Source organism: Taudactylus pleione, unplaced genomic scaffold, assembly GCF_031769625.1.
Source record: "Taudactylus pleione unplaced genomic scaffold, aTauple2 ptg000007l, whole genome shotgun sequence".
NCBI classification, from domain to species: domain Eukaryota; kingdom Metazoa; phylum Chordata; class Amphibia; order Anura; family Myobatrachidae; genus Taudactylus; species Taudactylus pleione.
In genome coordinates, this window is record NW_028284410.1 from 24,024,505 (window position 1) to 24,165,000 (window position 140,496).

Consider the following 140,496-nt stretch of genomic DNA (forward strand, 5'->3'; position numbering starts at 1 on the left):
TTCTGCTTACTTCAATTCCCCATTCCCCCTCTCTGACCATCACCTTCTCTATTTTAACCTATCCCTCTTTCCTTCCCTTTCTCTACCTCCTAAGGCCATCATCACTAAGTGTAACATTGAGGTTATCGACACCGTTTCCTTTTCTTCCCTGCTTGACTCACTTCTCTCCCCTATCCTCTCTCTCTCCTGCTCTGAACAAGCTGCCTCCCTATACAATGCCCTTACTTCTGCTCTGGACTCTGTTGCTTTGGCAATCACTACTCGCCCTTGCAGATCCACACCTCAACCCTGGCATTCCAAATGCACCAGATACCTGCAAAAGTGTTCACGAACCGCCAACCAACAGTGGAGAAGATCACACTCTAAGGAAGATTTTCTCCATTTCAAATTTATGCTCCCACCCTACAGTGCTGTCCTTTCCCTCTCTAAACAGTCATGTTTCAAGAACCTCATCTCCCAGCCCTCAAATCCCCAGCGTCTCTTCACCACCTTCAACTCTCTTCTCTGCCCAACCCCTCCTTGTCTCCTCTCCTCACTCTTTGCCCTTGACTTTGCTACCTACTTTACATCTAAAATGTATTCCATACATCAGGACATCATATTCCTCCAGTCCCCCAGCTCTCCACCTACTCCTTTCCCTGATCACCCCTCCCCATCTATTTTACCATATCTGACATCCTTCTCCCCTGTATCTGGAGAGGAAGTCATGGGCCTCATCCAGTCCTCCTCCCCTTCCCTCCTTGACCCTATCCCTTCATGTCTCCTCCATTACCTCTCTTCTTGTAGCTGTTCCCATATTGCCCACCTCCCAAATGTCTCCCTCTCATCTGGCACTGTTCCTTCTGCATTTAAACATGCCCTTGTCTCCCCCATTCCTAAACAGCCTACCGTTGATCCTAACACTCTCTCCAATTACCTCACAAAAGTCAGCAATGAACCCCTTGCTGCCAAATCCAAGGACCACTACTCTCTGCTCATTCTCTTTGACCTCTCTGCTGCTTTCAACACTGTGGACCATCTTCTCCTGCTGCAAATCCTTCACTCCCTTGGTCTACACAACACTGCCCTCTCCTAGCTGTCCTCCTACCTCTCTGACCGATCCTTCTCTGTCTCCTCTCATGACTCCTCTTCCTCCCCACAGCCTCTTACAGTAGGTGTTCCTCAAGGTTCTGTTCTTGGACCTCTCCTAATCTCCCTCTATACGTTCTCTCTAGGTGAACTCATCAGCTCTTTTGACTTCCATTATCATCTCTATGCTGATGATACTCAGATCTATTTTTCCTCCCCTGACCTCTCCCCCTCTCTCCTCACTCATATCTCCAACTGTCTCTCTGCTATCTCTTCCTGGATGTCTCCGCGATTTGTTAAACTTAATATGTCTAAGACTGAGCCGATCATTTTCACACCCGCCAACAGCTCCTCCCTCTCCTTCAAACCACATATCCAGAACCTCTCGCAGTCCTGTCTTTCCATCTTAAATATATTTCCAAGATTAGACCCTTTCTCACCCAGGATGCCACTAAAACCCTCATACACTCACTGGTCATCTCCAGATTGGACTACTGTAACCTCCTCCTATCTCTCTCCTCCCCAGTCTGTCCTCAATACTGCTGCTCGGCTGATCTTCCTCTCCAAACGCTCTACATCTGCCTACTCTCCTACTCGCCTTCCACTGGCTCCCCTTCCCTTTCAGGACCCATTCAAGGTTCTCACATTTGCTTTAAAAGCCCTCACCCATTCCTCTCCCTTTACATCTCTGACCTCATCTCCCTTCACTCTCCTGTCTGCCCTCTTCGTTCAACAAATGCAGGCCGGCTCTCATGCTAACTGATTATTTCCTCCCACTCCTGCCTCCAAGATTTTGCCCGTGCTGCTCCCCACCTTTGGAACTCTCTCCCTCTCCCCATCAGACTCTCCACCTCTCTACAATCCTTCAAACGGGCTCTCAAGACCCACTACTTCATCAAAGCCTTCCAGCTCTCATCCTAATTTGCTGCTACATGCTCCTTCCTCCCCGCCTACCCCATCTGCGTCACACCTATTTGTCTGCCCCTCCCCATTAGAATGTAAGCTCTTACTAGCAGGGCCCTCTACCCTGCTCGTGCTTCTCCTTACTTTACTTTCATCTACGCCTTACTCCCCACTAGGGCACCTAACACTTATGCTCTGTTGCTTATCTGGGTGTTATGGTCGCTAATGTAGCAATGTATATTATCCATGTCCTTGTCCTGTATTGTATTGGACTGTATGTCGCTGGTCAACCTACTTGTTTATGTACTTTGTAAGGCGCTGCATAACACTTGTGGCACTATTTAAATAAATGATAATAATAGTAATAGCACTAGCCCACGGCAACAACAAGTATTGGTGAAAAGCTGACATTTGGAATCATACCCCTCCTATTATTCTACACACCTTTTTAGTTTAATGTTTTTAAAATGTCTTTTTATTATTTGGAATGTATAATTCCTTTTAAATTTGTGTAATCATTTTTATTCCTATATAAATATAATTTTTTGGAAATGCTTAATGGCACACATTTCTATTGACGAATAGCAACGACCAAAATCACTAACAACTGTACTCATTTTCTCTATACTAAAGGTGTTGTTCCTTTATTTTGTATTTTTTTGGGGCTGCATTATTGTCAATGCTTTGCGTAATTTCTGGTATAACTCATACTATTGTGGATATCTGGTCAGGCTTAAAAGAAATGCCTACATAATGTATATTGATACTTCTACAGTGACTCAATCTGATACAATAAGCATCAATAGAATGGTGGAGGATTACTTCCATAATAATGTACATATTAGCATCTCACACAGGGGCTGATATACTAAACTCTGGAAAGTGATAAATTGGACAGTGATAAACTGCCAACCAATCAGCTCCTAACTGTCAGTTTTCAAACACAGCCTGTAAATTGACAGTTAGGAGCTGATTGGTTGGTAGTTTATAACTGTCCAATTTATCACTTTCCAGAGCCTAGTACATCTCCCCCACAGTCCCTTTAAATACTGGGAGGAAAAAAGTGTTAAATACCAACCAATCAGCTCCTAACTGTCATTTTTCAAACACAGCCTGTAAATTGACAGTTAGGAGCTGATTGGTTGGTAGTTTATCACTTTCCAATTTATCACTTACCAAAGCCTAGTACATCTCCCCCACAGTCCCTTTAAATACTGGGATGAACCACATGCCGCTCATGGACTCTCCTCTGGATACTTCTCAGTGTTATTATTTTCAATTATCAATAAGTTGTTTTGGAAGTGACACCAGTCACACTACTAGTGCTTAGGAAGTTGCAGGAGATGCATGACTGTGTTGGCCACTCACTTTTGATCTGGTCTTATTTCTACTAATACCATGTCGAGTAAAAAGTGTCCATGGCCTGAGTCTTTCTTTGCCACTACGGGTGGGGTATAGACTGTTATAAAGTGCAAGATTGAAGAGCTCGGGCGGTTCTGAAGTGTGCGGCGGCGGTCAGAGCCGCCGGGCACATTATACAGTACTGTGGCCCAGGCTGCCGCTGAGCTACTCTGGGAGGCTCAGGCGCACCCAGGCTGTGAACTGCCTAGACACGGCGGCATGACAATACAGGTCACGCACGCCATGTTGCCCGCCCCACCAGTGACCCAGCCAGCTCTGTCCGCCCTGTTAGTGACCCAGCAGTTACCCAGCCAGCTCTTCCGAGGGCCAGTGACCCAGCCAGCTCTTCACACTTGCTCCGCGCCAATGACCCAGCCAGACCCTTCCCGCTCGCGGCCAGCCAGCTCTGTGGAGAGCAATGTGGTTTTTTTTATGTGGGGCCAGCAAATGTGATTGTTTTATTCCTCTTGGGCCAATGTAGTGTATTTTGTTACTGCGGGGGCCAATGTAGTGTGTTTTGTTCCTGCGGGGGCCAATGTAGTGTGTTTTGTTCCAGCAGGGGTCAATGTAGTGTGTTTTGTTCCAGCGGGAGCCAATGTGGTGTGTTTTGTTCCTGCGGGGGCTAATGTAGTGTGTTTTTTTTGTTCCTGTGGAGCCAATGTAGTGTGTTTTGTTCCTGCGGGGGTTAATGTAGTGTGTTTTTTTTTTTCCTGTGGGGCCAATGTAGTGTGTTTTGTTACTGCAGGGGCCAATGTAGTGTGTTTGGTTCCTGCGGGGGCCAATGTAGTGTGTTTTGTTCCAGCGGGGGTCAATGTAGTGTGTTTAGTTCCAGCGGGGGCCAATGTGGTGTGTCTTGTTCCTGCGGGGGCTAATGTAGTGTGTTTTTTTGTTCCTGTGGGGCCAATGTGGTGTGTTTTGGTACTGCAGGTGTATGCTTTTTCATAGATCGCGCACGCCGCATCGTCGGATGGCGTGCCTTGGCAATTTTAAAATCAACTTGAAAAAAGCTGAAAATCACTGATGTAGAGCATAGATCACAGTTAAAATGTATGTTTAGGAGTTAATGTGCTGGTGCAAATGAGAGATGGGCGGGTCCGGTTCTCCGAGAACTGGACCCACCAGAACATTGCAATTCCAAGTCAGATCCAAGTCCGGCTCGGGATTTCCCGTCTGACTCGGATCAGAAAACAAGGCAAAACGTCATCCTCCTTCTGTCGGATTCTCGAAGGTTTTGGATTCTATAAAGGTTCCGGTGATCGTCACCATTTTCACTCTCTGTGGAGAGTGTACAGAACAGACGTGCTCTGTTCTTCTCTGTTGTTCAAGGCTGCAGTGTTGTAATTGTTCAAGGGTGGAGTGTTGTCGGGCTGGGGCTACCGTACATAAAGTGGGGAGTGCTGCTGTGACACTTTTGTCCTGTCAATCAAGGGGCTAGGGCTGCAGTTCATAAAGGGGTGCTGTGTCGTCCAGGGGTGCTCTGTCAATCCAGGGGTGCTCTTCCCCAGTGTAAAAAAATATTGTTCGGTGACACTGCTGGCCAGACCGCAGTTTATCAGCCATGTATTTGTGACCCTGCAGATGGTCCGTCCCCACTCCGCAGGGGTGCTTTGTTGTCCATAAAGGGGTGCTGTGTTGTTCATCAAGGGGCTGCTGCCTCGTCAAGGGGTGCTCTTCCACAGTGTAAAAAAAATAAAAGTTACATAAAATTAGCATTCTCTAAAAAATAAAAGATATTTTTTTATGTGTACTAGCTACGCTAAAATTGTTCCTTGACTCTGCCGGCCAGACCACAGTTTATCATCCACGTATTGTGACACTGTAAGTCGTAGCGCAGTGTCTTATCCTTATTCATAAAAAATATTGTAGCACTGTAAGTGGCAGTGCTGTTTGTTATTCTTTTCTTCTTATTCATAAAAAAATCTTGTGACACTGTAAGTGGTAGCGCAGTGTCTTATTGTTATTCATAAAAAATTTTGTGACACTGTAAGTGGTAGCACAGTGTGTTATTCTTTTCATATTCATAAAAAATCTTGTTACACTAAGTGGTAGCGCAGTGTTTTCCTCATAAAAAATCTTGTGACACTGTAAGTGGTAGCACAGTGTGTTATTCTTTTCTTAATCATAAAAAAATATTGTGACACTGTAGGTCATTGATACCCCAGTGTAATATTTAATATTGGTACAAATTGACATGTGTCATTCGTGTTTGTTGATATGGAGAATGATCAGTTGAGAGGAGAACAGGAACCACATACTAGTGCTGGAGCTGCTGCCAGTGCCACCAGTCATGACAATACTAGTCCGTCTACATCATCTACTAAAGCCGATGCCCAATGGAACATAAGGCTTAAGTCAGGGCATCTAAAACCAAAGAACCAATCTTTTACAATGGTAAAGAAAAAAACATCAAAAGGAAAGTTAGCTGCAGAAAGACATAAAATTGGCAATATGCCTTTCAATACACGAAGTGGCAAGGAAAGGCTAAGGCCTTGGCCTTTATTTATAACTGGTGGTTCTTCCTCTTATGATGATGTAAGCCCTTCTCACTTTAGACTTTTGAAAAAAAAATTAAATAGTTAAGGCACAGGAGCCTCCTTCCACCACTTGTGCATCCTCTGCAAATGTGGGGATGAGCAGCACAAGTCAACATGCTGACATAGAAATTGAGGATGCTTCTGTGGAAGTGCACCAGGATGACGAGGATATTGTGTAGCTGACGCTAACAAGGATGTTGATGATGAGGATGTTGTTTGTGTAAATCAGGCCCCAGTGGAAACAGTTGTTGCCCATGATAAGGAAAACCCAATGGTCATGCCTGGGTATAAAACAAAAAATTCCACTTCTTTTGTTTGGAATCATTTCTAACCAAATCCGGACAACAATTCTCAAGCCATCTGTACCAGTTAGTCATGCCAGAATAAGTAGAGCTAGGGACTCTAACCATCTAGGAACCTCCTCCCTGTTATGTCATCTACAGCACATCCATCAAAAGTGTTTGCAAAATTCAGAAACTTTGGATAAAAAAGTAACAACAAGCAGTCCAGTGTCAGCTTGCTTCCTTCTTTCTGCTAGATCCAAGCACCTGGCATCTTAATCTCCAACACCTTCATCAAAATTATCCTCAATCATGATCCAAAGTAGTCCTGCATCCAATTTGATAAGGCTAACTCAGTCCTCCCCTATCTTGGATTCCTCAGAAGAATCCACCAGCTGCTGCTGTTGGGAGTGGAACTCCATCCCAGAAGGGGACCAGAAAGACTACTAGTAGTAGTTTTAAAAAACAATTGACTGTTATACAATCCTTTTCAAGTGGGGAGCAAGTATGACAGCAGTCACCCAGTTGCACAGCGGATCACTGACGCCATAACATCTATGCTGGTATTAGATGTGCATATGATATCCGCCATTAGTGCAGTGGGTTTTAGACAGTAAATTGAGGTCCTGTGTCCAAATCCCATCTAGATTCCACTTCACTAGAAAAGCAATTCCCAGCCTGTACAGGGATGTTAAAAAAAACTTAGTGTCCTCCAAAATGCCGTTGTACCCACTGTCCACTTAACCACATATATGTGGGCAAGTGGAACAGGGCAAACACAAGATTACATGGCTGTAACAGCCCACTGGGTGGGTGTATTGCCTTCAGCGGCACCAACAGCAGCATCTAAGAGAAGCAGCTCATTCAGAGGCAGGCTACTCTGTCTATCACTGGTTTCACTAAGAGGCATACCACTGGCAGCTCAGGGAACTCATTGCAAAATGGCTTACCCCACTTGGACTCTCCTCAGATTTGAGGATTTGTGATTTCCAACAATGCCACCAATATTGTGAGAGCATTACAGCTGGGTGAATTCCAATGTTTTGCTCACACAATCAACTTGGTGACAGGGCCGTGAAGGTGATGCTCTCTATGGCTCGTAAACTCTCTGGACATTTTCGCCATTCAGCAGGTGCATGTAGAAGATTGCAACACCTGTAAGAAATGTTGAATTTGCACTGTCACCAACTGAAGCAAAAGGTAGTTACAAGGTGGAACTCCACCCTTTATATGCTTCAGCAGATGGGGGAACAGCAAAATGTCATCCAAAGCTACACAAAGAACTATGACATAGGAAGAGGAGGGGGAATGACCCTTACTCAAGCTCAGCGGAAAATACTTTCTGTGTTGTAAAAAGTGCTGAAACCCTTTGAAGTAGTCACCTGTGAAGTGAATTCAGACACTGCCAGCTTAAGTCAGGTAATTCTATTAATTAGACTGTTGGAAAAGCAACTTGAGAAACTGAAGGAGGAGTTGAAATGAAGCGATTCCACTAAGCATGTCGGACTTGTAGATCAAGTCCTTTATTTGCTTTGCCAGGATCCAAGGGTTGTCAGGATCTAACAATCAGATCAATGCATTTTGGCATTTGTGCTGGATCCTAGGTTTAAGTCATATGTTGTATCTTTCTTCCCAGCGGACACAGATCTGAAGAGATGCAAAGAGGTGTTGGTAAGGAAATTGTCAGCTCAAGTGGCACGTGATGCAGCGATGGCTACTCCTTCAGTTTCTCCAGCAAGTGTGGCTACCAGGAAAAAACTAAACTTTCCCAAAAAATGACCCAGTGGTGATGCAGATAAGTCAACACAACCAGCTTTTGGCATCTGGTTGGATCTAAAAAAATTGCCTACAATTAATGAGACCTCAACCATGACTCCATCTGATACAGTCATAATTCAAACAATGGTTGAGGACTATTTTAATGATAGAGGGCCTAATTCAGAGTCACTCATAAGCGGCCGCTCATTCGCTCCGAGCGATGTTTGCCCAACTGCGCATGCGTATGGATCGTTATACGCATGCGCGAACCAGTCAGTGCGGTCGAAATTCATGTGCTCGCAAAATAGCGAATGCCTGATAATTTGAGTGACAGAAAGAGGCGTATGTGGGTGGTAACGGGGGAAGATGCTTGAAAACGGGGAGTGGAGATCCGAACGCAGGCGTGCTTAAAGGTCAAAACGGGCGTTTTAAGGGTGTGCATAATTAAAACAGCAGCGTCATTGACCACGTCACTGGGTTATTTTATAGTCAGAACTGCTCGCAAAATTGTGGTAGGAAAAACCAACCCCAAGAATAACGAGCAGTTCATACCCTGGTCGATGTACTCGATTAATCTAATAAATAGCGGACATGACGTAGGATGCGAGCGGCCAGGGGGCGTATTTTTTAAAAAAACGACCGCAAGTTTGGTTCGCTCGTTCAGACCTAGAGGCGTGAACAGACCGCAAAGAGCGAACGGTTGATTTGAACAGCCACCCCTATTTTCTGGACGAGCGAGCGCTAATTGCGTCCGGCTCTGAATCAGGTCCAGAGTCCAAATAGGCATGTCAGACAGTCCTTTTCACTACTGGTAGGAAAAAAAGGCAATTTGGAGGCCCTTGCACAAACTGGCTTTGCTTTACTTGAGCTGCCCACCCTCCAGTGTGTACTCAGAAAGAGTTTTCAGCACAGCCGAGAACCTTGTCAGCGATCGGCATAGGAGGCTACTTCCTCAAAATGTTGAAAAGATAATGTTCATCAAAATGAACTAAAAATTTCACTAAATTTACCGCCAATTACATCCAAAAATTACAGAGGCACCAGGGATGTAATGGTGGATTCCAGCGGGGATAAATTAATATTGTGTGACGATGATGTACACACTGATGAGGGTGAGGAATCGGATGATGATGGCGACAACACCTTGCCTCTGTAAAGCCAGTTTGTGCATGGAGAGATCATTGCCAGCAATGTCAGCTGCCCGTTGGTAGCTTGTTTTGTGGGGGCCCAAACAAACCAATTGCTTCAGCCACAATTTGCAGTCCCTGTCGCTGAAGTGATTGGTTTGTTAAACTGTGCATGTCCTGTTTACTATATACAACATAAGGGTGGGTGAAAGGGCTCAAGGATAATTCCATCTTGCACCTCTTTTCTTTGCATTATGTGCTGTTTGGGACATTGCTGTTTGACATTTTTAAAGTTATAGTTTATTAAACTTCCATCCTGTCTGCCATTGCAGTGCCACTCTGTGCCATGTTGGAAGTTGAACTGCCACATGTTACTGCCGCCCACTGCTGTCGCTTAGCTTATTCAGCCAGCTAGCTCGATGCAACCTTTTGGCCTAAACTGGATGAAATCAATATTGTGAGCTGTGAGGTGGTCAAAATTTACTAGAAATGACTGGAAATAAATGTTATTGAGGTTAAAAATACTGTAAGAACAAAAACAGGCCCAAATTATGTGATTTCAGCTGGTTTTATGATTTTTAAAAAAAAATACAGAACCAAAACCAAAATACACAAGGTTTTGTAAAACCAAATCAGATCCAAAACCTTGAAGGAGATACAGATTCAAAACCAAAACATGGGGTCGACGGAGATCCCTAGTGCAAATACATACACACATCAGTTCCAGTATTAGTGTTATCAATTTCCAGCACAATCAAATAATTTGACAATCTAACATATACTGTTGATAAAGCAGGGTGATCAAAATCCTATGGTGTTTCCACAATGTACTGTATTGCCTCTTATAATAGCAATGTCCAGAGCCGTCGGTAGGCAATTTGGTGCCCTGTGCCAGAAAGAGGATTGTTGTCCCCCCCCTTCCCTATATTTTAAACAGGCATAGTGTGCAGCAAAGGCATGCACTAAAAATAAAAGGGGTCGTGGCATCACCGTTATGGGATGTGGCCACACAAAAGTACCAGTTCACATTATACCACACATTAGTGTCCGTTATTCACATTAGAACGCATAGTAGTGTCTGTTATTCACAGTACATCACAAAGTAGTACCACAAACCCCTTAAACACTTTATGCCACACATATATACACAAGAGATGTACAGACTTAGAATGCGCAACCAAAAAGAAGCTAGTGGGATAGTGTCAGAAAAGAGAGGTATCCTTCACCCTCCACCAAATAGCAAAAAGAACACAAAAAATGACACCACACTACCAGCGCTAATACGTATAAATACTTAGAACCAGTGGTGGGCAACTTCAAAATCCTCCAAATTCCATAAACAGTAGATGATCAGATGGCTCTTAGGCAAAACGTGGTCCGTAGAGATAATTAGCATATGTCTCCATATAAAAGAAAAGGATGGACATATATAGTGAAGTACAGTTTTAATACATAAAAAACCACATAACAAATATACTGTAAGCAGATGAATCCATTCTTTCTATTATAAGCCCGCTGATGATTAATGGCAATTGCACATAATAACGAGCAGTGAATGTTTTATAAGACAGGAATCCCCAAACAGCCAAGATGGAAACAATTACCAGCTGAATGGAAAAAACTTGCAACAGTCAGGTCTTTAGAAGCAGGTGAGAATGCCACGGTCCAGCGTCTGTCCTGAACATGCACTGGATACTTGCCGGTGCTCATCTCACGTTCCCCAGAATGTCATACGTTTAAGGGTCCCAAGGAAATGCCAACGCGTTTCAACCCCTTGCCCGAGGTCTTTTTCAAGGTCCACAATCAGAATAGTCCCATAAAAAACCAAGTCCATTAAATACATAGTTTGTCCTATCAGAGCGGTCCGGACACAGCTGGTCTCTATACATTAATCTACTACAAGTCCCATGACTCCTTGCTGTGCCCGGCCAATCTCATCCATTAGCACAAAGCACGTGATTCCTCTTCTCCCGCTGTACAGCCAGAGTGCGTTTTATCCTACTTATAGTAGTGCAACGTCACTTTCTGGACTGTAACCATGGTAACGAGACGCTTCTTAGGAGCGATACTTAATTCTTTATTGGGATCAGCATAGCGTATCTGTTAAATCTGCAGATATTTTCATATGAGCTGCGGATTGAGGTAATTCAGTTTTAAAGTGCTCTGTGCCTAACGATATAAAATTAAGATATGTTAAAACCATAATTAAAAAATATATATCACAAAAAACTTATAAACATTCTTTTTAAAAGGTGTGCATAAATCAAAAAACAACTGTAAAAACCATTTCACCTCAAAATCTAGGTTCAGACCTCCCGTTTTAAGGGTACCTAGTTCATAGATTTTTTTTCATCTCAGCTTTAGCTAGCTGTCTAGGTAAATCCTTCTGCCACCAATGTCCCTTAACACAAGATAGTCCTATAAATCTTTTTATAGCCATTGGGCAACAACTGTGGCATTGCTTAAAATGATTCGACAAAGCATGCGTCTCAAGACCCTTTCTTATATTACGCAAATGCTCCCCTATTCGCACCCTTAAAGGTCTGGAGGTGCGATCAATATAGAAAAGGCCACATTCACATTCCACAGCATATATCACATTACTGGTATTACATGTTATAAATTCCCGAATAGGGTTTGTCTTTCCATTTATCTCAACTGTTGTTATCTTCGCTGCTACAGTACTTTTAATATAGCGACAGGCCATGCACAATCCACACCTGTAAAACCCTTTTGATTTAATAGTTGTCATATTTTTCATTCTCAGTAATGCACTTTTACTAAAACAGTTTTTAATGAAGGGGCCTTTCTATAAATACATTTAGGTTTTGTCGGAATCAAAGTACCTATAACCGGATCCTTCTGCAAAATACTCCAATGTTTTTTCAAAGTCTTTTCGATTGTCCTGTGTTGGCAACTATAAGTTGTGATGAATGCCCAGTCGAAAATATCCCGTTTATTGCCAGATTTATTATCTGGTTTTTCAGCAAGAAGTTCTTCTCTGGGCATTTCATCAATCTCCTCCATTACTTTTTCTATTAAATCAGGCTTATAGCCACACGCTACAAAGGCGGCGGGATTGTGATTTTAGATAGAACTATGTATGAGGAGGAGGTTGTTAAACAACTTGACGATACACTGACATATGAAAGGTTGAAAGTGGATCCCACAGATGGAATCCTAAAGAAGCTTCAAATAATGTTAGACAAATATAGAAATAATGGAATATTAGAGAAAGAATACAAGTTCCTCCTAACTACTGAACCAACTATACCAGTCTTGTACATACTCCCAAAGGTTCACAAAGATCCCCTCAATCCACCAGGGAGGCCAATTGTGTCTGGGATAAATTCAGTGACAGCCAATTTGTCAGAGTTCATTGATTTTTACCTGCAACCCTTAGTAACTATGAACAAATCCCATTTAAAGGATACTAAAGATTTATTAAATATGCTGAAACTAATTCAATGGGAGGAGGGGATTATTATGGTAACAGCGGACGTCCGGTCCCTGTACACCATTATAGACCACCAAGAGGTGGTCTATGAGCTGTCACAGAGTTTTTAAGACAAAGTACTTTAAAACAAGAACTGCAAGATTTTATTAAGGAAGGAGTACTTTTTATTTTATCTAACAATTATTTCAATTTTAACGATACATTTTATATACAGAAGGTTGGGACTGCGATGGGCATCAGTCTCGCTCCAAGTTATGCTAATTTGTTTATGGGATTATGGGAAAACGAGAAAATTTGGAACCAAAATCCCTACGGAGCGAACCTGGTGTCCTGGTCTAGATACATAGACGATGTTTTATTCTTTTGGAAAGGAGGTTGGGAGCTTTTAAATGAATTTTATGATTACCTTAATACTAATTTCATAAATATAAATTTTACATTTATGTCCAGTGAAAACACTGTACATTTTTTAGATATTACTATATTTATTGAAGGCGGGGCTATTAACACTATGAATTTTACTAAGCCAACGGATTCGCAAACTTATATCCAGGCGGATAGTTGCCATCATCAGAAATGGCGTATCTCAATCCCAGGGAGTCAATTTAGACGCCTCAAGCGTAATTGTACGAAGAAAGACAATTATGAAAGACAATCTAAGGAGTTTCAAAATAGATTTCTAGCGTGTGGCTATAAGCCTGATTTAATAGAAAAAGTAATGGAGGAGATTGATGAAATGCCCAGAGAAGAACTTCTTGCTGAAAAACCAGATAATAAATCTGGCAATAAACGGGATATTTTCGACTGGGCATTCATCACAACTTATAGTTGCCAACACAGGACAATCGAAAAAACTTTGAAAAAACATTGGAGTATTTTACAGAAGGATGCGGTTATAGGTACTTTGATTCCGACAAAACCTAAATGTATTTATAGAAAGGCCCCTTCATTAAAAACTGTTTTAGTAAAAAGTGCATTACCGAGAATGAAAAATATGACAACTATTAAATCAAAAGGGTTTTACAGGTGTGGATTGTGCATAGCCTGTCGCCATATTAAAAGTACTGTAGCAGCGAAGATAACAACAGTTGAGATAAATGGAAAGACAAACCCTATTCGGGAATTTATAACATGTAATACCAGTAATGTGATATATGCTGTGGAATGTGAATGTGGCCTTTTCTATATTGATCGCACCTCCAGACCTTTAAGGGTGCGAATAGGGGAGCATTTGCGTAATATAAGAAAGGGTCTTGAGACGCATGCTTTGTCGAATCATTTTAAGCAATGCCACAGTTGTTGCCCAATGGCTATAAAAAGATTTATAGGACTATCTTGTGTTAAGGGACATTGGTGGCAGAAGGATTTACCTAGACAGCTAGCTAAACCTGAGATGAAAAAAATCTATGAACTAGGTACCCTTAAAACGGGAGGTCTGAACCTAGATTTTGAGGTGAAATGGTTTTTATAGTTGTTTTTTTGATTTATGCACACCTTTTAAAAAGAATGTTTATAAGTTTTTTGTGATATATATTTTTTAATTATGGTTTTAACATATCTTAATTTTATATCGTTAGGCACAGAGCACTTTAAAACTGAATTACCTCAATCCGCAGCTCATATGAAAAAATCTGCAGATTTAACAGATACGCTATGCTGATCCCAATAAAGAATTAAGTATCGCTCCTAAGAAGCGTCTCGTTACCATGGTTACAGTCCAGGAAGTGACGTTGCACTACTATAAGTAGGATAAAACGCACTCTGGCTGTACAGCGGAAGAAGAGGAATCACATGCTTTGTGCTAATGGATGAGATTGGCCGGGCACAGCAAGGAGTCATGGGACTTGTAGTAGATTAATGTATAGAGACCAGCTGTGTCCGGACCGCTCTGATAGGACAAACTATGTATTTAATGGACTTGTTTTTTTATGGGACTATTCTGATTGTGGACCTTGAAAAAGACCCCGGGCAAGGGGTTGAAATGCGTTGGCATTTCCTTGGGACCCTTAAACTTACGACATTCTGGGGAACGTGTGATGAGCACCGGCAAGTATCCAGTGCATGTTCAGGACAGACGCTGGACCGTGGCATTCTCATCTGCTTCTAAAGACCTGACTGTTGCAAGTTTTTTCCATTCAGCTGGTAATTGTTTCCATCTTGGCTGTTTGGGGATTCCTGTCTTATAAAACATTCACTGCTCGTTATTATGTGCAATTGCCATTAATCATCAGCGGGCTTATAATAGAAAGAATGGATTCATCTGCTTACAGTATATTTGTTATGTGGTTTTTTATGTATTAAAACTGTACTTCACTATATATGTCCATCCTTTTCTTTTATATGGAGACATATGCTAATTATCTCTGCGGACCACGTTTTGTCTAAGAGCTGTATGATCATCTACTGTTTATGGAATTTGGAGGATTTTGAAGTTGCCCACCACTGGTTCTAAGTATTTATATGTATTAGCGCTGGTAGTGTGGTGTCATTTTTTGTGTTATTTTTACTTAATGCCACACAGTAGTACCCCTTATACACATTATGTCACACAGTAGTACCCCTTATACACATTACACTACACAGTATAGCCCCTTATACATGTTATACCACCCAATCACGGCCCACACTCTTACTGCCCTGTTACAGTGTGTATATTAAAATCAATAATAATAATTCCTTATACAATTAGAATCAAATATTTATATATATGTGTAATTCACATATTCCAGAGATAGTCAGGAACCAAACACGTTTACACAGAACTGGTTATTCCAGCATATCAATAGAGATGGCTAAATGATACTACAATCTAATTAGCATTTGTTAAGGTGTTCAACTCCACAGCATACCCCCAACAAGAGGCTTTTTCCTCTTGAAGCTTCCTCACAGGTGATTGGATATGAGTTTCAAAGTAAAGGATTGAAACAACCCCTTTTTGAACAAACCTATCAGGTAATAGGATTCTCACAGAGACACAGGTAAGGGAGAGCAGGATGGCATTCATACAAACACTTGGAGAAACACACTTGCTGGCAAGGACACACCAGGGAGACACAGGACAGCAGGCTTCTCCCCAGAAAACTGCCAAGATGCAGCTTCAATCCCCTGGAGATATCCACTCATAATGGCTAAGGAAACTGTACAGTGGTTAGCCTATATGATATCTATAACTAGTATTGATTAATCTGTTTATAGCTTATATAAATAGTTTGTAGTGATTTGGGTTCAGTTTTATATATATGGCTGGCTGTGATATATATATATATTAAGTTTCTTCTTTCCCCCTTCCTTCCCATGTGTTGTATTCTTGTGGTCTGACTGTATCATTGTGTAGTTAAGATTAAGATGGAAATTGTGTAAAATATTGCAATCTGTAGATATATAATTGTTTGATGTCAGCTGATGATGAGGGAACCCGTGACTCAGTGGTGGTCAATTGCGTTGTGCTGGGTTTGTGGGTGGTGTACACTGTTTGGTAGTTTGTGCTTTGTGGGACATTATGTAGTGGAATCAGGTTGGGTTCGGCTGGTGGTTGTGGTTCCATGGGAGTTGCGGATTGCTGGCCATGTTGTGATAGTATTGTGAAGTTATATATTATCATAGTTTGGGAATTTAAAGATGCTACCTCCATGTGGTATGAACAAAGGAAATTCCATGTGCTCTCCCCCTTCCCCCATTGACCCATGTCTCTAATGGAAATTGAAGTTGGTCCATGTGGTTGGTGGATGCTTTATAGTATTATGATAGAATTGTGTACTATGAGTTGTATACTGGTATTTTAACTATTACAGAGGAATCAGCTTATATGTATTATACAACGTTATAGTATCTGAAAAGCTTGTATAGTATAGTGGATGTAATCATAGGCTAGTATCAGTGTTATATCAGGAAAGTTGAAAATATTAGACACTAGTATACAATATAATGTACTGTTTTGGTCAAAAGATATCACACAGTTGTAGTGGGTGAGAGTATTGGTATTCCAGAACATGGCATTATGGGAGATTTCAATGAGGGTTTTTCTGACATTCAAAATGGAGTTTGTGTTCAGAGACCATGCGGTTTGAACAATAGGAGAAAGGGTCCCAACAACCCCCCACCCAATCTCACACAGCAGCCATTTCCTCTCTTTCTCTCTCTCTCTCTCTCTCTCTCTCGCTCATCTTTGTATCATCTATATTGTATTTTAACAAGCATTGATTTTATGAAGATTGATTTGATGATATATAAAAACATTTTACTTATAACACGTTGTGTGCATCATTATCTTTATGAAAGGAAATTATCCAAATGATTTAAAAGGTATATAATTCTGGTTAACACTTTGCGAAGTTCATATATTTATGTTACTTATAACCTGATAGTTATTATATGAAAAATAGAATAATTTGCTTCAGATATATTGGGATTAAACAAGCTGCAATGGCCTGTGTGTACAAATAGAAAGAAGGAAAAAACACACCCCTTATCATGCCCCCATTTATAACTATCATTGCCCCAATCACAGCCCACACTGCCCTTACTCTCAGCACCCCCACTTATAGCTATCACTGCCCCCAATCACAGCCCACACTGCTCCCACTCTCACTGCTCACAGACCCACCTATAGCCATCAATGCCCCCCAATCGCAGCCCACACTGTTCCCTGTCACATATCCAATGCCCCACTCTCACTGCCCCCCCCTTATAGCTATCAGTGCCTCAAATCACAGCCCACACTGGTCATACTTACAGCTATCGCTGCCTTCAAATCACGGCCCACACTGTGCTCGCCCCTCCCAGCTTACTGCCCTCCTCATACAGCCCCCACCCATAGCTTACTGCCCTCCTCACACAACCCCCACTCATAGCTCACTGCCCTCCTCTCACAGACCCCACTCATAGCTCACTGCCCTCCTCACACAGCCCCCACTCATAGCTCACTGCCCTCCTCACACAGCCCCCACTCATAGCTCACTGCCCTCCTCACACAGCCCCCACTTATAGCTCACTGCCCTCCTCACACAGCCCCCACTCATAGCTCACTGCCCTCCTCATACAGCCCCCACTCATAGCTCACTGCCTTCCTCACACAGCCCTATCACATCCCCACACTACTCCCACTCACAGTGTACCCCTCAAAGCACACCCCCCTCACCTGCCCCCCTACAGGACACACTGCCCAACCCCCCCCCACCGCTCTTACCCATGCCCTGCTCCCCCTATAACTCTTCCTCACAGCCAGCCTGAGCACTGCATTCTAGCTGTGACAACTCCACTTGTGGCGGGGGTGGCAGCTGCTGAGAGTGGTGAGTGAGGCACTGGCCACACCATCCATCCCGGCGGCCCTCCCCTCTGGCTTTCATGCTACAGAGGCACTTGGAATATTGTGGTGGGCGGCCAGTTCCACCCTGAGAGCTGTTTCGCTCTATGTGCAGCGGCACCGGTCGCACCTCCCTAGTTACGGCCCTGACAATATCAATGTCATGAAAACTACAACCTTAACCTGATAAGACTTAATAAATGGTGTCATTATAATCATGATGCTGCTGATTTAGCAATGTCACATATAATAGTGGATATGTCAATAAATGTAGATGATGAATTATGCTGGGTACACACTGACAGATATATCTGTCCAATCTGTCTGGTGGGAAGGAAAATCTAGTAATGTATGGGAGCAAATACCAATAGAAATTTGCTCCAAAATCCTGGAAGACAGACCAGATTTTCCTTTCTACCAGACAGATTGGACAGCTATATCTGTCAGTGTGTACCCAGCTTTAGACTGTTTCAACCCATGTTAGTTTGTGGTCTGCTGTTGCCTCCTGTTCCACTGTTTCACCGCTCCTCATCATAATTAATCACAGAGCACACAGCACAAGGAACTACCTGACACTGGGGTCTATTTACTAAGCTGTGTTAGGAGATAAAGTGAACGGTGATAAGGTACCAGCCAATCAGCTCCTAACTTCCATGTCACAGGCTGTGTTTGAAAAATGGCAGTTAGGAGCTGATTGGCTGGCACCTTATCACCGTTCACTTTATCTCCTAACACAGCTTAGTAAATAGAACTCACTATTTGTTACAGATCAGTATGGTAAGATAAATGAAACTCGCCTAGGCATTGCTGTTGTATCTGCTGGTGTATGGAATGTTAGCTATTTTCCTTATTTGGCCAAATCACTGCATTCATCATCAATGACATTTCCACTGCCAGTTACATCACTATGATTTGATGTTATATTTAATTTTGAGAATAATTTATATGATTTGGAATATCCTCACTTAAACTTTCTTCTTCCCACATGAACTTTGTTTTCACTAGTAGAAGATTGTGAATTAGGAGTAGTACTAATTCCAGTGCTGCTATTACTTGGATGATAATCCTGGAATAATAAGTGATCAGCAGTGAACTGCTGGCCACACCTGGCGCTTGATTAAATAAGAGTCAATGAAACAGTGTTTTGCAGCAAGTAATTAAGGGTTTAGTTAGAACCCTGGAGACCGCAGTCTCTGTGTAGTCTCTGTGTAGTGAAAAAAGAAAAAATTATACTGCGCCAAACACTGTATTTTATAGATGAATACAAAATTTAGATATTTAAATATAGGTCGGTTTGCTGTCTGATTGAACAGGAGGCTTGATTAAAATAAAATGTTTTAATACATACAACAAATAACGTAATTCATTTAGTATTGGAGTATAACCACTATTTTGTATAGATCTCTATCTAGGAGACTGGATAGCAAATGGAATCGTGATATACAGGTTACTGTTTGTAACGGGGCCCCAGTTTTAATTATATCTAGACAATATAAAACCAATGAGTAAAAACACAATTGATATAATCACAGTTGATATAACGGCAAACTGCTGCCGGCCACATATTCCTTTATGGACACTACCATCTGATCCGCAGGAATACCAGCAGCAGTGGCTGTTTAACATTGCCGCATCCACCGTACACTTCACTGTTGACGGCCACCTGTCCCTGCACGGACACCATCATCTGGTTCTCAGGAACACTAGCAGCAGTGGCTCTCACACCGCATACAACCTCCATCACGGTATATTGAGTCCCATCACCTATTACAGAGGAAGGTACCTGAATTGGACATCTGTGTGGGGCCGTGTTCACTACAGTGAGTTGGGGATAACCTAAGTGGAACTATACCTGCCCATTTGGATCGAGGTAACAAATTACTTATATTCCAACCGCAAGATATTGTGAATATTGCTGGGACGCCAGTATATCATTGTCATGGCCAGGGTATTTCAGCATGGCGGTAGGCGGGTGTTACCTGTGAGGTCGTTGTGGCGCGGGCTGTCTGGTGGCGGAGCTGGTGTCTGGCGGGGGGCTTTCGCTGCGCGCGTTGTTGTGCGGCCCTGTTGTCACTCTGCGCTGGTGAGGCCTGGCGGCGTCTCCGTTCCGTTTGGCATGGGCGCCGCGATCTTGCCTTCTGGCCATGTGTTGCGGCTGGCCAATCCTGGTGAGTCACATGTTCCCTCCGGCCAGTAACAGCACGGCATGGGGTATTTAGGAAGGGTCAGTGCCTTCCTTCTTTGCCAGTGCAACGTGTAAGTCAGCCTAGGTGAGAGGGAGTTCTCTGTGCTTATCCTGTTCCTGTGAATTCGCTGTCTGCCAGTCTGCCTGTCAGCTCCTAGCTCCCACTGGACTAGCCCGCTTCCTCCATCACCCTTGCCCATATCTGAGTGCCTGAGCCTGCTGACATCCTGCGCTTCAGTTCACTACCTGCATACCTGGCTTGTTTATTTTTAGTTCACTCCCTGCATACCTGGTTTGATTATTTTCAGTTTCACTACCTGCACACCTGGACAGCTCTAATTGTTACTACTTGGACATTAACCCTTTTACTCCCACCACAGAACTCTTGTGCACCTTTATATATTCCTGGACTTTTATTTTCTGCCACATTATATGTCTGCTCAAGCACTTATTAAAAATCCTAGTTTTATTTTCAAATCTGCTTCTGTGATCGCTCCTGCTACCCCCCCGGGTCCACAAACAACCCAGAACATAAAAGTTTGCACTGGCCCCATGGAGCCGGCCACGGATCAGGAGTCAGGAGTGGATTTGTTCCGATGCATTTCTGGTCGTTTAGAAAATCTGGAAAACATGCAGCATCAGATGGCTCAATTTCTGCAAGAGATGTCCAAGCGACAGGATAGTTTGCAAACTTCCTTTTCTACCCCTGAAGTACCAGCATCTACATCCGCATCAGCGTCTGGGAATACAGGAGGCAGATCATCTCCCCGCTTACATCTTCCTTTACCAAGTAAATTTGACGGCAATCCTAAACTCTGCCGAGGATTCCTAAATCAGTGTGACATACATTTTACCCTGCAGCCTGACCACTTTCTAACTGCAAGAACTAAAGTGGCTTATATAGTCTCTCTGTTATCCGGCCAGGCCTTGGAATGGGCTTCCCCACTCTGGGAGCGCTCAGATCCGCTGCTGGATAATTACGCAGGCTTTGTGTCATCCTTCAGGAGGATTTTCGATGAACCTGGGCGCACTGTATCAGCATCATCAAACATCATGACACTGAGACAAGGGGTCCGTCCTGTCAGTCAATATGCCGTGCAATTTCAAATTTTAGCATCTGAGCTCAAATGGAATGAGGAAGCCCTCACCTCGGCCTCCTGGCATGGGTTGTCAGACCGACTAAAGGATGATCTAGTCACTCGAGAGCTTCCTACTAATCTGAACGACATGATTTCGTTGTGTATCAAAGTTGACCTACGCTTCAGGAAACGTCAGGCTGAAAAAAACAGAACTGACCGGCAAAGGTCATTTACCCCCTCCATTTCTACCCGACCCATTCCTTCTCCTACTGAAGAGGAGCCTATGCAGGTGAATCATACACACCTCTCCAAAGAAGAGCGTCAGAGAAGAATGCAAAAGAACCTCTGTCTGTACTGCGGAGAGTCCGGTCACCTGCTGATCTCCTGCCCCCGTAAACCGGGAAATGCCAAATCCTAACTGACCCTGGAGACATCAAGTTAGGAGTTATGAACCCGTCTCCAAAAATTAAAGATTTCACGATTACCCTAGCCTTGGATCTTAAACCCAAACCTGTCTTTGTTACTGCTCTACTTGACTCGGGAGCAGCCGGAAATTTCATAACGTCTAGTTTCATAGATAAATTTCAGATTCCTTGTTTGTCTCTCAACCATGCCATCTCTCTGACCTCTATAGACGGACGCCCACTAACTAATGGGATAGTCACCAAAGAGACTCAACCAGTATTGGTCCGAATTGGGGCACTTCATTCTGAGTCCTTAAAATTCCCGGCCTCTCAAGAAATTGTTCTTGGTCTACCCTGGTTACATCAACATAATCCCAGGATTGATTGGAGTTCTATGCAGATTCTGTCATGGGGTATGGACTGTCAGAAATTCTGTCTTCCAAAAATTCGACCTGTGAGAAAGACAGTTCCATTAGTTTCTTCTGCCATTCCCGAGGAATATCAGATGTTCGCCGACGTGTTCTCTGAGCAACAAGCAAATATCTTACCCCGTCATAGGGAATGGGACTGTCCAATTGAATTGATACCTGATAAGATACCACCTCGTGGTCATACCTATCCGCTGTCCTTGCCTGAGACTCAGGCCATGACCGAGTACATCCGGGACAACCTGGCAAAGGGGTTCATTCGCCCCTCTACTTCACCTGCCGGAGCTGGGTTTTTCTTCGTTGGCAAGAAGGACGGTGGTCTAAGACCATGTACCGATTATCGAGGCCTTAATGACATTACTGTAAAGAATCGATACCCTCTTCCCCTGATTACTGAGTTGTTTGATAGGGTCAAGGGCTCTGTCATTTTTTCTAAATTAGATCTGAGAGGGGCTTACAACCTCATTCGTATCCGAGCTGGCGATGAATGGAAGACCGCTTTTAATACCAGAGATGGACATTTCGAGCATTTAGTAATGCCTTTTGGATTGTGTAACGCCCCAGCTGTCTTTCAAAGTTTCGTTAATGAGATTTTCCGGGATCTGTTATATGTTTCGGTTGTTGTCTATCTGGATGACATACTGATTTTTTCACCCTCTGTGGCTAAACATCAAGAACATGTTAAAGAAGTTCTGACCCGTTTGAGAGAAAACCACCTTTACTGCAAACTGGAGAAGTGCGTCTTTGGAGTGCCGAGTGTACCTTTTCTCGGCTATGTAATATCTGGCTCTAGTTTAGAAATGAACCCCAAGAAGGTACAAGCAATTCTGGATTGGACCCGACCTCAGACACTGAAAGCCATCCAGAGATTGTTGGGCTTCGCCAATTATTATAGACTCTTCATTAAGGGATTTTCTACACTGCTGGCTCCCATTACAGCCTTGACCCGCAAAGGTGCTAATCCTGCCCAATGGTCACCTGAGGCAGAGTCTGCCTTTCATCTTCTAAAGCAGGCCTTTATCTCAGCACCAGTTCTTCGACAACCAGATCTGGACAGGCCGTTTTTGTTGGAAGTGGACGCATCATCTGAAGCTGTGGGAACAGTCTTGTCTCAACGTTATGAGGACAACTGAGTCCATCCGTGTGGGTTCTTTTCTAAAAAATTCTCACCTGCCGAAAGGAACTACGCCATAGGTGAGCAAGAACTACTAGCTGTAAAGTTGGCGTTGAAGGAATGGAGATATTTGCTAGAAGGCGCCAAGTTTCCATTTACATTATTTACGGACCATAGAAATCTCCTATTTCTGAAAAACCTCCAATGTGTGAGTCCTCATTTGGCCCGCTAGGCAATATTCTTTGCCAGATTTCAGTTCACCCTGACCTTCCGGTCTGGAGCACTTAATCAGAAGGCTGATGCCCTATCGAGATCTCTCCTCTGTGATGATCAATCTGAAAATCAAAGCAATACCTCTGTCTTGGAATCAAGAGTTTTCGCCGCATTACAAGTTCAGCCTCCTACGGGAAACTCATTTGTGGCCCCGGAATTAAGGAAGCAATGGCTCCACCGAGAGAGTTAATCAAGACCTAGAGACTTTCTTAAGAATTTTTATGTCATCTTCCCAGGACAATTGGGCTGCCTTGCTGCCGTGGGCTGAGTTTGCACATAATGCTTCCTACCACTCGTCAACTAACCAAACACCATTTCAGGTTGTATATGGCCTTCATCCTCGTGTTCCCGAATTTCGAAGCCTGCCTGTTTTCGATGTTCCGGCCGTGGAGGACACAGTGCGGAATTTTGCTGCCATCTGGACTCAAGTACGGTCTGATCCTAGTTTTATTTTCAAATCTGCTTCTGTGATCGCTCCTGGGGCCCCGTTACAAACAGTAACCTGTATATCATGATTCTATTTGCTATCCAGTCTCCTAGATAGAGATCTCTACAAAGTAGTGGTTATACTCCAATACTAAATGTTATATGTTATTTGTTGTATGTCTATTATATATATATATATGTGATATGTGTATTAAAACATTTTATTTTAATCAAGCCTCCTGTTCAATCAGACAGTGAACCACCCTATATTTAAATATCTAAATGTTGGATGATAATCCTGACCAATAGACTGATCCATGGGCGAATTGGGATGGAAAATTTCTGGAAGCAGTCCTGATGGGGGCGATGTCATTTGAGGGTACGGTATCTGTTGAGGGGGTGTGATACTCCCTCCTCATAGGGCCTTATCCTGAGTTGGTTACGACCTTCCTTCCATCTTTGCTGTAGTTGCATCTGTAACTTTATGCTTATGCCACTACAATACCCTTCCCTGGTGTACATCCGTGCGCCCAAATGTGCAAGGACTGAGTTGTCCACTGTCAGTGTCTACAGATGCTGCAATCATGCTTTGTGTGTTTGTTTATACACCACCATCAGTCACAGTGGCGGAACTAGAGAGTGGTGGGCCCAGGTGCAAGAATGTGCTCAAGAATATGCTTTGCCCCCCCCCAATTCTTGCCACTCCGCACCCCAACATCTGAGCCCATACATATCCTTATCTCCCCCATTATCACTGTGTCCCTGTCGCCTGCATGATCCCTGCAGAGACAAGGCAGGCTGACAACAACCACATATGACAAGCAAGGGATGCACACAGCACAGGATGCTCCACCTCTGTACCCTCTGGCCACACACACTAACCTTTGTATGCACCCAGCGCCGCACTGCAACTCCCGCGCTCCAGCCACAAGAACAGCATGCATGCCCTGCAGGTGACCGAGAGCAGAGGAAAATGTGTGTGAGGAGAGTGGCTGCTGACGTCACATGATCCGGCCCCACCCCCTCCCACGGAGATATCAGTGCTGCCAGCACAGCACGGATTAGCCAGCACTGCAGATTACCGAAGTGATGATCTGCGGCCAGATGCTGGGCCAGCAGCTGGCCGCGGATCATCACTTTAGTAATCCAATCGCTTCATTGCTCTATAGATGAGAGGGGAGGAGAGCGGCTCCTCCTGCCCCTCTGGCAGGTATTTGAGCTTCCGACCGGGTCTGGGACCCGAACTTCCAGCAGCGGCTCCGATACTGTGGGGCTCGGCAGACACTGGTGGCGGGTGCAGCGGCACTTTTGGATGCAGGCGGCTATGGGCCCCTGCACCACAGCGGGCCCCGGTGTAAGACACCGGTTGTACCACCGCTAGTTCTGCCACTGATCAGTCACACCATAGAAACTTGCACCAACCCTATGCTAGGAGCAGATCATCCATCAGAGTATGACCTCCAGTGTGAGCGATTCAGCGTCTCTGTAAGCAATCACTTTCAGCAAGACGCCCATGTCACTCCAATAACACGCCCATACTACGTTACATCTGCATCTGATTAGCCAACCCCCTGTAACCGCTCAGGAACGCCCAACACATTTCTAATACAATTCTTCGTGCATACTCTGTACGTCTGAATCTGTACTGCTATTCTTTGCAAATTCCATCAGGAAGTATGTTGGGTTCAATTTATATGCATGTGCAGATGAAAAACATCGCTTCACTGCGTCCAACATTGCCACTTCATCTGACTCAGAAACAGGCCCATAATGCTGTATACTACGCCATAGTTGTGCTTGCTATATAAAATAATTACAAATGGGACATGCATATTTACATAATGTCGCACCCCTTCTATCTGCTGAGCTCACTCATTATGAAACAATCAGAGATGCAATAAATAAGAAATAACAATTACAAAATATAAATAAATAAATGTAGTAAACATTCTGTCTGTCATTAATATGTTGGTTATTAGCAACTGGTGAGACTTTATGGTGAAAATCGTACCAAACATGCTGCAGCACAAATTTGCCACAGAAAAGAATATATATATTGAATATATAGTATATACTGAATATACCTGTTTTTTTCCAGGAACTTTGGCCCTCATTCAGAGCCGTTCGCTATTTGCGGTCGTTCGTTTAAAAACAAGGGGTGGCTATTCAAATGATCCGTACGCACATTGTAGTCTGTTCACACCTCTAAGTCTGGACGAGCGAGCAAAACATACGCTCGTTTATTTGTTAAAAACGCCCCCTGGCCGCTCGCATCCTACGTCATGTCCGCTATTTATTAGATTAATCGAGTACATCGACCAGCGTATGAACTGCTCGCTATTCTTGTGGTTGGTGTTTGCTACCACAAATTTGCGAGCAGTTCAGGCTATAAAATAACCCAGTGACGTGAACAATGACGCTGCTGTTTTAAATATACACACCCATAAAACGCCCGTTTTGACCTTTAAGCACGCCTGCGTTCGGATCTCCACTCCCCATTTTCAAGCACCTTCCCCTGTTACCACCCACATACGCCTCATTCTGTCATTCAAAATAGCAGGCACTCGCTATATTGCGTACCAACGATTTTTGGCCGCACTGACTGGTTCGCGCATGCGTACTAAAAACCGTACGCATGCGCAGATGTGCAAACATCGCTCGGAACGAGCGTACTGCCGCTAACGAGCGGCTCTGAATGAGGGCCTTTGTTTTTATATGAATTTATATACATATTATTTTCTGTGGCAAATGTTGTGCTTTTCTAAAGGATACAAATGATCTCTTCTAAATGGAACTATAACTTGATGATCTGATACTACAAACCAGATTTCATTTTCCGATGTGTGCTGCTAAGCAGCTTTACTTGAAAAATTCTTTTAGGAGTTGAAGCACTTTTGTCTTTGCAGTACCATAACAACAGGAGTGGTGCTAGCTGAAATTATTGTTTATTTATATTATTGATTTATATGCTCCTTTGTTTTTGTTTTTAGTTTTATTCTTTATAATTCTATTTCCATTTATTTTTACCATTATTTTTTTTTATTATTTTATTTATTTATTCATTAAATCTTTTTCTCTATTTTGTCGAAGCTGGATAATTGGCTGAGACGCCATTTTGCGACTAGCCCAGCGCCATTTTAGTGAAACTCGCCACTATAAGTACAAATGGCGATGCTATTATTTAGCATTGTGTGATTCCCACGCAATAGAAAGAAGTTAAAGGTCCTCACCATACAAATACAGACAGTCATTAAAACATATAAAATGATTATCCCTGCAAAACACGTACCATGGTGTACTCCGCAAAACACATAGTCGCACAACGCTAACTAGCGTCTTTTCCCAATTCCCCAATCCTTACACACTGCACACTTACATAAAAGGTTCCCTAGCATTAAAGTGTAATATCCAAGGTTTATGCAGTAATTATTAATGTTGTGTAATAAAGGTTATTTGATATCTAAGGTTTAGTACATGGTAAGCAGACCGTGTTTGGTGTTGCACTGATCCACTGTGTCTCCACAGATTTCCGGTATCATTGGTGAGAAGATCACAACATGCGTCTGCAAACTATGAACTATAGAGAGTTAAAACATTAAAATGTACTCTGTAATGTTAGCAGCTTAGATTAGCATGCAGCGGGAAAAAGGACACAAAGGGTTGTTAGAGGCTGTTTGTGTCCATTCGAATTGACCTATGAACTATCCTGTAACAGAAGCACCTTTAAGAAGAACCAATGGAATCATGTCAAACTTGTCTATTGTATTGCCTATCCCTGTAAGAGTATATATGTGCGCTCTCTGACCCCAATATTGAGTCTTCTTGCTGTGCTGTTGACGGAGGTTTCTAATGCTGATGCCGGTATCTGGGCCCAGAGCGCGTGCGTATATAACAACTGTACCTTGGGTCTGTATGATTTATTTGCACTAATTGTCTTTAGATCACAGCGTGTAACCATCTGTTTTTATATTGAATAATAACTTTTTGTGCTTTGGAACCACATTCAAAGTCTGAAAGCATTTATTTACTGTGCGACTCATTACGCTAAATAGCGGCAATTTTAGAAGGTATAGGCAGGATTTTAGAAGGTATAGACAGGATTGCATAGAGGTTTTAATTAGGTATCCATAATTTATTTTTATTTTATTTATTATTTTCAGTTATGTTTCCTTTTCTATTGTATATCATGTGTTATGAATATGTATCATTTTATTAAATTACACCTTTTACTTGACTAGCGCCCCACATATTTTCTTTTTTGTATTTATCTCTTTTGGGGATTATCCAATTTTTCCCAACTGTGGTGGCTGGCTGTCAACTAGGTGGACTTTATTTTGAATATATATTCTGAAATACTGTTTACGATCGTTGTACTGTATAGATGCGACATATATATCAATTGACATCCTAGAAATATTAGCGCCTTGGGTTGTTTTGTATTTACTGTACTTAGTTAATAGACCCATATATCATGTATGGTAGATATATGTAGCATTTTCTTGTATAGATTTATATAGACTATGCTGTATAAGAAAATTACACATTGGCCTCCATATAAAAAAACAAAACAAAACACATTGGACTCCACAGGAAAAAAAACAAACAAACACATTAGCCCAGACAGGAGAAAAAAACACGCACATTGTCCCTCACAGTAAAAAATTAAAGATAGATGTACTAAGTCTTGGAGAGTGATAAAGTGGAGAGAGTAAAGTACCAGCCACTCAGTTCCTAAGTGCCATGTTACAGGCTGTGTTTGAAAAATGACAGTTAGGAGCTGATTGGTTGGTACTTTATCTCTCTCCACCTTATCACTCTCCAAGGCTTAGTACATCTACCCCATTGGCTGCCACAGAAAAAAAAAAAAAAAAAAAAATTGGAAAACAACTATTTTTTGATGAACCAGATTTTTCTAAACACCTGCTATTTTTTTCTCGTTACATTGATGATATATTCTTTTTGTGGGCAGGTACAGCTGAGGAATTTCACAATGTTATGGAAAGGATTAATACCCACCACCAAACCATCACATTTACGTGGGAATACAATAAACACCAAATTAACTATCTTGCTGTTACTATTAATTAGACGGAAAAAACCTTGGAGACTAATCTTTATACTAAAAAATTTGACAAAAATACATTCCTGCATGCCACCAGTTACCATCCGACAGCCCTGAAGAGGGGGTTACCATACTCCCAGGTTTTGCGGATACGACGGATTGTCAGTGATGAAGTAGATGCAGGCAAACAAATGAAAATAATGTTGGATAGATTTCACCAGAGAGGTTATCAATTAAAGGACCTCAACAAAGAATATGAACAAAGCTCTGTCTATTCCTAGGAATGAGTGTCTTAAGCTGGGTACACACTGACATATACATTGGCCGATCAACTGATTGTCCAATATATCTGCTGGCTGTCGGCCAGTGTGTACCCGCGATGTGTCGGTGAACGCCGGCATTCACCGACATATCTCATTGGCTGTGATGTACAGCCGATGGACAGATATGTCTGCAAACCGCCCGTACTGTCGAAGCTGGATAATTGGCTGAGACAAGATCAGTTTAAAATTTGATCGCAGCGACGCCATCTTACGACTGGCCGCAAGACGCCAACTTGGAAATGAGATCACAACACACCATTTAGCGGTTTGCCGCCCAAGCGCCATTTCAGATAAACTCACACTTAAGTACATGTGGCGATATTACTATTAGCATCATGCGATTGCATCTTTCACCATTTCTCATACACACATTAATACGCACAATTGCGCTGTTAACTAGTTGCATATTAGCGAATGCATAAGATCCTGTATGAAAACGCTGAATATTAGCTTCATGCACATGCATCTGCCCCAAGTTAACTAGCGTCTTTACATCAAACCCCGCATATTCACACATTACATATTCACATACAAGGTTCCATAAGCTTTAAGGTATAAGATTCAAGTATGCTCATTTATTATAATTGCTGTGAAATAAAGATTATTTGGTAACTAAGGTTTTATTTGTGATAAGTAAACCATGTTTGGTATTGTACTGATGCGTACTCTCTCAACAGTATTCCGGTAACATCGATGTAGAGATCGCAACATGCATTCTCAACTTATGGACCGCAGAGACTTCAAGCAACAAAATATACATTATATGACCAACTGTTAGGCTTTGCATGAGGCGGGAAACCAGAGACCACCAGTTGTTAGAGGCTGGACTGTGTCTATTTGAACCAACCTGTTAGATGCCTTGTAACATATGCCCTCTCCTTTAGGACCAAAGGTATTAGCAACAAACTTCTCTATTGTGTTGTTTATTTCTGGGGGGTATAAATATGTGTGCTCTGACCCTGGGTTTCTAGTCTTTGTGCTGAATGCTGATTGACGGGGGTTTCTTGCTGATGCCTACATCTGGTCCAGAGCGCTGCGTATGTATAACTGTACTTGGGTCTGTATAATTCCTTTGCGTTAAATTGTACTTAGATCATAGCGTGTAACTGACTGTAATTTTACTTGAATAATACTTTGTGCTTTGGAACCACAAGTTCTAGGTCTGGAGTCTTTATTTACTGTATGACTGCGTACGCAAAATAGTCCTTAGAGGTTTATAGGAAGGATAAAATAAGGTATAGGCAGGAGTGTATAAAGGTTCTAAAGCAGTATCGTTAGTACACAGCGGCAGCCACGGGGAGGGGGGCGGGACACACCCCTGCCCTCCTGGACATGCCCCTGACACGCCCCCTGGTCGCCGGGACCAGCGGGCAGAAACAGATGATGGCCGTTCAGTGTGTATGAACTACCATCTTCTGCAGATATATCTGCAGATCACTCGATCTGCAGATATATCTGTATAGTGTGTACCCACCATAACTATCACGACAAATAAAGATAACAAATCTAAAAAAAATTTCTTTGTTAACACCTTTTTTACTATGAGCCCTCAAATCAATACCATAGTGAAGAAACATTGGCCTTTGATTTCCACAGATTCTAACCTACTTTCCTAAAACAATTCCAACATCATGTCCTGTTATCGGAGAGGCCCGAAGCTTAAAGATCATCTTGTGAGAAATGATATAACTGGGATTAATAAGCCCGCGGTATCCAAAAACACCTATGTAAAAAGCCAGGTTGCTACACATGCCTTGGCTGTACAACATGCCGATACATGGAAACAAGGAACTATATTTCACAGCCACATTCAGGCAAAAAGATTTTTATCAAACATGTTCTGACATGCACCAGCACGTTTGTCGTTTATGCTATATGTTGCCCCTGTGGATTAATCTATATCAGCAAGTTGGTATGCCAGTTTCGTGAGTGGATGGCTCAGCACCACTCGGCCATCAGATTGGCACTCAGCGGGAGAGAAAGTGACCAACTTGTCGCTCGACACTTTTTTCTAAAAAAACATTCCCTAACTACCCCAGCTACAAAAATTGTGGACCATAATCCGGTATTGACGAGGGGTGGCATTAGAGAAAAAAAATTTTTCTCCAATGTGAGGCAAAATGGATTAATCGCATGAATTGTGTCGCCCCACATGGATTAAACTAAAGCTTTTCTTTATCATTTTTTTTATAATTGCAGCCTTTTTTCATTGATGTACTTTCATATTTTTCATATTTTTTCATTTGTTATATTTTTTATAGTATCCATTTGTTTTTGTTGATTGCACTTTATGTTGATCACAATATTTTTGCTATATTTTTTCTAGCTGATACATAGTTTGTAGTTGATACAATGTAGCTGTTACACTGTATCTTTTAATGTTGCCCAGCTCTGGCTTTTATTCCACTCTGTTTTGACTTTAACTGACTAAAATGTCTTTATTTGATATAGCCTATTATTGGCTATCATAGTAATACATGGATAACTCTTTTCTAAGCCAGCTTGCAATTTTTTACTGTTTAAGTTTTTTGGGGTTAGTTTCTTTCATTTAGGATAGTGGTTTGGTTTGTATCACCATGGTTACTTACACACAGTCTGAATCAGCTGGTCGTGCTTCTGGTGGACGCCACATTATAACGTCACCCTTGTCCGCCCCGTGGTTTGCGCTGATTGCAGAAACCGTAGCACTTGGGTGAGTGTTTGTCTTGTATGTATAAATAGTTGTATGTGTTTTGTCTTTTGATCCCTGAGGAAAATCTCATAATAAAGAGATTGAAATGTTGGAATAAATCACTTTAAGAGTGTTTTATATCGAAGTCCTGCTTAGTGCTGCCGTCTTCTCTTTTTATCTATATCTTTGGTAGTATGATAGAAGCTGTTTGGTGACTGTCTTGCCTTTAAAAGCCATTAGCTGGCAGGTGAGCTTTAAACCAGGTAACATTTTTTCAGTTTAAACTATGTTATAGCAGCTACCAGGTTTCCATCAGTGTGACAGATAGTGTAGGACCTGCAGAGAAGTGGGGTCCTGTGATGTGGGCTGCAGGCTTAAATGCATTGATCAATCCATGAACCAAAACCCCATTATTTATTTATACATTATTGTGAGTGTTTAAACATGGTGAGTGCTGAGTTTTCTGATTTTACTTATTTAAGCAATGTGGTCACAAGCCACTTGCACCCCATTCCTGGGAATGGCGAGTGCAGGTCTGCACCCCAAATCTGGGAGTGGCGAGTGCAGTGGATTTTTGACTTTGTTTATGTGGTTAATTTTTAATTAACCTTTTGTGATCACAGCTTTCTCATGCACCCCATGTGCAAACTCGTTTATAATAACCTGTGTCAGCTGCCTCTTTGGTAGTATGATAGAAGCTGTTTGGTGACTGTCTTGCCTTTAAAAGCCATTAGCTGGCAGGTGAGCTTTAAACCAGGTAACATTTTTTCAGTTTAAACTATGTTATAGCAGCTACCAGGTTTCCATCAGTGTGACAGATAGTGTAGGACCTGCAGAGAAGTGGAGTCTTGTGATGTGGGCTGTAGGCTTAAATGCATTGATCGATCCATGAACCAAAACCCCATAATTTATTTATATATTATTGTGAGTGTTTAAACATGGTGAGTGCTGAGTTTTCTGATTTTATATATATATATATATATATATATATATATATATGTATAAAGATAGTTGTTGCTCTGCAAAGGACCATGGAAGGAGCAGCCAGGTATGTCTCCTGTAGTCAGAACAAGCTTCTGTGCAGAAGCTCATTCTGGAACAGCTGACCGGAGGGGGGGTACAGGGCCGTATTTATAATGGGTGCAGGGAGTGCGGTGCACACAGGCCCCTGGGTCCAGAGGGGGCCCGCACCACACACCTTGCACCCATATTATACTTACCTTTCCGGAGTCCCACATCGGCACCGGTGTCAGCGCTGTAAACCATCTGGAAAATGGCCACCGTGGCCATCTTCCCATCGTTATGCGCATGCGCAGTAGAGGAAGAATGGCCACCGCAAAATGACAGGAAAATGGCTATAGACTCTGGGCACACTATAGACTAAATAGTCCAGCGCTCAGTACGCTACCGGCCGCTGGACTGAGAGGAGGGGGCCCGTGATGGAGACAGCACATGGGCCCCCTCCTCTCTAGAAACGCTCCTGGGGGGGGAGTAGGGCTGCAGACCCGTGGAATTCCCTTAGGCATTCTAGATGCCCTAGGCATTTGCTTAGAATGCCTAAGCCTAGGGCCAGCTATGGGTTCTATAACTCACGGCACGTCAGCAGCAGGTGTGTAACAGACCAGAGACCGTAAGATGTAATGGATTTCTGGTCTCCTCATTGCGGCACCGCCTGGATTGAGATGTGTGTATAACTCATACAGTGTTGCCAGGGGGTCACCTCACAAAGCCGCATTGATGTTTAGCAGAGCTTGTACACACAAAAAGTCAACATGTTTCATTCCATACACAATGGGAACTTTTTCAAGACTAGTAACAAGTTGTTCCACATACTGAATTTATACATTGCAGGATCTCCGCCCAAAGTGCTCTGATTAATTGATCTGTCGCACATGATTATACTTGTTTTGTAAGTTAAATAGTAACATTTAACAAACTAAAATAATAGAAAATAATTACATATACATAATAATAATAATAATAATAATAATAATAATAATAATAATAATAAAAATAGCTTTTACTAATAATTGAGCCTTGAAAATAAGTATAGGCAAAGGAAAGGGTAAATACCAATCAAACGATAGCATGTAACAAGTGTATCAATTAGGCTGATGTTGCCAAGTTTGATACAAATTAACATAGCATCTTGGAAGGGATACAAAGGAATACAAGAAATTTTTTGCGTAGCATAGTTATGTCGTCTCAATCATTACCATCACTGATATTTTAAATTAATTTCTCAAAAAAATATTTTACTTTTTTTTATTATATTAAGCAGGGAGCAAGGGAAAGGGGGAAAGAATATATATCAGTATCTGATACTTCATCATACATCTCTGACAATGAGATAAATGACAAAAAGAATATTTCACTAAACTTACAAAGTATAGATGGTGTGGGGGCAGTATAAATCGTTAATTGTCACAGCGATTGTGCTACAGTAGTGGAGTCACCCCACTATTACATATTTTGTTGTATTGGTCATATCAGATGAATAATTTGCTGTATCCATTGTTTCTAAATTAAAAACTGCAGTTTAAATGGAGGGAGGTGTCTAAAGGGGTAAGGGTGACAGGCCAAAATTGTTAGAGTCCTTACCTGAAGATGTTATTCAGACTCTTTTTCTGAAGATGTTGCTGTTCAGGACCTTATTGGAAGATGTAATCCAAAGTTCATATCAGTAGTCGTTATCCAAAGTAAATTAAGCAGGAACTACTCAGAGAGTATCAATGTAGAACAAAATGTCAACACAAAATGGCTGCCAGTAGCTGGGCATCCTTTATATAGGACTGTGATCTGTATTGTGACATCACAATGCAGGCAGGCAGCAGCTAGAGATGGCTGTAGCTTGGATCAGCTCTGGGCCCAGATGCCCTGCAGCAGCACTCTGGTGAGAATAGAAAAGCCGGGGCTCAGGAGATGGCAGTGTAACTCATTGCAGGGATAAGGCCGGGTCCCAGAGACGGCCTGGGCCCCGTAGCAGACGCAATCACCATACATACTATAGCTATGCTCTTGTCTGGGATGCTATTTGTGCTGTATTGCAGGCATAAAGTTGTCCGTTGTATTGTATGGCTGTCATGTTGGCTGTTTGCTAGCAGCACTTATGTTTGTGTTGAGGTGTCTACAGTTTAAATTTGAATGAGGCCACTCTCAGAATTTTTTTCCAGGGCCACTTAAGTGCTCACGGCGGAGTGCGCTGGGAGGAACTTAGTCACAGGGAGCCTGTTCTGGACCTTTCACTGGATGGATTTGAACAACATCACATAATAAAACTTAACTTGAAGATTTAAACCCGGGAAACGCCGGGTACTTCAGCTAGTTTGCTATACTCCAGAGGAAAAGTTAATAACGATCATTTGCGAATCAACTCATTAAATAGTCAGTTACAGATTAGGAATAACATTTTAATTGTATTTTAAAGATTCTTCTTTCCCCATTTGAAATGATAGGGAATCAGTCAGTTCTAACATCTTAGAGTTCATTAACTATAACGCTTATTACAATAAAATAAATAAACGCAGTGATTTTTCTGGCAACATGTTTCATAATTAAATATAATCTGGAGCAATCATACCATACAGTAGTACTTTTAGCAAAATCTGTGTTTACTTATCTGTAAATGGATAGCTAAACGACTTGTCACAATGTGAACATTGCTATTTACAGTTCAGTAGTGCAAACTACAATGCCCTACGTTATTGTACACACAAATAGAAAACTGTTCTTTGCTAACTAAAAGTAATAATAACAGTAAAAGGAATATGCCCGAGCTGACAAAAATTCTGATTAAAAATTTTTTTTATTTTACAGTCAACACACACACCACTACCACAATATATTTTTTATTTTTTATATTAACCCAAACAGATTTTATATATATATATTTTTCAAAACAGATATACCTTAATAATTTACCGTTTTACCTTAATTTGCAATCTTACACCTTGGCAACAGTTATATTGCACTAAGATTTAAATTTACTAAGGGCCATTTTGGGTTTTTGGTTGGTTTTCCATTGATTTTGCAAACCAGACATTTATTAAAGTCAAAACCTATGGCAAAACGACCAAAAAACCCCACTTATGAACACTTTAGATCATCGGACCAGCAATTGATTTTTTTAACATAGAGAAGGATAGTATCCGCAGTATGTCAGTCGATGTGACGGAATTGGTATGAAATACCGTCAGCGGCAGCCCGACAGAAGCAGAGTGCGACGCAGCGGAAGCCCGACAGCGCTGGAAATCCCGATCGTGGATAGGTAAGTATCCACTAACCTAACCCCCCTAACCCTAACCCTCCTTAGGGGTGCCTAACCCTAACTTCCCCCCCAAGTGCCTAACCCTAATCCCCCCTCTAAGTGCCTAACCCTAACCCCCCCCTTCCCCGCTGCCTAAACCTAAGTCCCCCAGGGGGGTGCCTAACCATAAGTCCCCCCCGGGGGTGCCTAACCCCAACCCTCCCTCTCCCTAGCCTAACCCTAACCCTCCCGGGGGGTGCCTAACCCTAAGTCCCCCCCGGGAGCTCTAAACCTAACCCTCCATAATGACAGCTTGGCCGTTGTTATTCGGGTCTCGCGCATGTGCATGACGGAGCCGCCTCCGTCGTGCGCATGCGCACTTGGGCAACATTGACCCGCTTGCGAGCGCTCAGCGCTCGCGAGCGGGTCTGAATCAGGCCCTCAGTGAGTAATATTGTGGAGAATGAGGGTGTGTGGGTTGGGCTTTATTTGATAAATGTAATGGATTACTTTTTTCATTCAGTGTATGTGTTTTTGTTGGGTTTTATTTATATATATACATATATATATATATATATTTTTATATATATATATATATATATATATATATATTACAGGTGCACTGTAGGTTCATAGGGCTTCAAAGGGTGTAGGGAGTACCCATATGCAAGGAACAGTGCATGCTAAAAGGCAGACAATTCCATATACTCTCAAAAGGCTCATATGGATTTCATATAAAATAATTTTATAGAAACATTTGTAAGAAAATCAAAAGGCTGTGGAAAGAAGTCTGAGTGGTTATCACCATACTATAAATAATAAGCCACCACAGTAATAATGATAAAGGTGTAGTAGTTAGCATGGGTTGGGTATGAAATCCCGACGGGGCTGGTAAGTATACTAACCCTCCCTTAGGAATGCCTAGCCATAAAACTCACAGGGTGGTGCCTAACCGTACGTCCCCCCGGGGGTGCCTAAACCTAAACCCCCCTTCCCGCACCCTGAACCTAACCCTCCCGGGGGGCTGCCTAACCCTAACCTCCCCCAGTGGTGCCTAACCCTAGTCCCCCCCTTCCCCTAGCACAACCCTAAAACTTCCCGGGGGTGCCTAACCCTAAGTCCCCCCGGGGGTGCCTAAACCTGAACCCCCCTTCCCGCACCCTGAACCTAACCCTCCCGGGGGGTTGCCTAACCCTAACCTCCCCCAGTGGTGCTTAACCCTAGTCCCCCCCCTTCCCCATGCCAACCCTAACCCTTCCCAAGGGGTGCCTAACCTGAAGTCCCCCGGGGGTGCCTAAACCTAATCCCCACCCCCCCACCCCCAGCGGCTAATGCTAACCCTGTCCCCGCTTGATTCCGTAGTCGGATTAATGATTGGCATCGGTATTTAGATGCCTATCTTTAGTACTAAATGGGGATTTCGACGCCGGGATTCCGTCTGACGGCTTTCCGTGTGTCGTGATTCTAACTACATCCCATTAGCATTACTACCTAACAGTATTGAGGTCATGAGTTCAATTCCCAGACATGGCCCTAACTGTGTGGAATTTGTATGTTCTCCCCGTGTTTGCGTGGGTTTCTTCTGGGCACTCCGGTTCCTTCCCACACTTCAAAAATATACTGGTAGGTTAATTTGCTTCAGCAATCTTTGGCACACCCAATTGCTATTGTAGGGCATTCAAATCAGTTGCTGATGATAAATGCACGTTACTATACTTGATTGTTCAAAAATGAACTTCCTTTCTATGACGTATATAGTGACTGTCAAGTGTGGTGTGCAAAAATAGTGGGAGTGTTTGCCTGATTTTGACTTGAAACATGATAATAAAATAAGATAAATTAAGAATGAAAATAGGATGACAAAATATGGTAATTGCTCATTTGAACTGAAACTAAAATATGAATGAATAATATTAATAAATAATAATACAGTTGCTGTCTGTTAGATAATCTAAGCAGCAGCATAATAGGCCATTATGAGGGTAAGAAATAATTATAGTCCAAGATACATACTGGCAGTACAGCAACACCATTGATATTGGGAAGAGTATTTCTATTGTTTAATTTGTGAAAACAACATGACAATGTTGTATATTATACAGGGTTACATGATGAAACTCATGCATACATTTAATCATTTCCATGTTACAGTAAAGTTTGGATGGAAGATTTTTCTGCAATGGTGACAGAAATTGTCAAAAATACAACATTTACACTAACAATTGTAATAATAATAATAACAACAGTACTAATAATAATAATAATTTATATAGCACTTTTCTTTAAATAGGACTCAAAGTACTCTACATTTACTTTTCAAAAAATATATGATAAAAAAATATAATAGACTGCAGAAAACAGAGCTAAGCATTTGAGTGTTATTTTAGAAACTAAGGTAAGTCTTCAGTTCGTTTTCTAAAGTGGAGACCTTTTTATCTGTGCGAAGAAGTGAGTTTCAGATTTTTTGGAGCCACAAAGCTAAAAGCTCAACTCCAAATGAAGTAAGGGAAATTCTGGGAACTGCAAATAGTCCTACATCTGCTGATCGCAGCAAGCAAGTGGAGGTTTGTGGAGTCAGAAGCTACTTGGACCTTGGTTGTTTAGGGCTTTGAAAGTCAGCAAGCCAATCTTGATATAGATTTGCCATCTTATAGGCAGCCAGAGAAGGGAGTGGATAATTGGTGTTATGTGACCAGAACCAGTCTGGTTCATTAATAGCCTGGTTGCTGCTTTCTGTATTAGCTGCATGCAGTGCAAGTCTTTTGGGAGACCCAGGCGGAGGGCATTGTAGAAGTACAAGCATGATGATATAAATGCATATATGAGTGTAGGCAAAAATTCATAGGAAATTAAGTGCTTGATTCTGGCTACGTTCCTCAGATGAACGAATGAGGAATTGCTCATGGCTGACACCTGATGTTTAAGTATTAAATCAAATTCCAGTACAACACCAAAATTCCACACATGCTCAGTGTATTGCAATTCTGAACTTCCATGCTTAAATCCAGTTAGTTGGCTAATCTGTGGTCTTGGCCTTTGACGGTGAGATCCTTTCATAAGAATCTCTGTTTTATTAGGATTGACTTGCATCCACTTCTAGAGCTCAGCTAGGCAGTCATTTAGGATTGGTATTGGTTCTTAGGGCCTGATTCAGAGGCGCTCGCAAAAAGCGAGCGCTCGCTCTGAATCAGGGCGGGCGCTGGTTTTTTAGGAGTTGCCTCCTGGCCAATCACATAGCTGTGGGTGACCACCCACAGCTATAGCGAGCGGCCATGATGATGGTCAAGACCATCGCGACCATCAGGCTTGCGACGAGACCCTTGTGGTAGGGTCTCGTTCATTGCAAGCCCCAGAGAGCTTTCGGCTCTAACAGAGCCGGAAGCTCTCCACTGACATCACTCTTGATGTCAGTGGGGCCATCCCCAAATGGCAAGCATTCCCTCGAGAACGCCTCCGTTTGGGCAGCCACCCCCCCAGCCCGCCCACCAAACGGGGCGAGCTGTCACTCAACATCAACAGCTCGCCCCCTTTGGTGCGAGACCCTGAGCGACGGATTGCCCGTCGCTAGCCAGGTCTCATGCATGCGCACAACGGAGCCGGCTCCCTCGTGCGCATGCGCTGTGGGCCACCATCGACCCGGTTGCGAGCGCTCAGCGCTTGCGTCCGGGTCTGAATCAGGCCCTTAGTACCTGGAGCAAAAGACAGATGCAGATGTGTCTCAAATTGTATCAAAAATAGATCTGTTATGTAAAAAATTGGTTAAGAAAAAATCCAAAGATAGGATCAAGCTACAAACCTCTGTGTGGCTAAGAAAAAAATAAGACTAATGCTGGGCATACACGGCCAGATAAAATGTTTGTCAGACCGACAGACATTTTATCTGGCCGGCTGCCAGCCGCAGATGTCCGCGGCATACACTGTGAGAGAAATCTCACAGTGTATAGCCCGACATCCGTGCTCCGCCCCCGGGGGAGGAGACATTTCCCTGTTCCTTCCGTAGGAAGGAACACAGGAAATGTCTGTCTGTTGGCCGCGCTGGGCATACACTGCCCGATGCGGCCGACTGTTACCGGGTAAATATCGCATCGGACGGGCATGCTGGACAATCCAGCATGCCCGACCGAGCAATATTTAACCCTAATCAGATATGTTTAAAACAATTATAGTCTTAATTACAATAAAAAAACTGTTAAAAATATAGATATGTATAACAATAAACTTTTGTGTATAAGTATTTAGGATAATACTTTTTCAGCAACGATGATGTACAAATAATTCTATAACAATAGCAACTGCTATTATTAATGTTAGGTAAAGATATATATAGAGAAAGTTTGCTGGTGATTATACTGCACGGCTTTAATGTAATGTGGAGTGATAGAGGTCCATGATAGATTCCTGCTCAATAGGTGAGACCTTGGGCCTCATTCAGACCCGGTCGCAAGCGCTGAGCGCTCGCAACCGGGTCGTCGTTTGCCCACTGGACATGCGCACGTCGGAGCTGGCTCCGACAGGCGCATGCGTGAGGCCCGGCTAGTGAGGGCCGCACCGTCGCTCCGGGTCTCGCACCAAAGGGGGCGAGCTGTCGATGTTGATTGACAGCTCGCCCCGTTTGGAAGGCTACAAAACGCTTGCCGTTTCGGGGCGGCCCCACTGACATCAGCAATGAGGCCGCACTTCAAGATGCAAGCGGCCGCCCTCAATCAGAGCAACCGCTTGCATCTAACGACCGGGTCTGAATGAGACCCCTTGAGTGGTAGATAAAGCTGGGAATCTTGCCCCTTATTTGATTAAAAGATGTAATCGCTCACAGTCCTCTAAGTGCAACTCACATACAGATAATGGCGGTCCAGTATTAATGTACACACCCTGAGGTATGATGACCAAAGAGCCTTTGCAGAGCCAATGAAGCGGGCAGTTTCCAGAATATAAATCCTAGCACATTTCTTCACAATGTGTGTGATTTCATCACAGGCATCCTAGAGATCCAAGTTGAAGGTAATAACAATAATTGATCATTAATTAATATAGTTGTGGGGAACGTGAAGTCGTTGAGCTTAAAAAAATATAAACAACACTTTTGCAGCACCATGTAGTGGCGCTGCGCGCAGGGGAGGGGGGCGCTGTGAGCCCCTCAGCCCGGCGCAAAGCCAGAGGGAGGCGCAATCAGTGTGATCGCTCCCCCCCCACAGGCATAGGAGACTGCTGCGGCAACTGCTTAGCAGCCGTGAGCAGTCTCCCACTGCAGCTCAGCACACGCTGTGTGCTGGGCTGCTGTGTGGGTGGAAGGAGGGAGAGAGGCGGCGCCGGACCCTGGCCCCCACCGGGCCTCTCAGGAAGCCCGGGTAAATAGTACCCGCTCCCCCCTCTCTCGGCGCCTCTGCTGGTAATACATGCCCCAGCAGACAGCCGTGCACACACAATGTGTACGAGGATCTGAACCAGAAGCAGTGTGACAGCCTTACCCTATCACACTGCTTCCAGCTCTTCACCAGGACGGGCTCCGATATCTCCAGGTAAGAGATGGTTAATAAACTTGTGGGAAAAAATTAAAAGCATTAAAAATGCGGATTGTGATAAATTTGCCCCAGAGTAATATACTAAATCAAACCAAAGATGTTAGAATGCTTATGTTTTTAACAGACAGATGCATGTAGTCATTTCAAATGATACCTAGTGAAGTAAAAGGAGGATACCAAATCATTAATCCCACCTGGATGGATTCCACTCCATTTCACTGCTCAGGAGAAGCTACAGAGGTGAACAGACCATCCAGAATACATGCTGCAAGGTAGGTGGATCCTCAATTTTTGACACTTTACCTTTTTCAGTGCCTACTTTTCAGTGTTGAGGGACTACAAAGCCCACTATGTCCTACCAGAGGGTAAGCTGGAACTTGTAGTTCCAAAACAGTTGGAGAGATAAATGTTACAATGGTATACAGCCAGCGACATAATTCACTGAAACTGGAACTTCACCTTACAAAATGGGCCTCTGCTCAGGCACTATGGCCACTAATGTGTGTTGCACCTGGTTAAAATGTGCCAGCCAGTCCCTGCTGATACAAGGCTGATGATACATTATTCACAACAAACACATAACCCTCCCCTACTACTAGTATCACAGATGACCAACTCCACATCTGATTGTTTTGCAAAGGTTTGGAAAAGTAAGATACTACATCATATAAAGATTAATCAATAGTACAGGAATTAGTCCATTAGTGTATGACCATGGACCATGGTAACTAATTTTTTATGCATCTCTTGTGAGAATTTGATAACAGTTACTAAGTGATACATTTTACTTACAGTTCCTAAGTTATACTATAAAGAAGTACAGGAATTATAGAAATGTACGGATACAGAGACAAGAGGGGAATTTGTAGGGTAAAATTTTGTTCACATTAAAACTGGCCAAACCATTTCTGGTTCCAGAATCAGTCATAGTATTAATTACAGGTAACAATATATTCCTATATAATAAGATTTTTCAGTGTTTGCAAACATTGCATTTTCAAAATGGTTTGCATGAGATATGATGGTGGAATGTACACTATTATATGATCACAACATAGCATGTTATATTTTGAAGGAATGGCATGTGTATGATTATGGCACCCTAGGATGGTATGATTTTATTGAGCTAGGGTTGCATGATCATTATAATAATGTCTACCGTTTGCATTCACCATAGTTATATGGGATGGCTTGATTATATAGAGGTATTAGCATATTGGTAATCTTAGGATCATGGCATATTGGCATCATTAAATGTAAAGTTGTGTCTAATGAGATGATAAGCTGGCATGATGATGGTAGGAGATATAAGATATTAGTATTAGTTATTATTATGTGTTATTGCTAGGCAGGGCCGCCATCAGCAGGGTCAGCCAGTACTCCTGTACCAGGCCTGAACAGCTGAGTTAATAGCTAAAATTTTGCACTAATGCTAGCCATACTCTAGCACGATTTTGGGCCGACTGCCTGATTTTAGACACGTTATATGATGAATTGTGTCGAAAATAGTGTAGTATTCTTCCTCTGTGTCACATTCCAAGCCTGGCCAATTTGTGGCTCTCCAGCTGTTGTGAAACTACAAGTCCCAGCATACCCTCCCCCAATCAACTAGTAAAACATGCTCCGACTTGTAGTCTCACAACAGCTGGAAAGTCACAGGTTGGCCAGGACTACATTATCCCATCTTTCTTCCTATCCCAACTGTTCTCCAACCTTCTTCTCTTATCTGCCCTCACCATTCATTTTCCTCTTATGTCACACCTTTTCTACCCCCTCATCTTCCACACTCCACTCTTTATGTCTTTCCATGCTCATCTTCTGAATGTACTATGTAGAACCATGGCCATTGGCTAGCGATCAGAAGAGACATGGATGAAGGGAAGCACAACCATGTTCAACGCCACATAATTGAATCTTATGGATTGCAGGTGGGTACAATTATCATTTATTAAATCACTCAGCACTCCATTGCACCCTCCCGACTCTGGAAGGGAGGGGTGGGGGCCCTATACTGGGCCCCATGATTCCTGATGGTGGCCCTGTTCTGCTTCAGAAGATAAAAAGTAGGTGGCTACAAAGAAGAAATATAAAAGTGGCTCTGTAAAGAGATGTTAGGCTGCACAAATGGGTCTGAGAGAAGTAGGACATGACCACAGTTTGACCATGTTAACATTCTCATGTCGACCTGATGACTGTCAACATGATAGCTGTCAACAAATCATATCACAGCCGATGATAATAATGCAAATATGGTAAAGCAGAACCTAAGCCAGAAATTAAAAGATGCTATAAAATGTAGTTTCTGAATGGCCAGTACATGAGATATTGTTATTGAGGAACCATGCAGCAATACTATAGTAGTATCATGGTATGGACTGAGAAGATCCTTTGGTTTTGTTGATGTTAAAAGCACAACTGGGGAAGCGTTATATTCAGTTCTGAGGGAGCGACTAGAAATGTTCTCTCTGCCCATAAGTAAACTTGGGTTGCGCTTTTGATGGTGCTACGAACATAAGTGGGTACTACTATGGATAACAGGAGCACATAAAAAAGTAAGCCCGAAGGCTGACACTTAAGCTTGAGGGACATTAAACCACAAGTTTTTTTAATGTTTCCAGTTTAATAATGTGTTGGCTATTGCCCCTTTAAGTTTAGCTGTTTTTATGCAGCCAATGAATGTTCATGGGGAGTGGTTTAGGGGTATTTAATGGAGTGATGTATGTAAATCTGTCTCTTTGTTCCAGTTTTTTCTGACAGGACAGAGAAGTACACTTTATCGCTTAATTACCATTAATAAAGTCTTAGGCCCTGATTCAGAGCCGCTCGTAAGCGGCCGCTTGTTCGTTCTGACCGATGTTCGCACATCTGCGCATGCGTACGGATTTTAATACGCATGCGCGCACCAGTCAGTGCGGCCGAAAATCGTTTGTTCGCTATATAGCGAATGCCTGCTATTTTGAGTGACAGAAGGAGGCGCATGTGGGTGGTAACAGGGGAAGGTGCTTGAAAACGGGGGTGTGGAATTCGAACGCAGGCGTGCTTAAAGGTCAAAACGGGCGTTTTAAGGGAGTGCATAATTAATACAGCAGCGTCATTGACCACGTCACTTGGTTTTTTTTTACTCAGAACTGCTTGCAAAATAGCGGTTGAAAAAACCAGCCACAAGAATAGCGAGCAGTTCATACGCTGTTTGATGTACTCGAGTAATCTAATAAATAGCGGACATGACGTATGGTGCGAGCGGCAAGGGGGCGTATTTTTCAAAATTACAACCGCAAGTTTTGCTCGCTCGTTCAGACTTAGAGGCGTGAACAGACCGCAATTAGCGAACGGTTCATTTGAATAGCCACACCTTGTTTTAGAACGAACGACCGCAAATAGCGAGCGGCTCTGAATGAGGGCCTTAATTTACTGTTTTTTTTCTTTCTTCTAATCTCTTCCTCTACGTCCACTCTCTTTTTTCTTCTCCCTCAACCTTCTCTCCCACAGTTTTTTCTTTCTTTCCCCATCCTTCTTTTTCGTACTATTTCCCTCATTTTGTCCCTTCCTACAATGTTCTCTGCTTATTTGCTGCCTCTGAGCGCTGCGCCTGCAGGTCAGTCCACGCCGCACGCTGGTGTGAGTTAGGCTTTGGGTGGAGGCCGCGCATGCGCAGCTGGGCAGAGTGGCGGCTGTGAACATGGCCGTCGTCTCTGCCATTCATTACTGTAGCCTCATGGGTTTCCCGGCACTGCTGCCAAAACCCCGCTATGGCTGGGGCGCGTAGATGCAGTTAGATGGAGTCGTGGCTGGGCATGTGTCCACCGGCTCCGTCTGTGTAGTGAGTGATGAGCGACGGGCAGTGGCGGCTGCCACTGCTCATCACACTGCTGATGGGTCCGGCTGCGGGAAAGTCGCGCGCCCACAATCGCAGGCCGCACAGGGGGTGTGGATTTGCCGTGAGTCGTGGCCAACATTTTTTGTAATGGAGGAGGCGCAGCGACCCGCCCCAGACTCTGTGCTCGTTCCTCTCCAGTGACCCAAACTACCCCATTAGTGCCCCCTAATGTAAGTGGCTGTGTTGCTAGTCTGTCAGGGGTTGATATTGTGACACAGGTGATGGGGGCTCCAGTGTCTGTCAAAAGCTGCCCCTCTGTCCTAGCTAGACCTGGGGGCAGGTGGCATATTAAGTTCACCATTTTCTATGCAGACTGCAGTGTTTGCATTGGATCAGGGTTTAGGTTCAGCTAACTAGCACTACAGTACCTGTTGATCTTCTAAAATATGTCAGCCAGTAGCACCAATTGAAAAGCCAGTAATTAATATTGTGGCCGACTAGGAGATCTGGAAAACATGCACTGTTAGGGTGCACTGATATAGACCATATACAGTATAGGATCAATTATTAATACTGAAAAATACACTATCCAGTACATGCGGAGACCAATCTGTACAGGGCAGTGCATGGTTCTTTTTCTGCCCTCCCCCAGATTCTCCAACTTGCTCAAATGATCTGGAATGTATCCCACATATGACATACAAATATTCAGTGAGACAGGATGGCCCTACTTTTACATATAATTGCTTACGTGTCTGCTAGTCCTGTATAGGCCAGAATTATTTAATTCTGTACATTCGTGTGATGTCTGTTAAAGCTGGTTTTATGCGTTGATTATGCCCACTTAATGGTAAAATCAAGCATTTGGAAACCCCTCTGTAGAAATTCTACATTTGCCACTGAGCCCTGTCCCTTCACAAACAAGGGCTGTTAGGATTGCCCAAGCGGGAGGCACAGGCAGGCCCCTTCTTTATAGCGCAGAGGTCGCGTGTGTCTCCAGTAGTGGTGGGATCTCCACTACCGCAGTACGCAGTTATGCCAGCAGTTATTTAGTCTCCCATGCATAGAGCTAGACTGTCCTGGCTCCGCCGATCCAGGGTGTTGCCCTAGTGGGGTATGGCCAGCCTGCGGAGGAACACTGGAGTGAAGAGTAAAAACAGCAAGTAGTGGCAGCTTGTTCTGCTGGACATTGAGGTCCTTTTGGGGGAATAGAATGCTTTAGTGATGCACTATCTGACATTAAGGGGTAGCTGCTTTGACACTGCCTTATTTAAGCATAGCACCTAGGATCTAACCGTGATCTCCGTTGAATCATAGATATCAGTCGATAGAGGAGATGGTATTGTTTATTCTGGGCATTTAACTTACATTGACAGAATACATGTGCTACAGTGAAATTCCACAGGGTGCACAGCTTATTACTGCAATTACTGCCCCAAGCAGCTTTCGCTGGAGTGAGAACACCTATTGGAAGCTCCATTCTCAGCTATGCTCCTACTTCACAAATATACATTGCACCTATATTAATGTGAATACTACTATTCATGTTCTGTCTACCACCATTATTATTAATCCAGGTCTTCTAATAAATAAATAAATAAATAACAATAAATAAATATCCGTAACTTCTTTAGGTTATAGTGCAAACTAACTGAGATAAAACTAAAACTAACAGGCAGCCGTCATACTATGTAACACCCCATGAATTCCGGAACTCTGTATGGCGCCCTCTGTCCATTTTATGCTCCACTGGAACCACCCTCGCTACTGCCCTGGTTTTGTTACACCCGCATTGGGTGCATTGTCTCCCATGGCTGTGGCGCCCCACACCCCCTCTCCCTTACCCAGCTGCTGCTATTGCTGCCCTCCACATGCTGTCATCTCGGGCCAGCGGGTTTTTTACCTCTTTGCTAGTGTCCCAGTCTTCCATGCCTGGATCAGCAACTGATCAGTCAGGGGGCACGGGGGAGGAGGCCTATTGCTCCTACCATAATTGGCAGGCGGGTTTTTCATTATATTTGTGGTGTGCTACCCTGTATCCCACCCTCAAGAACTTAGGGGCGTCACCCTGAAAATGCTTGCTTCTGTGCAAAATCTGGTACCGCCCCCAGCTGCCCAGCTGTCGACGGTGGATCTCCTTAAGACGGCATCCCCTATACGCCTCGTTCATATGTGGTGCTGGCTACAGCTATATCCCCACAGGGAGGTGGCTGAGTACTCCTGCAGTAACATTCAGCTCCAATTTTTACTGACGCTGCTGTTGAGACTGGATTTTTGAGCTTAACTCAATGGTTCGTGGTGCACTTCACCTTGGCCGTTGACGTGGGTTGCGTAGGGGTTCACTAAGAACATGCTGTTGCTTGAGCTGTTCCCCATTGTGGTTGCTTTAGACCTCTAGGGGCACCGCTTGGCTAACGAGAGTATGATTTGTTGCGACACACTTGGCGCGTTGCATGTGCTTGATCTCAGAGTTCGTCCTCTTCCGGCTGTTTGTTTGCTAGGATGAATTATACTGTGTTGCCTGCTGCTTAATGTCCACTTGTTGCCAGGCTTGTTTTTTTCAGAGCCCGAGACAGGCGAGTTCGGTACGCACTCATGTATTAGAATAGGAGCTGCTTCATCTACGGCTTCTGCTTGCTTATTCGACGGGGATATCCAATCCCTTGGTCGGTGGCGTCCTGCTGCGTTACGACGTTATATTCGTCCGGGTTTAGTTATTTTTGCTCCAACGTAGCTCACCGGAGGCCTAACCACTCGGCGGCCTAAAGCGGGAGTCTATGAGGAATTTTTTATTTTCCCCCGGGAGCCCAACTGGCTTCTGAATTATATGATATGACGTGATGGTTAGTTTACTCTGGTTTTTTTTTTAGGTTTTTTGCCTCAAGTCTGGTTAGCTACGTTGTTCCCCTCCCCCTTTTTTGTTACATTTTCCATGTCTTGTCGGTATGGTGTGTCTGTGGTTTGGCTGCTTTGTGTTTTTTCTTTCCATATTCTAAGGTGCTGCATCTGTGTGGGAATGAACGTGTCTACTTATGTTATGCTATGTGGACATATATGTCCGCCATTCAACGCAGTGCTATAATTAATGTTTGAAATAATACTGACGGAGTGGCATTTGGTTAATTATTTATTGCAATAGATTAAATGAATGATAATATATAGATATCCAGGATACTGCCATATATTTTAGAAAAATATTAAAAACACCTGTATTGGTGCTGAGACTCTATTTTGATAAAATTTTTCTTACCTATATAACACTTCAATTTCTTTCTTTTAATATTTCACGTACTGTATCATTTATATACTGTACATATTTTAAAGACTATTTGGGCTCTATTGTCATTAGATCCATTTGATAGCAGAAGCCCTGCCTTCCTGCAAGTTATGTGGTCTTTTATTGTCCACAGGAGTGTTTGGAGGCATGCTTGTTCTGGTGCACGGTTGAATGTGTCTAGGAGGAGGGTCAATACTGCAGTGGTGAGGTACATGTTGGAGAATGGTGGTGGTGTAGTGGAGCATTTGTTTCGTGGAGATGGCGTACATTTAGTCCTGCAGGTTTGGCTCAATTTTTCTGCTGGTTGAGGGTTTCTTGTTACAGGGTTGAGTTATGGTGGTGACACATCGGTTTAGGCCTTGCCTGGTGGAAAAGAACGACACTTGGAGTTACTTTATGTTAACAGTTAGGCTTAGTGGGTGCGCTCTCATTGAAGTGGAGTAAGGCGACAGCCAATTGTCCTGGACGGGAAATGGCTATACCACCTGGACCGGTGGTTGAAGGTAAAGGAGAGTTGATCACCAATGCTTGGCTTGTGTGTGTGTGTGTGTTTGTATTGAGCTATTTGGTGGTTATTGTCCTGTACGTTCTTTTTGTGCCGTCACCATTATTAGTATTAACTTATAGTCTAAAAATGTAATGACTTGTCAAAAATAAATTTGACAAAATATTTAAGAGCCAACACTGTTGTCTGTGTCTTTATTTTAGAAGTTAAGTTACATTGTATTTAAGAAGGTATTATATGGTAACACAATAATACACGTTAGTGAGTGTAATAATCCTGTAATTCTCCCTTTACTCGTTGTTATGCTCAAAATTTCGTCATTGTAGATGTTACTCCAGTAAAGTCATTATTTGGGCTTTTAAAGAAAAAAAAAACATATCTTGTTTTTGGAGTCTTACAGAAGATTATCTGTGTGGACAGAACATGTTTCCAAACAGCGTCAAGGGCATAAAAAACTTTCCAGGTTAAAGAAAATTGGTGCCACACACTTTTGGAGCAAACACAGGGCAATAAGTACAGTTTTTAGGTCCACTTCTGACCTAGTGAACGGTAAAGCACCTTACTTTTTTGCCTGGAGTACATTTCACTGTCTCCACAGTTTAAAAGTAAATAATTAATTAGGCAGAGTACTTCCATGGTTGTACAAGATACAAAACATAACTTGTTTCATTTCTTTTCGTGCAGATCTTTATAATTGTGACAGACTATCTATAACCTCGATATATTACAGGCTTGTCAAATAGTTGGCACTGCCAAGGGTCTACTTCAGAAGTTTAATGTTAGTGCAAAAGTCCAAAAAAGGCTGCCAGGAAAAAGAAAATCTTTTCAGATACAGGCCCGGAATTCAATTAGTTTCGCACGTGCGATACTTTTTCGCATGCCGTACTTTTCGCCATCATCGTGTGTTTTGGTCACGAAAACTTTTCATGCGTACCCCAGCTATTTGCCGTATTCAATTCCCAAACACGCGCAAAACGTAACCCAGCAAAACTTAAACAGGCGAAAAGTGCTGTAAAAAATGGGGAAATCAACCTAACACCCCCCAAAAGATGCACTAATATTGGGGATCTATATAGAAGTCCCCGAATAGCCCTACTGAAGCTATACGGGGTATTAAGTGCTGTCAATTGTTTCTAATTCGCGTCAAGTGTTGAAGAATAGCATTTTGCTGGTTTTTTTGGTGAAAATAAAGAGTCCTGTCAAATTTGGGGTACTTGAAAATGGGTGTCAGCATATTTTATAGTTGCTAAAGTGAAGTGTAAAAAATCATGAAAAACCCACCTGAAGCACCTGCAACAAAAAAAAAACACCTCCCCCATACTTACAAGCCCCCCAAAAGTCTATTTCTCTAGTTTAAAAGTTTGTACCTCGACTTTGTTCTTTTTCATCCCCATTTTCAAAGTCATTTTTTAGGGTGTTCCTCACTTCTTTTATGGGATTTTTTTACGCAGTTATCTTTTGGGGGGCTGTCCCAAGGGTGCTGAGTGGTTCCCCCACCTTTGCACCCAAAACCGCAATTCTGCACTTTTTTCCGCCTGCCATTCAGAGGCGAATCTTTTTCGCCTATTACATTGCATTGCGTTTTCGCGTACGCAAAAATTGTTTGGAATTGAATACGGAGGAAACTTTCCACCAGGCGAAATCACGTCATCCGCGATACTTTTTTGCGGATTCCGAATTTTCCGAATGTGAGGAAATTACATTGGAACTTCTAATAATTAATGACAATCTGTAACCCTCATTTTTTACTTTATAAAGCATTTGGAAACTGGGAGGCTCAAACGTGGGTCCTTAAGGATAACATGTCAGTCAAAGCTAGTGAAATGAGGGAAGGGAAGATTAAAGAAGTTTGGAAAAGCCAGGGGCTGGAAGCGCGTTTGTTGAGGCTGCAGGAAGAAAGCAGTCAGTTAAAGTGTAGACTTTTCCAGTACACAAGGTTCGTTTGCAGCAAACGAACCTGAGAGTTCCCATTTAATAATGATACTTATTACCAGTGGTATATTTTGTTTAGTATTACAGTGATACTAACGATTATGACATTGGTATTTAACATTACTCAACTTTCCGCGAGGTCCAGCGAAATCCTCCTCCTCAGCGTCATCCTCCACTCTGTTGCTGGCAGCCTACCACTGCCACTGCCAGCGACGGGGTGTCTGCACATGCACATATCATTTCACCTGGCGGGGACTCGTGAATGCCTGAAAGGCTTTGCTGAAGCTGTTAAGGCTGTGGCTGGGTCCCCATTGCCGGCAATGGGGACTGTATCGTTACCACCATCTATAGATGGCGTAAGAAGTACAGTGACAAATAGCGGTAATCTAAGATTACCGCTGTTTGTTATATCCTGAAAGGAGAACTTAACATCTTTGTCTAGTGCTAAAGAGGTTATGTCTCATTTTTTAAATGGGGCCCTAAGATCTCTATGCTGCCCTGGAAAGGTCTACACATTACACAGCTCTTCAATTTGGCCCTGCATATTAGGCCTGATTCAGAGTTGAACGATATTGCTGCCGCAGCTGCGATTTATTTTGCTGAGGAAGTGAGAAAACAGCTAATGAAACAGCCGCTGGGACTTGTGGAGAAGCCCCCCAGAGCCATCGCAGCTGTACGCAACTGCGTACCCGTACGCTTCATCGGAGGCAGATCAGGCAAACTTTGACTCCTTAAGTGAGTCTATGGTCATTCAGAATAACCTACATAATTGAGATGCCGAAGGAATGTTTTGTGCGTATGGGTTCACAAATGCAGGATTTGATACGCCCTTGAAACGGTCAAGACACCCCTGTGTTGCTTCCCCTAAATGCTCCCTGCCTATCACACTGGTAATGTAACTTGACACATGCGCTGTGCAACTCAGATGCATGCGCAGTGGCAAAAAAAATCACTAGATTTGCGAAAACATCGGCTTTGTTACGACTCTGAATTAGGCCCATAGTCCATTGCATATTTCTATTTAATGGGGGAGGGGTTCCAAAAAAGTTTACTGTTCCCCTTCATTTGACTGTGTATATGATACATGATTTGCAGGTTTTGCAGTTAAAGCAGCTACCACCCAGACCCCCGATGTGTACAACAGAACCAAAAAATGTGTTTTGTTATTCAACTTCAAAGTCAAACAGCAGCAGGTGTGGAAGAACCATTTGGCTGTCTTGTGTTGGGTGGGGAGGAGGTTGGTGCTTTTGTGGAGGGGAGCCCAATATATTGTTGACCATTGATGGCAGTATTTTAAACCATCGTACAGAAGCCATCAATGGTAAGTCATCGCATTTGCACTTGGCACACGCGTAAAACACATTTTTGATTAGCCATCAATATTATACCATAGATGGCTGGCTATCGATGGTGAAGAACCTCACCATCGGGTTGCTAAACCATCAATGGTCACTGACCAACCCTAGCCCAAAGAATAATTTTGGATCTGGGCCCATCACACACTAGTTCAAACACTGGTGAAGGGGCACCAATATGACACATGTACAGAAGACTGGCACAGGGATGGAAATATTGCGCTAGCGGACACCTGGTCAGATTGTTTTTTTTATATTAGCATCAGGGGGACATGTGCAATGGTTCTCTCCCTTTTACATATTACCAACAGTTTCCAATGACTAGTACAGTCTATGAGATTAATTTCCATATCATAGAATTAGTAATAGATCAACCAACTGTCCCTATTGGCGAGTCTGCGCATGAATCACAGTTGTACACTAACACTAAAGCTGCAGTACTAAAATATGCAAATGTTGCATATTTGTATTGAGACGTCCACCTGTGACTTTGCAAATCCAAGCAACTGCGTATGAAGACGCGGAATCGGCCGTAGATCATTTGATTATTGCAGTTCTGAGTAACTCTATGAATGTCCGCAGGAGGTGGACGGAGCCATTTTCACTGTGTACGGGATTGTAGATTCAGGCTGTGACACGCCCTGAAAACGGTTGCAACACAGTTGTATTCTTTGCGGCTACTCCATGTTACCTCCCACAAATGCATCCTGTCAATCACATCGCTAGTAAAATGTTGCTGCGTGTGACTACCGTAATATATCTTGACGCATGTGCCGTGCGACTTAAAGAGACAAAGAGACATGCGGAGTTTACAGATAATTGCTCAACTGTGAATATATATTGGCATTGTGTACATCAGTGGTTTCCAAACTGGGTGCCGTGGCACCCTTGGGTGCCTCAGGACACCTGCAAGGGTGCCTTGGGTTGGTGGTCCAGTACCAAATAAAATTTTATTCAGTGTGATAGGCAAAACCAGTGCTAATTTCTGCCAATCAAAAAATATGTGGACAAAAAGAAACGCAGTCCTGTCAACCACCACAAAACTGATCCTAAGGGTGACATATAAGCACAATTTACTTCATGTAATTGTTGCTGAATTTCTCAATAAGAAACTTTTGGCCCAGGGGTGCCCTGAAAAAATGCTGGTACTCTAGGCCGCCGTGATTCGAAAAAGTTTGGGAACCACTGGTGTACACCTCTGAATTAGTCCCTATGTCCCGACTCAAGGATGGATCTCGACAGGGGCGGGACTAACATAGGAGCGTGTGGAGTCTCCCAACATTGATTGTAATGCACTCTGAAAACACTACATGGTCTCCCTGAGGGGTAGCTGTATCACCAGTGCCACCTTCTTGCAGGGACACAGTGCACACCATAAGGTAGAGTTATGCAAGTATTATACGTAAATAAGTCCTAGCAGCTGAGGTGAGACAGTTGTGTAACAACTTGTAAATAGCAAATCACGCTATTACAGGGGAAAGGGTGTGTCCAAAGTGTGTCACGTGACCATATTTACATAAATAGTACCTCCCTCTACAGACGTGATCATTCATCGACGCCTCTGGCTGCCAGGGAGGGGGCAGGAAAAGTTTTCACAAGTTGGAAAGTTGCTGGTGGAGGGTCGAAGAGGTGGGAGCTGCTCCGGGCAGGATGGACGCACTGAAGTCTGCGGGAAGGGCGATCATCAGGAGTCCCAGTATAGCCAAGCAGTCCTGGGGAGGCGGCAAGCACAAGAGTAAGTGGAGGGTAGATAAATCTATAATTCTACAGTATATGCCGGCGTCTGTCCGTGTGTATGAGCCTCTGTCCCAGCATCTAGCGCTGTGCTCCCTTCCCCCGGCAGGACTGCTGCTGCTGACAGCCCGGTAGAGTGGTCTCCAGAGAATAACTCTATCTGTTACTCCCCTATAATGAAAAGACTGGTACTTGTTACCGTATAAATGACCTGTAAATATAACTGTTGCGTTTTCAACAGCTTATTTTCTGAATCCTTATTTTAATTTCCATTGACAAGTAGTTTATTATATATGACTCAATCTTGCTCTTTCTGTATAATATATTGTGACTTCAGTGGCGTTCGTTTTTTGCCACAGTTTATGCTTCGTTACTGCTGTGCCTGGCACAGTTGGTAGCATCCATATCACTGCTTTGGCTTAAACTGAAAAATAAAACCCAGGTAGTTTGCTGTAGTGCAGCCCAGTACAGATAATAGCATAATAGGTGACAGGGGTCTACTCAGCAATGATATTATATATATATATGACGGGGTGCCACATGGTGCTTTTAAAAGTATAACAGTTTTTATTGCAATCTTCCCAGTAACCAATTAAGTGTACCAGAAAGGGGTGTGGTTTGGCATTTGAGATTGTGGTCGGAAGCGAGGTCCCGGAGAGCTGCTTGGAGATGTCCAGGTCAGCAGTCGGTGATTGCCTTGTTCCTTCGTTACATGCTGTATACACTTGTGGTGGTGTAAGACTGCCCTTTCTGGTACGCTTAATTGGTTATTGATACTTTTAAAGCACCATGTGGTGCCCCCTGCCTCTATTTAACTTTGTGTTTACCCCTGGCTGGATTTGATTTTTTTGGGGGGAAGATGCCGATCCATATCATCTTTGGGATCTTTGCTTTATTCCATTATAGAGGAGGAATTCTAAGTGACTATTATGCAATCATTTGTTTGAAACAGAACACTTCTCGTCTCAAGGACATTTGGTATTCATTTTATTGAAGTGCACTGATTGTCGTATGTGTGTGTGTATATATATATATATATATATATATATATATATATATATATATATACATACATACATACATACATACATACATACATACATACATACATATCTCTCTCTCACATAAATGTATAAAGACTAATACAGTGGTTCCCAAACTGTGCTGTGACACCCTGGGGTGCCTCGGGACACTTGCAGGGGTGCCTCAAGTTGGTTGTCCAGCACTAAATAAAATTATTTATGGTCAATGTAATGTAAATATGTGGACAAACAGAGGTGCAAACTTGTCCACTACCACATAACTGAACCGAAGGATGACAGGTAAGCACGATTTACTTCACTTGACTACATTTTCTTTTTTTTTTTTTTTCTACATTTTTCAATAACAAACTTTTGGCTTAGGGGGGCCATGAAAACAATGCTGATACTCTAGAGTGCTGCTATCCAAAAAAGTTTGGGAACCACTGGACTAATATAAAGCCTGTGTACACATGTCAATCAATTTGGACAGGCTGTATTTGAACTTACCCCTCCGCAGTCACCGGACGGAGACTGTTCGGAGGCGCATGACTGAGCATGCATGGAAGGTATTTTTTTTGGAAAATTATAACCATGCCTTCTGTAACATCACAGGGACAGTGTTACCGCTGTCCCTACAAAAAATATTGCTAAATAGCAAACATAAATTTCAATAATTGAAAAAAAAATTGTGACGATGTTTCCCGATAATATTCTGGGCAACATTGTCACTGTTGCTGAACAGACCCCAGAAAATGTAATTGGTAGTGGTGTTATTAATATCTTCTAGAACAAAAAGTTTTAACATGGCTGCTCTAAGATCACCACCATGCTCTGTTTTGTGTTTGTGGGTTTATTGCTAACTGTAAACTAATACTTGTGATTAAATTAATACTAACTTCTGAATCCTAATAGGTGCGAGTTGGATCCTGTGAGCAGTTCTCATGGTGAACTCTCCCTGCAAATTACATTTGCAATCCATTTCTAAACTCTCACTGATGTTGCAGATGAAATTCAGTTTTTTGTGCGCTCCACCCTGAGCAGGGGAAAAGGTAGCAAAAATATTTATTTTAATGTTAAAATTCCGGGACACAGTCCTGCAATTGGAGGGGGTTTATATAGCACAATTTGGGCTATAAAGACATGTTGGTGTTTAGGTGAGATCAACAACGGGTTAAATGATGTGTGACAGGTACATATGTGCCCTCATACACTCTCCTCAATATGCCACGCAGCGTGACTTGTCTGGCACGAGTGAGCCACGAGGTCCCGTGCTACTCTGCTGATATCGAGGCTTTTTTTTTTTTTTTTTTTTTTTTTTAGTCTTTTTGCTGCAAATGCATCTAATGCTGGCCATACACTCTGCAATTATCGGGACGATCCGCCCGATATCGGCGGATCGCCGCGATAATTGCAGCGTGTATGCAGGCGACCGAGGGTTAAATATTGCTCGGTCGGGCATGCTGGATTGTCCAGCATGCCCGTCCGATGCAATATTTACCCGGGAAACTGTCGGCCGCATCGGGCAGTGTATGCTCAGTGCGGCCGACACAGACATTTCCTGTGTTCCTTCCTACGGAAGGGACAGGGAAATGTCTCTTCCCCCGGGAGCGGAGCGCGGATGTCGGGCTATACACTGTGAGATTTCTCACAGTGTATGCCGGCGACATCTGCGGCTGGCAGGCAGCCAGATAAAATGTCTGTCGGTCTGACAGACATTTTATCTGGCAGTGTATGCCCAGCATAAGTCGCAACGTGATGTGACTAGGCAGCACCAGCAGACTGTGCTGATTAATTTGATGTAAAAGTATTGCATATCTGTGTGCACCTTAGTCTGTATATGAGGAACAATGGAACTGCAATGAAAAAAAGCTGTGGGCGCTACATTGTAGCACTTCGTATACAGATTTAGAGACTCAGTTGCACACAGATAAACAAATGTCGCATAACAAATTAATTGTCAGTCTGCTGGTGCTTCCTAGTATCTCATTGCGACTTAGACTCTGCTAGCATCGGGTGTCTTCTTCCATTTTTTTTTTTGCCGGAAATGCGTCTAACCAGACATAGCGTGTTGGGAGGGTCTTTTTACCACAACTGTAGCAATGATGTATAAGGACATAGCGGTCCCGCCAGGCTGTTTTAGCGGCGTGCCGTGCCCTGCCCTATTTCTAAAGGGCAAAAAGACACCTACCCTCCGGCGCGACGCCTGCCTGAAAAAGGGTGCGGTCCCCACCCATGGGTCCAAGTGTCCTGCGGGTTGGTAAATCTGCGGTGTAGCTGTCACGACGGTGAATGGATGCCGGGCACATGCGTCCAGCATCCATTCACACTGACAGCAGTGCGTGGGGGGAGCCCGGCATGCCCCGAAGAGTGACAAAAAGGGGATGTGACTTAAAGTCAAGTCCCCTTTTCCTTGGCCTTCGGCGCATGTAGATGTGCCCTTTCTGTAGGTCCAGCACCCTGCCCGGTGCCAGTCAACATTAGACACATCTGTATTTAGAGGTGTACTAATGGGCGAGTGGGTTTTTGAATTTGCAGATGAAAGAAGTATGTATTCCAACTCTTTACAAACGTGCATAAAAGAAATTACTATACAGTAGAAATTACTATAGACTGATGTGAGTCGCCAAAATATTCCCTCTGGAAAGCGCTGCGGAATATGTGTGCGCTATATAAATAACTGGTAATAATAATATACAGACATTTTTCTCTACCCCAAATTGTGGAAAGACTGATAAATGCTTACTATAATTTTTCTAATAATAATAATAATAATAATAATAATAAATTAAAAAAAAAAAAATCGCCATATGACTTTTTTTTTTTTTTTTTTTTTTAAACCTTCAGTACTTTTGGCCACTAACAGCCTTCTATATGGTCCTGCTGTCTCAGTTGTCACTTCATTTCGCTTCCAGCATGGTTTCCTCACTTTTTCATGCACTTCTCCCAGGTTGCATTTTGTAGAAAAGTCACACAACCTCGCCACGAGTACAGTGAATTGACCATTCTAATTGGATCTTGCATATATCGGTTGTGCGCATCTGTGCAATGTATGTGAGCTTCATATAATAAACGCACATTCTTAAGCTGTGTACACACCAAAAAATGGTATGACACGATGTAATGATACATCGTGTGCTGTACACACTGCACGATCTGTTTGACTGTGTGCTGTGTCGCTGCATGTAACAGCACCGCGTTGTTCTTTGCATCGTCCCATCTGCCGCGCAGAACGGGTGTATATGATGTGTGCAATATATAGTTTCGGTCCGTGTTGGGGCTATATAGTGTGTATCAAGCCTAAACTTGTACCGAATAGGTTTGAAACCTTAGAATGTTGTTGTCCAAGGCTACTCCTGTAGTTGGGAAACCATAACCTGCCCAAAACACTATAGCAAGGGTGCCCTGTCACAGTTTTTACATGCCCAAATTGCGAAACTGTGTCGGGGTATTCTGGGATGTACAGTTCAACAGCTGCATGTTGAATACCCATGCTAATCAGGATTGTGGAGGATTTGTTTGCTATGGGATGTGAGTGAGAGATTTCTTCCCTGCTTTTGGTCTCTATTGCCTAGAATGTACACGCCTGTGCTCACAAGCTTACTCATCATTAGTGCAAGTCCAGTCCTGTCTCTGGGGTAAGATTATGGAAGATGTAAGGTCAGTGGTAATACTAACTGAACTGAAAATATGAAATTACATTCCTCTCACCCCAATCTTTTTGTAAAGCATAGAAAAATGAATATTTGTATTTACATCTGAAGTAAAGAGGTGTTCATTATTTAACTATTAATCTGCAATCTCTGCTGCCATGGGCTCTATAAAAATGGTACTGTCTAAGATGGCACTAGCCTCTGTATGAATATAATTTTTTTTTTTTTTTCCTCCTGGATAAAAAAAAAACCACAAAGGTTAATTGCTTTTTCAAAATCAAACAGTATCGGCTTGAAGTGTGTGTGTGTGTGTGTGTGTGTGTGTGTTGTGTTTTTAAAGTTTAATAATTTTACAGAAGAATGTAGAATAGGAGCAATTACTTCAGATTGCCAATTAACTGATTTATGGTGTGTACAGTGTAACTGTACAAATGATGGTAATTCTTTCAACAAAAAATGTCTAGCCAACTGTTTGTGTTGCGAAAACACCTATGAAAATGTACAAGGCATCTGACGCTGCAGATCACTGCTAACGGGCTTGTCAACCCAAGTGAGTCATAGAAAATATGTATTGGTCTAATTCCATTTTTAATATGCAGGTCTTTACTTGACAGGAATAGCTGTGGCATAAAAATGCTTGGTGATGCAAGTGCATGAAAATGTGTTGAGGGTAGATTTCTGGAGCCCTATCCCCCACCCCCCAAAACCAAACCCCCCAACCAATTTTTTTTTTTTTTTGCCACCTGTGATATGTTTAAACATGATGTGACATGAATATTCTTTAATGTCACTTATACACATCCAAAATAAGACCCTAACTGGGCGCCCATGGGAGCAATTTAGTTGTCGTCCCCTCCTCCTCCTGTAGGACGTGAGTGCCACGTGTATGCACCCAGAAGCACCTTATTTAGCTGCACAAAGCTGCTAAACCTCTCTAAAGTACTACTTTGGATGCCCAAATTTCTGACTTACTACACACTTCTTCCTGCCACCTCAGGAGGTGAGAGTTGAAAAGTCAGCGACTAATACACGCCTAAACAGGGCAACCATTAAGGTGCCAATTAGAGCAACAGGGAAAACAATGGAATCGCCCCCTAGTACTGCAAGACCAAATATAAGAACACTTCTTAAATGTCATCTCAAATATAATGCAATCATGCTGTAAGATTTAAGTTTTCAGAGATCAGACTCCCATATTGTGTTCTACAAAATCCCATGCACTGTCTGATTTGCCAGGGTTGACATCCATTTTATGATTTGCTAATAAGCACATCTTCAGATAAAGTGGTGTTTTTTTTTTCTTTCCTCTTGTAGTCAAACAGATGTCTCGGGCCCACGCACATGGCTATTTCTGGCAAGTTTGGTATAAAACAATCAGTTTGGCAGACCTGTGTGTGAATACTCCTCTTCAGTTACCTAAGAAACTGGATGCCTATGACTACTCTAAGCGAGTTTAGAACTGAATTTGGAATATAAACTTTTTCTACTAAGTATTTTTGTGGGCATGAATTGTAGATGCCCTTATAGAAGCTTACTACATTATAAGTGGAAACTTCGTGTAGATTTTTCTGGCTATTGTCTCCTTGACCGTCGAGACCATTGATCTAGACATGGACATTGTTTATGATGTCGTTTTTGGAACTACATTTGAACTTTTTACTCTGGAAATATCTGCTCCAGAGTGATAACACTGCTTACATCTGGCCTTGGAAAATAACAGCTAAGGCCATGAGAAATCTGCTCGGTGATGCAGTTGGGCTCCAGGAGTGTACAGTGGGCCTGTCTGGAGGCCTGGGTCAATCAGAGGGGGGAAACACCCCCCTTTTCTCTGTGCACATTCTTAGCAATGCATACTATGTCAATCAGGTCATGCCCATGCCCCCTCTCTAGCACTGGGGCCTGTATGATGTCTCTGAGGCCCTGGCTACTAATGCCTTTTGGGATGCTGTCTGTAATATTTTTGAAATTTGTAATATGTATGTTTGCCTTAGTCCAGACTCGTTCTCAAATATGCATATAAGTATGGAGTGCATATAGAGTTGCCTCTTTACTATGTTCCAGAATGGGAATCCATATATAAGCCCATCACCAGTGCATGTAAGGGAGGGGTTAATCTGAACCAGGGAAAAAGCACATTGCAAATAAGCCAGCATAAAGAGACGAAAGATGGGTACACACCATACGACGGTGAGACCCAGCAATGCAGCGAGTGATGTGAAGATACTTTGCGTGCCGTGCACTTTGTATGATCCACTGTACGATGGTGCGATCTATCGTTACATGCTGTTTGGATCAGTACCGCATCGTCCCTTGCATCGTCCCATCTGCTGTGCAGGACAGCACATGGGACAATGCAATGAATAACGCATTGGGCATCCAAACTAACAATGTGTACGATATATCGTTCTGATCTGTGCTGGAAAGACATCTCAAGTGCACTGTCCCTCTTTTTTTCCATTTTTCGAGTGATGCCCTGGGGGGGTCCTGGGCTGGACTTAATTTGGGGTGCTCGGCGCCCCGGACGTGAACCATTTAGTGTAGGGACTGCTAGTGACAGAAGCCTTGACGAGGCCTAGCAGCATCCCATGTATTTGCAAATGCATGCAACTAATTTCTCTGAAATTCTATTACCATATAGTGTTCATATATTGTTAGTGGTATGATTTAGTGTGCTGAGGAACAATAGGGGGTTAAAACCCCCTCTTTCTACTTCAGGGTCCATAGGGTATCCACAGGATACCTTGGGGGTATAGGTGTGACGTCAGTCGCAGGGCACCAAAGAGTTAAGCTTTCAGCCTCCCAGGATGCACTAGGTCCCCCTCCTATACCCCGCCCCCGGGCCAAGGCACCTCAGTTTAGTTTGGTGCCCGGCCGGAGTCGGGTGCACCTGTTGGAGTGGGGGCTAGAAGAGCCCCTGAAGCTTTTTCTTCATGCAGCTGTGGCTGCACATCTGGATGAACAGCATGGACAGTCAGTCCTGACGTCCATGCTGTCTTCCCTACACCCCGCCGGTACCAGAACGCCGGTACTGATCCGGGGATGCTGGTGGGCGTCTGGGGTCACAGCTAGCGGTGACCCCAGATGCTCCGGACCATGGCCGGATTCAAGGGGGACAGAGGTAAGCAGCGGGGTCCCGCGGTGGGTCCCCGCTGATCACATGGTCCTAAGTCCCCAGGCAGGGGGCTCCCTGGGGACTGGCTGCAGCGTGGAGCCAGGCGACCAACCTGCGCTTCCACTACCCCCTGGGACAGCGGACCGCAGCAGAGCGGTAGCGCTGCGGCGTCCCAGAGGTTAAATGCATGCCAGGGGAGCGCGCCTTCCCTGTCTCACAGCCGGCGCCTCCCCCGCTGCACACAGCCCTCTCTGCACTGTGCTGACTGGTCCTGTGTCAGCGCTCCTCCCCCAGGCCAGCTTCTCTCTGCTCCTCGGCGGCCATCTTCTCTGCAACGCATGGTGAACGCTGCTGGAAGTCTGGAAGGAAGCATCGTGGTCTGGGTCCCCCCGCAGACCTCTCCTCCGCTGTGGCTCAGGTCTGTGTATGCAGCGCTGTGTCCTACCAGGCCCTGTGTCTGTGTAGTTGAGTGATCAGCGCTGTTAGTGCAGGAATTGTTATTTCTCTGCATTGTATGTGACTGTGCTAGCGCTGCCTGTAACTTTTCTTCTCTAAACTGTCAGCTTTATTACTGTCCCTGTTCTTTCTGCTAAAGCCCTTGCGGTGCGGTGGTGCAGGGTGGTCTCTCGCCTATTTAATACTTAATTTGTGAGAGAGGTCACATACGTGGTGCCATAATGTCTGAAAGTGATTTTCCCCTCCGGCTACAGTGTACCACGTGCAAAGTACCGTTAGCGGAGGGGGAGGGTAGCGCGGAGGGCCTTTGCCGGCAGTGTTTGTCCATGGCGCGGCCTATTACGGTTACAGCACCGGTACAGGAGCCGCCCTGGGCTTGTTTCGCTCAGGCGTTAACAGCTTTAGTGGGCCAGTTAGCTCCGCAGCCCGCGTTTACTCCGATGGGTTTGTCCCAGCAGTCTGTGGTGTCGTCACCCATGCAGGGGTTCCCACGACAATTGGTGGTACCCCACAGTCTCCCTATTTCCCCGCTCCCGGGTTCTCAGGAGCCAGCGTGGGTTAACTCCCTGACGAGTTCTGTACAGCACTTGTCGGATGTGTTGCAAGGGGAGTCTGTGATGCGGCCTCATAAAAGGCCGGTGGCGTCTCTGTCCGCTCCTTATGAGGATGACGAAGGGACGTCTGATGATGGGGAGATTCTGGATCCTTACGATCAGGAACCTTTCCATACTAAGGACGCTGATGCTAAGTCCAAAGTATATATTCCTGGACTTATTCGGGCGGTCCGCACAGCCTTGGTGATTGAGGACGAAGTTCCCCCAGCGGCTAAATCTAAGTATGCCTTTTTCAAAGATGTGAAGGGCGATGCCACAGTCTTTCCTCTTTCGGGTCAGTTGGTGGACCATTTAGAGGAGGCGTGGAAACAACCTGGCAAAAGATACCAGCCGCAGAGACGCCTGGCGGTGGCTTATCCGTTCGCGGATAATTATTTTGCTAAGTGTGAATCCCCTCCACAGGTGGATTCTCACGTGACCCGTCTTGTCCGTAGTGCCACATTGCCGATGCCATCCATGTCCTCCCTTAAGGATGCTACGGACCGCAAGGTAGAAATCTGCCTGAAGTCCGCTTATTCCCTTGCAGGGGGGGCAGCACGGCCGGCTATGGCCATTTGCTGGGTTGCCAGAGCGATGGAGCGCTGGGCGGATTCATTAGAGGCTTCTTTTGAATCCGACTGTCCGGCCGAACAGGCGGAGTTGATTGGCAATCTCCGTGATTCGGCCACCTACATCAACGAGGCGGCTCTAGACATTAGTACTCTGGTGTCTAGAATTTCTTCAGCAGCGGTAGCTGCTCGTCGCACCTTGTGGCTGCGATCCTGGAAGGCGGACGCAGATCCAAGAAAGGTCTGGAAGCGTTGCCGTTTACCGGAGAAGTTCTCTTCGGTCCGGATCTGGATAAGATTGTGGCCACGCTGGCGGCAGCCAAATCTGCTTGTCTCCCGTCGGCCGCTGCTCCTTCTGGTTCTGGACCATCGTCCTTTCGGTCATCTAGGGCCCAGGGCAGGCCCAAACCACAGTCGTTTCCTCGACAGGCTGGCCCTAAGAAATCGGTCAAGCCCCGGAAACAGGCATGGAGTACCAGACGTCCGGCCCCCAAGCCAGATGACAAGCCTGCGGCCTGACGGTCCGGGTCTCCCCTTGGGGGATCCCAGGGTGGGAGGCCGCCTGCTGCAGTTCTCCCGGTGTTGGTCGTTCACTACGACAGACACTTGGGTTCTGGAGGTGGTCTCTCACGGGTACGCCCTCTCCTTCCGGCACAGACCCCCGGCTCGATTCTTCACCACGGGTCTACCATCAGACCAGAACAAGGCTACGGAGCTGCGGAAGGTATTGCACACTATGCTCCAGGCTGGAGTTATAGTGCCTGTTCCATTCTCCCAGAGGGGCCAGGGTTTCTATTCAAATCTATTTTTGGTACAGAAACCCAATGGGTCATATCGTCCGATTCTCAACCTCAAAGCACTCAACAAGTCTTTGCGGGTCCCGAAGTTTCGGATGGAGACCCTACGGTCCATCATTCTGGCGCTGGAACCTGGGGACTACATGGTGTCATTGGACATGCAGGACGCTATGGCGGTCATGGCGGCTTCTCTGCGGCTGCAAGGAGTCCGCATGTTGCCGTACTTGGACGACCTGTTATTGGTGGCAGGATCTCCAGAGCTCCTGTTACACCACTTGGACCTGACCATTGCACTGCTGCAACGGCACGGCTGGCTAATCAACTGGCAGAAGTCCACTCTAATCCCGTCTCGGAGGATTCTGCATCTTGGAGCCTTATTGGACTCGGGACAGCAAAGGATCTTCGTGACGGAGGACAAGATCTCTGCTTTACAGTCAAGGGTGCGCAGTTGTCTGCACAGCCGCCGGGTGTCCTTACACTCGGCGATGAGGTTACTGGGCTCCATGGTGTCGGTGTTCGACATGGTGGAATACGCCCAGTTTCACTCCAGACCTCTGCAGCACCTGATCCTGTCCAAGTGGAACGGGCTGCCTCAGTCTCTGAAGTTCCAGACGATTGTGCTCACCCCGGAGGTTCGCCTGTCCCTTGCGTGGTGGTTAAAGACGACCCAACTCAACAAGGGACGTCCGTTCTGGGTTCCAAATTGGGTCCTGTTGACAACGGACGCCAGTCTTCGGGGCTGGGGAGCAGTTTCGGGTCCACACTTGTTCCAGGGCAGGTGGACACCGACAGAAGCGGAGCTTCCAATAAATATCTTGGAACTCCGTGCGGTCTTCAATGCTCTCCTGCAGGCACAGCGGTTTCTCCAGGGTCACCCGGTGCAGGTCCAGTCGGACAATGCTACCACCGTGGCCTACATAAACAGGCAAGGAGGAACTCGCAGTCGGGCGGCTCTCGTAGAGGTCTCTCGGATCCTGGTTTGGGCGGAGCGCAATCTTCCGGCCATATCAGCGGTCTTCATCCCGGGAGTGCTAAATTGGGAGGCGGACTTTCTAAGTCGCCAGGACGTTCATCCAGGGGAATGGTCCCTGCACCCGGACGTTTTTCAACTACTGGTGGACAGGTGGGGTCTTCCAGAAATCGACCTCATGGCGTCCCGGCACAACAACAAGTTGCCGGTGTACGGGTCTCGCACAAGAGACGAAGGGGCGTCTCTGGTGGATGCTCTGTCCGTCCGGTGGACGTTCAGGTTCGCATACCTGTTCCCTCCGGTCTCCCTGCTTCCACGGGTAATCCGGAAATTCAAACAGGAAGGAGGGACGCTCCTGTTGATAGCTCCCGCGTGGCCCAGACGGCACTGGTTCTCAGACCTTCAGGGTCTGTCCGTGGACAGTCCTCTGCGGTTGCCGCTACGACCGGACCTTCTGTCTCAGGGTCCTTGTCTTCACCCGGACCTGACTCGGCTGTCTTTGGCGGCGTGGCTGTTGAGACGGCCATGCTGAGGTCCTGGGGGTTTTCCAGCTCTGTGGTGCGTACCATGTTACGAGCTCGGAAACCGTCTTCCGCGAGGATATACCATCTCGTGTGGCATACGTTCTTCCAGTGGTGTCGACCGAGAGGTTATGCACCGCGGGAGTTTCGTCTGTCTCGGATTCTCGCCTTCCTGCAAGCGGGACTAGATCATGGGCTTCGCCTTGCTTCTTTGAAGGTACAGGTTTCGGCCCTATCTGTCTGGTTTCACCGTAGGATTGCTACAATCCCGGATGTGCGCACCTTTATGCAAGGTGTTCTCCGTATTCAGCCGCCCTTTGTTCCACCTGTGGCGCCTTGGGATTTGGCTGTGGTCCTGAGGGCTCTCCAAGGACCGCCGTTTGAACCACTGGGCTTAGTGGATATTAAATGGCTAACAGCTAAGACTGTTTTCCTTCTGGCCGTTGCTTCAGCCAGACGTGTTTCTGAGTTAGGGGCTCTTTCTTGTAGACCCCCTTTCTTGGTTTTTCATGGGAACAGGGCAGTGCTTCGCACTCGGCCCGAGTTTCTTCCCAAAGTTGTTTCCCAGTTTCATGTTAACGAGGAAATAGTCGTTCCGGCCTTTAACTCACCGGGTCTTTCCGTGGGTGAGGCCTCTTTGGATGTTGTGCGGGCCTTAAGGACTTATGTTGACCGCACTTCTTCTTTGTTTAGGAAGTCGGACGCTTTGTTGTCCTCTATGGCTTCTGTAAAAAGGGTTGGCCTGCTTCAAAGCAAACTTTGGCAGCCTGGATCCGTATGGCTATTTCTGAAGCTTATCTTCATGAAGGCCTACCGGTCCCTCCTTCTCTGAAGGCTCATTCCACTAGGTCTGTGGGTCCTTCGTGGGCAGCTCGACGTGGTGCCTCGGCAGTTCAGATCTGCAAGGCTGCTACGTGGTCTTCTGTCCATACCTTCGTGAGGTATTACAGGTTTGACACCTTCGCCTCTCAGGATGCTTCCTTCGGGCGGCAGATTCTCCTTTCTGCACAGGAGCGTCCCCACCCTTAAAGGATACTGCTTTGGGACATCCCCAAGGTATCCTGTGGATACCCTATGGACCCTGAAGTAGAAAATATGAGATATGGTAAGAACTTACCCTTGTTATCTCTATTTCTACGAAGTCCATAGGGTTCCACAGGACTCCCGCCCTGTCGCACCTGTGCTGCAGATGGGCTTTGCTCTGGTCACCGGTTTTCCGTCTCCCTCTGGTGAGAATGTGATTCTTGTATGTGTCCAGATCTTTGTTCTCTCTCTTCCTTCTCCTCCTCCGGCCTATGGCTTGGTAACTAACTGAGGTGCCTTGGCCCGGGGGCGGGGTATAGGAGGGGGACCTAGTGCATCCTGGGAGGCTGAAAGCTTAACTCTTTGGTGCCCTGCGACTGACGTCACACCTATACCCCCAAGGTATCCTGTGGAACCCTATGGACTTCGTAGAAATAGAGATAACAAGGGTAAGTTCTTACCATATCTCATATTTTTTCTACTTGGTATGACCCCTCCCTTTCATGCACCTGAAAAAGTACTACCAGATTGATTGAGCAGCTGCCATTATTTATTTATTTTTTTTGTTTGTTTCTGGAAAGACATCTCGTAAGATTGGTATAGTGTGTACCCAGCTTTACATTCTACCTGATGCGGTCAATATCCACGCAAGTCAGATGCCGGTGTTTAGAATACCGGCGCTGGAATCCTGACACCTTTTTAGAAACTTGGAGCCGGGGTTATTGACTAGGGGGGAAGGTGGGGGGGGTTAGGTTTAGGCAGGGGGGAGGATTAGGGGTAGAAGTGTAAGGATATCTACAGACAGGTGGTAGAATGCCAGCATCGGGGTTTTGACAACCGGCGTCCCATACCCAACCCATTAAATACATTTGCAAATATATACAGTGTTCTCCCCAGAAATTTTTTTCCAGCCGGGTGGCATCAAGAAGTAGCAGGGTGGGGGCCTTCGCAATAATAAAACATTTTAAACCCTGAATTTATCATTTTTTTTTTTTTTTTTTTTTTTAACGTGAAACATTTTATATATTCTCTTATTAGAGGCCCAGTCGTCTGATTAAGAAAAAGTTGCAAAGTCTGTAGGATCTGGTCCTTTTTATACAGCTCCCAGACACTGTCCCCACTTGCAGGCTCCCAAAGTGCCGGGTGGTAGGCTGCTTCTTGCCAGGTGGTGCACCCGTAAAAAACAGCCTGGGGAGAACACTGATATGGTAAGCCACCAGGCCCTGGCAAGGAGTCTCTGTTCTGGTGGTTCTAACCCTACATAATAGTACCTACTTTGGGACATATATTTATGTATTTCTAAATTGAGAGCTAGTTTAACTAGAGGCACCTCAAGATCTTTTAATATGGCACTGCAAGGTTCAGCATACCCTCAAACTGCTGATCCCATCTATGCCCATAGGACAATGATGCACAGAATCGAAGTTGTTTAAATCAATTTATTAGACCATCACAGATGCTTGTAAGGGAGGGGTTAATCTAGACTAGAAAAAATGGCAAACAGAATTCCCTAAGCACATTGCAAATACTGTAATATATTTGATGGATTCTTTTAGAATACAGGAGGGCAAAAAATATTTGGACAGCCACCGATTGTGCAAGTTGTTGCACTTTAAAAGATTAGAGAGGTCTGGAATTTCCATCATAGGTACACTTTAACTGTGAGAGACAGAATCTGAACAAAAAATTCTGGAAATCACATTGATTTTTAAACACTTTATTTGTATATTCTTGCGGAAAATAAATATTTGGACACCTACCAACCAGCAAGAATTCTGGCTTTCACAGACCTGTTACTACTTCTTTAGGAAGATCATCTATCATCCACTCGTTACCTGTATTAATGGCACCTGTTTGAACTGGTTAACTGTATAAAAGACACCTGTCCACACCATCAAACACTCAGACTACAACCTCTTCACTATGGCCAAGACTAGAGAGCTGTCTAAGGACACCAGGGACAAAATTGTAGACCTGCACAAGGCTGGATGAGCTACTCGACAATAGGCAAGCAGCTTGGTGAGAAGAGATCAACTGTTGGCGCAATTATTAAAAAATGGAAGAAATACAAGATCACGGACAATCTCCTCGACCAGGGGCACCATGCAAGATCTCTCCACGTGGGGTATCAATGATCTTACCATTAGTAACACTACGTCATCATGGATTCAGATCCTGCAGCTCCCAAAAGGTCCCCTTGCTTAAGCCAGCACATGTCCAGGCCCGTCTAAAGTTTGCCCGTGACCATCTGGATGATCCAGAGGAGGGGATTGGGAGAATGTCATGTGGTCAGATGAGACCAAAATAGAACTTTTTGGTATAAACTCCACACGCCGTGTTTGGAGGGAGAAGAATGATGTGTGGCATCCCAAAAAACACCATACCCACCATGAAGCATGGGGGTGGAAACATCATGCTTTGGGCATGCTTTTCTGCAAAGGGGACAGGACTGATCTGTATTATGGAGAGGAATGGGGAAATGTCGTGACATGTTAGGGGGGAAAAAACCTCCTTCCCTCAGTAAGCGCATTGAAGATGCAACGTGGCTGGGTCTTCCAGCATGACAGTGACCCCAAACACACCACCCGGGCAACTAAGGAGTGGCTCCGTAAGAAGCATTTCAAGGTCCTGGATCGGCCTAGCTAGTCTCCAGACCTCAACCCAATAGAAAATTTGTGGCGGGAGTTGAAAGTCTGTGTTGCTCGGCGACAGCCCCAAAACATGACACATCTAGAGAAGATCTGCATTGAAAAGTGGGCCAAAATACCTGCTGCAGTGTGTGTGCAAACCTGGTCAAGAACTACAGGAAACATTTGACCTCTTAATTGCCAACCGAGGTTACTTTCCAAAGTATTGAGTTAAACTTTTTGATTTTTTCCGAAAGAGAATACAAATCATACAATTTGTGTATATTTTTAAAAAAAAAAAAAAGAAAAAAGGAATTGGTGGAATCAGAGGAAACCGGAAAACGAAATCGAAGGTCGCATGGCCATGAACTGTTAGAGCGACGACTGTCTCCGCCTGAGGATCCCGAGTTCTTGACACTCAATCGAGACGCCATGAGATCCACCTGAGGACAACCCATCGACTTACTAGTGCGTGGAGCATGACTGGGTGACTCTTCCATTCTTCTGGATGATTATCCTGGCGATTTAGGTAATCTGCTTCCCAGTTGTCCACTCCCGGGAGGAATACTGCTGATTCTCGGCCCACCGGAGAATCTGGGTTACTTCTTGCATGGCCATGCGACCTCGAGTCTCTCCCTGGTGGTTGAAGTAAGCGATGGCCGTCGCGTTGTCCGACTGAACTCATATCGGAAGAGACCTTAGAAACTGCTGCTTCTAGAAGAGCATTGGAAATCGCTCTGAGTACCGGCACATTTATGGGCCACAGTTGTCCCAGTGGGGACAAATGACCCTGAAAGATAGTCGAGGACCACTGTTCCTCCTTGGAGGCTGGCGTCCGTCGCCACTATTCTCATCCCCCACACCAAATCTTCGGCCCGCCAAGAGATTGTTGGATTGTGTCCAACAGAGTAGAACCACCCTGTTGTCCCGGAGCCCAACAGATCAGTCGATTGTAGATGCATGTGCGACACTGGTCCCTGTGATATCAGATCAAGCTGGAATTGTTACGCCTCAAAAGCAGCTACCATCTTCCCCAAGGGATACAGACAAAGAAGCATGGACACCCTCTTCGGTCCTAAGACTAGCTGAACCTGCAACCGGATATCCCGGGCTTGGTCCTCCGGAAGGAAAATCCTCTCCCCCTGAACCTGGAATCTCTGGGATGGAATGAGATTGGATTTCTAGAAATTGAATATCCAACTGTCGTATCAGTCTGGTATGCCAGGGAAACGTGTTCGAAGAGAAGAGCCTTGAAATATGGGGAGCCGAGGATAACCCGAACGGTGATGCCCAAAATTGATAGTAATATTGCAAAACTTAAGCAGGCCTGATGCAGTTCCCAAATGCGAATATGGTGATAGGCATCTTTTATACCCAGGAAAATCAGGAACTCTGCTGGTTCCAAACTCGCAATGACAGACTGAAGTGACTCCATTTTGAACTGATACATCTTCAGGTGCAGGTTTACGGACTTCGGATTTAGGATGGGCTGGACTGAACCATCCAGTTTGGGCACCACAAAAAAAGTTTGAGGAAAACCCCAGACCTCGTTGGTGCACTGGAACCGGAACTAGCACTGTCGATTCCAGTAGGGACCGGATAACCTCCCGCAGAACTCTGGCCTTGTCCATAGGAATTTACATACTCTGAGAAGAACCAATGCAGAGGAAGGACTTTGAAGTCTGATACCTCTTCAAATCTGTGGATTTGCAAATTGCTTTGTGGCGTCTGTTCCAAACGTGATAGTCTGCAAGCGAGGTACGTGCAACTGAATGTGACAGCACCTCGGGCTCTACCACGAAAAGGATGGGGACCACGAAAGGAATGAATCGAGGGTCCAGTGTAAGTACTCCTTGATGCTGGAGCAGTTGAATGGAGGAAAGAAGACTTGCCCCCAGTTGCCTGTCCAATTCTGGGCCAAAAAGCATAGCTCCCGTGAATGGTAAACCCACAACATCACGTAGGGCGTCCGCCTACCAAGAGCGTTACCAGAGTTCTGCGGCATAATGGCAGAAGCGGACATGCGAGTACTGATCTGACTGATCCTTGGAAGCCTCGCCCTGGTAAACTGCAGATTCACGGATGTGTTCTACTTGTAGACATAACTCAGCTCTGGAAGTGACTGAATCCAAGCCTGCAATCAACTGGTTCGCCCAGCTTGTTAGCGCTTGGGTTAACAAGCTGTAACAAGCGTAGGTCTAAGTTGAATTCCCGCTGCAGTAAAATTAGATTGTAGTGTTGTATCCAACTTACGATCAGAAGGGTCCTTAAGTAACATAGTACCCGGACTGGATTGTTTTCTTGTAAAGGCGAGAGACAAATCAACAGCAGGCGGTGTTTCCCACTTTTCCATCATGGGAGATGGAAATGGATAGCAGAATGGGAACCTGTGGCATCTGGAACCTCTTATCCGGTTGTTTCCTGACAACGGGAAGCTGTCCGTGAAGTTACTGCGAGAATGGAAACAGTCAACCTTTTTAGGATGTTTCAAATAATTCAAATTCCTGGGTTGCAGGAACTGTCTTCAATTCTGGCGGTTAAGCATCATTAACCTATCTGAAGGATTCGCTCCTGTAGTGGCGGATACTAAATCTTAAAGCCTTCCACCGTATCCTCATGTGTGAGGAGTTCCTCGTCCGACTTCTCTGACAGGACGACAGTCTTCAGAGGACGCTTATGATTTTATAGGAAGTGGAGGATAAGGTATCGGTGGTACCTATAACTCTAGAAATTGGGTTAACCCTGCCACCCAGGGAGGCTGTGACCTACGAGCCTCAGCCAACTCTGATGGTAAATAAGCCCTAACACCTACCATGGAGAAGTGAGTGACTGCAGTAATAGCCACGGCAGGGACTAATACTAAACAAGCATCCACATAATGAGTAAACAATACAGCACCTGGTATTCCCAGGCAGTCTCTCCAAGCACTAACCAGGCCTGACTCCAAGATCAGAGGAGATCGGGCATGTTCAGGAGGCTTAGTTTGTTCGTTGTTACATTTGGAACAAACTACTTTTGCTTGTCATTTAAAACACTCACACACTATTTAGCATAGAGACAGGATTTAATATAGTAATAGACTGCTGATATTGGGGAACAGAGAAGGATTCTCCAACCCACAGAATAGATCCCCTGCTCCTATACACACCCAGTGTATATCACCTACAGCCCTTTGCGTAGAATCCTGTAGTAGTGATGGAAGCAGGAGCCAACCTTCTGATGACAGCTGCACATTACCTTCAATGAGGGAGAGGTGCAGGTTGAAAAAATATCTGGATCTATTCATGAAGGACAAGTAGTGCAGAATGGTAATTATTAGATCACATCTTATTGATGCAATATAAACTAGTTTTTAGTAGACATTCATTCAGTAATTATCTCTGCAGTGATGACCTCTGTTAATTTTGCCCCATCTGCAATCCAGCCAATCAGAACAGAGACTGAAATACTGTCATTTGGGAAATTCTTGAACATACTGTGCATGTGCTGGCAGTGCATTGATCTACGTATAGAAATATGCTTATAGAGAGATCAATATGTAGAAAATAAAAACGTATTCAACTTATGTTCTCAACAATATTACATTTATATGCTTATGTAGATGACTATTGAGACTCAGATGGGGAATTTGTATGTCGCTGTCTCCTAGCGAAGTGATCGTTTTGTATGTGAGTACAGTGCTAAAACAGATGCCTTTTTGTCTTCTGTAAGTGATGGCCCAAGTAATGGCTGTTGGAAGTGGTTACAATGGGTCGTCATTCTAGATCAGGGATGGGAACCTCAGGCCCCGGGGCTGTATAAGGCCCTCGGAATCATTTGGTCTGGCCATCTGAGCTTTTTTTCTGCTAGCCTAATTTGGCTAGCAGGCTGTCTAGAATGGCACACTGCAGCCAGACTCTATAGCAGTGCTGCCTGGACGCTTCAGGCGGTCACACCGCTGCCCTTATACATACCTCCCAACATGGCACCCTCCAGGAGGGACATAATGCTCTGGTCCTGGACTTCCCTGGTAAGAGGTGGGGCTGCAGCGCAGTTCAAAATTCAAATAGGGGAGCCACACCAACTGTCATTTCACACGCTGCCAAACATCACTGGCAGTTGGTGTGACTCCCCTATTTGAAGTTTGGACTGTACTGCAGCCCCACCCCTGGAGCCTCCACCATTCATAAATTACCAGGGAAGTCCAGGACCAGAGCATTGTGTCCCTCCTGGAGAGGGTCATGTTGGGAGGTATGCTTATAACTCCCCCGAGCATCCTCTGGGTGCTCTGGGCATTATTGATGTAACCTACGGCGATTGTGGCCCTGCCCCACACGGAGGGGGGTGTTTGGCACCGTACTCGTGAATAAGTGTGTGTATATCAAAATGACCCTCGCCAGAAAAGTTTCCCCCACCCCTGTTCTAGATCATGGCCCACAGCCTTTATCCATTATATGGCTGCAACACATAAAGCACAGCTTTCACTTAGTATCATCTGAGGGAATGTGCTGAACCAGCTATGTAGAATGGATACAGATGTGTTGCTGAGCAGTCAGAGATTGCACCCTCTTGACTTCCATAGGACAAATGTTTTGTTACTTTACCTCTGTTACGGGGACACACATCCTGCACATTACCTAAATATACTTCACCTCTGTCACCACCAGATTGTAACATCCAGACCAAATCTTTTGGTCTATCATAATTTGATTGCAAAACCCCCAATTTAATTGTTGGTTACAGGGGTGGGCAAAATATAGCCTTTGAGTCTGTCTGACCCACCTCCTCCTGCCCTCCATAATTGGCATGCAACTTGCTCCCTGCTACACAGCAAGCAATACCATGATGTCCTCAGGGAATCTGTATGATTTACCGCCAGACCCATGCCCGGCGGCTGGAATACTGACAGCGGCATCTCGGCACAGGAGAAAATCCAGATCGTCCTAACCTAACCCTCCCCTAGTTGTGCCTAGCCTAAACCTAACCTCCCGGTGCCTACCCCCCAACACACACACACACTTTCGATCGGGATGCTGGGCGTAGGGCTCCCGGCGTATGTCTAACGGGCGCCGGCATATCGACGACTGTCTTTATACCCTTGCCGAGATACGACAGTTGGTAGTTCGACGCCTATCTTAAGTACATTGTCAGGATTGCTCTGCAGGCATCGTGGCCGCCAGTCTCGTAACTACATCCCATGCCATTGTTGTAATCCTATATGACTGAAATTGAGAGTATAAAGCAGTACATTTATGTATAGCAGGACCAGTTAGGATGAACTTGCATTTTTGTTCTAATGTAGAACAGTTAGTTTTACACCATAAAATGTTTTGGTCTTCCTCTTCTATTGCATTATAGAATCAAGCTTCTGTAGACTGTTATTACAGAACTGCCAATTAAATGCTCAACAACCTAACAGTTTGTGGTATTAGCTGTGTTGTCTGTAATCCCAGGAATTTCAGGCATGCGTGTAGTTGGGACAATGCATACAGTAAAATGTCCCGTAGCATCCTCCGCCTTTTGTTCACTGTGATGGCCACAAACAGAATGGGTTTTCTAGAGTAAGCGGTCTGTGATGGGTACTACATTACATCGCCCCTATCTAAATTTAAATATGCAAAATACATTGGCTTGCTTTGGAGAGGTCTTATTGTAGGGTGTGTTTTTTTTTTTTTTTTTTTTAAACCCATTCAGAGGATGTCCTTGTGTAGCTTTCTGCCACACAAGCAGCAACATCATGGTATGTGTGAAATGCATTTACCTGAAATTGTACAAAGGGCCAGATTCAATTACCTGCAGTGCATAAGTGGCTTGGGCTATTCAGTTGCCCTAACACTGATTTCTGTTTGCACCCTCTTGAGGTGTAAACGGAAAGGGTTTCCATGTAATGTGTCAATCTTTTGCTCCCCCTTTTTAATAAAAAAAAAAAGTGCTCTGCCTCAAATGTAGGCTTACATTTGTTTTAATTAAAACCGTCCTGGTACAGCAAGGTGCATTTTTATATATATATATATATTTTTTTCTACTTCAGGGTCCATAGGGTATCCCCAGCATACCTTGGGTATAGGTGTGACGTCAGTCATCGGGCACCATAGAGTTAAGCTTTCAGCCTCCCAGGATGCACTAGGGTCCCCCTCCTATACCCCGCCCCTGAGCCAAGGCATCTCAGTTTAGTTCTGTGCCCGGCCGGAGTCGGAGGCACCTGTTAGAGGGGGGCCATGAAGAGCCCCTGAAGTTCTCGTTTTGCAGCTGCGGCTGCACATCTGGAAATACAGCATGGACAGTCAGTTTTGACCTCCATGCTGTCTTCCCTACACCCCCGCTGGTACCAGAACGCCGGTACCGATCCGGGGATGCTGGTAAGCATCTGGGGTCACAGCTAGCGGTGACCCCAGATGTTTCGGACCATGGCCGGATTCAAGGGGGGCAGCAAGGTAAGCAGCTGGGTCCCGCGGTGGGTCCCCGCTGATACATGGTCCAGAAGTCCCCAGGCAGGGGCTCCCTGGGGACTGGCTGCAGCGTGGAGCCAGGTACTAACCTGCGCTTCCACTACCCCCCTGGGACAGCAGGACCGCGGCAGAGCGGTAGCGCTGCGGCGTCCCAGGGGTTAAATGCATGCCAGGGGAGCGCGCCTTCCCTGTCTCACAGCCGGCGCCTCCCCCGCTGCACACAGCCCTCTCTGCAACACGCCGACTGGCCCTGTGGCAGCGCTTCTCCCCCAGGCCAGCCGCCTCTGCTCCTCGGCGGCCATCTTCAAGAACGCATGGAAGTCTGGACGGAGGCATCGTGGTCTGGGTCCCCCCGCATACCTCTCCTCCGCTGTGGTCAGGTCTGTGTATGCAGCGTTGTGTCCTACCAGACTCTGTCTGTGTAGTTGATTTATCAGCGCTGTTAGTGCAGGTATTGAGTTTCTTTGCATTGTATGTGACTGTGCTAGTGCTGCTGCCTGTACTTTCCATTTCTGACTCTCAGCCTTATTACTGTCCCTGTTCTTTCTGCTAAAGCCCTTGCGGTGCGGTGCTGCAGGGTGGTCTCTCGCCTTTTTAAAAAAATTGGTGAGAGGTCACATACTTTCTACCATCATGTCTGAAAGTGACTTTCCTCTCCGGCTACAGTGTACTACGTGTAAAGTACCTTTAGCGGAGGGGGAGGGTAGCGCGGAGGGCCTCTGCCAGCAGTGTTTGTCGTTGGCGCGGCCTATTCTAGTTACAGCATCTGTACAGGAGCCGCCCTGGGCTTGTTTCGCTCAGGCACTTACAACCTTAGTGGGCCAGTTAGCTCCGCAGCCCGCGTTTACGCAGATGGGTTTGTCCCAGCAATCAGTGGTGTTGTCACCCATGCAGGGTTTCCCAAGACAATTGGTGGTACCCCGCAGTCTCCCTATTTCCCCTCTCCCGGTTTCTCAGGAGCCGGCGTGGGTTAACTCCCTGACGAGTTCTGTACAGCACTTGTCGGATGTGTTGCAAGGAGAGTCTGTGATACGGCCGGTGGCGTCTGTCGGCTCCTTATGAGGATGACGAAGGGACGTCTGATGATGGGGAGACTCTGGATCCTTACGATCAGGAATCTCTCCGTACTAAGGAAGCGGACGCTAGGTCCAAGGTGTATATTCCTGGACTTATTCGGGCAGTCCGCACAGCCTTGGTGATTGAGGACGAAGTTCCCCCAGCGGCTAAATCCAAGTATGCCTTTTTTAAAGATGTGAAGGGTGACGCCACAGTCTTTCCTCTTTCGGGTCAGTTGGTGGACCATTTAGAGGAGACGTGGAAACAGCCTGGCAAGCGATACCAGCCGCAGAGGCGCCTAGCGGTGGCTTATCCGTTCGCGGATAATTATTTTGCGAAGTGGGAATCCCCTCCACAGGTGGATTCTCATGTGACACATCTTGTCCGTAGTGCCACATTACCAATGCCATCCATGTCCTCCCTTAAGGATGCTACGGACCGCAAGGTGGAGATCTGCCTGAAGTCCGCTTATTCCCTTGCAGGGGGGGCAGCGCGGCCGGCTATGGCCATTTGCTGGGTTGCCAGAGCTATGGAGCGCTGGGCGGATACGTTGGAGGCGTCCTTTGATTCTGGCTGAGCAGGCGGAGTTGATTGGTAATCTCTGTGATTCGGCCACTTATATCAACGAGGCGGCCTTAGACATTAGTACCCTGGCGTCTCGAATTTCTTCAGCAGCGGTGGCTGCTCGTCTCACCTTGTGGTTGCGATCCTGGAAGGCGGACGCTGATTCCAAAAAGGGTTTGGAGGCGTTGCCTTTTAACGGAGAAGTTATTTTCTGTCCAGATCTGGACAAGATTGTAGCCACACTGGCGGCAGCCAAATCGGCATGTCTCCCGTCGGCCGCTGTCCCTTCTGGTTCAGTACCATCGTCCTTTCGGTCTTATAGGGCCCAGGGCAGGCCCAAACAAGTCTTTTCCCCGACAGGCTGGCCCCAAGAAATTGGCCAAGCCCCGGAAGCAGACCTGGAGTACCAGACGTCCGGCCTCTAAGCCAGATGACAAGCCTGCGGCCTGACTGTCTTGGGCTTCCCTTTGGGGGATTCCAAAGTGGGAGGCCGCCTGCTGCAGTTCGCCCGGTGTTGGTCGGTCACCACGACAGACACTTGGGTTCTCGAGGTGGTCTCCCACGGGTATGCCCTCTCCTTCCGGCACAGACCCCCAGCTCGATTTTTCACCACGGGTCTACCATCAGACCGGAACAAGGCCACGGAACTGCGGAAGGTTTTGCACACTATGCTCCAGGCTGGAGTTTTAGTGCCTGTTCCATTCTCCCAGAGGGGCCAGGGTTTGTATTCCAATCTCTTTTTGGTGCAGAAACCCAATGGGTCGTATCGTCCGATTCTCAACCTCAGGGCTCTTAACAAGTCTTTGCGGGTCCCGAAGTTTCGGATGGAGACCCTACGGTCCATCATTCTGGCGCTGGAACCTGGGGACTACATGGTGTCATTAGACATACAGGACACTTACCTGCATGTCCCTATTCTTTTGCGCCATCAGCGGTTCCTCAGGTTTGCAATCCGCAGCGACCACTTTCAGTTCCGGGCGTTACCTTTTAGCCTGGCGACAGCACCACGGGTTTTCACCAAGGTGATGGTGGTCATGGCGGCTTCCCTGCGGCTGCAGGGGGTCCGCATGTTGCCGTACTTGGACAACCTTCTATTAGTGGCAGAATCTCCGGAGCTCCTTCTGCGCCACTTGGACCTGACCATTGCGCTACTGCAACGGCACGGCTGGATAATCAACTGGCAGAAGTCCACTCTAATCCCGTCTCGGAGGATTCTGCATCTTGGAGCCTTATTGGACTCGGAACAGCAAAGGATCTTTGTGACGGGGGAAAAGATCTCTGCCTTACAGTCGAGCGTGCGCAGTTGTCTGCACAGCCGCCGGGTGTCTCTACACTCGGCGATGAGGTTACTGGGCTCCATGGTGTCGGTGTTCGACATGGTGGAATATGCCCAGTTTCACTCCAGACCTCTGCAGCACCTGATCCTGTCAAGTGGAACGGGCTGCCTCAGTCTCTAAAATCCCAGACGATGGTGCTCACCCCGGAGGTTCGCCTGTCCCTTGCCTGGTGGTTGCAGATGACCCATCTCAACAAGGGACGACCGTTCTGGGTACCGAATTGGGTCCTGTTGACTACGGACGCCAGTCTTCGGGGCTGGGGAGCAGTTTCGGGTCCACACTTGTTCCAGGCCAGGTGGACTCCGACAGAAGCAGAGCTTCCAATAAACATCTTGGAACTCCGAGCGGTTTTCAATGCTCTCCAGCAGGCACATCGGGTTCTCCAGGGTCGCCCAGTGCAGGTCCAGTCAGACAACTCTACAACCGTGGCCTACATAAACCGGCAAGGAGGAACCCGAGGTCGGGCGGCTATCGTAGAGGTGTCTCGGATCCTGGTATGGGCGGAGCGCAATCTTCCGGCTATATCAACTGTCTTCATCCTGGGAGTGCTAAATTGGGAGGCGGACTTTCTCAGTCGCCAGGACGTTCATCCGGGAGAATGGTCTCTGCACCCGGACGTTTTTCAACTTCTGGAAGACCCCACTTGTCCACCAGAGATTGACCTCATGGCGTCCCGGCACAACAACAAGTTGCCGGTGTACGGGTCTCGCACAAGAGACGAAAAGGCATCTCTGGTGGATGCTCTGTCCGTCCGGTGGACGTTCCGGTTCGCTTACCTGTTTCCTCCGGTTTCCCTTCTTCCACGGGTAATCCGGAAATTCAAACAGGAAGGAGGGACGCTCCTGTTGATAGCTCCCGCGTGGCCCAGACGGCACTGGTTCTCAGACCTTCAGGGTCTGTCCGTGGACAGTCCTCTGCGGTTGCCGCTACGACCGGACCTTCTGTCGCAGGGTTCTTGTCTTCACCCAGACCTGACTCTGCTGTCTTTGACGGCGTGGCTGTTGAGACAGCCATGTTAAGGTCCAGGGGGTTTTCCAGCTCTGTAGTGCGTACCATGTTAAGAGCTCGGAAACTGTCTTCCGCGAGGATATACCATCGCTTGTGGCATACGTTCTTCCAGTGGTGTCGACCAAGAGGTTATGCACCGCGGAAGTTTCGTCTGTCTCGGATACTCGCCTTCCTACAAGCGGGACTAGACCATGGGCTTCGCCTTGCTTCTTTGAAGGTACAGGTTTCTGCCCTGTCTGTCTGTTTTCACCGTAGGATTGCTACAATCCCTGATGTGCGCACCTTTATGCAGGGTGTTCTCCGCATTCAGCCGCCCTTTGTTCCACCTGTTGCGCCTTGGGATTTGGCTGTGGTCCTGAGGGCTCTCCAAGGACCGCCGTTTGAACCACTGGGCTCAAGGGATCTTAAATGGCTAACAGCTAAGACTGTTTTCCTTCTGGCCATAGCTTCGGCCAGACGTGTTTCTGATTTAGGGGCTCTTTCTTGTAGACCCCCTTTCTTGATTTTTCATGGGAACAGGGCAGTGTTACGCACTCGTCCTGAATTTCTTCCCAAAGTTGTTTCCCAACTTGTTTTTCATGTTAACGAGGAAATGGTGGTTTCGGCTTTTAACTCATCTGGCCTTTCCGTGGGTGAGGCCACTTTGGATGTTGTGCGGGCCTTGAGGACTTATGTTGACCGCACTTCTTCGTTTAGGAAGTCGGACGCCTTGTTTGTCCTCTATGGCTTCCGTAAAAAGGGTTGGCCTGCTTCATAGCCAACTTTGGCAGCCTGGATCCGTATGGCTATTTCTGAAGCTTATCTTCATGAAGGCCTGCCGGTTCCTCCTTCTGTGAAGGCTCATTCCACTAGGTCTGTGGGTCCTTCGTGGGCAGCTCGACGTGGTGCCTCTGCAGTCCAGATCTGCAAGGCTGCTACGTGGTCCTCTGTCCATACCTTCGTGAGGTATTACAGGTTTGACACCTTCGCCCCTCAGGATGCTTCCTTCGGGCGGGGGACTCTCCTTTCAGCACAGGAGCGTCCCCACCCTTAAAGGATACTGCTTTGGGACATCCCCAAGGTATCCTGTGGATACCCTATGGACCCTGAAGTAGAAAATATGAGATATGGTAAGAACTTACCTTTGTTATCTCTATTTCTACGAAGTCCATAGGGTTCCACAGGACTCCCGCCCTCTCGCACCTGTGCTGCAGATGGGCTTTGCTCTGGTAACCGGTTTTTCCGTCTCCCTCGTGTGTGTGTGTGTGTGTGTGTGTGTGTGTGTGTGTGTTTCCCCAGATCTTTCTTCTCTCTTCCTTCTCCTCCTCCGGCCTATGGCTTGGTATAAAACGGAGATGCCTTGGCTCGGGGGCGGGGTATAGGAGGGGGGCCCTAGTGCATCCTGGGAGGCTGAAAGCTTAACTCTATGGTGCCCGATGACTGATGTCACACCTATACCCCAAGGTATCCTGTGGAACCCTATGGACTTCGTAGAGATAACAAAGGTAAGTTCTTACCATATCTCATATATATTTTTTTTTTTTATTTTTTTTTTTTTAAGCTCTTTTCTGGTTGTCACTGGTAAGGGGTAGATGCATTGAAGGCTCCTTATTGGCCAATGTCGGCAGCTGTTACTGAATATTACAGCAGTACAGATACAGCCGTCTCTCGTGTCATAGCCAGTCCCTGAGGGAGTCTGGATTTCCAGAAGAAACGTGTTGGAGAAGATGGTTGAATGAGGGACATCAGACCGCACACCAACCACTAAGCGCAGTGTGTCGACAGCCACACACAGAACTTGTGAGTGCAGCAGACCGTTGTCTCCCACTAATAAGGAAACCGAAAGAGCTATAGTTGCCCTGCAACCATATCTGATCCCCAGGGAGCTCTCCATATTGCCTGTAGCAACCCAGAAAAACTAGGAGGGCCCCTCCAAAGCCGTGAATAATCGGTTATGCGCATACACCCAACAAAAGACCGTTGCATCTCTAATGCTGTAATACCCAGCAACTGATGTCGACACTGGCAAATTAGGAGCTTGGAATACATCCAGAGACACCTAGTGGAGTGCCCCAGGGATCTGTACTTGGGCCAGTGCTTTTTAATATCTGTTGGTGATATTGCAAATAATATTGAAGGAAAAGTATGCCTTTTTTTTTGCAGATGACACAAAAGTATGCAACAAGGTAGACACACCAGGAGGGGTAAAACAAATTACTGAAGATCTGGGTAGACTAGAGGAATGGACAAGAACATGACAACTACAGTTTAATGTAAAAAAATTCAAAATCATGCACTTGGCTCTCAATAACCTAAAGGTTAAATATAGTATCAAGGACACTATAATAGAAAATACAGAGGAGGAAAGGGATTTAGGAGTCACCATTTCAGATGACTTGAAGGAAGGCAAGCAATGCACCAAAGCAATGAGGAAGTCCAATCAGATGCTTGGTTGCATAGGGGGAGGAATTGGTAGCAGGAAAAGAGAAGTGATAATGCCACTGTATAGTTCCTTGGTATGGCCTCATCTAGAATACTGTCTTCAGTTCTGGAGGCCATATCTCCAGAAGGATATAGACCCATTAGAGACTGTACAAAGAAGGGCAACTAAAATGGTGCATGGCCTACAGCACAGAACTTGCCCAGAAAGACTAAAAGATCTTTAATATGTATAGTTTGGAGCAGAGAAGGGAAAGGGGGGACATGATAGAAACTTTCAAATACATGAAGGGACAGGAGGGGAACATTCTTCAAGGAAGAGATGTACTTACGAGGGCATGCACTGAAACTGGAGGGAGGTAGGCTCAGAGGAAAATTTACTTCACAGAAAGGGTAGTGGATAAGTGGAATAGCCTCCCATCAGATGTGGTTGAAGCTAAAACGGTGGAACAGTTTAAACACTTTGGATAGGCATAAGAATATCCTTTTAGAGAGACGTAAGGAGCAAATAGGGTGTTGAGGTTGCCAAAAGGATAAATGAAAAGGGGCAGACTAGATGGTTCTTATCTGCCGTCAAATTCTATGTACTAATCACAACCAGAAAAGGGCTATACCCACCTATCTGTATTGGCGCGGTTTTATTTAAAACAAATGCATTTTTTTTTTTTTTTTTTTTTCTAATACAATTTTTATTACCATTTTGTTTTCTAAATACCATACCATTAATTTCAACTGAATTAAAGTGATATTTCTGTTCTAACTCATTCCACTTTTATTTTTACTATTTAACCTTTTCGGTGCTGGCAGTAATACCATTGCATTTATGTGTGTGTGCGCGCGCTCTTCTTTTGCCTGTGATTTAGGGACCTATGTATTAAGCAGCTCTTTTTTTTTTTTCTAACATATTTTTTTCAGAAATTGCAATGATTGTAAATACCATCTGGGTTATGTAACAATAGTCTAATGCAGGAGATATCACAAATATTTCCAGCAAAAGGATAAGTGGTGCTGCAGATTACTTTATCTGTCTCCAATGTACTAAGGGCCTGATTTTTCTCCTTCTTTTTTTTTTTTTTTACCCTTTTTTTGCGGCCTCCTGGTCACCCACAGTTTTTTGCGGGTGGCCAGGTGATGGTCGCGACCATCGGGGCTTGCGACGAGACCCTTGTGGTAGGGTCTCGTTTGTCGCAAGCCCCAGAGAGCTTCCTGCTGTGTAACAGAGCAGGAAGCTCTACACTGACATCACTGGTGATGTCAGTGGTGCCTTCCACAAACGGCAGGCCAAGCCGTCGCTATGGGTCTTGCACCAAAGGGGGCGTGCTGTCGATGGTGAGTGACGGCATGCCCCCTTTGGTGGGCGTGCCGTGGGCATGGATGCCCAGACGGGAACGCCTACCGTCTGGGTCCGGCCCCACTGACATCACTAGTGATGTCAGTGGGAGTGCTTTTGGCTCTGACAGAGCCAAAAGCACTCCTGGGCTTGTGGCAGCGAGAGCCTACCATTGCGACCATCTTTTTGGCTGCTCGCATAAGCTGTGGGTGGTCACCCACAGCGATGCGAGCGGCCAGGAGGCCGCTCCAATAATAGGTAGGACGGCCCTGATTCAGAGCGAGCGCTCTTGTCAGAGTGTCCGGCTCTGAATCAGGCCCAGAGTTTGAGAACCACTAACAGTTTGCACTTTCCAGGTCACCTAGTAGGTGTATTCATTACTCACTGACCTCTTTTAAAAGATACACAGGTGGAGCTAACTATTAACCTTGTGATTCTGTGAGGAGACCTGGAAAACATACACTGTTAAAGGACCTGAGGACAGAGTTTGAGAGCCTGTGACCTAAGTCTTAATGAGTCTACTGCTAAACAAAACCTCTTAGTCAATCTTAACTAGAGCAATTAAACCTAGCGATTGAGCGATAATGACAGTCATCGCTCAATCGCTTGGTAATCGCCCACAAATAGTGCAGTTTAATGTCTAAGATGACCAGCGATGTGTGCACTCTGGTCGTATTGGACATCTATCATCGGGTAAACATGCTGGTCAACCTGACTATAACGTCAGGTTCAGCATGTTGCCAGATGATTGAGCCTACACTGAACGACTGCTCGTTCAGTGTAGGCACATCAGACATAGAAATGACAGCACGATTACAATGTCGTAATCGTGCTGTTTCTATGTCGTGAAGTGGATGGGAAGCATTAACTGACACCCATGGCTTGGACTTTTTTCAGGGTGCATTATCCTGCTGAAAGAGGCCACTGCCATCAGGGAATACAGTTGCCATGAAGGGGTGTACTTGGTCTGCAACAATATTTAGGTAAGTAACATCCATATGAAAGGCAGGACCAAATGTTTCCCAGCAGAACATCACACTGCCTCTGCCAGCATGTTGTCTTCCCATAGTGCATCCTGGTGCCACCTCTACCACAGATAAGTGATGCACACGCACCAGGCTGCCCACATTGTACAAGAAAACGTGATTCATCGGAACAGGCTACCTCCTTCCATTGCAACATGATCCAGTTTTGACTCTCATGTACCCATTGTAGGCGCTTTCAGCAGGATGCAGTAGTCAATATGGTCACCCTGACTCAACCCCATACCGAGCGAGTTGCAATGCACTGTGTGTTCTGACCCCTTTCTATCATGACCAGCATAAATTTTTTCAGCAGTTTGTGCTACAGTGCTCTTTTGTGGGATAGGACCAAACATGCTAGCCTTCTCTCACCACACACATCAATCTTGGGTACCCATGACTGTATTACCAGTTGTCCTCCTTTTGGACCACTTTTGGTAGGTACAAAGTGCCGCAAATCTAGCAGCACCCCACAAGACCTGACGTTTTAGAGATGCTCTGACCCAGTCATCTAGTCACAATTTGGCCCTTGTCAAAGTCTCTCAGATCCTTGCCCATTTTTACTGCTTCTAACACATCAACTTCAAGAACGGACTGTTCCCTTGGTGCCTACTGTATCCCACCCTTGACAGGTGCTATTGTAATGGGATAATCAATGTTGTTCCCTTCACTTGTCAGTGGTTAGAATGTATACTGATCAGTCAGAACATTAAAACAGTGAGCATACTTGTTACACAGTAGTCGCAATTGCTGTTTCTTCAGGGTCCATATGGCTCCACAAGGAGTCAATGGGGCGTAGGTGATACTTGGAGGACTGGACACCAACAGCAAAGCTTTTTCCTGTCCCAGGATGGTGCAGTCCTTCCCCCTACACCCCGCCCACAGCCTGAAGGCAACTGTTTCGTTGGTGTCCAGCAGGAGCTGGATAACCGTTAGAACATTGGGGCTACTATTAAGCAGCCCAAGCTTTATTTTTATGATTTTACTTAGTAAAAATAAAGATAAGTGCAGCAGTGCTAGACAGTCCTCCTGGATGTCTGCACTGCTGCTTAATCATCCCTCCGCGGCGCTGTAACACCAGCCCTCGGCTAGGTACTCTTGGCTGAGCTCCGGGGGGACCTAGCTAGCAGGGCTCCCCAGACTGCAGCCGGGATTCAGGGGGACAGGTAAGGCTGTTCCCCGCGTCTATGCGCAGTCTTTCCTCCGGTCTCAGACAGACAGGAGGCGCTGATGTGGACATCTGTTCGTCCAGGATTCCACCAGACCACCAAGGCATTACTACACTGGCGCAGGGCACAGATCAAGGCCAGGGTCCCGGTGGTTGGTGTCAACATTGGGGAGAAGGTACTCTCCCTGAGGCCCCCTCCCGAGACTCGAGGCGCCATTTCACTGCGGTCTTGCTTCTCCTCCCTCACTCTCCGCCCCCTGAGACTCACTGCAGCAAATTTCTGCATTCAGGTGTCCGGGAACGATGGGTCCTGTATACCGCTCCAAAAGGCCAGGTTATACAGCAGTATATCCTAGCAGCCACAGCAGTCTGCGTAGTTGAATTTCGTGCCCATTGCAGTTATATTGTAAAGTCTGCATTGTATGTGACCTGTGCTAGCGCTGCTGCTGAGAGAAATAAACTGTCCACCTATACCACTTTTTTTATTTTCTCAAAACCCCACCCCTCCCCTTCTTTCTTTATAACCCTGGAATACTGTTAAGTATAGGGGGTTTATTGTACCTCACCTCTACCTATATTTGTGAGGGTTATCACATACTGTATATCTGTGTTGTGCACTACACTGTGCCATATTGTACATATATCTGGGTTTCTCACTGCACTATGACAGATTGTGTGCTAGAATTTTATCCATGCAGTTATGTCTGGCAAAGGCAAGAATAACAAGCAGACTTGCTGTTCCCACTCTGATGTCTTGCAAGTCCTGTTTAGCAGGCATGGCTTCAGAGGATCTCATTTAAGATGGTCTGTGTATCTTGTTATACGGCACCTGGCCCCGCAGCCCCAGCATCCTCTCCTCAGGACCCCCCATGAGCTTCCATTTCACAGGTGTTGGCAAAAATTGTGGACCACCTAGCGGTTCCAGCAGTTGCTTCCCCTATGGGACGGTCACAGTAGGTACTCCCTGCAAATCCTTTGCCTCCCCCATGGGTAGACCAACTTTCTACCTCCAGTGCAGAGTCTAGCAGCTACCTCCTACAGCCCTTCAACAAAGGCTGCAAAAGGAGAGTCCCTTGCCTAGTAAACCTACTAAGCCTGCTGTGTTATCTTCCCAGTCCACCCAGCTATCAGATTCTGCGTTATCATCTGGGGAGGCAGAAGATGCAGACCTCACTCTGTTTCCCCCCTCGGGAGACTAGGAACCCCCATCTAAATTGAATATACCTGCACTTGTAAGAGCTGTAAAATCCATTCTTTAAATAGAAGAGACAGAACCCACTCCTAGGGCAAAAGAGCCAATATTTAAGCAACAGAAGGTAGTTTTGCCAGAGTTTACTCACTCTGATCAGCTATCTGATCGTGTGTGAAGCATGGAATATACCTAGTAAAAAGTTTCAGCTGCTTAAACGCTTTATTTCCTTTTACCCTCTTCCAGCTTCTGATTGCACTAAATGGGAAGTTCCCCCTGCAGTGGATTTCCACGTGACAATCCTAGTTAAGAACGCTACCTTACCTATCCATACTGTAACTTCCTTAAAGGAGACTACGGATAGAAGGATTGAAGCTTGCCTGAAGTCTGTAGACTCTTTTACAGGAGCCATTACTCATCCTGCCGGGGGGGGGGGGGGGAGGGGGGGAGGGGGAGAGAATGAGCCTAGCTTTGTTCACACCTTTTTTACTTTTTGTCTCCTAAAATTCTTCCAGAAGACCAGAACAGGTGTTGATTTAAATTGTCGTGGGGGGGGGGCGGGGGGCAAGGTCCTGAGACCTGAGGCAGTGTGCTCGGAAGCTGCTACTGCAACCCCTCAGTTGGCCCACTAGGGATGGGGAGGCCTTCTGACAAAGCAGCATTTAGCTCTCTCGCTGTATATTGCTGTTGGAACAGCGGAGCTTGAAGAGTCAATCAGTGTAAGCTAATTTTTTCTATATTTAAATTTTTGGTGGAAATTTTCTTTTAGGTGCCCCGTGTTTATTGTGTCATTGATCTGTCATGTTTTACTTATAGTTTGGGACTACCAAAACTGTCACTTTTCAAGTAAACTTGTATAATGTCTGATATTGACCCTTGCAGTGAACATTGATTAAAATATGCACATAGCATATGATGGGAAGGGGGGGACCTGGCCACAATTTGAGAATCTCCTGCATACTGGGTTGGCAAAAGCAGATAGAGTATGTTGGTGCTTGTAGGTCCACAATGTAAATTCATGTTCCAGAAGTACTCTTGGGGATTTTGTGTGTGGTGGTTTTTTTTTTTTTTTTTTTTAATGCCTGTTAATAAAGGAAACCCAATGGAGCTATTCAATTGTTGCGATCGTGCGCAAGAGCCACAGGTGTGGCGTTTGTTGCGCTCAAATGCAGTGTTCAGCTGTGTAGAGCCACTAAACCTGGTTAAAGTACTGTGTAGTTTGGTTGACTTTTTTCTCAAGCTCTCTACTTCAGGATGGTGCAAGCAGAAATCTGGGCACCTGCTGCACTTGTGCTCAATTGGTGCAACAATTGAATAGCTACGTTGGGCAACCAAAAAAACAGTTGAAACTACCCACCCCCCAAAAAAATATTATATAATTTTAGTCAGGTGCATAAATATTGGGACATTGACAGAATTTTCATACTTTGGCCTCTATTCACCACCACAATGAGGGGTATTCAATATGAAAGTTAACTTCACTGTCTAAGTTAACGTTTCATATTGGAGTTTTTACCTGCGTTAAAGTATCGGGCGCGCTCCCGCTTATCCCTGTATTCAATATAAAATTAACGAAAACGGGAAACTCCTAAGTTGGATTTGCGTAAAGTTACGAATTTTTCCTTAAAGTTGTAAAAACATGGGGCGTTTTAGCCTTTAATTGAAAGTCGGGGATTTGAATAGCCGCAGCAGGTGTTTTTTTCTTTTTTTTCCCGACATTGAAATGTTGCAGAAGATCACTTAGGTTATATTTTTTTCGTTTTTTTATGTGGTCCCGTCAAATTTGGGGTACATGAAAATGGGTACTAGCATATTTTTAAGTCCCTAAAGTAAATTTTTAAAAATTCTGCATTTGTGCACCTGCCGCTATAATTCTATTCTTCAAAACACCTGCCGCATACTTGCAGAATAGCCCTGAACCTATTTCCCTATTGTTATACAATTTTTTTTTTTTTTCCCCATTTTTTTTCTTCACCCCAATTTTTTAAATTTTTGGGGGTGTCCCTATTTTTTTTTAAAAAACTTCTTTTGACAGTTCTTTTTTAAATGTCATTCCCAGGGGTGCAGGCTTTTTTTAAGCCTGCACCCCTAAACCCCAATTCTGCACTTTTTTTCGACACCTATTCAATGGTGAAAAGTTATCCCCATTTTTTTATCAAAGACTTTTCAAAACTGCGATAAGTCTTTGAAATTGAATACGATGTGATAAGGACGTCATACCTCCGATATTAACGCAAAAACTATGTTATCGCTCCCATATTGAATACCCCTAAATGGCTTTGAAATGAAACAAACAAGATGTGCTTTAACTGCAAACTTTCAGATTTAATTTGAGGGTAATTACATCCAAATCAGGTGAACGATGTAGGAATTACAATTATTTTTTTTTATTTTTTAAGGCGGCTATTTGCTTTGGGCCAGAGAGAGAATAATTGGGAATGCTATTTGCTTTGGGTGCCTGATGGAGCAATTATATTGTTACTCCATTTGGGCTCGATAGGCACTAGCATTTCTGCTCACATCCTCAGTAGGGTACCAGCAAGAATGTGCACTTAATATATGGTTATAGCACCCAAACAAGTTTGAGTGCCCTAACCAGGACTTTAGACTGGCTTAGCCATTTAATACAGCTAAATCCGATCTAATAGGGTGTGAAGACTGGTAATTAATGGGTGCCCACAACAATTAAACTGCTACACTGGATGCCCATTAATTAGTCGCCCACAAAACAATTGAATAGCCCCCAAAGAGCACAAGATTTCGAAGTAAGGTCCTTGATTAATGGCTAACTGCACAGTAAGACTGCTCTGTATGATGGAGGTAATCAGTATTGTATCTTCCCTTGAATTACATGCAAACTGAATGACCTGTTATTTTTCCAAATGGATGATATAATGCTTTCATTGCTTTAAAGATTTATAGCTTCCTTGCTAGGAAATCTTAACATTTTTCTTTTTTTTTTCTTTTTCACATCTTGGAAGCATTGCGTCCTTCCCAACCAAAGTAATGTAGGTTATCTTACTGTGCCCCTTCTAAATATATTTGAGCCAGTACTGGTGCCAAGTATTTAACAAGTTATTTTTATAGCGCTCACCTATTCCTTAGTGCTTTACAGAGAATATTTGGCCCTTCACATCAGACCCTTACCCAGTGGAATTTACAATCCATATTCCCTATCACATGCTCACTCACACATACACACTAGGGTTAATTTTTGCTGGGAGCCAATTAATATACTAGTGTATATTTTTGTGCTGTGGGGGTACCCTGAAGAACCCACGCAAGCAAAGGGAGAATATACAGACTCCACACAGTTAGGGTTGTAGTGGGAATTGAACCTGAGACTATGTAATGGTTAGCATTACTGTCTCAGTGCTAGGTACTCACTAAGATTCTGTCTGATCTGGCTGGCTAACAAAAATCTGGTAATGTATGGGAGCAAATGACAACCATTTGTTCCCCAATACTCTAGGTATTTCGTGTATATTATTCACCTTAAGTACCTAGCCTTTGACTTCTATGATCACAGTACTTTTACATGCACTTTGTATTTTACCAGGCAGTAGTGAAATGTTTAACCATTTTACAAATCTAATCACTTCTGGCATATGAATGTTTAGAAGGGGAAAAAAAAGTAAGGATAAGTTTTCTTTCAACATCTGTAGAATATGACCCTAGAAATATCCTTGACCTATATATAAATAAAATAAAAAAATAAAAATAAATAAACTTGGAGATCTGTCTGGAAAAACAAGCTGCTTATGTGAGGTGAGATTAGGGATTAGTAGGGAAGTTTAAGCTGCAGTGACTGATTATTGGTCAGTTAGAAGGCTAGCTAAAATAAATCAATGGTGAACATTGCTCCTGAATTGTGTTGAGTCTGTTATTTGTTTTATATGCAGATAGTACAGCAGAAAAAAAAATAAATAAATTTAGTTGCCCAAGTGATTGGTGTATATTTCTACTAGCAAACTACCCTGTCTTTGCATGGGAGCAATTTCATCTATACAAAGCCTCCGCTTCTTAAGCTGGACATCCACCATACAATTTTCTGTCAGATAGCTGTCCAATCTGGCTGGTTGGAATGAAAACCTGGTAATGTATGGGAGCAAATAACAATCGTCCATTTGCCCACAAACATTGGAAAATAGCCAAAAATGGTTGTTCAGACAAATTGGTTAAAACACACACATTTAACCAATTTGAACAATTTTATTTGTCCTTTTTCAGTGTTTAAAACCATATGATTGACTGACTGTCATTTGCTCCCATACATTACCAGGTTTTCATTCCAACCAGCCAGATTGGACAGCTATCTGACAGAAAATTGTATAGTGGATGCCCAGCTTTACTCCAACCCCCTGCATCTCACTACTGCCTCCTGCAATTCACCACAGCATTTTCTGATCATTCCACTCCTTCCCGATTATTTTGTCTGTATCAGGGCATCTTCATAGGTGCGTTGGAGTCTCTCACTCTGTCTGCCTCAGATGTGACCCTGCTCAGTCCCTGACTCCCTCCCCTTTTTGGCTGCTGCTGAGAAACAGGGCACATTGCTAGCTATGATTGGTCCTCATTGTCTCAGAGTGTTTTCCAGGTCTCCTCACAAATTCCCAAGTGAAATAATTAGCTCCACCTGTGGATCTGTTAAAATGTTAGTGAGTAATCGCTACACCTGTGCACCAGCTAGGTGGTCTGGAAAACATGAAATGTTAGTAGCTCTTGAGGATCAAGGTTGTCTACTCCTGGTCTAGATGAATGGTTCATACACCTAAACCTTCCTCAACCAATGCTGTATAGAATAGTCAAAACCCCATCAAAATCAGTCTAGTGATTCAAGAGATTAGCCCAAATGAAGATCCATTACGTGGGAAATATGTAGGTGTGTGTAATATATATATATATATATATATATATATATATATATATATATATATATATATATATATATATATCTCACAATAAAGAAGATCTGAGTGCACTAGAAAGGTGCAAATATAGAAATGTGAACTTAACCACACAATTAGTCTTAGTTCCTTGTTATGGTGAACAAGTCTTTGTTTAATTCTGGTTCCTGGGACCAATGAGGGTGGATTCTTCTTGTAGCAGTTCTAGGCATACCCAATCAATGGGTTAGCTGAGACTTCCTGGAATTAGGCGTTGGATATTTGCCACCATTTTATTGGCTGGTCTATGTGGGGCAGAGGTAACGTCAGACCATCAACCCAAGGGGTGTGAGCTCTGTGGTTGAAAACCTCACTGGTGGCTGATGGATTTTGACAACAGACCCTACGTGTTTTGTCCCCAGCTTGGGACTTCTTCAGGAGTACAATCAAAATTGGTAAATAGTAGACTGGACAAATTACTCCAGATTCGTACAAAGAACAATATCACAAATGTGACCAACAATACCTAGTAATTGGGCACCATTATCAATGGAAGAGTTCTCCTGGGCACACAAATGATGTGGTTTAAAGTTACATTTGGAGCATTAATCTTGACATGAATTTGTGGAGCATTCTGATACAAAGTACTGACGTCAATATAATCTCGATCTATTTTTCTGTCAGTACTTTTATCTACATAGTGTATATATGCAACAGACTTAATACTAAACATCCCATTAAAAGATTCACAATTAAGTTTTAATATCTATGGAAAGAAACAAACCCAAACTTCTGTTTGGGACACTTCATTGTGGTTAGTGAACCAGAATTTATGAATAATCTGAGATGGTTGTGAATGTCATTATCCACTCCACTGTCAACTTTTTACCAAAAACTGGTCAAAGTGTGTTTTTTTTTTGTTTTTTATTCATTTTATTTAAATACTAAATTTAAAGAAACCTACCCCCATCAGAAATGCCCCCCCCCCCAGTATGATCAAACCCCCTCCATAGGGTCGACAGTCACAGGGAAGAGTTCCTTTCTGACGTTTCTAGAAATCATTCCTTTAGTCAGAGCTATGGCTACATCCCTGGACAGTTAACTGCACTCCTAGGGGTGTTTAGGTTCAAAGCTTTTGGCCCTATGGGTACCTGGACCCTCAAATAACACCTGTAAATGAAAAGGAGGGGGGTGGGGTCAGCGCTATGAAGACTGAAGTAATAATGCAGACAACATGTAGCTATGCAGGTGTTTATTGGAAGTCCACAGTGCTCCTCCTACATTTTCTATTCAAACCAATAACAGGTGAAATTCAAAACTTGTTTGACAACGCATGCATGCAGATAAATTGTGCAATGAAAGACTGTCACAGGTATAAGAAAACAGGTCGGTATAATCGCACAGAATCGCCAATCTATAGTTTAAATAGTTGTAGCAGTCTAATAAATGTCAGTTGAATACAATTCCAGTGCAACAAATCTGGGAATGGGGGCCAGTGTTAGTCAGTGGTGCCACACTAAGGAGGGGTCGACTTATGCCATGGGTCCTGATGTTTGTTTCCTGGGGACTAATACTCTTCTGTGTTGTTGTGATCCTCCTTCTTTGCAGCCCCATTTGTCATATGGGTGTATGCCCTGTGACACACTCCACTGGTTGTGGCGAGACTACCATGTCCCCCGCTCTCGCAAGATCACCTGGTGTCTGTCTGCTGCCGCAACCAGCTGCTCTATTCTACCCGACTGGTGAGGAGACTTGGGCTGCGGGGTACCACCGTGAGTGCCTTGTTAGTCTCTCCCAGTCTCATCCCTGGAACGCCAGTGCTTCAAAGACTTTGGGGTAGCTGTGGTCACGTGAGATGACAGTCCCTAACTGTCTCGTGCTTTGCAAGCCGCTCAACTCAGTGGCTCACTGGGGTGGCTTAAGGGAGACAGTGATGTAATCAGTAGACTGGTCAGTACCTTTGTTGGCGTTACATAGCAATCCAGTGGGTGTTCTAGATCTATCCACAATATCAGTCCCTGTTCGTTTTACTAATCAACCTTGTGAATGTCTGTAATCCTTAAGGTGCATACACACGGTCAGATTTTGTCAAATTTGAAAGATAATGATTTTAAAAATCGTTCAATCATTCATATCTGTAAGAAAATCTGACATGTGAGCCTGCAACAATTAACTATGCGCGTTCCCGCATGTCAGATAATCATATCTGACATCTGATGTGTTTGCAGTCCAATTTGGACAATTCCATTCATTTTAATACTGTCTGAAATTGTTTAAATCGTTCATCTGACAGATCTGACTGTGTATGCACCATTATATTAACTTACCACATACTGCATAGATTAGTTCTCTACTGTCCAGGGCAGTGAATCTGATCTCCCATTTGTAGAGAGGTTTGTTTTTTTTGTTTGTTTGTTTTTAATTTAGGGCAAAATTGGATTCAATTTATAAAAAAAAAAAACCTTCTGGAGAAACTATGGCACAAAATACACTCGTCATTGCCTTGCACTTCTTGAAATCTTTTCAACCTCTATATGATTGCCTCCCTGGGCAAGATGCAGTCTGTAAATAGCACAGAAACTGGCTTCTCTGGACCACAACATAAGGTTATCAGGGAATGGTCTAGTGTGGTGGTAACTGCTAACAATGAAGACCAAAAGGATTTCTGTCATATGAAGGACATAAATCGTTTCTTTTTTCAGTCCTTGTCCTCCCATCAGCTTACACATGAAAAAAAGTATTATAAACCATAGACTTTTTTTTTTTTTTTTTTTTTTTTTTTTACTTCCAGGTGACCAGTTCAAGCTTTTAAAAGAAAAAATGAGGCAGTATCTAGGAGCCCTGCAATAAACCCTTTTCATATCTTTGAAAATAAAGTTGTGCTCAGAACTGATACAACTTTTGGCTGGAAAATTGGATCAGCTTTTCATACCATCAAAAGATTTAAATTGTTAAAACTAAATAGCAAAAATAAGTGCTATGTTGGCCTTTTAGAGTAGTTTTTGTGTGGAGGAGAGTGAAGAAAGACATCGAGGGTAAGTTGTGCACCTGGGGGATATGGGACGCCGCCCCGCCAGACACGGCGCTGAATACCCTAACTTTCCAAGAAGACTTAATCTATGGTACAACAGAGACTCAACCCCCCCCCCCCCTCATTTGTTACCCATTCTATCAATCAACACTACAACTCTGTTCAATCAATACCCAACTCGAACCCCAGCCAGCTTTCACTCCGACTTGTCACCCCTGCCAACAAACGTTTCCAGCTATTTTAATAACACTAATACCCTACAATGGTCATCAATCTACAGGAGCATTGTGAGTGCATTCACTTATTCTTATATAAATAAATATATTTCTTTGTAATACCACATGTTGATATTTCGTTATTACAGCAATAGATACACCCATTAGCGCGGACCATCTTTTTTTTTTTTTTTTTTTTTTTTCTTTAACGTTTTATGGGGTGGGTTGATCCCTATTTTAGGTCCCGCAGCTGTAGCAGACACCCTGATATAATGGTGAGCACTAGGCCAATTATTACTCCTCACAGGTGATCAGATTATCTCTGCAGACCCAGCAGTCTCTCCGGTGATGGCTGCAGGATGCAAATCTGAGCAGGGGTTGTGAATTGTCAGTAATTGGACCACTGTCACCACAGATGCCAGCCTAACAGGCTGGGGGGCTGTGATTCTAGATGGACACTTACAGGGTCTTTGGTCTGTCCAGGAAGCCTCTTTCCATCAATATACTGGAATAAAGGGCTATGCATTGTTTCAGGTTCAATGCCATCTAAGGAATTTACCAGTGCGAATCCAATTAGACAATGCCATCGCAGTTGCTTACATAAACAAGCAGGGTGGCACATGCAGCTGGCAAGCATTGAGGGAGGTTGCTCACAGCCTTCATTGGACAGAAAATTAAAAACTGGGTTCCAGCTATTTCTGCAATTTACATTCCAGGGGTGGAGCACTGGGAGGCGAACTCCTGTCTCAACAGTGTGCATCCAGGGGAATGGGAATTACACCCGGAGGTGTTTGCGGCAATAGTTGCCAGATGGGGATTTCCAGACATGGATCCAATGGCTTCTCGTCTCAACAAGAAACTTCCAAGGTACGGATCTCTGTCCTGGGAGCCTCAGGCATCACTGGTGGATGCCATAACAGCACCTTGGGTGTTCCAGCTGGGATACATCTTTCCTCCTCTGGTAATGTTACCAAAGGTAATTCAGCGGATTCGATCAGTGGTATGGCCAGTCATTCTGGTGGCTCCACACTGGCCGCGCCGTCATTGGTACACAATTCTTCGGATCGTGGTGGCAGAAGTTCCGTATAGTCTGCTTCTGCATCAAGATCTGTTACTTCAGGGTCCATACCATCACCCCAATTTGCCTCACTTGGCTTTGATGGCATGGTTCTTAAATCGAATATTTTGAGGGCCAAAGGGTTTTCACAATCTGTGATGAAAACCATGATACAGTCTCGCAAACCAGTTACTTCCTAGCTTTATTATCGGATGTGGAAGATATATATTTCTTGGTGTGAGCAACATAAGTTCAAACCTGATAAGAGACAAGATACTCGGAACCTGTTTCTGTGTGGTGTGGGGTTTGTTTGTTTTTTTAAACATATGCAAGAGTTTGATTAAGGGTCTTAGATTGTCCTTTCTTAAAGGACAAATTTCTGCCCTGACTATCCTGTTTATAAGGAAATTGGCCACCATTCCTGAAATTCAGACCACCTTGCAGGGGGTTCTTTGTATACAGCCTTATGTCCTGCCGGTTCCTCCTTTGGAACTTGAGTTTTTAGTTTTGGAGGCACTACAAAAGGCACCTTTTGAGCCTTTAGAAATTGTAGAATTGTGACTTTTGAAGGTGGTTTTTCTTTTGCCCATTGCCTCGGCCAAAAGGGTATCATGAGGATAAGGTAGCGTTGCGCACTAAACCTTCCTTTCTACCGAAGATGGCATCTGTTTCCTAAATCAACCAGAATATTGTTTGCATTCAGTGACTAGTGAAGCTTTTTCCTTAGCACTGTTGGATGTTGTACGTGCGTTACACATTTACTTGGACTGTACTGCGTCTTTGAGGTGTAAGGATTCCCTGTTGGTATTGATGCACCAAAAAGAGGCTGGCCCGCCTCGAAAGGATTCATCGCTAGATGGGTCACTTCTGTCATTCGGCAGACATATTTGTCCTCAAATGTAACTGTTCCGGTCTCAATTCGGGCCCACTCGACTTGGGCTGTATGGCATGGTGCCTCTGAGCAGCTGTGCAAAGCAGCTACCTGGTCATCCGTTCCCTCCTCCTTCCTTAAAAAAAAAAAAAAATTTACTACTTTCCAATACATTTTGACTCAAAGGATGCCAGTGTTGGGTGGAAAATTCTTAAAGCGTTTGGTTCCGATGCTCTTTACCCGTTTGTCCTGTTTAGTTGATGTGCCCCGAGAGTCTCCTAAACAGGGACTGAGGAGAGGACTCACGGAGAACCGCACATGTGCAGTAGTGTGCTTAGGTCGGAGGTTGTGACTGATGAGACCATTTGCCTCCAACATTTATGACAATGGGTTCCATTGAAATAGTTTTCTCTATTGCCTCTGCTAGGGATCATTTAAAGAGAGCATAAAGAATCATGAATTGGCTAAGAGATCCCATATTCAATCTTCAGGCTTTGAATATAATTGCTATTTCAAGAATTTCTGTTCATACCTATGGTGGAAACTCCCTGCATATTAAAGTGCTCTATTTAAAACCAAAATCAAGATTCACATATCCCTCTGTTATACTTATAGTACATCACTAAATGTATTGTATAGTCCCCCACTAGCTTTTCCTTCTTGTAAATATAAAAATACAATTTTTGTCTGCATAATTTTTCTTTATGGCTAACAATTTTTTTTATTTTAATTTTTTTTTTTTATTTCCACTGATTATTGTGACTTTTTCACTCTTAATTTAATTACTGCATAGTTGTCTCGGTTCGCAATGACAGGTTTACAATATGACTCTGTTGCTGGGTTATCGGTTGTCCTTCCTTGGCCCATTTTTGCTAGGTACTAACCAATTTAAAACCAGGAACACCCCATAAGACCTGCTGTTCTGGAAATGCTCTGACCCAGTTGTCTAGCCATCACAATATGGCCCTTGTCAGTCGCTCAGATCCATTTACAGTTGCCTTTTTTTTTTTTTTCCCCCAGCTTCCAACACCTAATCTTCAAGAACTGACTATTCACTTTCTGCCTAATATATTCCACCACCCCCTGACAGATGCCATTGTAACATTATTAACTTCACCTGGCAGTGGGTTTTATGTTATGCCTGATCAGTGTATATGTTCATGTCAGTAACTTTGTGTGCTCAAACTAATGAAGGCTGCTTACTGTACCTCCAATTATCTACTGCTTGCAGTGCACAGAATGTCTGAACCTGCTCACAGGTAAAGATGTTCTTATTGGACTGGGGGAGATAGTGTTTTGGGGGTTTATGTACCAAGCCTTGGAGAGGTAAAGTGGGCAGAGTTGGAGGGAGAGATGTATTATAGTGGCAAGGACTGTGCCGCCTTCTTGCTTTGCCTCTTTACCACGGTGGAGCAGGAAGCCGTATCGCCAAAATGTATTAACTAGTCTGCTGGAGTGGGAGTGAAAACTCCCCCCTCCGGCGATCCCTGCATCAGCTTAGTGCTGAGGTGCTGTTAAACCTCCTATCCAGCTTCAATGGGCATGCGTGAGATCTCACAAGCATCGCTAGATCCCCTGTGCACAGCCTAGAGCTGCAGCCAGGGACAGTGCTGTCACTGTGATGGGACGACAGCTGTAGCTGTCGTAACAGCCAGTGCCCCTGACAGTGCACTGACTTGCCAGCCAATGTATGAACAATCTTCAAGATAGTAGCATTGTTTAATGACTAAGATGCATATTGCCCTCGTCATTTAACACCCAACCCCACATCAGTACTTTAGTGAAAAGCAGTATCTGTGTGCATAACATGCGCAGATGTCACTAAACGTTATGACACCGCTTCATGCATCTTCACCTCCCCCCACCCCACCCCTCCCCTACTAACTGTAATGTTTACAACACTGCCTGTAAAGTGACATGAGCTGATTGGTTGGTACTTTATCTCCAAGGATTAGTATATAGATCCTTATGTTCCTACTCTTAGGTTAATGGAAATTAAATTTCTTATCTTTCTAGAGCTTCCAGAGAATTGGACAGATACCAGGGAAACTCTGTTGGAAGGAATGTTATTTCATCTGAAGTATTTGGGCATGACCTTGGTAGAACAACCAAAAGGGGAAGAACTGTCTGCAGCTGCAGTGAAGAGGATTGTAGCAACAGTATGTGTAAAATTTCTATTATTAAACCAAAAACTTGCCTTGTTTTCACAGTCAAAAGTGACTTATGCAAATACTTATGTGCAATTACAAGGATCTGATCTACCAGGCAGTTCAGGCTTTGATTAATGTCTAATTAATGTAATTAATTGTTCGTCTAAATAATGTAATAGAACACGCCCCCTATGGGGGCTACCTACACGTGTTGTACTATCCTTCATCTAATGGAAGGGACTGCAATAAGATATATTGATAGATGCAGGACAAATGCATGTTGCTGTCTGTAGGGGCCTTGGGCTGGTGCAAGTCCCAATACTAATGATGCCGGCTGCTGATGTAGCAGGCCTGCCTTCGGCATACAGTCGCACATATACTCACATTATCATAAGACTAAGAGGGTTGCAGTGGCATCCAACTCTGAAAAACTGGTATATAATTTGGACACAATGGGGCCGAATCAGAGGCCTATAATGGAGTTGTGTTCATGGGTTATCCAGATCCAGGCCCCTGGTTTATTTAAATTTTTTTCTGGACCTGACAACATTGGCTGCTGTTTGTGTACAGTAACAGGATCTCCCACTTACAAGGTATGAACAAGGATATACTTTGGCTGGTCAGGGGGTGTGACTATCCACAGAGCAGCCATGGGTCTAGTATGAAAGGTGAAGAACCAGAATTTCTTCTAGGGGACACTGTCGACATTGTATCATTGATGTAACTAACCACAAGATTAATAGAGGTTAATCTTGCGGCTACGATGTAGTGGTTCCCACCATAGACTTCAATGGGGATTTCACACCATAGAAGTCTATGGGAGACACAGGCTGGCCGCATTCAGCTAATCAGGGAGCTGCTCCGACGGAGATGCTCCCTGATTAGCTGGCGGCACACGTGTGCCCCGGTCATTTACTGAGCATACCTTTGCTCAGTCCGGCATGGATCGGGTTTTTTGCGGTTTTTTTATTTTAACCCCTGGATTGCCTACTTGGACAAGTGGACGTGATCCACGCATAGGAGAGGTGAGTATGGATTTTTTTTATTTTCAGGTACACCCCTAAGGATTACTTTGGATACTAGGTGAGTATGTGTGAGTGTGAATGTATGTGTTAATAAAATTTTACATTCACTGTGTATGTTTGTTTATTTACGTATTTATTTAGTTGTGGAACTGCAAGTGCCAGTGGGGGCCCGTAATGCTCCGCATGCTGGTATTTGTGGTTCTCCAAATTCCAGCATGCAGGGAAGGCTTGCTGGTACTTGTGGTTCTACAACTAAAGACAATATGCAAACTTTATTTTTACACTATCAACCCAGCACCCACCACCCTAGGGTGGGCTGGGGTGCCCTGGAGAGGGGTACCCCTTTATTGGGGGGGGAAGTACCCAACTCCCCAGAGATCCCCGGCCTGGACTGACTACCGGTAAGGGATAATGCTTTGGCCGGGGAAACCGATGAAAGGTTTTCCCTGGCTGTGGCATTATACCCCCCGCTAGAAAGAGTTCTGTGCTGGTTCTGGAATTTTCAGGGGACCCCTACTCATTATGTCCCCTGATTTTTCCAGGACCAGCTCAACAAAGCCCTGTGCTGGTTCTTAATATACAGGGGCCCGCTATGCATTTTGGCCCCTGTATTTTTAGAACCAGAACAGGCTTTATAAAGCCTGGGGCTGGTTATGGTTTTGGGGAGGGGGTGCACTTGTTTTTTGTTTAACACACACAGTAGCCATAATGGATCTCACTGATCTGTGATGGCTTCTCTAAAACTCGCACCTTTTAATGCTACTCGCATTAAAAGGTGTCAGTTTACATAGTCCTAAACTCGCAAATGCAGTAGCCTCGAGCTGAAAAGTTCGCAGGCTATTGAATTTGCGAGTTTCAGTACAAACTCGCACTTTTTAAAAGTGCGAGTTTGTACTGTTACTAAAACAGACTACCTATTACATTTGGCCCTTGGTCTTCAGTTCACATGTTTGTCAGGTTTTACAAGTTTGATACGTTTGCTACTTCAGCATCCTGTTTTGGCCGCCTTGTTCTGCAGGTGCCGCAGAGCTCCCGCCCGTGGTGAAAACTTTGGGCCGTCCCCAGCGTAGGCCCCCCAAGTGGCCCCTCAAGTGTCCCCTAGTGGATGAAAGCAAAAATGGGATTTTGGTACCTACCGGTAAATCCTTTTCTCTGATTCCACAGGGGACACTGGACGCCCACCTCTGCGCTCTTAGCCTGCCTGTTCGGCTTGTTCCGTATGTTATATGATTCAGTTGTTGTGTGTTCTTCTCTCCTTTTTACTCCGCTTGTTCTCCATCTTTTTTTATTACAGTACTTTGTACACTTACAGAATACAGCCATTATTTATCATTGCCAAATTTGGTCAATTGTTTTACACAAAAATGAGTGATGGGAAGTGAATTGTAAGGGGGAAATTAAATAATGGTGTCCCATTTTGTTACAACCTCTACCATAGGGGAAACCCCAAAATATTGTTACTATTCAATTGTTTTGCGACTAGAGAAAAAAAAACTGAAGGTGTTGGAGGTTTGGGTGTGAATGCTACTGTGGTAGAATGTGAAAAATTGGCTCTATTTTCAGATGTCTCTGCAATTTTTCTATATTACCAGGCTAAAGCAAGTGGGAAGAAACTACAGAAGGTTCTTTTAAAAGTAACTCCCAGAGGAATAATCCTTAATGACAGTATTACTAACCAGCTGATTGAAAATGTGTCTATCTACAGGTGAGTTAATAAGGTATGTAAGGTTAAACATCGCATATCTGCCTCCAAACCTAAAAGCCTGCTCCTAATAAACATGTTTTCCAAACTGTACCAATTCCTGCATCCCCCAGTAACTATTTGCCAGTATTGGGTCTACAAATTCAAGTGCATTAGTTGACGGGGCTTTATTTATGCCTTTTGTTGGAAGCATTCGGTAAACTGTAATCTATGCACACTACTCCCTGGTGTCTGATGGAGACAAGCGACACTAGTGTTTTAATGGTGAATGGTGGGGGGTTTTGTGTTTTTTTTTTTTTTTTTGTTTTTTTTTGTGGCTGGCTAAGCTTAAATGTCTGTGTGCTTACAGAGCTCTGAAGCACTCGTACAGGTTAATTGGTAGAGGTGGAAGCAAAGAATGTTCCATTTTTATATTTAATAAAATTATTATTTTTAATTTAAAAACCAACCAGACTTGGCAACTATGCTTTGTGTGCATTTCCCATTAACTAAATATACATTTGTCTACTAAGGAGTTAGTGGGACTGGCCATTATAAGTGTACATTATGGTTTCCCCTTTTCTTGCAGAATATCCTATTGCACAGCTGATAAATTGCATGATAAAGTTTTTGCCTACATTGCTCAAAGCCAGCAGAATGAAACCTTGGAGTGCCACGCGTTTCTGTGTACAAAGCGGAAAATGGTAACCTTAAAACCTGATATTTATTTATTCTGCTACTGGAAAATCTATTCCCAGCTGTGTGAATGCACTCGCGCATGATGGCAAGGAGTACCCTGTGTGTGTGTGTGTGTGTGTGTGTGTGTCCATTTTAGATATTAAATGTTGAGTTGAAAGGCAAACTTTGCGTGTGTCATACATACAAATTTTTTTTTTTCTTTTTCTTCCTTCACCATCCATCCTCTGAACGTTCGTCCCAGCATGGAACATAGCCATTGGCCAACACACTTAACTTGAATGCAAATTCTATTTAATTTCACTTAGGACAGGTCCAAAAGGTTAACTGTGAAAAAATAAAAAACACCCCCACAAAATGACTTTTAAAAGGGGGCAACAGTACAAAGTTGGGGTACAAACTTAAAAACTAACTAAATAGACTTTGGGGGGGGGAGGGTCTGCAAGTATGGGGGAGGTTTATTTTCATTGCAGGCGCTTGCTAAAGGTGCGTATTTTTTTTTGTTTGTTTTTTACGCTTTTAAGATCTCACTTTTTTGCGAAATTTTTTTTTTTTTTATATACCATGCGCACCCATTTTCATGTACCCCAAATTTGCTGGAACTAGTTATTTCCACCAAAAAAAGTGGTGAAGGTGTAGCATTTAGCAAAGATGCTAATGTGAGCGTTTAAGTACCCCAAATGGCTTCAGCAGGGCTATTCGGGGGCATCTACCATGATCCCCAATGTTAGTGCATATTTTGGGGAGTGTGAGGCTGATTTCCCCAAATGGAATTGAATACGAGGATAAGCGGGGACGCGCGTGATACTTTTTCGCAGGAAAAACCAGCGATGACTGCAAAGTCCGGGACTTTTTGCATCGAATTGAATATACCCCTAAATCAGGAAAGTAAATGGTGATTTTTTTTTTGATTTTTTTTTTTTTTAGGATTAAAATTATGGCTTTCAAATTCTTAATCTACTAATCCACAGGTTCTCAAACTCTGTCCTCAGGACCCCAAACAGTGCATGTTTTCCAGGTCTCCTGATAAAATCACAAGTGAAATAATTATCTCCACCTGTGGATCTTTTAAAATGTGTCAGTGAGTAATGACTACACCTGTGCACCTGTTGGGTGACCTGGGAAAAGTGAACTGTGTGGGGTCCTGAGGACAGTTTGAGAACCACTGTACTAATAAGTCTGGTTAATTTCTTGACTGCCACTTGTTTGTATTATTCTAAAAAGCACTTAAGGCACATTGTTGGTGATGACTGCAATCTATATCCCTTGATTGCTTGCTGTACTAGAATTGGTCACCCACTATAATGCCTATGGAGATTGGTTTCTGATTGCTACATAACCCATCATTCTACACCAATTGCATCGTATTAATTTACTCTTCAAACAAAATCTGCTTGGCCTGATGTACTAGGCTCAAAAAGGATCCATAATTAAATGCTCTATGTATGAAAGTAGTACATAGCTTGTGAAGCTCAGCACAAAGACATTGAGTTGTATTGATGTTTAAAATATATTATTTATATATAAATATAATATAATATTTTTTTATTTTTTTGTTGTCCCATTAGGCACATGCGGTTACATTAACAGTAGCTCAAGCTTTTAAAGTGGCGTTTGAGTTCTGGCAAGTATCCCGAGATAGTAAGTATGTCCACTTGTTATAAAGTGTTAACCAACAATTTTAACTTGTTACCAGTGGAATATAGGAGGCTTTATTGTTCACACCTGAACTGTGCATTCAGGAGCCCCAAATCTCCTCCTGTTCCCTGCTTTCCTTTAGGTAGGAAGTACTGAGAGGGCTGACGTGTAGGAAGGAGGCTAGCACTGGAGACTACTCTAGAACAGTGATCCATACTTCTGCTTTGGACACGTTAAACTGATATACCTCCTGCGCTTTTCTTCCTGGTGATGCACTCCTTGTGCTTCCCGACTGGCCTCGAGATAAGTGGGCCAGTGGAAGGGAGTTGGGGCGATTACCAGGCTTTTTAAAAAAAAAAAAAAAAAAAAAATCCCACATGGTAATGGTTCCATTTAAAAAGCTTATTGTGCACCTTACATTTTTGGTAACTGCCTATTTTGAAATTAGGTTTTTCATGATTTATTATATGGTGCCACAAGTGTTCCGCAGCATCTTAAAAAATATATAAACAATTAAGTGACCAAAGACTTACAATACAATAGAATGCAGGACAAGGACATGGGTAATATACATTGCTAAATTAGCGACCATAACACCCACATAAGCACCAGAGCTTAAGCAACCAAGTGTTAGGTGCCCTAGTGGGGAGTAAGAAGTAGATGAAGGTAAACTAAGGAGAAGCACAAGAGGATAGAGGGCCCTGCTCATAAGAGCTTACATTCTAAAGGGGAAGGGCAGACAAACAGGTGAGACACATACGGAGTAGACCGGGAGGGAGGAGCAAATCGCAGCAAGGTAGGATGAGTGCTGGAAGGCTTTAATGAAGTAGTGGGTCTTGAGAGCCCGTTTGAATGATTTTAGAGAGGTGGAGAGTCTGATGGGGAGAGTTCCAAAGGTGTGGAGCAGCAGTAATGGTATTTACCTACAGCTTAGTTATAAGCCATTTGTAATTCAAGTGATTTCAATCATAGAATATCTGCAGAATGTAAACACAAATGTACGAGCTTCCAGCAATCCCTCCTTATAGCTTCTTTTTAGAAAGGCCATAATCTTATGATCTATATCAAGGAAACCATTTGGCTGCCTTTGTGAAACTTTTAAGCTGGGTACATACTGTAAAAAAATGTTTTGTGCATGATCATATAGTGTGCCTGATTCAGACCCGCTCGCAAGCGGGTTGATTGTGGGCCAGTGCGCTTGCGCGAGCGCAAAAAGCACTTGCTCCGGTGCTCGCAAACAAACGGGGCGGCTGTCAATGTTGATCGACAGCTCGCCCCATTTTATAGGCGGGGAGGGGGGGGTGGCTGGGCAAACAGGCGTTCCTGCAGGAACGCCTGCCATTTGTGGGCGGCACTACTGACATCACTCGTGCTGTCAGTAGGTGGACTTCCTTCTCTATTAGAGCAGGAAGTCCACTGGGGCTTGCGGCAACGAGACCCTACCCCAAGGGTCTCGTCGCAAGCCCGATGGTCATTGCGACCATCACCTGGCTGCTCGCATAAGCTGTGGGTGGTAACCCACAACTACGCGAGCGGCCAGGTGGCCACAACTAAGAAAAAAACAAGCGGCCGCCCTGATTCAGAGCAAGCGCTCGCTTTTTGCAAGCGGCTCTGAATCAGGCCCAGTGTGCACCCCCAATACGTCATTCATTTCATTGTTCCATTGGATGTTCTGCACATTCAGTGGGACGATTCCACGGACGATATGGTAGTGTTACATGAAGCATGTACAGGTATTTCTACTTCAGGGTCCATAGGGTATCCACAGGATACCTTGGGTATAGGTGTGACGTCAGTCGCAGGGCACCAAAGAGTTAAGCTCCCTCCCAGGATGCACTAGGTCCCCCTCCTATACCCCGCCCCCGGGCCAAGGCACCTCAGTTTAGTTTGGTGCCCGGCCGGAGTCGGGTGCACCTGTTGGAGTGGGGGCTAGAAGAGCCCCTGAAGCTTTTTCTTCATGCAGCTGTGGCTGCACATCTGGATGAACAGCATGGACAGTCAGTCCTGACGTCCATGCTGTCTTCCCTACACCCCGCCGGTACCAGAACGCCGGTACTGATCCGGGGGTGCTGGTGGGCGTCTGGGGTCACAGCTAGCGGTGACCCCAGATGCTCCGGACCATGGCCGGATTCAAGGGGGACAGAGGTAAGCAGCGGGGTCCCGCGGTGGGTCCCCGCTGATCACATGGTCCTAAGTCCCCAGGCAGGGGGCTCCCTGGGGACTGGCTGCAGCGTGGAGCCAGGCGACCAACCTGCGCTTCCACTACCCCCTGGGACAGCGGACCGCAGCAGAGCTGTAGCGCTGCGGCGTCCCAGGGGTTAAATGCATGCCAGGGGAGCGCGCCTTCCCTGTCTCACAGCCGGCGCCTCCCCCGCTGCACACAGCCCTCTCTGCATGCTGCCGACTGGTCCTGTGGCAGCGCTCCTCCCCCAGGCCAGCCTCCTCTCTGCTCCTCGGCGGCCATCTTCTCCAGAACGCATGGTGAACGCTGCTGGAAGCGCTGGACGGAAGCATCGTGGTCTGGGTCCCCCCGCATACCTCTCCTCCGCTGTGGCTCAGGTCTGTGTATGCAGCGCTGTGTCCTACCAGGCCCTGTGTCTGTGTAGTTGAGTAATCAGCGCTGTTAGTGCAGGAATTGTTATTTCTCTGCATTGTATGTGACTGTGCTAGCGCTGCCTGTAACTTTTCTTCTCTAAACTGTCAGCTTTATTACTGTCCCTGTTCTTCTGCTAAAGCCCTTGCGGTGCGGTGCTGCAGGGTGGTCTCTCGCCTATTTAATACTTAATTGGTGAGAGAGGTCACATACGTGGTGCCATCATGTCTGAAAGTGATTTTCCCCTCCGGCTACAGTGTACCACGTGCAAAGTACCGTTAGCGGAGGGGGAGGGTAGCGCGGAGGGCCTTTGCCGGCAGTGTTTGTCCATGGCGCGGCCTATTACGGTTACAGCACCGGTACAGGAGCCGCCCTGGGCTTGTTTCGCTCAGGCGTTAACAGCTTTAGTGGGCCAGTTAGCTCCGCAGCCCGCGTTTACTCCGATGGGTTTGTCCCAGCAGTCTGTGGTGTCGTCACCCATGCAGGGGTTCCCACGACAATTGGTGGTACCCCACAGTCTCCCTATTTCCCCGCTCCCGGGTTCTCAGGAGCCAGCGTGGGTTAACTCCCTGACGAGTTCTGTACAGCACTTGTCGGATGTGTTGCAAGGGGAGTCTGTGATGCGGCCTCATAAAAGGCCGGTGGCGTCTCTGTCCGCTCCTTATGAGGATGACGAAGGGACGTCTGATGATGGGGAGATTCTGGATCCTTACGATCAGGAACCTCTCCATACTAAGGACGCTGATGCTAAGTCCAAAGTATATATTCCTGGACTTATTCGGGCGGTCCGCACAGCCTTGGTGATTGAGGACGAAGTTCCCCCAGCGGCTAAATCTAAGTATGCCTTTTTCAAAGATGTGAAGGGCGATGCCACAGTCTTTCCTCTTTCGGGTCAGTTGGTGGACCATTTAGAGGAGGCGTGGAAACAACCTGGCAAAAGATACCAGCCGCAGAGACGCCTGGCGGTGGCTTATCCGTTCGCGGATAATTATTTTGCTAAGTGGGAATCCCCTCCACAGGTGGATTCTCACGTGACCCGTCTTGTCCGTAGTGCCACATTGCCGATGCCATCCATGTCCTCCCTTAAGGATGCTACGGACCGCAAGGTAGAAATCTGCCTGAAGTCCGCTTATTCCCTTGCAGGGGGGGCAGCACGGCCGGCTATGGCCATTTGCTGGGTTGCCAGAGCGATGGAGCGCTGGGCGGATTCATTAGAGGCTTCTTTTGAATCCGACTGTCCGGCCGAACAGGCGGAGTTGATTGGCAATCTCCGTGATTCGGCCACCTACATCAACGAGGCGGCTCTAGACATTAGTACTCTGGTGTCTAGAATTTCTTCAGCAGCGGTAGCTGCTCGTCGCACCTTGTGGCTGCGATCCTGGAAGGCGGACGCAGATTCTAAGAAAGGTCTGGAAGCGTTGCCGTTTACCGGAGAAGTTCTCTTCGGTCCGGATCTGGATAAGATTGTGGCCACGCTGGCGGCAGCCAAATCTGCTTGTCTCCCGTCGGCCGCTGCTCCTTCTGGTTCGGGACCATCGTCCTTTCGGTCATCTGGGGCCCAGGGCAGGCCCAAACCACAGTCGTTTCCTCGACAGGCTGGCCCTAAGAAATCGGTCAAGCCCCGGAAGCAGGCATGGAGTACCAGACGTCCGGCCCCCAAGCCAGATGACAAGCCTGCGGCCTGACGGTCCGGGCCTCCCTTTGGGGGATCCCAGGGTGGGAGGCCGCCTGCTACAGTTCGCCCAGTGTTGGTCGACCACTACGACAGACACTTGGGTTCTGGAGGTGGTTTCCCACGGATACGCCCTCTCCTTCCGGCACAGACCCCCGGCTCGCTTCTTCACCACGGGTCTCCCATCAGACCGGAACAAGGCTACGGAGCTGCGGAAGGTATTGCACACTATGCTCCAGGCTGGAGTTATAGTGCCTGTTCCATTCTCCCAGAGGGGCCAGGGTTTCTATTCAAATCTATTTTTGGTACAGAAACCCAATGGGTCATATCGTCCGATTCTCAACCTCAAAGCACTCAACAAGTCTTTGCGGGTCCCGAAGTTTCGGATGGAGACCCTACGGTCCATCATTCTGGCGCTGGAACCTGGGGACTACTTGGTGTCATTGGACATACAGGACGCTTACCTGCATGTCCCTATTCTTTTGCGCCATCAACAGTTCCTCAGGTTTGCAATCCGCAGCGACCACTTCCAGTTTCGGGCGTTACCTTTTGGCCTGGCAACAGCACCACGTGTTTTCACCAAGGTGATGGCGGTCCTGGCGGCTTCTCTGCGGCTGCAGGGAGTCCGCATGTTACCGTATTTGGACGACCTGTTATTGGTGGCAGGATCTCCAGAGCTCCTGTTACGCCACTTGGACCTGACCATTGCACTGCTGCAACGGCACGGCTGGCTAATCAACTGGCAGAAGTCCACTCTAATCCCGTCTCGGAGGATTCTGCATCTTGGAGCCTTATTGGACTCGGGACAGCAAAGGATCTTCGTGACGGAGGACAAGATCTCTGCTTTACAGTCAAGGGTGCGCAGTTGCCTGCACAGCCGCCGGGTGTCCTTACACTCGGCGATGAGGTTACTGGGCTCCATGGTGTCGGTGTTCGACATGGTGGAATACGCCCAGTTTCACTCCAGACCTCTGCAGCACCTGATCCTGTCCAAGTGGAACGGGCTGACTCAGTCTCTGAAGTCCCAGACGATTGTGCTCACCCAGGAGGTTCGCCTGTCCCTTACGTGGTGGTTACAGACGACCCACCTCAACAAGGGACGTCCGTTCTGGGTTCCAAATTGGGTCCTGTTGACAACGGACGCCAGTCTTCGGGGCTGGGGAGCAGTTTCGGGTCCACACTTGTTCCAGGGCAGGTGGACGCCGACAGAAGCGGAGCTTCCAATAAATATCTTGGAACTCCGTGCGGTCTTCAATGCTCTCCAGCAGGCACAGCGGTTTCTCCAGGGTCGCCCGGTGCAGGTCCAGTCGGACAACGCTACCACCGTGGCCTACATAAACAGGCAAGGAGGAACTCGCAGTCGGGCGGCTCTCGTAGAGGTCTCTTGGATCCTGGTTTGGGCGGAGCGCAATCTTCCGGCCATATCAGCGGTCTTCATCCCGGGAGTGCTCAATTGGGAGGCGGACTTTCTAAGTCGCCAGGACGTTCATCCGGGGGAATGGTCCCTGCACCTGGACGTTTTTCAACTACTGGTGGACAGGTGGGGTCTTCCAGAAATCGACCTCATGGCGTCCCGGCACAACAACAAGTTGCCGGTGTACGGGTCTCGCACAAGAGACGAAGGGGCGTCTCTGGTGGATGCTCTGTCCGTCCGGTGGACGTTCCGGTTCACATACCTGTTCCCTCCGGTCTCCCTTCTTCCACGGGTAATCCGGAAATTCAAACAGGAAGGAGGGACGTTCCTGTTGATAGCTCCCGCGTGGCCCAGACGGCACTGGTTCTCAGACCTTCAGGGTCTGTCCGTGGACAGTCCTCTGCGGTTGCCGCTACGACCGGACCTTCTGTCTCAGGGTCCTTGCCTTCACCCGGACCTGACTCGGCTGTCTTTGACGGCGTGGCTGTTGAGACGGCCATGCTGAGGTCCCGGGGGTTTTCCAGCTCTGTGGTGCGTACCATGTTACGAGCTCGGAAACCGTCTTCCGCGAGGATATACCATCGCGTGTGGCATACGTTCTTCCAGTGGTGTCGACCGAGAGGTTATGCACCGCGGGAGTTTCGTCTGTCTCTGTTTCTCGCCTTCCTGCAAGCGGGACTAGATCATGGGCTTCGCCTTGCTTCTTTGAAGGTACAGGTTTCGGCCCTATCTGTCTGGTTTCACCGTAGGATTGCTACAATCCCGGATGTGCGCACCTTTATGCAGGGTGTTCTCCGCATTCAGCCGCCCTTTGTTCCACCTGTGGCGCCTTGGGATTTGGCTGTGGTCCTGAGGGCTCTCCAAGGACCGCCGTTTGAACCACTGGGCTCAGTGGATCTTAAATGGCTAACAGCTAAGACTGTTTTCCTTCTGGCCATTGCTTCGGCCAGACGTGTTTCTGAGTTAGGGGCTCTTTCTTGTAGACCCCCTTTCTTGGTTTTTTATGGGAACAGGGCAGTACTCCGCACTCGGCCCGAGTTTCTTCCCAAAGTTGTTTCCCAGTTTCATGTTAACGAGGAAATAGTTGTTCCGGCCTTTAACTCACCGGGTCTTTCCGTGGGTGAGGCCTCTTTGGATGTTGTGCGGGCCTTAAGGACTTATGTTGACCGCACTTCTTCGTTTAGGAAGTCGGACGCTTTGTTTGTCCTCTATGGCTTCCGTAAAAAGGGTTGGCCTGCTTCAAAGCAAACTTTGGCAGCCTGGATCCGTATGGCTATTTCTGAAGCTTATCTTCATGAAGGCCTACCGGTCCCTCCTTCTCTGAAGGCTCATTCCACTAGGTCTGTGGGTCCTTCGTGGGCAGCTCGACGTGGTGCCTCGGCAGTTCAGATCTGCAAGGCTGCTACGTGGTCTTCTGTCCATACCTTCGTGAGGTACTACAGGTTTGACACTTCGCCTCTCAGGATGCTTCCTTCGGGCGGCGGATTCTCCTTTCTGCACAGGAGCGTCCCCACCCTTAAAGGATACTGCTTTGGGACATCCCCAAGGTATCCTGTGGATACCCTATGGACCCTGAAGTAGAAAATATGAGATATGGTAAGAACTTACCCTTGTTATCTCTATTTCTACGAAGTCCATAGGGTTCCACAGGACTCCCGCCCTGTCGCACCTGTGCTGCAGATGGGCTTTGCTCTGGTCACCGGTTTTCCGTCTCCCTCTGGTGAGAATGTGATTCTTGTATGTGTCCAGATCTTTGTTCTCTCTCTTCCTTCTCCTCCTCCGGCCTATGGCTTGGTAACTAACTGAGGTGCCTTGGCCCGGGGGCGGGGTATAGCAGGGGGACCTAGTGCATCCTGGGAGGCTGAAAGCTTAACTCTTTGGTGCCCTGCAACTGACGTCACACCTATACCCAAGGTATCCTGTGGAACCCTATGGACTTCGTAGAAATAGAGATAACAAGGGTAAGTTCTTACCATATCTCATATTATCGCGTCCTCCTACATCGGATCGTGTAGTCTGTATGGTGATGCAATATATCGTTGCATCACATCACTGGGCTGTTCAGGTGTATTCCCAGCTTTAGGACTTAACCCTGTTTATGACCAGTAACACTGTTCAAAGCACTATTCATAACCTGTACTTTTATCCTCGATGCATTTAAATTATGTGCTTTTGTAGTTTTTCTTCTGGTCTGTTTTTTTTTTTCTTCTGCATTCAAGTCTCTTTCCATAATGTCAGTAACAAGTTTCCTCATGACTAGCCTTAAGCAGCAATTACTATCAGGTGTTTGTCTTTTTTTATATACACAGGTAAAGAGAAGAGAGAGAAGCCTGGCTCTGATGGAGAGGGGGCAAGTAGTTCTCAGTCCGACGGCTCCTCAAGTCTTGCTAGTCTTAAAGGAGGTTAGTATAGGAAGTTCAGTTTGATGTGGAACAGACCAGATATTCTGTTCATTAAATGTCCTGGGGTAAAAACTGGTTATTGTGAAATATTTGGGTTTCATATGAGTAGCACACATTTGGTGGTAATTAATGTATCCATCATAGCGCACAATTAGCATAGCAAAAACTCTTGGAGGGGTATTCAATATGAAACGTTAACTTCACTGTCGAAGTTAACGTTTCATATCGGAGTTTTTACCTGCGTCAAAGTATCGGGCGCGCTCCCGCTTATCCCCGTATTAAATATAAAATTAACGAAAACTGGAAGTTGGATTTGCGTAAAGTTACGAATTTTTCCTTAAAAAAATTGTAAGACCCCATAAAGTTGTAAAAACATGTGGGATCACTATGGGTACCCCCGTTTTAGCCTTTAATTGAAAGTCGGGGATTTAAATAGCCGCAGCAGGTGTTTTTTCCCGACATTGAAGAAGTGATGCAGAAGAGCACTTAGGTTATTTTTTTAGTTTTCTTAAGTGGTCCCATCAAATTTGGGGTACATGAAAATGGGTACTAGCATATTTTTAAGTCCCTAAAGTAAATTTTTAAAAAGTCTGCATTTGTGCACCTGCCGCTATAAATCTATTCTAGAAAACACCTGCCGCATACTTGCAAAATAGCCCTGAGCCTATTTCCCTATTGTTATACAATTTTTTCCCTTTTTTTTGGGGGGGTGTCCCTATTTTTTTTTAAACTTTTTTTTTGACAGTTTTTTTTAAATATCATTCCCAGGGGTGCAGGCTATTTTTTTTAAGCCTGCACCCCTAAACCCCAATTCTGCACTTTTTTTCGACACCTATTCAATGGTGAAAAGTTATCCCCGTTTTTTATCAAAGACTTTTCAAAACTGCGATAAGTCTTTGAAATTGAATACGGTGTAAAAGTAAAACCTGCGATAATGACGTCATACCTCCGATATTAACGCTAAAACGATGTTTTCGCTCCCATATTGAATACCCCTGTTGGTGTCTTGAACTCAAAATAAGGATTGAAATCTCACCCCGCTAAGGGAAATTAAGTGTAATATTTTGAAAAATACACCCTTTATTTTCAAATGATGTAAGATGCAAAGTGTACCATGGCCATACAGACTGATGGCCGTAGCGCCTGAGAGAGAAGTGGCCTCTGTGCAGTAAGACTTGCCTTGTGTGATATGCCATGCGTTTGGCTAAGGTAAAGCTAGTTAAAATGTTGGTGGCTGTTGGCACCTCCCCTGGTTGGATGTGTTTATGGTGGTGGTATCTTTGCAGAGTAATGTCGGGATGACCGTGATAACATTACTTGCTAGAAAGGTAAATATATCAATAGTGTTCAGGTATTCACAAACTTGGCAATCTTTCTTCCTTATGTGATTTGTATGTGCCCACTTCTAATTCCATGGTGTCATTGTAGCAACAGGTAATCTTTTAGAACTAGATGATGCTACCAAAGCCTTGGATGGGTTCAATGCCAGTGACAATCATTTTGATGGTATATTTCAACAAGGTGCCCCCAATGAGAACAACAATATAGTATGGGTAAGTTGCACATACACACTTCTTGTAAACCACATATTGGAAAACATTTTTTGTTTCAATAGGCAGACCGATTACCCTTTTTTTAATAGATTTCTTCAGATGCACAGAGCATTTAAAAAAAGCATAACATTTAGGATAAACTGCAAAACCTGTGAAATTAGCTTCTTAATGAGCCTCTTGCAAGTTAGAATGAAACTGAGGATTTGCCAGTAGCAGGTTCAAAATTTGACAAACGTTCAGACAAATACACAATAAAAATGAACCTTGCACTAATGCTTAAGTTGTTTATACTCTGTCACCAGATGCTGAGCAGTTTTATTTATCTCCCCCTCCCTATCCTGCTGAGCATTCTTTAATGGAACATTTATTAGTGCACAGTATGTCTTCATACAGGAATGTGTTCTTTTTGCTATACTACAGCAATGAATGTGTACTAATTACTATGGTGTTTTCTTCTTTACATAGGAACTTGATGATGGATTGGACGAGGCATTTTCAAGGTATTGTTGGAGACCCACCAAAGTTCATGGTATTTGTAGTAGGGATGAGCGGTTCGACTCTAGGGATGAGATGTTTTGACTCTGATCAACCCCCAGGTTCAGATATCAAAATGAGGCAAAATGTAATCTTTCATGGAAATCTGTGCCGATGTCATGAAAGATCTGAACTTGGCGGGAAGAACCAAGCCAAAAAGCCGCCTATCTCTAATCTTTATTGTTATGCACAATAAGTGGGGATTAAATTATGCAAGATCTCTACAATAGTCTGGTTAGGAGGGACTTTTAGTTGGCTGCAAGGTTTGCTAGAACTATGGGCACTAATGTTGGTGTTCCTTGTAGGGGAAACCACTTGTTCTTGCATGCAGCCTATAGAGGTGACTCGTACAAAAGGAAAACCTTTCCCTTGCTGGGGCACTCTTACTGCTATATGTAATGATATAATTAAAACATATTTTTAGATTTACATGACATTAAAGGCTCCTGGTCACCACCTGCTGTCTGGGGTCTTCGCTTTGAGCGGACCCCAGATGAGAGAGGGACCCTGGGCAGTGCTGATAGAGAAGTAGTAGATGGAAAGGACACTGACCCATTTGCGGTGTTGGGCTATCCTTGTTGCTACTGCAGTGCAAAGACAGGATGCGCCAACGGGAAAAGTCGCTGACCATAGAAGGAGAAATACCTGTGCCCAGTGAAGTTTACAGTAAGGTAGTAGGTAGAGCTGCCATCATATGTTCCCCGCTGTACCAGGGAATCGAGGATAAGGACGTACGTTTCACCCTGTGGGCTTGATCACCAATGCCAAAGGCACTTCACTGGGCAAAGGTATTTCTCCTTCTATGGTCAGCGACTTTTCCCGGTGGTGCATCCTGTCTTTGCACTACAGTAGCAACAAGGATAGCCGAACACCACAAATGGGTCAGTGTCCTTTCCTTTTACTACTTTTCTATCAGCACTGCCCAGGGTCCCTCTCTCATCTGGGGTCCGCTCAAATCGAAGACCCCAGACAGCAGAAGGTGACCAGGACTTCTGCTGCTGTACTGCATCTATAATATTGTACTTGTTATCCATAAACCTATATGCTGGGCAAAATACAATCTGTACACTCACAATACACTTTGGGCAAAATGCAATAAATGTGTGTATTAATGCTGTGTTTTGGGAAATTGTTGCCTATTGTAGAACTGCACTGTAATAAGACAATCATATGCAATATTTGATCTGATAAGTTTATTTAGCTGGAATTTTTTGTGAAGTATATGAATCAACAGTTCAAATATACCTTTGTAATTTTGCACAGTTAAGATTTTCAGGATTTACCTGGTATAGTAGACTGTATATCAGCCCTGTTTGCAGGATTTATCTGGTTTAGCAGACAGATTTGTCATTTGCTCCCATTCATTACCAGGTTTTCATTCCAACCAGCCAGATTGGACAGATATCTGACAGAAAATTGTATAATGGATGCCCATCTTGACACCCGTAATCTGTCTCCTTTCAGCTACATATGTGTCTTGTGGTCAACATGGGAGGCATTTTGTGAACACTCATTGTACTTGGCCTATACTTGCATGTCCCCGCAATCTCTAGTCCTCTTCTCTAAAGCAGGGCACACTCTATACCAGGGGTCTTCAAACTTGGCCCTCCAGATGCTGTGGAACTACACATCCCAGCATGCACTGCACATAGTTTTAGCATGCTGTTATATCAAAAAGGTGGCAGTGCATGCTGGGATGTGTAGTTCCACCGCAGCTGGAGGGCCAAGTTTGAAGACCTCTGCTCTATACGGTATGCCCAATCTGCACTAGTGTGTAACACCAATCTGATTTTCTGCATGACTACTTACAACGGATCATGTGGGGTGTATGGCAGTGCAATATATTACATCCATATCACTGAGTCGCAACATCTTTCTAGTGTATACCCAGCTTTAGTGGAAAGCCTAAAATGTGTTCCAGTCACCAGCATCTCTAGCAGATTCTGCTTTCAGAATACATATACAAATTGCTGGTTCATTTTATCCTTTCCATTTAGCCTCTAGAGAAGGGGTTCTCAAGTACCACCAACAGGTCATGTTTTATGGCTTTCTTTAATCATGAGTTGATCTGTTACTGGTCAGTAACATTCCCATCTGCTTCTGCAGACAGGAATTTTCAAACATGACCTGTTGGGGAACCTGAGAACCACTACTCCACAGGTTCTCAAACTCTGTCCTCAGGACCCCAAACAGTGCATGTTTTGCAGGTCTCCTCACATAATTACTAGTGAAATAATTAGCTGCACCTGTTCTTTTAAAACATGTCAGTGAGTAATGAATACACCTGTGCACCTTCTGGGTGACCTGGAAAAAGTGAACTGTGTGGGGTCCTGAGGACCGAGTTTGAGAACCACTGTACTACTGTAAATGACTTGTATAAACTATTTTACGCTAATGGTCTACAGAGATGCATTTTGAGCTTTGCAGATCAGATGGTGGTGGTCTAGACATCATTACTTTCTACTATACAATTATACTATTGCCTCAGGTGAAATATGTGATATATAGATATATGTATGTGTGTAATTTTTGTGTTTGTGCTTGGCTATTCCCCCAGCAAATAACATTAGCTTTTCTATCATCCAGACTTGCAGAGTCCAGAACCAATCCTCAGGTTCTTGATATTGGAGTGAGTGTAAGTGATCTTCAGACTGAAGAATGCTCTTCTCCTTTCAACTGGGACAGAATGGAGCTGAATCCTGCAGATGGAGATGAACTATTTATGTTCTGACACTGATAAAACGCTGCCAATTTACAATGCAATAGTCCCAACAAGAGTGATTGACATGGGACCATAAACCAAAGCTATATCTCTCCAGATTTGTTTTGTACAGTGGGGGTTGTAGGGTCCGTAATTTCTTACTGATTCTGGACAAATATGGTAGTCTGATTTTGCTCCAAAGGGCCACAAAGTCTTTGCAATAAAGAACTTTTTTTTTTTTTCCCTTCAGAGGTTGTTGCTTTTGGAAACATCTGTTACATGCTCTTGCAACTGGATTTTTTTTATTTTATTTTTTTTCTGCAGTGCTGCACTGGCTAAACCGGGAATTTTTTTTTTTTTTTTTCGCTCTCCTGGCCTCAAGTGAAAATAGTCACGTTGCACACCACTGCACAAGCTTACCAAAATTGTTTATCTTCGTACAGTATTTCAACAGCACAGTACATTTCATCTGTTTTACACAAATGATCGCACTAAATTGAGCACTGCACTTATTTCTTTCTGCGATAAAACTTGTATGCTTTAAATTGCAATGTTGGTGACAATGGTAGAATTTTAGGTATTGCATTATGAATATATACAAGATAAGTGATCTGTTTTGCAGCCTATATATTGCTTAAACTTGAACTTTGTCCAAATGTCTCATCCTTCTGTTGGCTTCCTCCTCATTTGTGCACTTCAAATACTGTATATGTTTACATGTCGACTGGATGTACCTGTATTAATTATCTAGATCACTTCATTTATGGGTGCTGGGTTGTTTTGATGACATAACAGGTTTGTCAACACTAGGGTAATTACTAAAATCAGTTCTTTTTAAAACTGCAAACAATACATTGCAATTTATAGCTCTTCTAATTTTATTCTGCTAAAAATTAATGTAGCACAGGTTCATTAAAGTTTATGGTGGATTATTTGATGTAAAAACAACTTTATTGCCATGATCAGTATAGAATTATGAAACGCAGTATTCTCAAATGTTGTATTGTAATGTAGCTATTTTTATTTACTAAATTAAGGTCTGTAACCTAAATCTGTTATTGCTTTCAAGGATTAAGGGGTTAACGTAAAGTCCTGCGAGATGCAGGTATCTGTGTGCTCCTGATGAGTCTGATGTTTTAAAAGACCACCTTTAAAACAGCAGGCAGACAGCATACTGGAAACTCGCCGATGCTTGCATCTCTCATTCTATTACATTTACCCCCAGATATTTGTCAGCGTTTAAGGGGACTGGCTTTGTATTATGGGGCTTGCAAATTAACTCTCCCAGTAATGCTGCTTTTGTGTCCCTACCATAAAACTCCCACTATTTGCTGTAGTTGGCAGTGTTTCTGCACCAACCTGTGGCTGGTACCTCCTGCAGATTGCCTACTGCACTGGTCTATAGCAAAAGAGCTCTAACACAGAGGCTTGAATTATTAAAAGCTTTAGTGCTGCTGTCTCTCATTACAGAGCATGGTAGCAGTGCTGAAGGTGATAGAGGTTCATGTAAGTGCCATCACTCTGCTAAACGCAGAGAATGGTGGGCCCAACTAATGTACCATTATCGGGACAGAAGGCGACCTTGTATAACTCTTTAATGTTAAACACCTCTCTTTTGCCCCCGCCAGCAACAACTGTCAGAATGGTTGGACTGCCATCTTTTTGTACATCCTAAAAAGCTGTATTTGACAGAGCTACATATAAAATGTGTTTTCTAAAGTAGGTCATACATGCTAACCATGTGCTCTCCTTATTTATTTTAGCTACATAGTGCAAGATCAGGCATTCAGACTGACTAGCAGCCAGATCATGTCCGGCTGCAGTAAATTGAAGAGGCTGCGTGTCCTTTTCGGACCCGAGCTTGAGTAATGAACCTCCTGAAAATGTTGCCAATTTGGTCATTTTCGTCCAATTGCCTAATCTCACAGTATGTATGATCACCTTAAATAAATGGGAGTTGAAGAGCAATAAATTTTTTTTGTTCTGCATACATTTGTGAATTGAGTACATAATTAACTTAATATATAAAATTTTAGAGACCGAAATTACCAATTAGAATTAACTAAGACTCCAATCCTATTTAAATCTCATTACAATTGACTATGGCATCCCACTACTGCATTCTTCGGCTTCCGCAATGTTCATGTAGTGTTTCTGATATTTGCCAGTTCTATAACTGCTTTATGGGAAGCTGCTGCTGGTCACTCGGGTCACTGGAAAACCTTCTGGTTTTCCATGTCTAGGGCTGAAATGAATTTTTGCAGACCTCACTCTTTCCCCTGTGCTGCCTTTAAAGCACTGTTCATTTGGCTTCCGCCTGCTAAAATGTTCATCACTTGTCTGTTTTTAGCACGAAAATCCATATTTCTATTTTTAGACATCTGTGCAATGAGCAGGTAAGATCATATGGAAGCAATCTGTTTTTTTTCTCCCCTTCAAGCTAGCTCGCCCCAAAAGCTCCCTGCTCGACTAAAAATTGTAAATTATAATGCTTTGTTTATGCTGCCAAAACCCCCATTTGTAAAACTATTTAATATTTCACTTGTTTTTCCCTGTTACCTGAAATATTTTGTACACCTCCTTTGACATTATTTATTGTAGAAAGGAGTAGTTTTGTTCAGATATTAAACTTAAAAATATATTGGCTACTATGATGTACATGGGGGAAAATATTTTAGCAGCATTATAATATATATTTTTCTTTTATACTGTTGTATGGTAAATATTGGCAAACTTTTGTAAACCAAAATAAAAATCTTGGTTTGAAATGCTTGCAATGTGTTCATTTTTTGTTATTGTGTGTGATGTCCCCTCTTCCCTCCCTAATCTAGTAATATATTGTGTAAAAAACCTACTTCAGATGGTTTTGACTAGGTGAGAAGAGTTTCTGATGTATGATTCTCTCTGGAATGCAGTTTTTGTACTGAAAATAGTAATGTCTAAATGAAGAGTAACCGGTAAATGCATTACGATTAACTTAAGAGGTATTTTGTAAAAGAATATTGCACTAGATTCGAGCACCTTGCATTAAAAAGAAAATGCTGACCACTATGCTGTTTGCAAGAACAAGCCTTATGTGGTATAAAAATCTGCTATCCCATATTTACCACCATTCCCACTTCAAAATAGCTGCCTACTTTACATTTCCATGAGCATAACAGTTTGGTTTTGTATAAGATTTACCTTTAACGTTATGAACTTGGGAGTTTGTATAAAAAAAAATGGAAGATTTAGTGTTGATGCTTCTCTAAATTACTTTTTGATAACTGCCGCCTAATTAAGCTGGCTAGCTCATGCACATACACACATCAGCCATAACCTTAAAACTACCTGCTTAATATTGTGCAAGTCCTCGTCAAGGCATGGACTCCACAAGACCTCTGAAGGTGTCCTGCGGTATCTGGTGCAAAGACGTTGGCAGCAGGTACTTTAGGTTGTGAGGTGGGGCATCCGTTGCTTGACTTGTTTGTTTCAGCACATCCCACAGATGCTCAATCTGATTGAGATCTGGAAAATTTGAAGGCCAAGTCAACACCATGAACTTTGACATGTTCCTCAAACAATTTCTGAACCATTTCTGCAGTGTGGCAAGGCGCATTATCTTGCTGAAAGAGACCACTGCTATCAGGGAATGCAATTGTCAGGAAGGGGTGTACTTGGTCTGTAGCAATGTTTATGTAGGTGGTACATGTCAAAGTAACATCCACACAGATGACAGGACCCAAGGTTTCGCAGCAGAACATTGTCCAGAGTATCACACTGCCTCTGCCTGCTTGCCTTCTTCCCATAGTGCACCCTGGTGCCATATTTTCTCCAGGTAAATTGCACGCGCTTATCCAGCCGTCCACATAATTTAAAAGAAATGGTGACCAGGCTCCACGGTCCGGTTCTGGTGCCCATTGTAGGCTTTCAATGGTAGACTGGGTCAGCATGGGCAGTCTGTGACTATGCACTGTCTGCGTTCTGTTAATAATATTAACATTTGTGCTACAGTAGCTCTTTTCTGGAATCTGACCAGATTGGCTCTTAACGTGCATCAATGAGCCTTTGGTTGTCCTTCCTTGGACCACTTTTGGTAGGTACAAACTACTGCATACTGGGAAGATCACACAAGACCTGCTGTTTTGGAGATGCTCTGACCCAGTTATCGATCCGTCACAATTTGCCCCTTTGTCAAGGTCACTCAGATCCTTACTCTAGCCTATTTTTCCTGCTTCCAAAACCTAAATTTCAAGAACTGACTGAGTACTTGCTGCTTACTGGGTTCCGGACTATAAATGGATAGTAAAAAGGTCGACAACGTCTAGATGGATACCAGATGATAGACAGTCAATAGGTCGATGGACAAAAGGTTGGCACAAAAATAGTCCACGCCCAAACGGTCCACACTTTCGTGTTTTTGTTTTTTTTTCGGGTTAGGCACTTACCCTGACGGTTCTGGTTAGGCACCAGGGGGGAGGGTTAGGTTGAAGATTAGGGTTAGAAAAAGTGTTGACCATTTGCCTACAAAAAGTATGGGCATAAAGTGTCAGAGACAGTGTCTTCGCTTTGTAAGGAAGCATCATAGACATACCTTCTTTAGCCATTATCAGTTGGATATATTATCTACTGACTGAGGCATTAGTGCCGCACAGCTACTAAATAAGTCTTTGATTAGGCAGTAGAATGTGGTTTTGGGGGGAGGGTGTGTGTGTATCAAAATTTTCCCTCCCTATTGGGCTATTTGATTATATCCCATTATTTTGAAAGCGAAAACGGCAAATTATAATTCGCTCTGATATATTTTTATAGCAGACTGGATTTTTGCAGTGTTTTTTTTTTCCCTACTTCGTGTATGTACTTGGGATGTTGTAAAATGTACAGTTGGTTGGAGTTTGCACAGGACAGATTTAACAAGGGATTAATGTAAACTCAAATACCACCCTAACATATTATCATGACAGTGGTGTGGTAAACAATAGTACAGAAAACCAACTAGTAAGATTTGTGGCACCAGAATATGGTAAACAGTTTAAAGAGTTGGCGGTGCTCCCCAGAGTCAGAAATAACTGATTCGTAGATATGGAGAGAGAAGAAGACTTTTTTTTTTTTTTTTGGGGGGGGCGCACTCTGTGTATATTTAAAAAATTAAAACTAGCTTTTAATAGGTATAGAGCTAAAATACAAGTTTACACACAAGACAAAAGACTAATATATAATATACACAAACAGCGGTTGCCAAAAGAGGAAACCACACAAATTGTACTTCTAAGTGAAATGAGAGTAATCTGGATCAAGGCGAGCATATAAAGAACCTTAGATTATATTCTAACAGTATATACTGAGAGCGCAGTAATGCATATAATAATGGATGAATTAATCTGTTACCACGGATATACAGTTTCAAAATATCACAAACAGATAAATCTGTTGGGTATTAGTTGATGTATAGTAAATTGTATTCATCTATACATCAAAGAGCCCTCCTGAACAAACGGCATATATCCATTGAAAGTACAATATTTATCTGCTCTAAAATTCCCTAAGCACATATAGTTGTATCAAAACACATTTGACATACAATAACATGAGAATACACGAATAAGGTGATGCATACCAATGGTTTATACACAATTATCATATATTGGATAAGTAGTGTCACCAACGCACTATTGGTTAGTTGATAATAGGAGCTGTATTACAGCAAAATTGTATTCCCTAAAACACAGTAATGAAATCACTGATCTATTGAATAGCATATGAGCTTCCTCTTCCAAAAAATTGGGCCGTATAGAGTGGTTTGTCACCTAAAAAAGACATTGAATATAGCAATGTCAAAAATAATGATAATCTTCATTTGATTTTTTTTGCTGTCAAATGTTTAATTGTTTAAGATGACAAACTTTGGATAGTACAGATTACAATTTTGAAAGAAAGAGGCCCAGGGTCTGTCTCCCCCACTTCTGCTGTCACCACGTCATGGAAAACCAGAGGGCCTGGGATGAGAGAGTGGTGTTGGCAGCTGATGGGAAGGAAGGGGTATGTGCACTTCTGCTGTCAGTGTGCACAAACACTGGCTATCCTGATATTCTCAGAATATTGCAGGACAGGCAGGGCCGGCCAGCTGATAAGTCCAAAAGCGATACAAAGTATAGCCCATAAAATAGTTACAAATATGAGAAACTTAATTATACTGTAATAGGACTGTAATAGCCCTTTCAGACCTCTCGAGATTCCCGGGAATTTGGCCTGTCTCAGCCAAATTCCCGGGTAGCCGCGTCTGTCTGAAATGTACCTACCCGGGAACATGTTCCTGGGTAGCCGCCCCTGCAAACGACCAGGGTTTTTCCCGGGAAATTTCCCTGCTCATGTGTCAATGGTGCTACCCGGGAATATACTCCCGGGTTTCACCAAAAAGCTCCTGATTGGCCTGGACGCGGCTGCCTGTTTGCGTGGGAAGGATGGAGTGGCCCTTATATGATTTATGCACTTCGGTTTTTGGGCATACAGCACTATGCAACCCCATTGCTCTCTTCTTCAAGTGATGCTGACACACTGTCTTCAACAACTCCTGAGAGCAGCCAGCAGAGCCCAGCATTATTGCAGGTCCTATTTGATGACGCAGATGAGGACTCATCTAATACCATCATTGAACCAAGCACTGGCACAGATGTGATCTCTCCAACGCAAAGGCTAGATTCTGAGTGAGCCACATACCCAGGGAGACGAGCCCACCCTACGCGGTAACAGTAAGTTATTTGATTTAAACTTATGTTCTGCTGCATTAATCTATGTAATGTTGTAGTTTAATCTGTAGTATATAGTAGAAACCGTATTGTTTCTGCGTTCATTTTGTAGTGGAGGATGGTCACCATGCAAAGAGACGTGCTGCTTTTTGAATTTGGACCATTTATTGTTTTGTGGTTTCAAATGTTTTTTACATCTGAAAGTAAAAGAGAGAAAACATTGAGCAACAGTTTTCACAGTGCCAACACATAAAAAGAAGAGCAAAATTGATGTTGCTACCAAAGCCATGACAAATATTCTTTGTCATTCGAAATCTAGGTCGCGTAGTTGTACAGACACGAGGATGCCAGACTGCAGCGGTTCATGGCCAATGAGAGAGAAACGCAGAGTGATTTGCTAACGGCAATGATGGCTATGCAGGAAAGGCTTAGTCGCGATAACCGCAAATTTTTTACTCAAATCTTGAGCACAATCCTCTACAAAACAACACATGTTCCACCACCCACCCTTTTTGGGCACCAAGCTAATTATCCAAACTCATTTGGGGAACCATCCCAGTATGTGAAACAACCTCAGTCTCCCACCTCATTTGAGCATACATCACAGTATGACCAGCACGCTAATTTCCCCTCAGCATTTGGGCAAACTACATACAAGTATGCTCAACAACAAGCAGAGCTGCCCCCAGCATTTGGGCAGACATCCCAGTATGCGCAACAAGTAAAGTCCCCCACAGCATTTGGGCAAACTACATCCCATATATCCAAGCATCCGCAAATAACCTCAGTCATCCTCAACATTTACAGATAGTACATTAGATAATGTACTCAAAGGTCAATTTAAAGATACTTTGCCAGCTAATACTCTGTCACTGGAACTTACTCCTGACAAAAACCCAGAGTTTACAGTATAACGAAATATTTAACTGTGGTAATCAAATATATCTAGTGATGTTAACTAGACATATCCATATGATGATGTTGAAAATGTTATGGTTACTGCTTGTCATTTTAATTTTTTTAAGGATATTGAGTTGGTGTAAACAAGGATCTACCAAAAAAATCTGGTACTATTTTTGTTTCATTTTAAAGTCTTGTTTAATGCCTCACAGCTATATGCGCACTTAACATTGTTCTCATTGTCTACGCTTCGACAATATGAATCCATACATACATATGGAGTACTTTTGGGTTCTGAAGTAAATGTGCACTTTTATTTATTTTTATACTATTGTTTGGTTTTGAATTGTGTTGTATTTTGTGCAGCATTATTTCCTATATAAGAAATATGGAAGTGCTTTCAAACTTCGTATGCAACTTAAACAAAAGGCCTTTATTAAAATAAAAAATTTTTGAACAATTAAAATATAAAGTTTTTGTATTTATTACAATAACCCCAAAGAATTAATGTTTTTTGAAATGGTGCTTCTAATCAATTCTATGTCATTGGTTCGATAAGCAAGTGAGGTTGATGAAAGGGTAAGAGGATCACTCCCAACAGGCTCCTCCACGATTTCCCACTCTGGCAGGTATTCTTCTCGCTGTATCTCACAGATGTTATGCAAGATACAGCATGCCGCTACAACATCAGTAATCAGCCGAATGTCCACATTGTTTCTTTTTAACAAGCACCGCCAACGTCCCTTCAGTCTCCCGAATGCATTTTCAACAACCATTCTAGCTGAACTGAGGGTATGGGTGTAGGCGATCTGCTCGTTTGAAAGCACAACCTGTTGGCTGTACCCTTTCATCAACCACCTTCATAATGAATACGCAGCATCTCCAATGATGTGGACTGGTATCTGCACTCCATCCACAAGCTTGGACTTCTGTAAATGGAAACAAATATTAGTTATTATAAAGACTTTACAGGTAACAGTGTTGTAATACACTTGGTACAGGTATATCTACTTTCCTCTATTTATAGGTATACACATTGATTACAATTTGGCAGGAGGTATTTGGCAGACATGCCTGATACAGCATCAATAACATTAAATTCAAATAAATTTTCTGCATATATGCAGATACGGTATAACAGCAAATTGCAGGTGACATCCCAAAAGTCATGTCGTGGTTCGGTATGGAAGATAATACATATCTGTTTAGCAATAATAAGCATGACATAAATGTGTGTGTATAGTTACCTCACGAGGAAACAGCCAACCATTCTGCCTCTCCTCCGCAATCTTGTACAGAACAGAATTGGCCAGCACACGAGCGTCATGAGCACGACCAGGCCAGCCAATGAAAAAATCAGTGAAGCTATGAGAGCAAGATAATATCCGGTTAAAACTATACATATAGACCATGTGAAGTAGAATCTGATTGGTTGCTAGGCCGAACATCTCCACTTCAAATAAGCCTCACTTTATTAAATATATCCCTAACTTTTAAATACACTACAATATATAAATGTATTTTTGATAGAAAGCGTATATAAGATCCGGTTACAACTATACATATAAACTTTTTAAACACACAACATTTTAGATACTTTACTTTGCATGCAGGTCACAATATATATCTAATTAAAAGTAATAAATGTGGCTTACCAATACAGATGGTCAACGACTGCTTGCAGAATGATGGAATGCCATCCCTTTCTGTTATAGTAGTCTGCTGGGCTGTCTGTGGGAGCAATTATGGGGATGTGGGTGCCATAAATTGCCCCAGCACACTGTGGGTAACTGCGGCGCAGAAACCCGGACACTGTCTCATCCAGTCGCTGCCCATGGGGTAGGGCAATAAACCGGTGGTAGAAGGTATCCAGGATGGCCCTGGTCACTTCACGCACCAAAACACAAACCGTGGAGATGCCTACACCAAACAAGCAGGATATTGTGCGGTACTCGGCACGGGTAGCATACCACCACAAGACGATCGCAAGTCTCCTGCTCAGGGCAATGGGCTGTCTCCATCGAGTAGTGTGCCTGGCGAGTGAAGTGGTCAGGAGTTCCAGGATATAATTAAAGGTGCCTTGCCACATCCTAAAATTTGCAATCCATTGGTTCTCTGTAAACCCCTGTACCGTAGGCCAGAAAGCCTCCATATTGTCGATCTCGAGACCATATTGTGCGAGATGACCCTCCGGTCACACACAATATAGATGAGATGCTGGACATTACCAAGGCTCTCCTCCTGCATAGGTAATGTCGGCGCTTGGATGCCGTCTCCACCACAAAATGCTCCCTTCTCCTCAGGATCTCACACTGTACAATTAAGAACAGTGTGGGCAGCTTCAGCCATGCCTCAGTTGCTGTGTAGCACACTAAATCCACCAGACAATACAAGGTCTCCATGCTACACAGATGCTTGGAAATACAGCAGTGCCTTATGGGTGCCCCTCCCAGTCCCTTTATACCAAGCCCCCACTTTGCATGACCTCATTAATGTGTGCCAGCATAACGTCCACTTAACGACAAAACTTGGATTTTCTGTGTAAAACTCTGAAAAACCCTGCTCATGTCTGAATAGTGCTACCCGGGACTTTCCTGGGTAGAAACTGTAGTGTGAAAGGGGGGTCTAGACCAAATAACCGGGATTTTCCACAGGAGAAATTCCCGGGTCTGAGCAGGAAATTTTCCGAGTTGTATATCTGAAAGGGGGTAGAATTGTTTGTTTAGCAAGCCAAAATCAGGGCTACAGCATATATATCATCATCTAATATCTGTTATACATATGATAAATGTTGTTTCCAAAGTAATCTGTATCATTTAAAGTGCTAAAATAAACTCCGCTCAGCGGCTGATATCTATCACACCCAAGCTTATAGATGTAATAACCCAATAGGGTACTTGCGTAAAAGGGAATCCCCGCTCATGTAATGATCGCAGCACGTGCAGGTCAAGGCAGCTGTACCGGAGCGCGGCCATGGAGTCCCAAGTGGGTAAGTGTAGTAGCCCTATGAGGGAAACCAGGTTCCTGAGGTAAGCGCAGTACGTGTCGGTCAGAGCGGCAGTGCAGCCGTGGAGGGCAGGCAGTCTCTTGCCGCCGGTCACTGATCGGGCGGCAAACTGAGTGCAAGGGGAATCCCGTATGCACCTCTATGGGAGGGTACCCAGCCTTCCAAATCACATGACTCAAGTAGATGATGTACATTTCGCCTTCACAAAGGACTGGATGTGAACAAGCCTGCCCTCCACGGCTGCACTGCCGCTCTGACTGACACGTACTGCGCTTACCTCAGGAACCTGGTTTCCCTCATAGGGCTACTACACTTACCCGCTTGGGACTCCACGGCCGCGCTCCGGCGGGGATTCCCTTATACGCAAGTACCCTATTGGGTTATTACATCTATACGCTTGGGTCTGATAGATATCAGCTGCTGAGCTGAGTTTATTTTAGCACTTTAAATGATACAGATTACTTTGGAAACAACATTTATCATATGTATAACAGATATTAAATATGATAGAGATTTTATATATATATATATATATATTAGGGGTGTGCACCGGCCACTTTTCATGTTTTGTGTTTTGGTTTTGGATCTGGATCTTTCTTCGTGTTTTGGATCTGGATTGGTTTTGCCAAAACCACCCTTCCGTGTTTTGGGTTCTGGGTTTTGTGTTTTGGATCTGTATTTTTTTTAAAAAAGCATAAAAACAGCTAAAATCACAGAATTTGTAGGTTTTTCTGCTCCTATGCTATTATTAACCTCAATAACCTTAATTTCCACTCATTTCCAGTCTATTCTGAACACCTCACACCTCACAATAGTGTTTTTATGTCCAAAAGGTTGCACCGAGGTAGCTGGATGACTATGCTAAGCGACACGAGTGGGCGGCACAAACACGTGACCCATCTAGGAGTGACACTGCAGTGGCAGACAGGATGGCAGTTAGAAAAACTAGGCCCCAAACTGTACATAATGCAAAGAAAAAAAGAGGTGCAAGATGGAATTGTCCTTGGGCCCTCCCACCCACCCTTATGTTGTATAAACAGGACATGCACACTTTAACAAAGCAATCATTTCAGCGCCAGGGTCTGCCACACAACTGTGGCTGAAATGATGGGTTCGTTTGGGCCCCCACAAAACAAGCTGGCAATTAATGTGTCCCTGCACAAACTGGCTCTACGGAGGCAAGATGTCATCCTCATCCTCCTCATCCACCGATTCCTCACCCTCTTCAGTGTGTACATCCTCATCCTCACAAAGTATTAACTCGTCCCCACTTGAATCCACCACCACAGGTCCCTCTGTACGTTCTGGAGGCTGGTCTCCCTGGAAGAGCTGATAATTCATTTTGATGAACATCATCTTCTCCACATTCTGTGGAAGCAACCTCCTACGCCTTTCGCTGACAAGGTTCCCGGCTGCACTAAACACTCTTTCGGAGTACACACTGGAGGGGGGGCAACTCAGGTAAAATAGAGCCAGTTTGTACAGGGGCCTCCAAATTGCCTCTTTTTCCTGCCAGTACAGGTATGGACTGTCTGACATGCCTACTTGGATGCTGTCACCGATGTAATCCTCCACCATTCTGTCAATGGTGACAGTATCATATGCAGTGACAGTAGACATGTCAGAAATTGTTGCCAGGTCCTTCAGTCCGGACCAGATGTCCAAACTTGGTCCTGCCTGCCCTGCATCACCGCCAGCGGGTTGCTTAGGATACCTAAGTTTTTTCCTGGCAGCCCCAGTTGCGGGAGAAAATGAAGAAGGAGCCGTTGACGTGTCACGTTCCGCTTCAGCTGACAGTGTGTTCACCAGCAGGTCTTTGCACCTCTGCAGGCTTGTGTCGGCCGGAAAGAGAGACACCACATAGGCTTTAAACCTAGGATCGAGCACGGTGGCCAAAATGTAGTGGTCTGATTTCAACAGATTGACCACCCTGGAATCCTGGCAAAGCGAATGAAGGGCTTCATCCACAAGTCCCACATGCCGAGCGGAATCGCTCCGTCTTAGCTCCTCCTTCACTTTCTCCAGCTGCTTCTGCAAAAGCCTGATGAGGGGAATGACCTGACTCAAGCTGGCAGTCTGAACTGACTTCACGTGTGGCAAGTTCGAAGGGCTGAAGAACCTTGCACAACACGGAAATCATTCTCCACTGCGCTTGAGTCAGGTGCATACACCCTCCTTTGCCTATGTCATAGGTGGATGTATAGGCTTGTATGGCCTTTTGCTGCTCCTCCATCCTCTGAAGCATATAGAGGGTTGAGTTCCACCGCGTCACAACCTCTTGCTTCAGGTGATGGCGGGGCAGGTTCAAGAGTGTTTGCTGGCGCTCCAGTCTTCGGCACGCAGTCGCTGAATGGCGAAAGTGGCCAGAAATTTTTCGGGCCACCCAAAGCGTCTCCTGCACGCCCCTGTCGCTTTTCAGAAAATTCTGCACCACCAAGTTTATTGTGTGAGCAAAACATGGGACGTGCTGGAATTTGCCCAGATGTAATGCCCGCACAATATTGGTGGCGTTGTCAGATATCACAAATCCCCAGGAGAGTCTAAGTGGGGTAAGCCACTGGGCGATGATTTCCCTCAGTTTCTCTAAGAGGTTGTCGGCGGTGTGCCTCTTACTGAAACCGGTGATACACAGCGTAGCCTGCCTTGTAACGAGCTGGCGTTTCTGAGATGCTGCTACTGGTGACGCTGCTGCTGTTGCTGCGTAAGGTGATACATCTACCCAGTGGGCTGTCACAGTCATATAGTCCTTAGTCTGCCCTGTTCCACTTGTCCACATGTCCGTGGTTAAGTGGACATTGTGTACAACGGCATTTTTCAGGACACTGAGGACACTTTTTCTGACGTTTCTGTACAGTCTCGGTATCGCCTGCCTAGTGAAGTGGAATCTAGACGGGATTTGGAACCGGGGACACACTACCTCCATCAATTGTCTAAATCCCACTGCACTAATGGCGGATACCGGACGCACCAACATAGCAGTCAAGGCCTCAGTTATACGTTTTGCTTCAGGATGACTGCTGTCGTACTTCATCCTCCTCGCTAAGGACTGTTGGAGGGTCAATTGTTTAGTAAAAGTAGTGGTGTTCCTACTTCCTCTCTGGGATGATGAACGACTCCCAGCAACAGCAGCAGCGGCAGCAGTAGGCGTAGCAATGCAGGATCCTCCGGAGGAATCCCGGATAGGAGAGTCAGTCATGCCAGTGATATGGCCTGCAGGACTACTTCCGATCCTGACTAAGGAGGAAATTGACGAGGAGGGAGTTGACGGTGTGGTTTGCAGGCGCTTGGATACAACAGGACAACGGGATTTAGGTGTCCCTGGACTGCTTACGGTCTGAGCCAAAGTTTCTGAACTTGACAGTAACTTTTTATGAACGCGCTGCAGGTGCCGTATAAGGGAGGATGTTCCTAGGTGGTTGACGTCCCTACCCCTACTTATTTCACCTTTACATATGGTACATATGGCAAGACAGTTGTTGTCCGGATTTGGATAGAAATATTGCCAGACCAAAGAGGTGGAATGTTTGGTCTTCTGCCCAGGCATGACCGTGATGGGCTTTTTCATCCCACGGACAACAACTGTCTCCCCCGGAGCCTGATTTAAACAAACCACATCACCATCAGAATCCTCCTCGCCAACTTCCTCCTCAGCGCCAGCTACACCAGTATCCTCATCCTGTTGTACTTCAACAGTGACATCTTCAATTTGCATATCAGCAAGTGGACTGTGGGTGCTCCTTTCAGCACTTGCAGGGGGCGTGCAAATGGTGGAAAGAGCCACCTCTTCCCGTCCAGTGCTGGGAAGGTCAGGCATCGCAACCACCACCACACTTGGACTCTCCTTGGGGATTTGTGATATCTTCTTAGAAAGCACAGTTCTTCGCTGTGCTTTTGCCAGCTTAACTCTTTTGATTTTTTTAGTGGGAGGAGTGCTTCCATCGTCATGTGAAGCTGAACCACTAGTCATGAACATACTAGGGATCGACCTTAGCCGTTCCTTGCCACTCCGTGTCGTAAATGGCATATTGGCAAGTTTACGTTTCTCTTCAGCTGATTTAAATGTCTTTTTCAAGGTCATTTTCCTGAACTTTGCCATTTGGGATTGTATGTGCCCTCTACTATGACATTGGGCATCGGCCTTGGCAGACGACGTTGATGGCATGTTATCGTCTATGTCATGACTAGTGGCAGCAGCTTCAGCACTAGGAGGAAGTGGTTCTTGATCTTTCTCTATTTTATTTTTATCGGAGAAAGTTTGGTCCTCCATTTATGTTATATCGATTTGATATATACGTGCGGCTAAACACAGAAAATAATATTTTTTTTGGTTTGGACTGGAGTGTACTTTGTGGGTTACAGCACCCTTTAACGGTCAAGCCAGCCGGCCCTTTACTTATGACACAGGCGCACTCTTGGCACTACTTTGTTGATGCACGTGCGGCTACTGCGCACACAATTCACAAACACAGAAAATAATTTTTTTTTGGTTTGGACTGGAGTGTACTTTCGGGGGTTACAGCACCCTTTAACGGTCAAGCCAGCCGGCCCTTTACTTATGACACAGGCGCACGCTTGGCACTACTTTGTTGATGCACGTGCGGCTACTGCGCACACAATTCACAAACACAGAAAATAATTTTTTTTTAGGTTTGGACTGGAGTGTACTTTCGGGGGTTACAGCACCCTTAACGGTCAAGCCAGCCGGCCCTTTACTTATGACACAGGCGCACGCTTGGCACTACTTTGTTGATGCACGTGCGGCTACTGCGCACACAATTCACAAACACAGAAAATAATTTTTTTTTTGGTTTGGACTGGAGTGTACTTTCGGGGGTTACAGCACCCTTAACGGTCAAGCCAGCCGGCCCTTTACTTATGACACAGGCGCACGCTTGGCACTACTTTGTAGATGCACGTGCGGCTACTGCGCACACAATTCACAAACACAGAAAATATATTATTTTTTTAGCACTTGGGGGGAGCACCCCTAATGGACAGAGCACCCCCTGGACAACACTACAGCACCCCTTTAGGACTGGGACACTGCACAGGACTTTGGAGTGGACACAGCCCCTATGGAGAACTGACTGCACAACACAGTCCAGCCAGCCCCTATGGACTTTGAAGTAGTGGACACAGCCCCTATTAACAACAGCAGCACAGCACAACACAGCCAGCCCCTATGGACTTTGAAGTAGTGGACAACAGCAGCACTACACTACACTACACTACACAGCACTAACTCCCACCCTCCCTCTTCACTGTCCACAGCCGAGTGAGAAAATGGCGCCGACGCGGGTACCTTATATAGGATCCAAAACCCGCGAGACTCGGAAGGCGGGATGATGACGTTTTGCCTCGATGTCAGATCCGAGTCAGGCGGGAAAAGTCAAGCCTGACTCGGATCGGACTCGGATCGGGGGGGCTCGGGGGGGTTCGGATTTCAGAAATCCGAACCCGCTCACCCCTAATATATATATATATATATATATACACACACTAGCCCTGATTTTGGCTTGCTAAACGGACAATTACAGTCCTATTACAGTATAATTAAGTTTCTCATATTTGTAACTATTTTATGGGCTATACTTTGTATCTCTTTTGCACTCTCTCATCAGCTGACCGGCACTGCCTGTCCTGCAATGTTCTGAGAATATCAGGATAGCCAGTGTTTGTGCACACTGACAGCAGAAGTGCACATACCCCTTCCTTCCCATCAGTTGCCAACACCACTCTCTCATCCCAGGCCCTCTGGTTTTCCATGACGTGGTGACAGCAGAAGTGGGGGAGACAGACCCTCGGCCTCTTTTTTTTCAAAATTGTCACCTTGACAATCTGTACTAGCCAAAGTTCGTCATCTTAAACAATTAATCTTCGTTTGATTTTTGATTTTTTTTTTCTGTCAAATGTTTTATCATTATTTTTGACATTGCTATATTCAATGTCTTTCTTTTAGGTGACAAACCACTCTATACGGACCAATTTTTTGGAAGAGGATGCTCATATGCTATTCAATAGATCAGTGATTTCATTACTGTGTTTTAGGGAATACAATTTTGCTGTAATACAGCTCCTATTATCAACTAACCAATAGTGCGTTGGTGACACTACTTATCCAATATATGATAATTGTGTATAAACCATTGGTATGCATCACCTTATTCGTGTATTCTCATGTTATTGTATGTCAAATGTGTTTTGATACAACTATATGTGCTTAGGGAATTTTAGAGCAGATAAGTATTGTACTTTCAATGGATATATGCCGTTTGTTCAGGAGGGCTCTTTGATGTATAGATGAATACAATTTACTATACATCAACTAATACCCAACAGATTTATCTGTTTGTGATATTTTTAAACTGTTATATCCATGGTAACTTAGATTAATTCATCCATTTAAGTGCATAACTGCTCTCTCAGTATATACTGTTATAAAAAAAAACTTAGATTATATTCTATGCTCGCCTTCATCCAGATTACTCTTATGTCACTTAGAAGTACAATTTTTGTGGTTTCCTCTTTTGGCAACCGCTGTGTGTGTGTATATATGTGTGTATGTATGTATGTGTGTATTAGTCTTTTGTCTTGTGTGTAAACTTGTATTTTAGCTCTATACCTATTAAAAGTTATATTTTAATGTTTTTTTTAAATTACCTGTCTGTAGTTATCTAGAATGGGTTTCCATGAATTAAGTCAATGGTCACCACTGGAACTTGAAATAAGGTAGGCATTACTATCACAATAAAATCTATATATACATAAAATTAAACAGGTGTCAACTAGATTAGTAATTAAAGTAATGCATTAATTAATTGCATGCCATTAGTTCTCAAATATATGTGCCAGCTCCTCTGGAAATGAAATGCATTAAGTGCATCCCAGTGACTCAGATGTATGGCTGACCTAGCACAGGCATCACTTGGAATAAATCCATTTGAAGAAAATTCCACTTATAGATTTGTATCACTCACTGTCAATGGTTAGAAAGAAAATAATGTTTTAGCAATTTGGATAAAAACAGCTTGTAGTGTCACTTATATCACTGGAATCATTTCACCAATGGTCAATTAGTGTGTCAGACACCTAAGTGTCGAAGATTATAGGAGTGACAAACTCTTAAAATACGTTCAATAGACACGAGGAATGTTCTATATAAGATACTTAGATTTTATTTGTAAACCATGTGCTATTTTAAACCCAGGTATTTATTTATACATTTGTTACAATATTTTAACATTGATCTGGCACCTGTGTGGCCTGGTATATGAGATCACCACAACTGTTGGAAACCAGTGTCTTATCCAGTGTTACGCCAGAATAAGGCCGCAAGTCTGAGCATTATTCACACTGTACTCCGTACAAAAGCTTTGTGATGTCTTGCATCCTACTTTTGCACAAATACAGCTGGGGTTGCTGGCTTTAGTTCTGGAAGTTGCATAGGGGATGGACAAGCATCGCTCCTTTACAGCATATTAAGCTGTGTATACACGGGATGATTTTTGTCAATGATATTAACTATATCGTTTATCGTTGACTTTTTTGCACTGAACAACCAACGATGCGTGTGGCCGTATGGCCGATAACGATATCTGAGGTCGACCGTACAGACTGGCCAGCTTGCTTGATATCTATGAATTCTTCAGTTAAATACTGACAGAAATCGTTCATGATTAATGGTGAAATCGTTCAATTTTAAAATGGGAAAAATCGTTCAATGATATCGATCGAGCAAGTCGTCCCGTGTGTACCCAGCATTAGGCCCCACAGCAAATGCATGGGCTGCTGTGACAGTAATTCTACCTTTGTACATACATCTTGTGCAGGGGTCTTCCTGAACGAACACAAAAGCACACAACTGTATATTTGCTGCCTGTGCAAGACCTACTATTTGTAATTATTTCCAGGGATGCCTTGCTGCTGACTAGACTAAAACATGTCACACTACTGCGCTACCACTAGAATAAAATAACAGATCTTTAATTGTATTTTGTTTTAATTAGAGTCTTTATTTTACGAATGAGAGACACTGTTCCCTTGTTACAGTGTCAGAGGCATACTGGTGCATTTATACACTGCAAAAGATTGTAATTTTGTAATTATATGTCTGAGCATATTCCCAAGATAAAAATAAATGCAAAAACAAAACATTCTTTAGTTTAATTGGTGATATTAAATAACTGTTTCCACAGATTGCATCTAGCAGACATGCGCAGCTGGGCTGTACATTCTCAGTCAGTAGTTCAGACAGCCCATGGGCTTCTAGTGTGGCTGCTGGACATTGACCCTCCCTGACATGGAAAGGCCATCAGAACAAACACATTAGGACCAGCCTATAGGAAAGTCTTCTGCTTGACCAATCCAAGCCTGCTTACAGCTAACCAATTACAGCTTGGGTTACATCCAACCTACTAAACTGACATCTATGGGTGTTTAAATGTGGCACTTATGATTCCTAGTACAGCAAGCAGAGCAGCACCTCCATACACACACATCTGCAATCTGCACGGACGTAGCTGCACACACCGGCGGCAGTCATTTCTCTGACATTAGTATATTGTGTACTGCATACATCATGCACACGCTTTGCTAACGGACAACCAGAGCATCTGTGTAGGACATTGGTTTTATTTGAGCTGGTGTTCTCAGGGCTGAATGTAGACAATTATGCATGGCCGGGTTATATCACCTCATTGTCATTTAGCAGCCGATCCACAAAATGGAACATGCAGGCGTATGGGAGAGACAGAGGAATTGTCTTGTTTAAAAAGAAGCGGCGAGGTGCTGGCTGTACATACAAGGTAAGAAGATGAATGGCGTTAAAAAAAAAAAAAAAAAAGCAGAGCGCAGCTCCTATGTCTGTATTATTATCACCTGCTATTCGGTATAGACGATCTATGGATGATTGTACTAAGCTCTCAGGATCGCATGCAGCAATGCACTCAATAGCGCGGTATAGCCGGTTATGTTACCACTTCTGTTATAGAAATAGCTATAATTGTGTATAGATTTAACTGCTGTATTGCAGATTTACCCTTCTCTGATATTATAGTCTCGTTTCTTTGTAGTGATCTGGCTCTATTTTTATTGTTATTAGAAATAATCGGCTATGGATCAGTCCTTTACGGTCGTCTCCATCTCGCTGTCATTCTGCTCACAGCATAATGTACTGGTCATCTGTCTAGCTAGTTCCTCGCTGCGTTTTATTACGCTGGTAGATGAGAACGAGAGTGAAAACGCAAAGCAAAGATGCAAACGCAGGCGACTTGCTCCCCGCTAGCGTCTTCATGCCATTATAAAGTCTACCACCGTTTACGTATCGCACTGGGACGCTAGTAAAGACATCAGCTGGTAAGGTGCCATTGGCTGCGATGTGTTCTATTTTAAAACTGTTTTACATGTGTTCTAACAGTATTAACTCCAGTCCGTATGTTTAGTTGTTTGGCGTCTCCTCAGATATTAAATAATTTCAGGCCAGAGATGAATGGCACATTAGTAAAAGATAATCACCTATGTCTGTATTGATCAGAAAATGCAATAAATGTTAATTGTCTGTTTTGAAAGGGGAACTCCATTTCAGTCCAGTAAATGACAATTGGTCTCTGCCCCTTAGTCAATATTATGATTGTTTGTAATAAATAACATATACTCTATTTTATACTGATTTGCTTGTCTTTTGGATTTTGGCCAATCCTATTGCCTTCAAGCTCCAGTATAACATATAACCTACCATTAAGCTTCACATTATTCTGTTTTGTTATCTATTCTGATTATGCTTTTCATCTGTTATCACACATTCTTCTAACTTAAATTATTCTCCATAGATGATTTTTCTTCACTTACCGATAATATATGGTTTCTCTAGATCCTTTTTGCAAAGTAATATTAATTTAACTGTCATTATTAAGAAAGTATTTTTCTCCAAGTCAATTGTTTTAGGGAACAGTGGTTTGCGTGGATATGATCTCGTGTTCAGCACTTTACAAGAGTTTATGGTGATTAATATATGCATGGTATTAATATTTATTATCACAGTATCCCTTCAGTGAGTGAAGTCAGCAAGTGAATAGATAATGTTGACATTATAAGCTAAGTATACATTACAAATAATTAAGGCCTCTTTCTCCGGGTACAGCTATAATATTAACAACAGATTATTCTGAAATGCCATGGGAATTTGCTGTATTCATTCATTATTGAATTTGTGTTTATCCTATCATTTTCTACACAGTAATATAATTGTTTAGATTTCACATTATCCATAAGTTACTAATAACTGTGCTTGTACATTTGGAAACAAGGTGGTTATAACGTGGTCAGTTCTGCTTTGGGCAATTTGGAAAGGACTCATCAGCAGTCCCTTTAGAGAGAGAGGTATATTTACTAAGCAGTTGATTTTCGAAACCCATGATTTTTTCCGATGTTGCCTGCCATATTTAAAAGGGTGATAATAGTAAATGTAAAATCAGGCTTGTTTTACATTAAATATTATTGCACTTTAAATATGGCAGGCAAAAATCTGCATACTTCAAGGGTTTTGAAAATCCACTGCTTAGTAAATATAGCTCTTAAGAAACCAATAGTTAGCCCCTCCTAACCCTCTTTTAGGGGTGCCAAACCATAACCACCCCCCCCCCAGGGGTGCCCAAACGAACCCCCTCCCTGCCCCGTAACCCTTCCGGGGGTGCCTACACCTCCCCCCCACCCCCCATACCCGAGCTATCAAGGACGATCGGGATGGCGGGGGTCGGTGTTCCGGTGCCAGCATTTCGACGCCCATCTCAAGTCCCTTGTCGGGCAGAATGAGTTGGGATTTAGACCAGCGGCATCGCGTCCGCCGGTCTATTAACTACATCCCATTGCTTATATAGGGTATATTTTTGCTTTCAATTGTTCTTTGAAGCAACACAGCTGTTCCTACAGAATATCACATTAAGAATCCCTCAACAAATTACTCCAAAATAAATTGCAGATTCACATCAGGTAACGTGAACACACTTAATGGACTGGAACATGTTCGAAGTATTGGATGTCTCTCAACTGAGCAAACTGCTGACCACCAAGGAAGCCCCCTCATCCTGCATTTTTGTTGGAGCTATTATTGAATTCTAGAGGATGATAGCACCTCTAGGGGAAATGTGACGGACAAAACAAGAATTGGAGTAAAAAAATAAATCAAGGTCATTCTGTTTCCCTTTAATCAAGATTTTGACTTTGTATTTGGAAAATTAAATTTTTTTTATGTTTCAAGAAATGCCAAATATTCCAAATTATGTAGATCTGACATCCCTATATTAAAGTACAACAGTATATTTATAATCTCATAATCATTGTTTATTTGTAAGGCATCACAAAACCATGCAGTCAGGGTTGCAAATCATGAAAAATACAGTTGCACATAAAAGGAGACAAGGCTGATGAGGGAAGTGTAGATGAGGCAAATAGTGTAGAGCAGTGATCTCCAACCTTAATTGAGGTGTGAGCTGCTTTAGAAAAATGAAACCTGATGAGCTACTAAAACTGTAGAAAAAAAATCTGGTTAATAACCGAACAATTGAAAGCAATTTAATGAAAATTAAAAAATAAAATGATTCATAGAAAAAAAATGCATTTAATTATTACAGTGATATCGTTTTGTAAATAAAATGTAAGCACAGGCACATTTCACTGTTTATTACTGGCTCCAAGAAGGTACGTGCAGTAGAGCAGCAAAAGATATAGCCAGGGCTGCTGTGTGATTTTCCGGCAGGGCTGGGCAGGAGTCTCTCGCTCTGCCGTAGTGTAGACGCCGTGGGTGGAACCACAGGAAAGCACGTCAGGTGATTATTGTAGTGGCTGCAGCAATCACCTGACGTGCTTCCCTGTGACTCAGCCATGGCATCGAAGCCACGGGGAAGCACATGTCAGATGTCACTTCCTCCTAGTTTACTCTGCAGTACTGCAGCTAGGTGAGCTACCGGTTGGAGACCACTGGTGTAGAGGGCCCTGCTTGGGAGAGAGACCGTTTAGAGGGAGAGAACAATGCTTAGACAAAGAGCTTGTGGAACTGGTGTGGGCATGGTGCAAGAGCTGGACAGACCGTAGGGAAGAGGTTGGTATTGTAGTGTTTTGAGGAGGAAGTAATAAGACAGTGCAAATGACTGGACTTGTGAAATAAAGGTGAGTCAAGGCTGACACTAAAGCAGTGGGTGCGAGGATCAGGGGAGATAGTCATGTCAACGTTAAGGGAGATTGGAGCACGGTTGTAACAGTAGGAGGCGGTTGGATGAAGAGCTCTGTTCTGGATGTACTGAACTTTATGTAGTGTTAGGACAAGGACTGGATTAACTATTAAGCAAAATGGGCACATGCTTAGGGCAGCAAAGGAAGGGGGTAACCACAGAAATTTACTATTGCCAGATTTACCATAGACCATATGGTGCAAAACTGCAAATGGTTCAGTTCCAGGTTCCACAAAAAGGGCTATATACAATAATAAATATAATAATAAAATAGTAATATTAGAGGTTAATATACATTAATCTAGGGAATACAACAAAATAACAATTCGGTAACACGGCCCACCGAGGCTCATGTGATCGTGCAGCGGCGCTCAGTACAGTGTTGCCAGATGATGGGTTTCTCCAAATTTGAAGGTTTTTAAAGGCCTTGGAGGGAATTTTGGAGACCATGTCAGACGGGGACATGAAGGGCCCACCAGG

General features: G+C 44.4%; 2 protein-coding genes across 2 annotated transcripts in view; both read left to right on the forward strand.

Annotated features, from left to right (window-relative positions):
- Positions 1-53,997: 53,997 nt before the first annotated feature.
- LDLRAP1 (low density lipoprotein receptor adaptor protein 1) lies at positions 53,998-119,928 on the forward strand. Its single transcript, XM_088462550.1, has 9 exons — positions 53,998-54,182; positions 99,118-99,260; positions 101,869-101,981; positions 102,547-102,661; positions 104,222-104,294; positions 112,280-112,372; positions 113,801-113,925; positions 114,391-114,425; positions 117,046-119,928. The coding sequence occupies exons 1-9, from the start codon at positions 54,098-54,100 to the stop codon at positions 117,188-117,190; spliced, it is 927 nt and encodes a 308-aa protein (XP_088318676.1). The 5' UTR covers positions 53,998-54,097; the 3' UTR covers positions 117,191-119,928.
- A 16,615-nt stretch (positions 119,929-136,543) lies between these two features.
- Positions 136,544-140,496, forward strand: part of MAN1C1 (mannosidase alpha class 1C member 1) — a 155,996-nt gene continuing 152,043 nt past the window's right edge. The window contains exon 1 of the mRNA XM_088460584.1: positions 136,544-136,596. The gene's annotated coding sequence lies outside the window, so the exon portion shown is untranslated. The remainder of the gene's footprint in view (positions 136,597-140,496) is intronic.

Coding starts and splice junctions, on each gene's coding strand:
- LDLRAP1 (XM_088462550.1), top strand. CDS start 54,098: ATGGACGCACTGAAGTCTGCGGGAAGGGCGATCATCAGGAGTCCCAGT. Junction 54,183..99,117: donor GGGAGGCGGCAAGCACAAGA/GTAAGTGGAGGG, acceptor TTATCTTTCTAG/AGCTTCCAGAGAATTGGACA. Junction 102,662..104,221: donor TGTGTACAAAGCGGAAAATG/GTAACCTTAAAA, acceptor TTGTCCCATTAG/GCACATGCGGTTACATTAAC.